The sequence below is a fragment of the Antennarius striatus genome, chromosome 23 (assembly GCF_040054535.1).
Source record: "Antennarius striatus isolate MH-2024 chromosome 23, ASM4005453v1, whole genome shotgun sequence".
Lineage (NCBI taxonomy): Eukaryota > Metazoa > Chordata > Actinopteri > Lophiiformes > Antennariidae > Antennarius > Antennarius striatus.
In genome coordinates this window covers 10,402,501-10,519,955 of record NC_090798.1, presented here as the reverse complement: position 1 = coordinate 10,519,955, position 117,455 = coordinate 10,402,501, and the positions used below count along the sequence as shown (strand labels likewise).

General features: G+C 47.3%; 4 protein-coding genes, 1 long non-coding RNA gene and 2 other non-coding genes across 10 annotated transcripts in view; 6 read left to right on the top strand and 1 right to left on the bottom strand.

Moving 5' to 3' along the window:
* Nucleotides 1-39,237: 39,237 nt before the first annotated feature.
* Nucleotides 39,238-40,614, bottom strand: LOC137590926 (uncharacterized). The gene is made up of 3 exons (XR_011034554.1): nucleotides 40,474-40,614; nucleotides 40,199-40,330; nucleotides 39,238-39,666 (listed from the first exon to the last, which is right to left on the bottom strand). It is a non-coding gene; the product is annotated as an uncharacterized lncRNA (long non-coding RNA).
* On the top strand, nucleotides 40,337-81,314 carry LOC137590924 (protein phosphatase 3 catalytic subunit alpha). Of its 2 annotated transcripts, XM_068308786.1 has the most exons (14): nucleotides 40,337-40,601; nucleotides 58,565-58,765; nucleotides 65,113-65,237; nucleotides 65,707-65,818; nucleotides 66,139-66,284; nucleotides 66,801-66,940; nucleotides 69,495-69,572; nucleotides 70,223-70,317; nucleotides 73,983-74,108; nucleotides 74,205-74,276; nucleotides 74,963-74,989; nucleotides 75,352-75,436; nucleotides 75,525-75,622; nucleotides 79,712-81,314. In XM_068308786.1, the coding sequence occupies exons 1-14, from the start codon at nucleotides 40,541-40,543 to the stop codon at nucleotides 79,918-79,920; spliced, it is 1,575 nt and encodes a 524-aa protein (XP_068164887.1). In that variant the 5' UTR covers nucleotides 40,337-40,540; the 3' UTR covers nucleotides 79,921-81,314. The 2 variants fall into 2 exon arrangements, with proteins under 2 accessions (XP_068164887.1, XP_068164888.1); XM_068308787.1 differs by lacking the exon at nucleotides 74,963-74,989.
* A 665-nt stretch (nucleotides 81,315-81,979) lies between these two features.
* On the top strand, nucleotides 81,980-87,870 carry LOC137590925 (uncharacterized). Of its 2 annotated transcripts, none has more exons than XM_068308789.1 (9): nucleotides 81,980-82,228; nucleotides 83,982-84,017; nucleotides 84,692-85,144; nucleotides 85,218-85,301; nucleotides 85,513-85,539; nucleotides 86,074-86,172; nucleotides 86,259-86,283; nucleotides 86,371-86,453; nucleotides 87,326-87,870. In XM_068308789.1, exons 1-9 carry the CDS (start codon nucleotides 82,174-82,176, stop codon nucleotides 87,337-87,339), a joined length of 876 nt encoding a protein of 291 aa, XP_068164890.1. In that variant the 5' UTR covers nucleotides 81,980-82,173; the 3' UTR covers nucleotides 87,340-87,870. The 2 variants fall into 2 exon arrangements, with proteins under 2 accessions (XP_068164890.1, XP_068164889.1); XM_068308788.1 differs by having other exon boundaries at nucleotides 81,983-82,228; nucleotides 84,689-85,144.
* Nucleotides 87,871-88,995: 1,125 nt separating this feature from the next.
* LOC137590609 (DNA damage-inducible transcript 4-like protein) lies at nucleotides 88,996-92,107 on the top strand. Of its 2 annotated transcripts, XM_068308284.1 has the most exons (3): nucleotides 88,996-90,221; nucleotides 90,410-90,517; nucleotides 91,044-92,107. In XM_068308284.1, the coding sequence occupies exons 2-3, from the start codon at nucleotides 90,439-90,441 to the stop codon at nucleotides 91,532-91,534; spliced, it is 570 nt and encodes a 189-aa protein (XP_068164385.1). In that variant the 5' UTR covers nucleotides 88,996-90,221; nucleotides 90,410-90,438; the 3' UTR covers nucleotides 91,535-92,107. The 2 variants fall into 2 exon arrangements, with proteins under 2 accessions (XP_068164385.1, XP_068164386.1); XM_068308285.1 differs by lacking the exon at nucleotides 88,996-90,221 and having other exon boundaries at nucleotides 90,236-90,517.
* A 4,056-nt stretch (nucleotides 92,108-96,163) lies between these two features.
* On the top strand, nucleotides 96,164-96,234 carry trnag-gcc (transfer RNA glycine (anticodon GCC)). Its single transcript has one exon. It is a non-coding gene; the product is annotated as a tRNA-Gly (tRNA).
* An 8,544-nt stretch (nucleotides 96,235-104,778) lies between these two features.
* The window catches only part of spag17 (sperm associated antigen 17), a 15,331-nt gene continuing 2,654 nt past the window's right edge, over nucleotides 104,779-117,455 (top strand). Inside the window, 33 exon segments of the mRNA XM_068308846.1 lie at nucleotides 104,779-104,889; nucleotides 105,317-105,457; nucleotides 105,547-105,606; nucleotides 105,687-105,842; nucleotides 105,906-106,029; nucleotides 106,122-106,310; nucleotides 106,397-106,563; nucleotides 106,641-106,787; nucleotides 107,016-107,040; nucleotides 107,114-107,229; nucleotides 107,303-107,509; nucleotides 109,256-109,349; nucleotides 109,408-109,569; nucleotides 109,649-109,852; nucleotides 109,922-109,959; nucleotides 110,043-110,132; nucleotides 110,316-110,470; nucleotides 110,541-110,793; nucleotides 110,902-111,138; nucleotides 111,225-111,339; nucleotides 114,352-114,480; nucleotides 114,592-114,696; nucleotides 114,786-114,893; nucleotides 115,039-115,190; nucleotides 115,265-115,379; nucleotides 115,463-115,617; nucleotides 115,704-115,836; nucleotides 115,923-116,107; nucleotides 116,194-116,379; nucleotides 116,617-116,735; nucleotides 116,816-116,946; nucleotides 117,074-117,324; nucleotides 117,399-117,455. The exon segment at nucleotides 117,399-117,455 is cut by the window's right edge and continues 57 nt beyond it. Coding sequence (XP_068164947.1) covers nucleotides 104,779-104,889; nucleotides 105,317-105,457; nucleotides 105,547-105,606; nucleotides 105,687-105,842; nucleotides 105,906-106,029; nucleotides 106,122-106,310; nucleotides 106,397-106,563; nucleotides 106,641-106,787; nucleotides 107,016-107,040; nucleotides 107,114-107,229; nucleotides 107,303-107,509; nucleotides 109,256-109,349; nucleotides 109,408-109,569; nucleotides 109,649-109,852; nucleotides 109,922-109,959; nucleotides 110,043-110,132; nucleotides 110,316-110,470; nucleotides 110,541-110,793; nucleotides 110,902-111,138; nucleotides 111,225-111,339; nucleotides 114,352-114,480; nucleotides 114,592-114,696; nucleotides 114,786-114,893; nucleotides 115,039-115,190; nucleotides 115,265-115,379; nucleotides 115,463-115,617; nucleotides 115,704-115,836; nucleotides 115,923-116,107; nucleotides 116,194-116,379; nucleotides 116,617-116,735; nucleotides 116,816-116,946; nucleotides 117,074-117,324; nucleotides 117,399-117,455 — 4,617 coding nt within the window.
* Nucleotides 105,157-105,227, top strand: trnag-gcc (transfer RNA glycine (anticodon GCC)). Its single transcript has one exon. It is a non-coding gene; the product is annotated as a tRNA-Gly (tRNA).

The window sequence follows — 117,455 nt, the reverse complement described above, 5'->3', positions numbered from 1 at the left end:
TCTTGAAAAGGGGCGTTCCCACGACAACAGATTCACTGTGTGCACCATAAGAACAAAAAAAAAAAACAAAACCGTGTGAATTCAGAGTGTTTCTTCTTCCGTTTGATTTCAGTTTACTGTGATACGAAACGTTGTTGACTTTGCTTTTTCTTTTTTCCTGCGACTTAACTTCGAGTATTAACGCAAAGACGCTAAAACGGCGGGAGTTGAGAACTCTTGTTGCGTTCAAAAAAAATCAATAGATTACAAGTAAAAATGTCAGGATTGAGCTCAGACCCCTCGTTTCTAGGAATTGCGACTCCTTTGCAAAAGGATTAAAAATAAGACGGAGGATACGGAAAATTTCAAAAAGAGGCAAGTGCAATTGAATCTTTGAAGGGAAGCTATCAGTCTGTTAGCCCTCAGACTCTAAAGGAAGGGGGTAAATTTTAATGATTTATGGGTAAAATGTTTTTTAAATTTGATCGCAGACATACCCGTCTCCTCGCACGAAAAAAAAAAAAAATCAGGCAGTCGAAGTCGAGCGCTGAGCTTCCTCTGCAGCGCCGAGTAAAAACCAGCACTTCTTTTTTTTTTTTTTTTTTTTTTTTTTTTTTGAACCCTCCCCATAATGATGGGCGAGTTTTTTCCTTTTTAATTTTTATTTATTTTTTTGGGAGTTCAAAAAAAAAGAAAAAGAAAAACAACCCCCGAACATAAGCAGAGAAACGGAACGCACCGAGTGCGTCGGAATCCGTACTTTTTGTGCGAAATGTTCACGATAAGATCACGATAAGATCACGATAAGATCACGATAAGATCACGATAAGATCACGAACGTACGCATTCGTCGGCCGTCAGCTTGTAAAGCTTATGTTTACAAATGAAAACTAAAAAATAAATAAATAAAAAAAATTAGAATGCAAAAGTGTTAATTCATGCAAATGTACAGTAGGCGTAAATGTAAAGTTAGTGTGTGCAAGGTCGACTCTACGCTACGGGAGGCTGAAATTGAAATTATAAATTCGGGTGGTGGCAAATCCCTGAAATCTAGAATTGTGCACGGCTTGTAGGCCGCCATCGCCTCCGCAGCTCAGACGTATTTATACGAGAAAAATCTCTCCAGTACTCTTAATTTGCACGATGACATATAGTCCACATTACGTGCCTTGCCTTTTTGAATATAGAGACATCACTACACTTGTTTTTTGCTGCATTTATCATTATAGAAAAAAAATTTAACATTTTTATGATTATAATTGTTTTGTACTCTGAATGAAACTGTTGATTTTTAACTTCTTGTACTACTCTATCTCACAGTTACGTCGCATATCAAGGCTGTGTATAGTCGCCGTTTTAAAGTTTGTAATCAACCAGCGTTGTTTTATTTTTTTATTTTTTTTATTTTTTTCTGTCATCCTTGTTTTCTTTCCTTCTCATCGCTCATGTTGTTCATCTTCCAGTTACTATTGTGGAGGGTGGAATTCAGAATTATGAAAATTATGCAATACCAAGTTTTGCCTATGTAGGTAGTGCTTATAGATGCGTCAATTATTAGAGGCTAGTTTGGAGATAGACAATATTGTAATGCATTTATTTTGTTGATATCGTTGTTTGTTGTTGTTGTTGTTGTTGATGATGTTGTTGTTGTTGTTGTGGGTGTTTTCCTTTTTTTCTTGACCAAAGTGGGGACTGCTTTCTATGCAGTGTATGACAAGGTCTTTTTTTTTTTTTCTTTCATTAGCATATAGCCTATCGAGTGACGGCGAGACGCTCCAGTGTATTTTGAATTTGGGAATTTTTTCGCGGGAGGGGCGGTATTTTTCTAGAAGTACTTATATATATATATATATATCTACATATATATATATAAATAATGCACCCTTGGTCTTTTCACGGCTGCAAAGTCACTGATTAGTCTACTGTGACTCTTCCTTTCAACTTCCCACCTGGGGTGCTAGCATGTGACCTTGAAGGAGCTCATTTTTTCACCGGGGAGACGGCTTGACTTGAGCGCGACAATCATTTTTAACAAATCGTTTCCAATCCACATTCCGTCGACCCCAATAAAATCCGCGACCGTGGGCTATCGTCGGACGCTACCCTCGACGTCACGCGATGCAATTCCCCAAGGAGATGCCTTAAACGCGTCAGCGAAGTGGCCTGTGACCTGCGCAACAATCACATACCGACTAATGCTAGTGAGACCTGTCCAAATCAGAGGCTGGCGGGCTCGGGCAAGCCTTTACAAAGTGTTTTATAAGCAGTAGATTTGTATAAATGTATATACGATGTGCACATACTCCCAGCAGCGCCCCCTAGAGTAAATCCAGGTAAATATCAGACTGCAGAAGCGTGGCGGTTTTTAGCTTCCGCTAAATAGAAGCCACTAGAATAAAATTAGAGCACCTAAACAGCACATAGGCAATCGTCTCCCCCCTCCATGTGCAGTGAATCTACTCTTAAACTCTCAGGCGTATTACAGGGCATTATTTACATCAATCGTTCGCGTACCTTTTTTAATTTTTTTAACTTCTATGGCGTCCGCCGCCGCGACACCTTTTGCACTCTTTCCCCACAATCGCGAAAGAAATATTTCCCCCCTCTGAGGCGTCGAAGACGTTTTTTTGTGTTGTTGTTTTTTTGTAAACAATCCTCAAGTCAAGCTCCACCTCTCCGTCTTCACCCAGATTTCTTATGCAGAAAAAGAAGCCACCCCGTTCTATGTGCACTGTTCTGTCTTTAATTTTGTTTGTAGGTTTGTTTGTTTTTTCTTTTTAAAAGAGAAACTATTAAGTGCTTTGCAGCCTTTGGCCATTGGAGACCCCACTGAAAGTGCATTGTCCCCTTGTGTGTTCGTGCACGAGTGTGCGTTTGTGCGATGAAACGTGTCAGGGTCACTGTTGTTGTTGGTGTTTATTTGAAAAGGAGACTGTACATAAAGGTAAATATCCTGCGTTGATGTCGGGAGTCCGTGGGGTGGAACTCTGCTTTGGCAGCTTGTGTGTTTTGCGTGCACGAGCCCTTGTGTGTGTGTGTGTGTGTGTGTGTGTGTGTGTGTGTGTGTGTGTGTGGTTGCGTGACGGAGTGACACTACACAACGAATGACGATGAGGGTCTTTGTATTGATTTAAAAAAAAAAAAAGAAACCTGCCATGGGACAGGAGTTTGTACACTGTAAACTTTATTGAGAATTCTTCTCTTAAGCCCTTATTTGTAAATCTTCAATAATGGGGGGGGGGAATTAGTCAATTCCATTTTAGGAAAAAAATAATCAATTTTTGGGGTTTTTTTAGTTTGTTTTTGGAGGCTGGATTTGAGTTAGAACTCTCCAGGTTCTGACGTTAGTAGACGTGTTTTCATCGGTTGTTGTGTTCCCGTTTGTAAAGTTGAAAAATGAGGGGCGGGGGCGGGGATATTCTATACAGATCGTTAAATATAAGAACAACAACAATGAAGGCTTTTGTTCTGAATATTATTTCTAATCTTGGTTAGCGCTTAGAAACACTTCATGAGTATTTGAATTGTTGTTTCACTAGTTTGGCCATAGCGAGTGTGATGTGATTTATCTTTTTTTTTTTTTTTTTAAATGGTTGTGAATTCTTGTCCAACAAGATGGTGGTGTGAGTGTGTTCCTTGTAAGCAGCTGGGAGGTGACGTCACTTAAGCGGTATAGAATCGGCCCCCAGATTGCACCTGACCTTAAAAGCGAGAAGCAGGGTAAAAATCTTCAGTGACAAACGTCCTTGATGAATCTGTCTTTTCTTTTTGTTTCTTTATAAAAGGAAATGTCGCCAGACGGCTGGTGCTACATGTCGACGTAGTTCGAACTGGGCCGGCGTCGCGCCGGCCGCTCTCTTCGTATGCAGACGACACTAAACTATTTCTCTTGGAATCGGTCTAAAAGATCAGTAACAGCATCTGGGCATGACTCGTTTTGCACATTCCACATGCTGTCTATGCCTGATATGATGTCACACCTCGACAAAAAAAAAAAAAAATCCTAGCTCATAGCAGGTGCTTCAGAATTTGGTAACTTCGGTGCGAAAGTAGCGTGTCAGGTGACGTTTTATTCCCCCATCAGAGCCATATGAAGGCAGGTATTTACGGAGCGATGCTCTTTTTAGAAAGTATTACGACAACAAACGGGACAACTTTATGCAAGAAGGAGCCGTGGCTTCTGGGAAGATTCATGCTAACGTAAAGAGTTGCACACGAGCAATACGCGGCCCGCGCGACGGGCTAGCCGCTTAGCCGCTCGGCACCAGGTTGTCATTAAAACGTGAAAAACCAGCATTTTTACCGTATGTTAACATTCACCAAAAGAAAAAGAACGTTAGCAACGCAGTGCCTGTCCGAGCGTCCGTTTGTACATAACCCTAAAATGGGACTGACTTCCTGTTCGCATGTGACAGGAAGTACAAGACCCTCAGCAGGAAGTGGCGTCCGGAGTCACGCTTGTTGATGTTTTTTTCTGAGCTTTTTCGTGATTTCATTTGCAGTCATGTCATCGCACGACGCCAACCTCATCTTTTGCTCAAACTTTATTTTTTCCCTGGGGGGTAAGGGGTGGGGTCGACTCTGAACGCAGCGAAGGGATGAAATCTTTTCTTTTAAGGTTCGTTACCAGTTTTCTCTGCAGGGCTAATTTAGTTTTTTGGGTCTTGTGGCACTTTTACTTCCCTCTGCGCACATGAATCGTGATGGAAATTATATTATATGACAAACAACAACAACAACACCAACAAAAACAATATGTAAACAGTCTCCAGTAGTGATCGTAGTTACACTGCAAGTGAGTGCAAAAGGTCTATGTATGTATCTGAATGTACGTTTTAGAACTTTTTTGGAAACCTTTTTTTTTGTTTTTTATCTTTTCAGTGACGGTTTAGGAGCCGCAGGTGTCCGTTGTTAGCTGTACAGCGAAGGCCTTGATATCCCTTCTTTAATCGATTTTAGAAACGCCGAGCGTTAGGCAATGCCTTCGAGCTGGTTACATTTGGTGCAGGGGTTAAAATTGCCACAAGATTAAAAATCAGTGTAAATAAAGGCTCAACTTTTTGTGATTGTTACTGTTATATCCAGCCGATACTGCTAGCAGCTGTTTTTACTGCAGTCAATTACTGGAAGTGGATATATTTCCTATGCAAAACTGTTTAAACAATAAAATGAGCTATGCTACAAAAACGAATTTTTTTGCGCCTCTTCTTGGGTTTATTTGATTTAAATCTAATTTTAAATGAGTGAAATTTGAGATTTTTGTTTGTCATCTGTCAAGAAGGAAATGACGATGGAGTGGGACGTATGTCGTCTGCCCGAGAACGACTTCCAAACTCGTCACAGAATAATTCCCGTCATGTGATAACTTTTTTTGCAAATAAAATAAAAAGTCAGCTTCATCACAAAGTTGTCTTTGTTTATGATTTCGTTACCAACGGGCACTTTGAGAACTGTACGTAATGTAATTGATTTGAGCGCATCAGGCTATAGCATCATCTGATCCCGTTTAGACTTATATAAAGTAGGACGCGGGCTTCATCGGAAGCGGCCTGCCTTCGTTTCGCTCCGTCGACAACAGGTCGACGGAGCGAAACGAGGTTAGCCGGGGCGGAGTTCAACGAGGATGCCGTCGGATTGGAGCAAAGATGTTCTCTTTGACGCTAAGTATTCCGCTAATTGGATTTGATTAACTCTCGAGTGCTCCTGTGGCAGCGCTCCCTGAGAGCAAACGTCAGTTTTCATGTCCCGGGACGATCCCGTGACCCCGGCATACCCATGCTTGTGGTATTACCCCTGCTAATCTACTGTAATACTCCAATCCCCTGAGTACGAGTGGGCGGGGTGTTCCAGTGTTTGGCCCTGGAGGGGGAATAAGTCCGTCGGGCCCTCAGAAGGGGTCAGGCGAGGTAACGTCCACCTGGGTCAACGTTTCAAGTTGGCGAAGCTCTGATCTGGAGCCTTTCTAATGGGATTTGGGGGGGTGGGGGTCAAAGGTCAGGTTAAAACGCCAATTAAGTCTCATTATGGGCTTGTGTGATGGGCTCAGGGCTCAGCTGGACACTCGATCACAACAACAGGGGCCGTCAGGGCCGCACGCAGGATCGGGAGCAGCAGGGGGGGGCGCCCTCATGGTGGCCAGTGGAGGTACTGCATGACTCCAGAACACCCCCCCCCCTCTCCCACCTGGCCTTGAGCTTATTTGGCTATCATTACGGAGGACCAACGGCGTCGCAACGCTGGTGCAAAATTACCCGATCTATAATGGTAGCGCCATTTATCAAAATTGGCCAGTGGAGGCAACATCTGGCTTCCATGGGGGGCTGGAAAGGGGGGGGGGGGTCCGGCCGATGAGGGTCTTGGACGTGTTTGCTAGCCTACATATTTTCCACTCTCTTTTATCAAGGCCTGCTGTCAGTGATTTGACGAAGCTAAATAGACGATGATTTGGTCCTATTAAGTTTCTCAGGGCTCAAGCAAAAGGGATTTGTTGATTGCCTTTGTGTGTCCCCCCCCCACCCGTATGAATCCAAGAGAGGTAACGACGCCTCGTGGTTCCCCCAGCATGCATCTGACTACCAGAGAGCGAGGGAAGGGAGGCGAGGGGCGGGGGGAGTACAGCGAGTTCTCTCACAAGCCTGCGAGCGCATAGGCCGGCCCGTTTGGACGGCGGCCAATGGCAGCACAAAGAACTCTGTCACATCCACCAGTTTTATTAGAGGAATATAATATTCATCCAGCGTGTTGTTGGAGTCAGGTAATGGTTTAATCTGATCCCTCCAGCAGTTTGAATCAAAGCAGGGCTGGGATGAGCCCGCGAGAAGGAAGTCGTTAAAGGAGCAGGCCACCAAAAAACACCAGAAACTTTCCACGGCTTGGGGGGAGGGGTTTGGACGCCGTAAAGGAGGGGTTTATAGCGTTAGCGGTTGGTGCAGCACTCATGATTTCAACCCATAAATGCATTTAATGCTTTTCTTGTTGGGCAAAACCAGGTCCAACATAGGAGCAGCTGCCAACGGGTAGCTTAGACAGGGGGTGGTTAGGCACCAGTCTGCCCTTAAAGGGCAACACCAGGGTTCCATTAGGATGGAAGACCAAATATGGTCGTCAGGAAACAGCCTGACCTTTAAAGCAGTGGTCCCCAACCCCCGGGCTGCGGACCGGTACCGGTCCGTGGGTCATTTGGTACCGAGCCGCACAGAAAGAAACAATAATTTACATTATATCCGTTTTATTTATTTCGGAGTCTGAAAGATGTTTTATTTTGACAAAAAGGACGCACAGACGAATGCGTGCGTCTGTCCCGCTTTGCAGGTCTCGGTCACGTGACAGGTTACCAGCCGTTACCCCAAAATTAAGCGCCCACAACCGCGCCAATGTTCTGGATTAAAGTCAAGGCAGATTATTCTGAGATCGCTCAAAAAGATTCCTGTCCTTGTGAAGTGGGATTTTCTGCAGGGACCGTAAAGAAAACCAAACTGCGGAGTAGACCAGACATATGGTACACACTTCAGATGTCAATGTCTCTCATTACCCCTAGATCAGCGGTCCCCACTAATTCTCATTATTGTAATTATTGTTATTTGATTGATTTGTTCACTCTTTTATTGGAAATGATCAGTATTTCTCCTACGTTGAATGCACTTGATTGTCAGTCGCTATATTCCAAAATAAACCTCAGTAGTGCAGTCACTTGAATACAATTATTTCGTTTACAGAGGTTTTGGTTATCAATTTATGAAAAAAAGGTTTATTGTCTGATGATGTCTACATTTTACATAAAACCACTGCAGATGATTTATTATTAGGCTACAGCTGTCCTGGCGTCATTAACGATTATCGAGCAAATGAAGGACGGTCCGTGAAAATATTGTCTTAGATGAAACCGGTCCGTGGCGCAAAAAATGTTGGGGACCGCTGCTTTAGAGATCATACTTCCTTCTCTTGAACAATGTAGGTTGACATCAGCAATGAGAAGGCTAGCTAACACTGGCTAAGGTATATCCGACACACACGGCTAGCTGACTTAGCTATCACTTTTTTGTTTTTGATTTTAAATCCACCCCCGAAGCTAATTTAAATGTTTTGCTTCACGTATGATATTTAAAGAAAGAAGAATACAAAAGTACAACGTGTGCCAACGTAAAAATGCCCCGAACAAAAACCGCCTGCGTGACAGTTAATATTTAAAATTCTGTGCAAACTCAAAACCAAACTTTGGATCAACTTCAGTCGTCGGAAAGTCGGGAAAACAAACTGTTGCGACAGTTTTATGGTTAGATATGAGGCGGAACTGTTTACGGAGCGCTCTGACCGGAGGGCAAGAATCCCTTCGATCCGTGTGAACTGTCGCTGGATCCATTTCGTCGTTGGAGGAACCCGGACCTCAGACGGGATCGGGTCGTTGGCGCCCTCGTCACCTCACGTAGCGCTCCGGGAATCAAACTGTGTGAACATCTTAAAGAGTTGCGAGTATTCCCACACAAATTTGCATACATTTCATAGTCTGCACGGCGGCCTGTGGCTGGAGCGTGTTATTAGCGGCGTCTTAAGGTGGCGGACCGGGGCCGACACACTGGGGGCGTTGTTATCCGCTCTAAGCACCCCCGGTTTGACGGCGGCGGGTCTTAAGATCGTGGGATTTGTTCACTTATTAAAGCTCGTCTGTATGGATGCGTCGCAAACAAACAGGTGTTCTGTGTGTGTGTGTGTGTGTGTGTGTGTGTGTGTGTGTGTGTGTGTGTGTGTGTGTGTGTGTGTGTGTGTGTGTGTGTGAAACGGGATGAGATGGGATGGGAACGCTGCTCATGAGTGTATTTGTTTGTGTATGACTTGGCTTGGGGGGGGGGTTGCTTCTTCTCTGTTCAACATGCTGGATTAGCATTAGCATTTTCCCATGGAGCCCCCCCCCCCCAGTCCAGGATGCCCCTCCCCTTCCCCCGGGTCATTTGCATAAGGCGTACACAGGCAGAGATGTGACAAACAAACCTTGAACTCCCCCCCACCCACCCCCAGTGTCCCGCCACGACCGCCAAAACGCACGCCCGGCCCGCCGTCGTCATGGTGGCGTTCGAGGCTCGCGTTCCCGCCGTATTTTACAGCGTCGGATGCCAGAAGAGTCAATCATCATTGCACACTTCATCCGCTGTTGCGGTTAGCGGGGAGCTGGAGCCTATTCCAGCCGACAGGGGGCGTGAGGCAGGGGACACTCTGGGCACGACGCCAGGGCACAATCACACCTACAGGCGATTTGAAGCCAGCCAATTCGCCTGAGGTGCACGTTCTTTGGAGGCGAGAGGAAGCCGGGGGGGGCATGAAAACTCCACACGGAGCGGGACTCGAACCGGCAACCCACTGCGCCGCCATCCCGCCCGCCAAAAGAGTCCTCATCGTCATTCCAACAGGACTGAATCAAAGGATCCGCCCCCTCTCGTTTTTCCTCCCCCTCCTCCTAAATGGTAATGTTCACCTTAAAGCATCTTCGCCGCAGCTCAGCCTCTGCGCCGCTGTCTGGCCGCCAAGTTCCCATCATGCCTCTGATTTATGGCGCTTGATGCATTCCTCGGCCCCGGCAGAGGAGGCAGCTCGCCTGAAATACGAGACGCGATGCAGGGGGAGCGACGGCGGAGCACAAACGTTCTGTCCGTGCAGAACCTGGGATATCTTCAGATTGTGAAATATTTCAGAAATGTGGCGTGGTCTATAAACCCCACCCACCCCCCACCCCCCACCCTGTGGAACGCCACCGGCGTCAGTCCTCCTCACTTCCTGTCCGTTTCCTAAGAAAATTGCATGCAGGTGAATCAAAGAGACGAATCTACACCCGTGTTTTCCTTTAAATCGCTGATAACCTCAACCCGTTTCCAGGGAGGAGGGTCAGCTCCGCACGCCGGCGTCGTTCTCCCGCTCCCGGGCGTACGGCGGCGTGATTACACGCTTTATTAAGTGCTGAAGTGCTCTTCCTGAGTAAAAGCAGATGTCACCACAAGGGCTGTCACTGAGTCTGGATCAGGAGGGCCTGTGGTCAGCGCCCCGGCCCGCCTGCAGCTTCCTGCGGTTTCCCGTCGACTCGGCTCGCCAAATCATCGGCGAGCCGAGCCGACGGCGTCGCTTTTTTATTCGCTGTGTGTTTCTATTAGAGCGAACATATACAACATCAGAACAGCGCATGCAGGAAATTAACAGGCAGATGTGCGCTGTAACCACTTGCAGGACCCGTCGGATCCGGTCCAGAGAGGTCAAAGGTCACGTCTTACCTTAATGTTCAATTATTGATCTGAGTCACAACAAAAAAAAGTCTTCTAACGGGATTTGTTTGGACTGTTTTTAGCATTGAGAACACAATTCAAATATTTTTAAAAAGCACAAAAATAGATTTTTAAAGCCCCTCCCCTTTGACTCCTCCCACCTGTGTTTGTCACCGGGAGGGAGCGGCGGGTGAGACGTTCCTACCCATCATATTAATTAATCATCGCACATCTGTAGATGTGTTTGCCCATTTTGGTTTCTGTTTTGTTGACTCGCACGTGTGTGTGTGCGCGCGTGTGTGTGTGTGTGTGTGTGTGTGTGTGTGTGTGTGTGTGTGTGTGTGTGTGTAGCACCTGCGCTGCATTATAAACCTTAAAGGCTCGGATAATCAGCTGCAGGTGCACTGATGGCAAACAGAGAGGGGATGCAGGGGGTGGCAGTGTGTGTGTGTGTGTGTGTGTGTGTGTGTGTGTGTGTGTGTGTGTGTGTGTGTGTGTGTGTGTGTGTGTGTGTGTGTGTGTGTGTGTGTGTGTGTGTGTGTGTGTGTGTGTGTGTGTGTGTGTGTGTGTGTGTGTGTGTGTGTGCGTTGGGGGTCACCTGCTGGTGCCGGTTGGCGCTTTGCATTAGCGTTGCGATGACATCACGTTCCATTTGAACGCAACTTTTCAAAAAGCGGAAGCCACGCCCATTCCAGGAAACCGTCTCCACGGCGATCATTGCCCGCCCCCATCCCCCGGTCCGAAGCGCTGTCAATAATTATTGACGCTAATTACCGGGATGATTAGGGTAATTTTTTTTCGAGCTGACTTGGCGCCTATGCGAAGCGAAGCCGGGCGGATGGAGCGGACCACAGAAGGGGCCGTCTTCGTCGGCGGCGTGGAGTTGAAGTGACAGCCAATCAGGGCCAATCTACTTCATGGAAATGTAATTACGTGATGAATGGGCCGATGTATGGACTCTGGCACAATTATATTGCATTCCCAGCAGTGAAACTACTAGAAGGGTAATTATTTACTTTGGGCGGAGGCCGGGCGACTTTATTTATTTGATGCAGACGCGCTAAAAGGTTCGCGTTTGTCCTGCAGGGATCGGAAGATGGCGAACGAAAAAACAAACGGCGGAGATTCGAGACCGCGGAAGATTGATGAGTAAATTTCACACCATTCCAGCCTTCAAATCCGTCACCTGCTTAACATTTGCTGTACTTTCTGCCGAAGCTGCACTTTCCTCCCCGCTAATGGCTTCCAGACTCCACCGTCGACGTGACCTAGCGAGGATTCCGCGGTGAAGCCAGAAAACCATCATTTCGGTGTTTTCCGAACGCCACGTTTGAGATAAAGGCAACATCTCCTCTCCGTATCGCAAAAGTAGATCGGCTTTAGTTTGCCGCTTGACGCTTACAGACTGTTAGTCCGCCTGAATCGCGCCGTCGAGATGTGAAGCCAATGAAAAACGACGAAAATCCTCGGTTTAGAAGCGAAAGCGACGGCGCAGGATGCGACATATGGCGCCGCGTGTTCAAACCTGGCAACAAGAAACGGATTAACAATGAAGATGTCTTTTAAACGAAACAGAACCCTTTCAAATAGAGACGCGGCGCATTGAAAGGCCTACAAGTGTAACCTTCACTTTCATGTGCCCCTGGGAGTCGGCGTGACAAAGGGGGGGGAGACTTTTTGATTCTTCCAGCCTCGTTTGGCTTGAGACCGAACGTGAACCGAGATCTGGGATCGTCTCATCCACGCTTTCCCCATATGGCGAGCGGATCTGGGTGAAGATGGAAGGATGAGACATTAAAAAAAAAAAAAAAAAGGGGAATAAAAGGAGTCCCATATGTGTGTCTGTTTCTCGTCATTAGCTCCCGGCTAAACAGAAGTCGCTCCTCAGCAGCTCCTCTGAAATTAACGCTTTTTAAAATCGGATGCGGCTCGTTGGCGGCCGTTCTCCTTTGACGTCGCCTCCCAGCGGCTCCTACTTCAGGATCTACTCATATCTGAGTTTAAAGACTCAAGGAGACGCGGCTGTCAAGGAGGAATGAGGGCGTGTCCGACCGGTCAAACAACGTGGCTTCCAGTAACGCTGGAGGCGAACGACGTAAAGATTGAACCCAATTTAACCTGGAAGATAATGTCAGATGTTTTCTAAAAGATCCATCTTATTTTATCAAACTACAAGCAAACCTTGGATTTTGAATGCTTTACACATCGAACAAATCGGAATTCCACCAAATAAAATTCGGAATTTTTTTGTCTTAGAAGCCAGACAAAATTTGGAAGTCGAAAGCGAAACAAACGAGAGCCGCCAAGTGCGAGAAAAGTTGAGAGAAGACGTTATTGTTCTTATGCTTTACCTGTAATGTGCTTTTCATTTTAGTTTACTGTATTCAATCATTTTTCACTTCATTTGCGTTCCATTGCCTCTGGTACGAGTTACGGTACCGTAAACTTCTGTCCAAAAGACGACGGAAACTCGTACCTTTAGGCTAACCTGATTACGTTGATGTTTTTTTCTTTCTTTCTTTCTCGTGTTTACTTCTTTCTTTTACATTTCTTTGATATGTTTCATTACTATACAATTTGATATATAAATGACATCATGGAATGACATATTATGTTGAAAAAAGGTAGTTTTCTAACGTCTTGGAACGGATTAAGACCATTTACATTATTTGTAATGGGAAAAATGTATTTGGAATTCGAACAAATCGCTATTCGAACAGCCTTCAGGAACGAATTGTGGTCGGAAACCGAAGTTTGCCTGTACATGAACTCTTTAACCACTAGGGGGCAGAATCTTGACGTGGCTAACCGAAGCATTATTAGCCTCCTGTCTTACCGCTATACCCCTGATGCTAACTTTATTCCTTGTTCTGTTTTGGTCGCATTTCTTTGCCGGCAGGTTGAAATTATTCTCCGACCGTGGCAGGACGCGTTTCCCGGAGTGTTCGTTGGGGTTAATTAACGGAAGCGGCTTCCTGCTGGGGGTGGAAACGGTTCAAAAACGGTTAAATCCAATCCATTAATGCTGCAGCTCCATTCCCACCGCCGCCGGTCCCCCCCCACCCCACCCCCCTCCCCCCGACGGCGACCGAATCCGAACAAAGTGCTCTTTGTGGCGCTGCCCTCATTCTTCCTACAGCCTTTAAAGAATTTCCTTACGCCCACCCTCGTGAACCTGAGCCTAAACTTGGTCGTGGATCCACTTTTAATCTGAGGATCTATTTTTTTCTTTTGATTGATGACACCTACAGACGAGCCAGAACTCCACTTACCTCCGTCGTAAACTTGGGGCTGACCTCATTACCGGATTGGACACCCAAGATTTACCTGCAGCGTTAATAGACTGAGCCTTCAAATCAATTCATCCGGTCCTGCGGAGGCTGGACCCAAGACTAATCCAGGACCCCCCAGGAACTCCTAGCATGCTAAACCCATTCCATTTCCATGCAAAATATCTTATTGGCTAGCATGAATTTGCACGCGGCCTCCCTTTGGTGGGGGGGGGGGGTACCCTGCAGCCTCTGGTGGACTCTTACCTGGTGGCCCCAAAGCGGGATCTTAGTTCTTAGCATGGCTCCCTTTACATGCTTTCTGCAAACACATATTTGCAGGGGGGGGGTAGGATGGTGGGGGTAGGGGGTGCTCTGCAGGTCTTCGACTCCACCTCGGGCAATGAATGCACGTCTGTAACCCGGGTCGGGCCTGACAATAGGATGAGTTCTAACTGATCCGATGTCAGATAGTCTCAGGAAACCGGTGGTTGCCAGCAGGTTAAGGAGTATTCTGGTGCTGGATCTGCGCTGGGGGGCATCTTGTAGCTCGAAGGAGGTGGATCCAGCAGAAGGGGGCGAGTGTACCTCCCTGTTACCCCCTAGCCACCCTCCTCCAACTGCCATCTGATGTGAGGTAACATGTGAGGGCGAGCTTCCATCTGTCCGCGGTAGATGCTAGCAGAAGGTGCAGCTAATGAGGCTTGATTTGCTGCTGCACCTGCCTCCAATCTGGGGGGGGGGGGTGATGGTTGCGATGGTGGTGGTTGTGCGCGTTGGTGTGTGTGTGTGTGTGTGTGTGTGTGCACTGGGGATGCTCCATCTCGCCAGCCTTCTCCCGCTCCTCCTCCACACGCCCCCACTTCCCCCTTAAGGTGTAATCATTGGTTAGCTTGTATGGGAGCGCCTGCAGGTTGGTGGACCCTGGGAATTCATTAGGAAGTAGGTGAGGACTGGGGTTGAAAGGGCCTTTTGACCCGCCTCCAAACGCCCAACGTTACAAAGCAGAGGACGATTCAAAGGAGAAGCGATGTTCGTCCACCGCTAGCGCGTTAGCTCCTGCTCCTTTTTTTTTTTTTTTTCTTTTGCGAGAATAATCATTTGCGACCATTTGTTGCAACCGTTCCAAGTTTTACGAAACGCAAACCAAAGAGGATGTCTTCAACGGGTGGCGATGGAGGTTCTCCTTCCAGATGGTGCTGGGGGGTGGGAGGCGTGATGTCCACATGTTAGATGTGGCGTGTTTATCCCGCTTCTCTGTTCCCTGTCACAGATACCGTTTGACACAAGAGCTCTTCAGGGGCCGCTTATTCCAGGCCATTGAATCCAGATTAAAACCAGCCCCCTACGTTTTTTTTTAGCGACTCAGTTCCGTCCCTGCAGCCGAGAGAGGCGCGAAACCACCCCCCACCCCCCCGACCTGCAAATATGACCCCCGCTAAAAAAAAATAAAAAATTTAGGCCAATCGCGAATTTGATTTTGTGCCTCGGAGCGCGACGTTCACCAGGAACGACGACGCGGCTGCTGGTGAACTCTCCGTGAATAATCCGCCGGGTGATGTCATCGCCGACAAAAGCTTCGTGCCACCTTGGATTATTTTCAAATTACTTACTCCATTCAGGAAAGACTTTTATGGACGTTCTAAACGGCACAAACTAATCCCGCTTTAGTTCAGGGTTCTGTTCCGGTTAGGAAGACAACTTTCCGGACCTCGCATCGGCGTCCTGCAGAGACAGAGGCATGCTGGGTGTCCTTCATCCGCATTTTTTGGGGGGGAACCTGGTCCTGGTTTCCTCGAGAACCTGGAAGGTGAAATAATTCCAAAAACAATATTTCTAGTCATCGCTTCCTCATCATCATCATCATCATCATCATCATAATCCAGATTCCAGGGATCAGAAGTCATACATATCTTATTTTAATCCCGATCTTCCCGATGGGATTATTTGTTGACTTTCAAATTCCCTCTTTTGTGCTGTTTGGAAGTGAAGCAATGTTTGTGTTTTGGGGGGGGGGGGGTTAACGGGGGTTCCTGGTGACGTGATTAAAGGGACACTGCCCTCTTGTGGTGGAAACAGTCACATAGCTGGTGTCGACACCAGTGGAGGATTTTAGTGGGGTTCTTTTAGGATTTCTCTGCAGGAATAGGTGGGTCTGTTAACCAGTTAACTAGTCAGTCAGTTAACCAGGCGGCTATAAGCAGGTGATCTGTTAATGAGCCTTCATCAGGGGCCTTCATCAGCCCCGTAGGCCTCCTCTTCCTCCCTCTTGTCTGTGATGGTGCTCCATCCTCACCGTGACGTGGGTCACATCTCCAGGCAGGTGGCGGGGAAGCGGCGGCAGATGGGCCGCGTACCAATCTGTGAAGTTCTCTCTTCAGTTTCAAGCCGCACCGATGGGCCCTTGAATTATTACCGGGGCCCCTTTTCATAATTAGCCCGGGTCTGGTGGGGACCAAAGCCCCGCTAATGACGCCTTTGTTGCGGCGCCGCGCATTCGACAAGAGGCCCCGCGTGACCGGGAGCGCGGTGACGCGCCTCTAGGGTAGGTGTGTGTGTGTGTGTGTGTGTGTGTGTGTGTGTGTTTCTTTTTTTGTTGGTTTTTAAAAATGTCTCCTAATAAATATCAGTTTTCACCGTGACGTCAGGTTTGATCAGATTTTCGGTTCTTTTTATATTTTAATTTGACTTTTCCTGGAAACTTTCCAAAAGAAATATTTATTTTATTTCGAGTTTAAAACGTTGGGCATTTAAATTATTTAATATTTTGGTTTTTATGTTTTTCATATTGCAGACAAGCATCAACTTTTTATCAGATTATACTAAAATTAATTTGATCATACTTCTGCACACGAGGTGAATTTATTCTGATAATAATAAAAATAACTATAAATAAATCAAGTTCGCTCTGACCTACGTACATCTGGGCCCCTAAGGGTTAGCATTAGCTCTGATTAGCATGGACGAGGATGTCTCCTTGTGTCTATGGCAACAGGAAGTTGTGTATTTCCAAATGATTTCATAAAAACACAAACAGGATCACTCCTCCTCCAGAGAACTGAGAGCTTCTTCCTCCCACCACGACTCCTCATCCTCACCTCGCTGAAGAAAAGCAGAGGAGGAAGTGAATCACGTGTGGGAGCTTTTTTTAAACGTGACGGATCTGAGCGTTTCACGCCTGTATTTTAAACGTGCGAGGTCGTCGCCTCTTCCTTTGGAGGATGCTCCTGAAAGTCGCTCCTTCCTCCTGAAGGAGACTCACCTTTTCGGCGGCTCCTCTGAACGTCAGGAGTTCTGGAACCTGATGGCGCCGGCATCTGGCTCCGGATCCGGGTCCGGAGGAGGGACCTTCAGGGGTCACCTTAAAACGCGCCGGTCAAACGTTCATCTTCTGGCTCCGGATGAAGGAGCTGCAGATTCCCGTTGCTATAGTTGGTTGCCAAGGGTTAGCTTAGCCTAGCGTAGAGACTGTAACCTTCACCATCAAGGAGTGTTTTTCAGATTCTGGTCCGGATGTGAGGAGGAGGATTTACTTAAAGACTGGATTTAAAATCCTTTAACTTTCCTGGAAGCGCTTCAGGAAGTGCTCGACGACACCGGGAGCGTTTCCAGATTTAAAAAAAAAAAAAAAAAAGTGCGATGCCAATCCGCTCCCGTCCCCCCGGCGGATCGGCCATCCCCACGCTCCTTCCTGTCTCATTCCATCCAGGTGCATACTGGGAACACTGCCATGTGTATCCCTCGGTGCACAACAGTACAGCGCAGCTGTGGAAGCCACCTAAATTTGATTCCTCTCGTCGTAACCTAGCAACGGCGGGTATTAGCGCACGCAAGCTGGATGGGTGCAGTTTTGGTGCCAGAGGCAGGATGGGCGTCTGGTTGCAGCTCATTGGCAGATGACATTGAGTGGAAGCTGGCATTTTGAGATTAGAGGATCAGATGCTCGCGCCGCTCCGCGCAGGAAGCGGGAGGAAATACGAAAATCGACGCCAGGAGGGCCGGACAGGTTCCACGCGCCGATGTACGCGCCGCTAATAAACCCGCATCGGATCAAATGTGATCTGGTTTGTGGCATCAAATGTTTGCTGGTGTAAAACAGGAGATTTAAATAAATAAATAAATAAATAAAAATCTCGTATCAGATCTTGGCACCGGATCCAGATCAGAAATCCGGTCCAGGAAGGGAGCAGATGCGCTGGCGTCTTTCCAAGAAGCACAAATTCCGAATGTCACCTTTTTGCTATTGGTTTACTTTGAATCAATAAGCTACTGTTTGGACTCGTTGCGTTCTGAACCGAGCGCCGGGGTGACGTCCTGGCAGCGTAAAAATGTGTGCCGTGTAAACAGGAGGTCCTGGATCCGATCCAACGTCGGGATCTCGATCCCCTACCTGGAATACATCCTGGAGGGGAGACGCGTTCAGAGCCGGTTCCAACCTCCAGCCGCTGGCGTTCCTGTTAGCTTACCTCCCCCCAAAAACCGCTGCTAGCTCCTGTCGGCTAGCGCGCCAGATGCTCCGACCGCTTTGATGTCATCTCCGTGCCGTTGTGGATCCGATCTGCCCCCCCACCCCCCCACCCCCAACCCCTCTCCAAGTTTGACGCAACCTGCCTGGTAACTTTCATCTCCGTCGGGCCGAACCGGGTCGGGTCTGTCTGGTCTGGAGACGTCACCCGGTGACACGCCGGGTCCATCTGGTGCACGCCGTCCCGGGGCCAGGATGAATGAACGACCCCCCCCCCCCCCTCCCAACTTCGCTGCCCCCTTTATGGCTCCCAGCGGTGGAGCTGTCCAACTTTGATTCCCCAGTTATTAGAGAATCACGTCCCCCACTGAGGCGACGCCCGGAGGACAGGAAGAGAAAGAGACGCTCAGAAAGAGTGTGAAATCCGTGGCGGTGTTACAGAACACACTGTGTCGCCCACGTCTACCCCCCCCCCCTGTTTTTGTGAGTCGCTGTCGGGTTCTAAAACTGGGAGGTCAGTGATTTGTAGAAGAAACTAGAAAAATCCTAATCTCTGGAAGTCTTTTTTTGGTGAGATTAAGTGGAATTTTTAGGCTTTTTCTAGAAAAAACCAAACTATGATGAACCCAGCGCTATTGGATGGAAAGAAACTTCACCGAGGGAGGGGGGAGGAGACACCCTCTGGGGGTTTTCCTTCATCTTAAAAACTATAGACCGTTTCCCTGTGGATTTAAAGGGGGCTGCCACTGGATCCAATCACAAGAGGGATTAAAATCGGAAAAGGTCAACCGGGAGAGCCGACCCCGCCACCTTCCACTTGAGCCAACACTCAAGCCGGGATGAAGTGGAAGTGGAAGTGGAGGGGGGGGGGAGACAGGGAGGTGGCATAGTTTGGATTCCCAATATGTGTCCGGGGAATCCGAGGTGAGGCCAGATGGCGGGGGCCCGCCGGTCTTTGGGAATCCCGGCATACGGCGGCAGAAGGTTGAGGGAAGCAGCGGCGGGTCAGCTCTTGATGTCGGACGCTCCCCGGAGCGAAGCCTTCCATCGCTTTGAACAAGAGAGCGCCTCGGCGCAAACTGTGCCGCTTCCCTGCTTAACGCGGCCGTCGACTTCAAACGCTACCATCAAACCCCGCCCCCCCACCACCACCACCACCACATAGCCTCCTGAGTTCTAAACATATGTTATCAGGCCTGATGGAAACGCCGTGCCAATAACACGCCACTGAGCGCCACATATGTGTTCTCCTTTTTTTTTTCTTTTTTTTTCGGCGGGGAATTCCGTTTCGCTCAAAAATTTGTGACAAAAATTTTGCGACGTCGTTTTTTGTTTTTTTTTCCGGAACGACAGCAGCTCGATTATATCACATCCGGATCCTTTCCGGGACAGATGTCCGGTAGAATCACGTTCTTACAGCAGGAGTGATTATTCTCCTCCACACGCGTGTTGACAGGTGTTACCGCGGACACGTCTTCCATCCACACACACACACACACACACACACACACACACACCTCTGAAGAAGGAGGACGCTATTCCCGTCCTGGCGACAGCCTTTTGGAAGCCAAAGCGTGTGTGGGGTTGCGCTTGTTGTCGTATCTCCGGTTCCGTGTATAGACTAAGATCCCCTCGTTATTCTCATTAATGATCCATCTGTCACGTTGGCAGGAGCACGCCGGTCGCCATAGAGACGGCTACGATGAACGTTTAATCTATATGATTCCTGTGTGAAGGCGGCGGCTCGTGACTGATCCGGTTTTAATCTGAAGAAGGTTTTATTCTCATTCTTGATCTTATTGTTATGTCGCTACTCGTGTTCTTAAAGTATATATTATATTATATATTGGTTCTAAAGAGGAAGAATGGGAACCAATACGTGCAGGTACACTAATCCCTTGTTACTCGCAGTTATTGCGTTCCTGGACCACCCGCGAAAAATGAAATTTCACGATATAGCGACAAACTATTTACAGTGGTACCTCTACTTACGAAATTAACTGGTTCTGGAAGAAATTTCCCTAAGTACTGCGGAAAATTACGTAAGTAGAGACGCGATTTCCATGCAGATGCCCTAATCTGTTCCAAGCCCCCAAAAATTCAGACATAAATTTTTTATGAAGCATAAAAATCAAAACATGTAACAAATACATGTTAGGATTAGATTATTGAGATATTATTGATATAAATGAGAGTTGTGCATAATTTAAAAAACAAAGAATAGAGTAAAGAATAAAAATGATGGTCATTTACCTTTTAACTGCTGCCCTCATTGTTTTTTACCCTCTTTGGTTCATGCCCTCTTGCCCCACCATGAACAACAGTGAATTCCAGTCCTCCTTCTGAACTTCTCCAACCACCCACACGATGCCTTAAACTCCTTAAACTTCCTTTTGTTTTAATAACCTGGTGATTGTAGATGCATTACGGCCATATTCTTTGGTGAGATCAACCAAACGCATCCCTTTTTCATGCTTTTCTATCATCTCTTACTTTGTTTGTACGGACAAAAAAACTCTTTTCTTCGTCTTTTCTTTTCCTCTTTTCTCCGTCACTTTCTTGGGGTCCATAGTGAATACTCTAAAAGTTAATATATTTACGTAAAACTATCAGAACACCTCACGGGTCGAGGGCCGAATGACAAGGGGTGCTGCATAGACACCTATGCAGCGTCCTTAGCCAATAAGGGACCTCCTCATTGGTTAAGAGGAGGTCCCTCTAAGCCAATGGAATGCCAGGATGCTAGGTAGTAGCCAATAGCAGAGCAGCTATAAGAATGTTGCGTTCAGGAACCTGTGGGAGCTGCGAGTATCAGCCCATACTGTATTTTCACCTTTCGTAACTCGAAATTTCTTTCGTAACTAGAGGCAATATCTTCCTGTTGAGGCGTTTCATAAGTAGAACATTTCATATATAGAGACATTCGTAAGTAGAGGCACCACTGTACTTTATTATTTACGGTAATTTAAATGTTTATGAACCCTCCTCTTACTGATATTAAACCACTTTATATCTGTAGTATCTTTCCCCACACTCTTACAAATTGTTTAAAGCAATTTTAAGTGTTTCTCCAATACACAGAAGTGCGCTGCGTTCCTTGAGTCTCGGAACGCAGCGCACTTCTGGATGCTGTCAGCCAATAGAATGCGCATAATGGTATCACATGACGACCTATTAAAAATCCGTGATGTAGTGAAGCCGGGCAATACGCAAAGGATTACTTGTACAGGCAAACCTCGGTTTCCGACCACAATTCATTCTGGAAGGCTGTTCGAATACCGATTTGTTCGAATGCCAAATACATTTTTCCCCATTACAAATAATGTAAATGGTCTTAATCCGTTCCAAGACGATAGAAAACTACCTTTTTTTCAACATAGTATGTTATTTCATAATGTCATTTATATATCAAATTGTATAGTAATGAAACATAACAAAGAAATGTAAAAGAAAAGCAAACACGAGAAAGAAGGAAAGACAGAAAGAAAGATTTTTTTTTATTTTTGCAAAAACACTTTAATCACATTCAAACTTTTTGCAATTTTACATTAGATGAAAGCACTAAAGTGCTTCAGAAGAAGATTTTTTGCAAAAAAAAACCTTTCAGAACATTTTACAATTTTTCATTCGATGAAACTTCAAAAACACTAAACACCAATAAACAAAAGGAAATACATTATAAATATTAGTGAATTATATCAGGAAGTTTGCAAAAGTGAGTTGATCATCAACCAAAGTTCATAGGACATTTTTGTAACACCAGATGTTCCTAAAGTTATTCAGGTCTTTTGTCAATTTATAGAAACCAAATTCTAGTTTTAAGCGACATCTGATGTTACAGCAAAAAACAGTAGCTGCTTCTTGAGCGGTATTGTTTTCAATTCTCCTCTTCCTGGTCACATAAATTGCAAGTTTTGCCTCCCCAGAGATAAAATTTAAAAGCTGCCACTTTCTCTGATTCGATTTCTTGTACCCAGCACCGTAGATGAATTTCCTGATACTAAAATTTTCCCTGAACAGATTAAAAACATTCGTTAGAAGAGTGAAGAGCACTACAAGTCTCCCACACTCACTGAAAGTATGAAAGACTGTTTCACGAAGGGGACAGAAGGGACACTGGCTGGACACCGCAGGGGCAAAAACAGAGATAAAGCATTGGAACCGATGGCACCATGTAAAATCCTCCACTGGGGGTCGGCCATTTTTTTCTTGAGGGGGGGTTTGTACAGAAGTCTCCACTGCGGGTCAGGTCCATTTCCTGTCATCCTGTTGGCCCAGGTAGTGGGGGCTCTGCCACATAGGTTTCTCTTGTTGATCACTTTTACACATTGTCTGTACAGTATTTTTTTGTTGGCCGTGTGCAGGCTGATCTGTCGTTCATCTCCGAGGAGAGGACCCTCCAGGGACAGGATCTTTGCTGTCCGGTACAGTCCCTGTACTATAGTCCAGGAGGAGGCTTCTCTCCTTCCCGGAGAGTCTTTGCCTCCACAGGTGGACTGGATGTTCAGCAGGGAGCTCACAGCCTGGGCACCGCCAACGCTGGCCCAGCGTTGTCCACCAGCTGCTGGAGGGTCATGGTCCTGGTTCTGCAAAGCGCTGCAGACAGACCAGGTGTGGCTCCACTGGAGCTTCTTCATGGCCGCCGCGATTTTCTTAAAGGCTTCGATCTTCTTGGCTATGTCGGAAACGTCATAAGTCTGCGCCACGTAGATCCAGAGAGTAAAACCAGCCAGGAATTGTATCATTGTGTAACAGGGAAGAAATTTACAACAGCAGATTAATGTACTGACATGAAATCGTAAAGTAAGTTAAAGCACCGCGGGTCTGAGAGGAATGGAAAGAAAGAAAAACCTCGACGTAATCAGGTTAGCCTAAAGGTACGAGTTACCGTCGTCTTTTGGACAGAAGTTTACGGTACCGTAACTCGTACCATAGGCAATGGAACGCAAATTAAGTCAAAAATTATTGAATGCAGTAAACTAAAATGAAAAGCACATTACCGTCACGTTTTCTCTCGACTTTTCTTGCCTTTTCTCACGCTTGGCGGCGAGAAAAAGGCATTTGTTTCGCGTTCAACTTCCAAATTTTGTTCGACTTCTAAGACAAAAAAATTCCGAATATTTGGTCGAATTCTGATTTGTTCAATGTCTAAAGCGTTTGAAAACCAAGGTTTGCTTGTGTATCATCTGTTTGTCCTGTTGCATGCTGGGAAGTATCCCTTCACGTATGCTTCCGCGATTCTCCTTCTAACGGGTTAAATTTACACGTTTAGAGACAAACGTGACATAAAAGTCAAATAGAATAAAAGTAGAACACGGAACGGGAGCGGATTCCTTCAGGAGGGTCAAACCTGTGCGTGACCTCCACCCCGGACTCAAAGGAGCGTTTGTTTCGCCGAAGCCGAGGATAAACGCCTCCTCTGGCGCTGCAGATGCCTCCGCCGGCGTTCCGGTCGTCTCACGTGGATCTGGAAGCTTCCATCGGCTCGGAGACATCTGCCACGCATGGAAGCGTGAATGGAGCTGTTGGCGGAGGTTCAAGCCATCTAGAGCGTCTTTTGTGAGCGGAGGGCCCTTTGTGGACGGATAGGAGCCCCCCCCACCCCAAAGGAGGATAATGAGATACAGTCGTTATCGCTGACAGGCGAGGCCGCGAGGAGCCGCATCGGCCTGGAGGTGACACGCCGCTAAGTAGAACCCCGAGACCGGTTAACGGCGCGGAACCGACGCGAATCAGAGCGGCAGAAGGTTTGTTTAAGAAAAAATACACCAAACAAATCAAAACGGCGTCTGAAAATATTGTTTTCATTCAAATAATGTTAGAAATGTTAAATATATATTTGATTTAATTTGATTTATGAGACATATTTTCTAGATTTTTTTCATTATATCATTAATTGTTTTAGTTGATTTATTTTTATTTACTTACAAATCTTTTTTTTTTTTATAAATATGTCATTTATTTCTTTAAAAAAATTTTAGGTTCACTTGTTACAAATATTTTATTTATTTTTAACAATCATTTTATTTAAATTGTATTCAAGCTGTTTATAAACTCTTACATTTGTCATCAATAATAAACATCCTTGCTTTCTTCTAGCGGCTGAAAAGGCTAGCGGCTAACTGCGATGACCTTTGACCTTCTGCTCTTGTTTTCCCTGTAAAATTGTTGTTGGATCAGTTTCTCTTTTCTCCTGACCTTCGACCTTTCCTCCAAACTCCGACGTCTTCCGCTCTTATCTCGAACGTCAGCCCGAACATAAAAGCGCCCCCCCCCCTCCCTCCCGTCCTCGCGTTAACGCCGGATGTGGCGCAACATCTGAATCGATTTGTTCCGAAACGGCACAAATCTGCGCCGTGCGTCCTCAGATAAACGCCGGCGCCGCTTTGAGGCCGATCCAGCCATTATGCTCGCCGTTCGCCAACGGCCGCCATTGTCGGGAAGACTCCGGGGTCGTCGCCGTGGCCCCGGCGGATGATTTATGTATTCAGCTGGGATGGATTGGAGGTGGTGGTGGTGGGGGTGGATGAAACGGGGGCATTTCAGAACGCCGCAGCCCAGCAGGCTTAAACCCCCGGTAGGACGGGTGCCAGGTCCGCGCCTCGGCCATTGTGCTTTAATTAACCTACGCAGACGCCGAGCGCCTGAATGTGCGCTGATAGATAAGACCCCTCCATGATTGATTTATTTACTGCACATGCTCCTGATTTCCATAACATTACCGGCCCCCCAATTACGGCGCCGCAAGAAGCGCCAAGTTGTCAACGCATAGGAAGTGACGAAGGTTGGGGGAATCTCCGGCCGCTCCAGGTGAGGCGAGGACGACCGACCGAACGGGAGACGGACGACTTTGTTTCGCGTCTGGCAACGGGCCCGGCGGCGTGGCGAGCAGAACGTCTCCATCAGAGAGCGCTGGAAGGTAACGGCGGGATTAAGAACGGGCGCCGCTTCTGGCAAACGCAGGCGTGCGCGCCTTCGCTTCTTCTCCTTCCTGCTAGGGCCGTTGTTCCATATGTGCTCCACCTGCGCCTCTCGGAGCCGCGCGCCAAACGCGCGGCCCCCGCCAAGCTCCCAGGCATCCTCCGGCTGATTGGGAGTTGCCATGGCGACGCGCTGCAAAAAAATCTCAATGTGGTATTTTTTTAATTTAGGAAATTGGCAGAGGAAGTGTAGTAAATGAATCGTCGTTAATAATAATTCACATATGGGACAAAACACAATTAGGCTACAGGCAAAAGAACGGGCAGCCCCTCCCAGCCCCCTCAAAATAATCTCATCTCATCAAAGACCCTTCGACCCCCCCCCCCCCCCAGAGGACGCCTCACTCCACTAATGATGTTTGTGCGACGCCGTCACCGACGATGGAGACGTCGATCGCGTAACGATCACCAGGAATTGATTCCTTATCAGCTGGCGGCGCAGGCTAACTCGGAGCACCGGTTTATTAAATAACTAACTTTTTTTTTTTTTTTCTCCTTCGGGAATCTCGTCGCGGGCTTCCTGTCGCTGTTTTTGTTTCGTAAATTATTTTGGGATAAAGAGTCGGGAGCGGCGAGCAGCAAAGCTTAGCTGAAGATTTTAATAACACGATGGCCACCATCCAGCTCCAGACGAGCGCCGGGATTGGCTGATCCCTTCACACCCTGGCACCTGGAGCAGCAGGAGCGTGTGTGTGTGTGTGTGTGTGTGTGTGTGTGTGTGTGTGTGTGTGTGTGTGTGTGTGTGTGTGTGTGTGAGGCTGTTATTGGCGGCGTTGGAGGTGTGACACGACGTGAATCAAAGGCCCTCACCTGCAACCGAGTGAAGAGAAAAATCATTAAAATGGTTTCAGGCCAAAAACTTTTGCATAAAAAATAAATAAATAAAGTTTTGACGGGAAAAAAAAAACTTTCTTTTTTTTTTTTTGTTGGAAAATTATTTTTTTTTCTTCCTTTCGTCGTTTGTTGTAAAGTTCAGAATCCATCCAAGTAGCAGCCGGTGAGGAAACGTGTCGTCGTGGCGATCCGTGTATTTGCCCATGATTACGCCCCCCCCCAGACCCCCACAAACCCCCCCAACTGAAAACGGCTGTTCAAATATGATACGTACATCCACTTGTTTGTTGTCATTCATTTGACCATTAATCCGTAATCCAAACTGGAGAGCTGGTAAACAGCGTCGTGTTTGATTGTTCAGCTGTGGCTGCAGAATGGTGGGGGCGGGGCAGGGTGGGGGCGGGGCAGTGTGGGTGCAGGAGGCTAATGTGTGCATGAAGGAGCTCTATAGGTTGAGGTCGCCGACTCAGGAAAACCCTACAGATTCTGTCACTTCCTGTCCACAAAACAGTTTGAAGCTGGCTTTGTTACCTGCTGTCGCTCGCCCGGTTCCCACCTGGTTCCCACCCGTTTCTCACTTGGTTCCCAAGAGGTACCCACCCGTTTCTCACTTGGTTCCCAAGAGGTACCCACCCGTTTCTCACTTGGTTCCCAAAAGGTTCCCACCCGTTTCTCACTTGGTTTCCAACCGGTTCTCACTTGGTGCCCACCCAGTTCCCACCCGTTTCTCACTTGGTGCCCACCTGGTTCCCACCCGTTTCTCACTTGGTTCCCAACCGGTTCCCACCCAATTCTCACCTGGTTTCCCACCCGGTTCCCACTTGATTCCCACCCGGTTCCCACCCGTCTCTCACTTGGTTCACAACCGTTTCTCACTTGGTTCCCAAGAGGTACCCACCCGTTTCTCACTTGGTTCCCAAGAGGTACCCACCCGTTTCTCACTTGGTTCCCAAAAGGTTCCCACCCGTTTCTCACTTGGTTTCCAACCGGTTCTCACTTGGTGCCCACCCAGTTCCCACCCGTTTCTCACTTGGTGCCCACCTGGTTCCCACCCGTTTCTCACTTGGTTCCCAACCGGTTCCCACCCAATTCTCACCTGGTTTCCCACCCGGTTCCCACTTGATTCCCACCCGGTTCCCACCCGTTTCTCACTTGGTTCCCAACCGGTTCCCACCCAGTTCTCACCTGGTTCCCACCCAAATCTCAACTGGTTTCCCACCCGGTTCCCACGTGATTCCCACCCGGTTCCCGCCCGATTTTCACCTGGTTTCCCACCCAGTTCCCAACCGATTCTCATTTGGTTCCAACCCGGTTCCCACCCATTTCTCACTTGGTTCCCACCAGGTTCCCCCCCAGTTGTCATCTGGTTCTCATCCAGTTCTCATCCGCTTCCCACCCAACTCTGATCCCGGCTCTCGCCCGGCTCACCCGGTGCAGCTGTGACCTCTGTGCGTCCTTCAGCAGGCGGGCGGCTCCGGACCCGCTGACCTCCTCTTCACTACCCCCAACCCGACAGCTTGAACACGCCTGGGCGCCGCCTCAAGCAGGCGGAGCCGCAGAGGAGGCCTATTAATCTTCCCAAAGCCTCCGGCGGAGGGCCGGCGTGGGCCCCCGAGTCCGTAGCCTGGGGCCCTCAGATAGGGGTTACCGGCTGGCTCCACGGGGTCACTCTTGGCCCCTGATCAAATGGGCGAGGGCGGGACAAGGGCGCAGGACGGCATACCTGTGCCCTTTAGCAGATGCCAGGCGGAGCTGAGCTCTGGGGGGGGGGGCAGGGGGTGAGGGGGCGGAGCCGACATCAATCAGGCGCCGCTGCTCCTGCATCATTAACGAGATGAGATTGATGGAGGACGAACAGGAAGCGAAGACGGATCAACACCTGTGGCATCGCCACAAACAACAACACAAGCCGACGCCCCCTCCTCCCTGCCCTGCTGACGTCATCATCACCGTGGGGTTCGATCCAAGCCCCTCCCACTAACTTGATCCGAACTTTTTTTTTTTTTTTTCCACGTCTCTGCGATAAATGATACTGTCAGCTTCCAGCGTAGACGCACGATGTCATCGCTCACCGCGTCCGATCTCTGGCGGCGAAACGTTTTCGTCCTCCTGGAGAAGACGGAGCGACGCCATCTGGTCCGATTCAGTCCGGAGGAGCGGAAAACCCGGACCCAGGAGCAGGGAAGCGGAATAACGGCGCAGCAATCAGATTATCCTGATGACAGCTTTTCAAAATGACCTTTGACCCCTGCGGAGACCCCGCCTCTTCCACCCCAGGAACTGGAGCTGGAAGTTTCCCATAGCGCCGAGCGTGGCGGCCGTCCTATTGGCTCTTAAGCAAACAGACTCGCTCCGGCCTTTCAGCGGCTTGACGACTCGTCAGAATAGACCCGCCCCCTCCCACCGCCACCGCTGCTCTTTTTACCCCCCCCCCACACCAGACAGAGCTCCACTGTTGCCTCGGCGGACATTGAAATTCCCCCGACGTTTGTACAGTGAATTCCATTTCCTCGGCTTTTGATTCATGCCCACCCCCCCCCCACTACTCAACCACCCCCCCACCCTCGTTGCCCCCACACCCTTTTTTCTTGTCTTCTTTTTTCTCACTCTGAAGTACCTTTTTGTCCCCTGTTTGAACTTTTGGTGAAGAATTGCTCTACAAATGGAAGCTGGGGTCAGACGGGTGGAGGAGGGCGGGGGGGACATATGGTGGGGGGGCCACGATGAAGGAAGAGCATTTAAAACAAGGAGGCTTTAGAAACGACGGCTACTCCCAGCGGGCTGTTTATAGAAGCGCAGGCTGAACTCCTTCCAGTGGTCCACGACGACCCCAATCCGGGCCCCGCCCATCGGTCCACACGCCGTCCTCTGATTGGCTGCTGAAGAGGAAGCAGAGGATCGATATCTAGCATCGAACCGGGGCTTCCTTTATTGGGCCCTTGCAGCAACCTGGGGGTGTCCCGGTCGCCGGCGGGGGGTCGGGTCGGAACAGCCTGTTCTGGGGGAGGGAGTGGGTTCCCTGTTCTGGGGTGGGGGGGGGGGTGGTTCCCGCTGCTGTGGGCCGGCTGTGGATTAGGGATGAAAGAATGCCACTGACTGTGAAATTGCCTGATTTTTATCGGGGATGTTGGGGAGCAGCTGTGCACAATCCTCCGCCCTAATCCTGAGGCCGGAGAGGCCGGAGCGAGGAAGGGAGGTGTCCCCCCCCCCGTCCCCCCTCACTGCATGCCAAGGTGCATAATGCACAAGCTGTCCCTGATTGGTTATCCCCGCGTTCCGTGTTGCAACTGACTGGATCATCCCGACTCTCCGGAGGAACAAGGAATTCCATTTTTAGCAAAATTTTTTCGAAGCTGACGATTTAGCGTCTTTGAGCCAGTTGTTTTGTTTTGGCTGAAACAAATTGGACGTTTTTTTGTTTGTTTTTTCCCAGGTCAAAGAACAAATAAAAACGATAATAATTCTTTTAAAAGTAGTGTCCTTGCTTTAATTTGTTGTAATGACATCATACTCTGACACGATGACATCATCTGCGCATAAATGCAGCCCCTGTTCTTTTCTTTCCCCTCCCGAACGCGGATCAAGGGGGTGTAGAAGTGTCGCCATGGTGCAACTCGGTCTCATTTGCACATCATAAACGTCGCGGCACGTTTGATCTGGCGTTTCCCCGATGCGTTTCGCCCAGACGGGTTTTGACGTGGGCGACACGTGGATGAAGTTTCCAGGGGAAGCGCTCCTCTTTGGCATTTGCATACCCGTTGGATCTGGGCCTGTCCTCGGACCGAGATGCTCGCGGCAGGTGACGGGCGAACATATGCCTGGAATGCCATGGGGTCCCGAATCCGGATCATCTCCAAAGGCTAACTGGCAGGTCTAAGCAGGAACGGCATTAATACATATTATTCACAAAGAGCATGATTGAAGAGGGAGATGTGCCCGGCGTGTCCCCAGCTGCTTCCCTGGCACACGCCTCGGCCTCCGCCCGGAGCCGGGGCGCCGAATTCCCCATGTGGGTCTCATTCATTCATTCAGGCCTGAACCAACAAACCTGCGTCAGGAGGGGTGGGGTGGGGGGTGGGGGGGTTTAGGGTGTGCCAACTCCCAAATACTTTAGTGAATCACAGGCATGTTGGTGACGGACGCCAGCAGACAGGAAGCGTTTCCCACGAGGATGAGGTTTGACCTTTCCTTCTATTCCACGCTGATGTTCCTCTAATGGTTTTAGCATTTTTTAAAATTTTATTCCAGCTGTTCCAGATTCGTTCTGACACCCAACATACACATGCATACACACACACACACACCCGGCTGATGCAACCGAGAGGAAACAAGTTTCCTGTTTGTTTTCCAAGCTTCGATGATGTTTGACTGTTTTTATTTAAATTCATAAACATGTATGGATCTGTGTTTTCTCTATAACCCGTCTCCCCCACTCCCCCCCCCCCCACCCCCAAGACCTCAGGGGTCAGCAGGTGCCTCTGGCCCCCTCCCCAGATGTCTCTGTTTTGCATCCAACAACCGGTTACCTAGAAGTGCGGCGCCCTCTAGAGGACGAAACGTGAAGCGTTTTCAGGAAAGCATTTCAGATGATGTTTGAGGTTTGAACTGATTTAGGATTGATTTCATGACAACAAACGCAGGTTTTATTTCTTTAATCAGGTGTTCTCTGACCTAGAGATATTTTAATGATAATAAAAATAATATAAAATCTTATAGACACACTTCTAGTCGCTCATGATGGGAGGATTTCTGCTTGTTTTTCTCTTTTCATGACATTCCTGCTGATTTTACCTGGAAATTGAAAAAAAAACTGGCTTCATGTTATTAGTTTTTTGCTTTTTTTAAATTTTATTTTTTTACTGTTTATCAATGTAAACACATTCATCACTTTGCAAGGACGTCCCTAACTTTTCTCTCCGTTCTCTGGAAATCAAAATAAACTTTTATTCCTGCAACGCCTGGAGGAACCTCAGCCGAACAGAGGAGCGTTGACTGGACCCAAAGGTGATGCTGGGATTTGATTTAATAGCCCTTCCCTGGGGGATTACCCCACCCCCACCCCCACACACACACACCCACACACACGCACACACACACACACATACCTCTGGGACAGATCCTCTTGGCTCGGCGGTGATGAACGGTGTTGACTTTATCTGCGGGGTGTGTGTGTGTGTGTGGGGGGGGGGGTGAGTGGAGTCTCTGACATTTACAGTATACACTCTAATCCAGGTCTTTCTTAGGCTCCTCGCTCCTCGCTCCTCGGCTCCTGCCTTTGTGATGACAGCAAAGCTTCACCCACATCTCCAGGATGGAGCGTATTTACCATAGACAGAGTCATCAGCCTCTGTTGATGGTGCTTCTGAGGTGACGCCACTTCTTCTGCACTTTAATTATACACAGAAACATCATCTGGTTTATTTTATGCTCATTTAAATTCCTACTGGAGTGAAGATCTCTTCTTTATTTACTTAAACTTTCTCTAGTTGTTTCTGACCCCATTCTCCCTCAGGGATCCATAAAATCAAACCGATAATAATCTGATAACATAAAATATCATCCATGCAGGCTTCTGATGGCTTATCTTTAATAAATAGTGAGCCATAATAATGATTTAAATGCCCTTGTTGGAGAAATGACAACTACAACACTTTCATGAATTACTATTTTTGAAAGTTTAAAACTAAAGAACTAGAACCAAGGCAGTCAGAGACTGCAACATCCCGTGACACCCCTGAATTCAAAATTTTACCCTGACCTACTTGCATATGGTCTGGCGATCTCCCTCATCTTCCTATCTTATCCAGTTCCCAAGTGTACAAAAGTTGAAGTTTGACCTTGACCAAGTTTTCTCAATGTCAAGGTCATCATCTCATCTTTATCCCCTTTGCTGTCCGAGTAATGTGCTTTTTGTTTCATCTTTCTATCTGCAACGGTTGCGAAGATATTTGGCGGACTAACTTACGGACGGAGGAACCGATGAACGTACGAACACATGAACACTGACAATCACAATACATCACCGCTTTGAAGCGGGATGTCATAAAGAATTTCAGCAGCAGCAACTGTAACTGCGCTTATCGTTCCCCCTGCGGCCACCAGGGGGCCTCAGCTCCTCCGATCATCTGATTTCAGGTGTGAAAATTTTTTTTTTCCCTTTAACTCTTGCAGAAACCCAATCTTCCGTCACGTTTAAGCGTTTGACCGTCACAAAACCTGGTGAAACGCTCGAGCCGGAGTCTAGATTGGATTAAAAGCCTCTGTTCCGTCCTCTGGCTGCATCTGGTGGCGTTCATGAGGGATTTGAACCGTTAACGGTGCCTTCAGGGTCCTCTGCGGGAGATGATTCGTGATCATGATGACCATTCACCTCTTGACCCCTGAATCCGACCTCAACGGTAAGCCCTGTGATTTGTGGCACTATTACAGCTAATTGAGCAAAACACACGCTCTGAGGTCATCCGTGTTCACTGACATCACCCCCCCCCAGGTAACTTCAAGGGTAATCAAAACAACAAAGTCAGCAGACTTCATTGGCACGGTCCAAGTCTGGTTGTTTTGGCTAAAACACGATGTGCTATAGATCTAAAAGACTTTTACTAATTCCGCTCAGACGGCGAAATACAGGCGCATTTCTGAAGACGGTCCAGCAAAAACAAAAATCTGCTAATCGGTTGTTTTTGAAGCAGGTTCAGAATCCAGAAGGCCGGCTGGAAACCGTCTGATGGGGGAGGAGGAGGAGGAAAAGGAGGAGGAGGTGCATTCTGGTAGGATGAGGAAAAACATGTCTATACTGTAGGAAAATGTGACGTTTAAGGGTGGAGTTTTGAGACAACATGAAACGTAAGGTGTGAGGACGAGTTTCAGTGTTTTTGAACTTAACATTGAAGATTCGATGAAGATTCTTCTCCTATCTGACCTCAGAAACATCAATATATGTGAAACATTCATTTTTTTCAAGCAGTAAAACGTTTAAAATACAAACGTCTCCAGGAATCCGTCCTGCATTGCCTCCATCTGTCCACCAGAAGGCGCCAGAGGCTAAATTAACCGCGAGCACAGCGGCGCTGAAACCCTCCTGTTGTTGGAGACAAACTCATTCAATTAAGTGGTTTTCTCATTGATTAAATTCTTATTTTTTATTGTTACCCCACACAGATTGGGTTTCGGCCTCCAAAGAAATCCTGCCACGCCCTCACGCCTCCCTGCCCCACCCCGCTGACTCCACCCGTGGACGTCGCTCGTTGTGACTCCGCTCCACGGGGTTGGATTCCAATCACATTTCAGAGCTCCTCGCTCCCGCTGAGCTCACCATGAGGAGAAAACTCATCATTTCCATTTGCTCTCCAGTCTCCGACGGCCGGCTGGCTCCCCGCCCGGTTCCCCGCCCGAACCCTCCCACCCCCACCCCACGTCTTGACTGCGGCGGTGGGAGCAAAACGTGATCCTCGTGTGGTTGGAAGCTCCGCTGTATCAATAGATGGAAACCCCTGAATCCCTTCTCCCCGCTATCGTGAGCGCTGGAGACAAGGACGATGGAAAACACGTGTAATGACTGACTCTGGCCGACTTCTCCTCCGTCTGGCCAAGATTGGTTGCAGATGGCAACCCAGTAGTTCCCTTGCTGCTGCTCGGGGGACGCTTGGGATGCAGGGAGTCTGGCGATGCACTCCAGTTATTGTTTGCCTCACAAGTCCCGTTGGGGGGCAAGCAAACTGATTGGATATACTCCAGATCGATAACAGGCCATATTAGAAGGAGAAGGAGACTACTGGTACTCCTTTTAGCGAGTTTTAGCGGGTACTCCTAAAGACACCTTATTTGCATGAACTGTCCACGATGCTCGAGCCAGTTGGTTTGGGACACGCTAAGCTTTCGCTTTCAATTTCGCTTCCAATATCTATCTATCTATCCTTGCTTTTGTTAGCAGCACGGTTTGAGGGATTGAAACAAAATGCGTCACAAACGAAAGCCCTCTGTTGCACAGCGACGCCAGGAACACACCAGGAATACATCAGGAACACACCAGGAACACACCAGGAACACATCAGGAACACATCAGGAACCCACAAGTAACACACTCGTCTGTCGAAGATAGAAGATAGACGGGTGAAATATCCGTGTGGGGAACAATCCACGACTCCGTCAATATCCTCCTAACCGGAGTCGAGTTTATCCCGCAGGACCTGGGTGGTTTATCCGACGCCAAATCACCCAAAGTAGACTTTGGGTTGAAGGACAGAAACGTCTCGTCGACAAACTCCTGTATCGTCCTCCTAAGGCCCAATCATTTGTTCGTTCTCTTCCGCTTCTTTGTCCATCGATTGCCTGAAGCTCCTCGTCGCTTGTTCCTGCTCCAGCAGGAAGTAGTCAGCCTGTCGGCTAATAGCACGGCGGAGGAACGGCGGAGGGTACGATCAGGGTAATTATGAAATCAGACAGTCTTCCCCTTTCAGTCCAAACATATCATTTGGTGAGCAATCCAAATCCCTGCGGTTGGTATTCAGGCTGCCGTTAGAGCGAGACTCCAATGCAACGTCGATGGCGGGGTGAGGGAACGAGACGCATCGCCGGATTTCAAATACGGAGGCTTCTTGCAGAGAAAACAGGAAATAAAAAGCAGATTGCTTAAATGTGGTATGACACCATCATCAAAACAGGTGAGGCCTTCAAAGACTCAGGATTACATCCGTTTAAGAGCATTCCTCCAGATTCCAGTCTGAATTCCAGAAAAATTCAGTCCATCAAGCAAATTTTGACGGATTTCAGAAGATCCTCCTGATAACCTTCCAGTTTCCAGGCAACGCCACCACTCATGACCCAATCACAATATAGACGCTTCCTGGTACAGCAAATCACTTATTAGCTGCCGTAAAGGCATTATTTACCAGCGGAGGCCCAACAGGTAGCAAGGTCGGGTTTGTTGAAACCACAGCGCCGACGCTGCTTCCTAATAGTTGGAAGCTGCGCTTAAGCACAGTCAGCAGCGATTTGATGATGGGGAGGAGGGGTTTATTTACGAACCGCAAGCGTTAAATGATTCTACAGATGTCTGAAGCGCCGGCAGCTCCAGGCAGTCCAAAAAGATTCAGTTTGAGCAGCGCAACAGAGTCTGTTAGCATGATGCTAACGGTTGGTGGGCAAAATCACAGTGGAACAGCGCTAATGCTTCCGTTAAATGCCATTAGTTAATTTCATATGCTTGTATGCACACACAGCTCAATTCCCTGGTGGCGCTAGAGGGAGGAGCTAGCAAGTTCCACCATTTAGAGGTCCAGACGCAGCTTCTGGGGACCATGAATATGAACGTGTGATTCATGTTTTTTGCAGAAGGATGAACAAAAGCAGACCGTGCCATTCAAATGCTAAACAAACGTCTGCAGTCGGTGGCTAATGATGGCGCCGTTAGCGACTGAACAAACATGCAAAACAAAGCGAGCAAAGTCTACAAACCCCTGGAGTCAACTGTTACCTCATTTGGATGGGAGTGTCCTGCATGCTAACACGGCGCATAAATTGTCTTCTGGAGACCATCCGACGTCGGGCTAGAGTGAATTTATCCTGGTCGGAGCGCGGCGTCCATGAAAATGCCAAAGTTGAGACCAAGCACCTTAAAGAAGAGCGACGTTCGGAAGCGTTGGCGACCGCCGTGCGCAGGTGGGGTACGGCCGCCTGAGGACGTAAACAGTGTTGAGAAGTTTGGAGCGTTTTCCATATTTGTATTCTTGTTATGGCCGCCCTGAATAATTCATCCTCCCCCTCTGGAGCAGTTCACAGCTAATTAACAAAGAAGTGTGGCGCCGGGGCAGACGAGTGGATCTGACGCTAGGGCCGAACGGAGCAGGGGACCATCTATCAAGGCATTATTGACTGAGTGCTGCTACCCTGACGCCCAAATCACTGATGCATCATGGCTGATTAATTGGAAGTGGGGGGGCTGGTGGTGGTGTTGGCAGCGAGTGGGGTGGGGGGGTGCAAAGGAGTGAATGAAACTGCAAAAAGGACCAACACCACAATGCTAACGCGACTTTCCCTGTCGTATTTAGTCATTGAGAGAATTTTTAACTGTGGGGGGAAAAATATAAAGTTGTATATGCCACCCCCCCCTCCACCCAACCACCACCCCAAAAGGTTGGAATGTTGTTGAAAAACCTGGAATTCTACATGAATAAATGAGCTGCCATGAAATGATATAACGCACGAGGACATCCTGGTTTGGACCTATCCATCAGCCGCCACACCGATGCTATGGAGGTGGAGGGGCTTTCCTTTATATTCTAATTATAATATTTTCTTCGCATTGGATGAGAGGTTAGATAGGATACTGCTAATTCCAGCTGAAGCGGACACCTGTGACCCATTAGCTTAGCTTAGTTTAGTTGAAAACTTTGTGTGGCGCGTTTTGATTCTTTGAGTTGGAAAAAATAAAATAAATTTCCATGGAAACATTCAGATTTATGTGTCTCATCTCTGTCTGAATGAATATTCCAGTCGTGGATTGTGGACATCTGCCTGATTATTTTCCAACAGGTGTTTGCAGGACGCTCTGGATTAAACGCCGCTTCCCACTTCCCATCTCGGTTTGGCCACTAGCATAACGATAATGTCCCCACCGCCTAAAGACATCAGCATGGCAAAAGTACATTAGCACGCTAACATCCTACGGGTTCATCAAACAAAGGGATGTGCGTGCATGCAAGTCATCCATTAAATTTGGATGGCCCTGCCCTTGTCAAATGGGGGGGTGGGGAGGGTGAGCATTAAGAGGCTCATCATATTAGCATAGGAGAGCAGCGGCCGGCACGCAAGAGGATCTCAGCATTAGCGGCGGCGCTAATTGTGTGAATGTATGCAGACGACATGCAGCGTGAGCCGTTCTAGTGTCTGTGGGTGAACCCATTAGGAAGCTAGGGTTTTCAGGATGGGAGGGGGGGGTAAATCAATGACTAACCATAGCCTTGATGGGAAGACAGGTGAGGATGAGGAGGGAAGCTACACCGGCTCGCGTTGGTGTTGCAGCAAACTGGAAACCAGCGGAATCAATGCATCCGTTGACCGCCAGATGGACAGACGACGTCACTAGGGGGGTGTTTAATTAGTCCACAAATCACCGTGCTGCTGTCAAACATTGGCATTTAGAGAAATGTCTTCATTCCACAGAGTCAATAAAGCTCAAACAATATTTTCCAGGGAGGATTGATTCCAAATGGAGCGGCGTGGAGCTGATCAGCAACCAATAAACACGAAGACAGAAGACAAATGGATCGGGTGAGAGTGAAGGTAATTAAGAAGGAGCTAGCGGCGACGTTTCCTTCAATGAGGCCTGACCCTGTGGGGGTGGGGAGGGGGGAGGGGGCGGCGTTCCCAGTGATCGGTTGCGAGCATCGCTGGCTCAGCATCGTCGGATACTTGGAGGTGGGATCAGCTTGAAGTTTGAAAAGCGAAGTAAACCAAGAGTGCCGGGTGCACCTCCGACACCCCATGATCCAATGTCTCCCCCCGCCGAGGAGCCCGAAACCCAAAGAGACAGCCGACTCAAAGCCACAAAGCTTCTCAGAGGGGGGGTTGCAGAGAAAGAAACTGTCGACTCCAGCAAATGAACGACTGCGATTGGACGGCGCCGAAAGTAGCGCCGCAAAAACGGCGGGTCGGTACGTCGGGATCCAGTTTGGACAGTCCACACTTTTGAAAATGTCTTTTTTGGAGTCGCAGCAAAACAAATCAAATCAAATCAAAGTGTTCAGAGTGGGGGGGGGGGAGGAGGAGGAGGAAGTGGCCTTCTCTTATTTTCCAGCGGAGGCGGCGAACGCCGAGTCAGCAGATTCGATTTACCTCCAGGTTTTCAGTCTAATTGCTCAAAGTGGATCGATTGCAAGTGCTGATTTGGTGATTGACGAAGTTCTATAACTGAGTTATGTAACGATGAGTCACAAGACTCGGTCCTAATCAGGACTCAGTGAATTTACAGAAGCTTTGAGGATTAAAGTCGAAGGAAGGCCCACGACTTTGAAAACGAATTCACGTCTCTTCGCGATTGAATGGACGAAGACACGAAGAAGAGCCTCCAGCCAATCACGAGAGCAGATCCAAGCCTGAAGCATCAACGCAAAGTTGAACAAATGTCCTGACGTTGGTTATTTTTTTAACCACGTGGTGGTCAAATTTGAAAAAAATTAAGAAATAAAATAAGGATTGAATGTCAAACGATGCAATTCTCTGTTGGGTTTTAAAACCTGCAGGTTTCTGTTGTCACAATGGCTCGCTGCAAACGTCACAACCCCTAGCTTAGCAGGGTTAGCACTGTAAGCATGGGATGCTAACAATGCTTTGTCTTATTTCTTAGAACACATCACGCCGATATAAATACTCCTTTTCCCGACGGTTGGAGCAATTCGAACAGAAATCAGACGCATGAGAGGCCTTGTAATATTTATTCACGTGCTATTACCTCCTCCCCCAGCGTGCACTAAAACAAAAAACGCCGTCATCTTTTATGAATATGGTACTCGTGAGCGACAGGATTCTGCTCGCAGCCACATCATTGTATCAGTGCCATGAAGTGACGCAGAGTGCACTTGAATTTGCATGCTTCGTGATGAGTGGCTGTGGAGGAAAGACTGGCAATTTGCATCAGATCGTCCACCTGTTTCAATAGAATCCTCCTCCTCCTCCCTGCTGCTCTGTGATTTTACACAAATTGTGCAATTAGGAGAAGGGGAACGAGTTCCAGGGCGAAAAAGAGAAGCAGACCGCCGGCGATGACGTCTCTGCACCTGCTGCTAAAAAAAAATATTGGATGTCAATCTTTTGCGGCGCACAATTCTCTGGAAGAAAACGGGTAAACAGGTTTCCCCCGCTGCTTTGGCAATCTCACAAATAATGAGAATCATTTTCTCATGTGTTTACGGCGGGAGAATGGAATCCCAACTTTCTGTTCCTGGAGAGACAGATTGCATTCTGGGTTGATTAAACCAAAATGTCAAGTGTAGATTGGGATGTCGGTAGATGATCCGATTCTATTTATTGTAAATGTCCTGCACTAGTTTAGGATGAAGATAAAACATGTTTAGAGCTAAACAGACCTACATAAACTCAATGAAGCATTATAACCTTTTTTAAAAGGTTATAATGGTATAAAGGTATATAGGTTTTTTCTTCTTCTTAATTTTCCAAAATAATAAAGATAGATAATAAAATATATCTATCTGTCTAACCTGTGTACTGCGTGCCAATGACAGATGAATGTATCTCAGTGTGATGAATATATACAGTAATAGTCTGACGACACGCTGACGCAAAAAACAGATTCTGATCCACATCTAATTCTCAGACACGCGTGTTTTGATGTTAGTCGTACTTACTCCGTTCAACAACGGTATGTGAAAATGGTATTCAAATGGGTTGGTATTAATTCTCTGAAGCAGCACTGGGAGATTAAATGGGCTGCTGCGTTTAATTCATCGTGATTTCAGATTCTGCAAAATTTTTATTTCTTTATTTTGTCAAAAAATATAAACGTCGAGCGGACGACAGGTGATTAGCGTTCAGATCGGGGGCTTTGGGCGCCGGAGGCCGGTCAGAACTAATGATCCACAGCAGCTGAGTGTAGAACTGTGGGATGTTCTGACCGCTTCCTGTGAATTTCACTTCCTTTAACCGCCTCTACCTGCCGAACAACGGCGTCACTCCGCAGCGGCGCCTCATTAGCAGCACTCGTCCTCCGTTCTTCCTTCGCGGGTCCATGAAACCTTCGACGTTGCAGGCGGAGGTTCCTTCATGCGAATCGTCGCTACCTGGCGACTGGCTAATGGCGGGTCATTCTGCTCCCACGCACGCAGCTCTGCACACGAGTGCGATCTCGTCACAGAGACGTAGAGGTGAACTTCTTCATCGCCCTGTGACAAGGAGATAAATGAGCAGACAGGTGACCTTTGACCCCAGTGAGATGTAAATGATATCAGCAACGTAAATGGGTCGGAGCTGCTCCGCTGGTTCTGAGGGTGGTGCTGGAGGAATGTGCACGGAAGTCTGTCCGATTGGGAGGAATTGTGGGTAAATCCTGACACTTTAGTGAAGGATTGCCCGCAAAAGAATCAATGGGCCACAAAAAAGTTTTATCTTTCTTTCTTTCATTGTTGGAAGAAAATAAGGAAAATTCAAATGAATATTATCTGAAAACACGTAATCCATTTGAAGACAGCTCATCGGTTAATAACACCTCAACTAAGAGTTGTAGTTGAGTAATACCAGCTGGATAACACTGCAAATAAAGAGATGCTGCTTGAAAATAAAGTTACCATCAGCAGTTTTTTTTGTTTTATCTTCATTTACCATAGATTAAAAATGTTTTCTTATCATTTCCATCCTTTTATAACCATAATAATTATCCTAAAACATAAAATACTAAATTATTCCCAGCCGTGAAACCTCTGATTCCAGTGAATGCGCGATCCTGGCGGGTCTCTCCCGCTCTCCGCCAATGGGAAGCGTCGGCGGGTGGCAGAAGGGGGCGGTGCCTGCGGAGGCAGCAGGTTCGGCTGTCGCACTGCGCTCTGACAACTTGACAGAGAGTAACAGTAAATCAGACAGAGCAGAGCAGCTCCAGCGGCTCCAGCAGTGAAATTTTAACCCTGTTGGAGTATTTTTGGCCGCTGATAGGACCGAGTGAGATCACTGCGGTCTCTTTTCTCGGCTGGACTCACCAGGAGCGACGCGGGGACCGTTTTCAGCCTCATTTCTGCTCTATCTCAATATTAGACCACACTGGAAATGTCCGAAAACAAGCCGAATGATGAGCCGAAGTTACCCACGACGGACAGGGTGGTGAAAAGTAAGTGTAAAAAAATATATACCCCCCCCCCTTCTTCTTCATGCCACGGCTTCTTCCTCCCCACCGTGGGAGGAGGAGGATGGGGGGGGATAATTTGAATTAACGGTCGAGAATTGTTTGCTATGCGCGGAGGGAGAAGGGTGTTAGCCGAGCAGCTGGAACTAGGAAGTGAGGCTAACTCCACTTTTGTGCAGCCTAGCTAGCTCCCCCCCCCCTTTTTAAAAAAATTTTTTTTATTTATTTTTATAATTTAATCCTAATCTTGCTGGAATTGTGTCACAATCTGCGTGCGAGAGGCGTGAATCAGCCCACTGTTTGCGTTAGCAGGTCGTGTAGCCGAGCTTGCGTGACAGATGCGGGTCTGACATCCACGCACCGCGCAGCTCCTCTTGCACAATCATTTCTATTCAAGCCAGTAGCTGTTTTCCCTCATTCTGCACGCATCTCCCACCAAAAGCCTCCCTTTTCCACCATTGCATAACCCTACTGCTGTGTAGTCCTACATTTGGGGGGGGGGGGGGGGGGGGGGGCTCTTCCTACATTCTGTGTTTACAGGTCTGACATTCCACCTTTGCAGCCTACCGTGGGGATGCAATAAAGATCCCAACCCCGTGGAAGGCAGATGCAGGAGTTTCAATCCCATCTGAACCAGAGCTGCATCTTTCACACCTAATCCCGCGTCAGATTATGACCGTTTCATCTCATTCTGGCTCCTGGAAAGCCTTTCCTCGCGAGCTGGGATGACAGAATGTGTTTGTTCAGGTTTCTGGTCCAACGTTTTCCAGGCGTGTGCACGGCGGCGATCGCGCCGTGCACCAGCGCTGGAGAGGAATTGTTGAATGATTTTTCCCAGGGTTCAGATGTCGGGATTCAACCGTAAGCAGACGTGAAGGTTCTGCTCGGCGGCGGCGCCATCGGACCCAACCGAACCTGGAGTTGTCTTCCTCAGCTCTGACACCAATCTGACTCGGTTGCTTTTGCAGCTACGGTTCGTCGCATTTAATAATAAACAACCCATATCAGGCAGGAGGAACTACACGGCGCTCAGAGAGCAACACCATGTCGTGGATGCGTTTGTGATCAATATTTGAAGAGATCATCCCCCTCAGTCGCCACCAACTTGAAGAGTGATGAAAAATAGAAATGACAAGTTCAGTTTTTCCAGAGAATCAGCTGGACCTCCGGGGACGTTTGCTGGATCTGAAGCTACTTTTTCCTCCGTCGCCTCAAGTAGATTCCTTCATATCGCAGTTTTACCTCCCTCCTCCGCTCTATGTTGGACCGCTGTGGTCTTAATCCGATTAAATTGTATTGATTAGCAATTGGAGAGGCTTTCAGGAAACGCGAGATGCCTTGGATTCCACTCTCAAACCCGAACTTGAGATCAACAAAGCCATTTAACTTCTTCATCACGGCTTAAAGAAGGCTGTGTTTTGGTGATGCGTCAGTATTTTGACAACAGACGCCGCCCGTGTGCAAAGCAGCCTCCAAAATAACTGCAGGCGATCGGTGTGAAGTAATTTGTTTCCAGTCCGACGTGGCGTAAACTCGTCCACCTGTTCCCAAAATGCTTTATCCCTATTCCACCGTGTCGCAGTAAGAGTTTAATCGGCCGAGGAAGAGAAGTTGTCATCGTGTCTTTATCCCCCTTGGGGAAATAAACCCAAATGTGTGATTTATAAACCGGGATTAAGTTGTGTCTGAAATGGTAATCCTGCTGTTTTTGTTGTTTTTTGGTTGTTAATTGTGGCGATCTGTCGTTTCATTTTTGATCTTAAAAAAAAAAGGAAAAAAAGAAAGCATTTTCCAAAAACGTGTTCTGAATTTTCCACAGCCCGAGCTCACCTTCCCATCCTCCTCCTCCTCACTGCTTCTTCTTTTTTTTTTTTCAACAGTTAGAAACTATATTTATTCAGTAATAAAGTGATGTTAATCCATGTTAATTCGTCCTTCTGGTTTGTCTGCTCTGGACTGCCGTAGAAACACAATTCTTCTCCCATTCTGAAAAGAGCTTCCCCTGAATTCGTCACACCAGACTTTTATACCGACGTGTGGAACCTCAAACCAGTCAAAGTTTGACTTCTTTGCAGAGGAAATTTAATTTTATCTGCACAGAATTCTAATTATTTTCCTTTTCAGTCTATTAAAAATCATTTTCTAAACCGCGTCTCCACGACTGTGCTTCGCTGATGAACTAACGTATTAAATCTGTGCAGCACTGGGGGGTGAGGTGAGGGGGGTATATATTTATTACCCTGCCTCGCTCTCCATCAGCTTGCTGAATAACTGCCCCGGTAATGGAGTCTTTTCCATCTCCGGTGAGGGAGCGGGGCCTCCCGAGCCCCCCAGTGTCGCGCTGGGTCCTTCTCTATAAGTGGGGACAGATGACATCTGACATTTGACTTTTGAGGAGGGGCCCCCCTCAGACAGGCGTGGGTCGGGGGAGATGGCGGTGGTGACAGCGGAGCAATGCCTGACACTGATCCCCGCTGGACGGCCACGCCATTTATAGAACAGAACATTAAGTAATGCCACAGACTCGATCCTCGCCTTGCATGAGGTCACCTACATGTAGGCCGGCTCTTCTGTTGGTCATCTGGCCCCTGGGCCACCGTAGGGTTAACGCGGAGCGGCACAATCCTCACCGCCACGCGGAAACTCTTTGATTGGCTGGATTAACGATGATGACCCTGAGAAACTTGAGTGACTTTCATGAACTTCTCCACCTGCTTGGTTTTTATTCTACCATGTAGATTTACACCCTGCAGGCACGCTCGGGGTGAAAGTGTGAACAGACGTCTATCGGCGGCCGTGATTGGTCGACGGTCGACCTGTGAACAAGGAGTGCTCGATCCGCCGCACTTGAGTGAGCGCTAAAATGTCAGCCTGTCAATATCAAACGCAATCCGGTTGAGTTATTGGCGGTGGGGTGAGATCCTGATCGCTTTTATGACCGGTGCGTCATAAAGCACTCCCATTGGTCGGCTCGCTTTCATATCGATGCAGGAAGACTCTGAATTTATGATAACAGATCTCCAATCTGTTCTGCGCCCCGAAGCTGCACAGATATTGATACGAAGGTGTTGGAACGCGTCCCGTTTGTGCAGGGATTACGCCTGTTTTGTGTTTTTCCTGGCGCTGGCGGTGTGTCTATCCCAGTTTTACGACGCATTGCATCATGTTGGAGATGCGAGGAGCTGAACCACCTGTGTGGCGAAGCACCGCTGAATCCTGAACCTGAGCGAGTGCACCTTCACCGCTCATTAGATTAAAGAGGAATTAGGCTCCGTTGTGGATTTAGGGCATGGAAGAGCAGCGGATTTGCGCAGATTAAGCTCCATATAGGGGGATAAAGGCGGCTCTTCTCAGAGTTGTAATCTGACTCCATGCATTAGCCGCCGCTGTTGCTAATTCGTGTGAACAAATGGATGTCAGGTCTTAATAAAGCAAAGGAAGCAGGAAAACTGTTTACCTACCTTGGGATCTTTAGCAGGTTGCTAAAAGCCTGTGAGTCCAGTTTGGGGGATTTGCAAACCCTTGAACTCAAGCTGTTCTTATGCGCTAGCTGCTGAAACGTAGTGGGCAACTGCGTTTAGATTATATGTCGATGGATGGAGTTTGATTGTGGATTTGTACTCTCCATCAGCCGCCTCACATGTGCCCTGCAAAAGCGAGGCCAAACTAAAAACACCTGATTCGCTCGTCGGTGACAGCGGCGACTAAGGTCTTCTGGGTCCAGGCGTCATCGGATGCCTCGCTGTTGCTCTCACAGATCAATCAATACAGTGTCTACAACACATTTAACTGCATATTGGGCAGCCGATGGAGGAGGGGGGAGGGTGGGGGTAGGGCAGGACAGCCCAGTGAACTGGGTTATTAAAGCGGTCAGTGGAGTAGAGGAGTCACTTCCTCATTTCAAGTCCGTATTTATGACCGTGACGCGTTTGAGGCCCGTTAAAAAGAGTGTTTCTTATTCAGACGGTGGATTTGTCTCCCGTGGAGTCATCCCCGATGGGATTGTCGCCAAAACGCCGCTTCACAAAAAATGGAGAGCAAACGCTTTGGCGAGAGGTGTGAATCTCGATTTAACAGAGGTTGAAAACAATTAGCCTCTCCGCAGATGATGAGTCCATTCGTGTGTGTGTGTGTGTGTGTGTGTGTGTGTGTGTGTGTGCGAGAAATATTGGAGTGTGTTTGGTGTCGGTTCTCTTCAGTGGACAGGAGAGTGCAGGAACGTATATCACACACTTCATGTGTGTGTTCAGAGCTATAATAACAGGACTGTTAATTTTATCGTCTTGGCGACGCCCAGGAAGTCCCGCCCCCTCATCCCCCCCAAGAACAAACCAAATGAATCATTGATGGACCTGATAATACATGATTAATATTTATTGCGTCTTTACATCACACCCTTGGCTTTATCATCGGCAGGAGAATAGTGGTGTGTTTACATTTATTAAAGTCCACACACTGGTGCGCACACACACACACACACACACACACACGCACACCTTGTGCTAAAGGAGAAGCCGTTTCGTCCACAATGATTATTTTTGGCCTCTTTCAGCCACACTCGCATTGTGCTAACACGCTAAGCTAAGACGAACCGTTAGCATGACGGGAACCAGGTGACACACGGCTGTTTTTATTGAAGTACGGTGAAATCGATCCAGCCATCTGTGGAGGGATGGATGCTGTAACTCTTTTCGATTGGGGAAACGCCGTGTGTGTGTGTGCGGGGGGGGGGGATTTCACGCTGTCTGGTTTAGATTGGTTCTCCTCTGCTCTGCTATCATGGTGACATTGTTTCCTGTCGACGCCCACACGCTGACTGAAGCTGCAGCACACGCGAAACGTGTCGTCGTGTCGACCAGCGATGGCCACACATCTATGTCCAAAACCATCGCCGACATGGGAGCCAATCCTGCGAGGCTGACTTCTTCATCCAATTGTTTCTGTAGGATTCTTCCCTTTCCTAGGGAGCTTTTGACGAAGCGTGACGCCTGTCGGCGGAACAGGAAGTTCTGACATGCCTCCAGAGATCCGGCTGGTCGATGGCGGCGAGCGGCCGGCATGGAGTCCTCCGGCGGTTTGAGGTCAGAGGTGACCTCGGGGCCTTTAAATAAAAATGTCAGAGCGTTTGCAGCTCTGGTGACTGATCTGAACGACAAGGAGTCAGGAGTTAGCATTAGCATAGAAGGTAATGCTAACTCCTGCAGTAAACGAATAAACTCGTTTTCTCCGTCCTGTTTACAGCGTGAGAAATGAATCTGCTGCTGAGTGGTTTTTATTAGACAAGTTGAGAGATCATGCTGCGTTCGCTGTTCCTTTTAATTACCGGGCCAATCCATACTTTTAATCAAGTGGTATCAAGTGTTATGGATGTCCTTTATAAAGCCTGATGGAAAACTGCAAACGAGCCGCCGCATTCGCTGTTGGCTCTTCTGGCTCGGCTGAAGCTTAGTGATTCAGTGTTCGGAGGATGTTCAGAAAATATTTCGCCTTTTATTCAAAAGTCCTTTTTTTAAAAAAAGAAAATCGAAGTAAAGGGACAGTTGAACTAATCGCCTGCGATATGAACACTCTGCTCTTTATTACAGGTGTGGCGAACTAGCTAGCTTTCGACTCGAGCTCAACAAATACAGCTGGAGGTGCGTCCGGGCGTCCCCGTGGTTTATTTACACCAGTTAATTATAGATCACCTGGCCGAAAATAAACCAGCTTGCGTCGTGTTCTGTCTCAGACGCGCATCGGCGTCACCATCCAATCGCATTTTTCACGTTATTCTGCTTTTATCCTGCTGCCGTAGAATTTATGGTCCATTCATGTCGGTTCAGATTGAATATTTCCATTTACAGGCCAGTCGGTATCCTCGGAAACTTCGATACTCCTTTCAGACTTTTCGAAACGAGGTATTTATTTAAACGTCACTTTGCACCTGCAAATGTTTTTCAAGGTTAAAGCCTACTGATGTGCCTCTAAAAATCAAAGAGACTTTTTCTTTTTCACCCGCTGAACCCTTTTTCTGTGTCTGTCATGTCATGTTTCCCAGCCCGTTTCTAACTGCATCTCCTTCCTGTCTGGTTCAAGTCGTGTTCCTGCCATTCCGACTTTAAAAGCCTGAGTCCCCCCCCCCCCGCCCTCTCCCCAATCATTTGCTGTTCGGTATTCCCGTTTATTCCCGTTTGAACATTTGCTTGCTCACACGGCTGCTTAACTGTGTCAAGACCAAAACACCCATGATGCTTCAGGCCCGTCTCCCTGTTTAGAAGGTAACCCGATCCCCCTGGAGGAATGCGGCGAGCCTTTGGGGTGGTCGAACCGACGGATAAATCAGCGGCACGGCCAACGGCTCCCAGACAGCACTTAAAGGAGCAACTAGAGATTGAAGTCAATTTAGCATTCCACCTCCACTGTCTAAATTCATGTTTTATTTTCAATCTCGAAAGTTTTCTGACGCGCCATCGGCAGACAGCGGTTGTGAGCTGTGTGAAACATTAGTTCAGGACTGTCTGTTGTGTAGCCAGAAGCCGAGAGGGCAGCGATGGAGCAGCTCCACGCAGTAATAAAGTAGTACCTCCACATATGAGTTATTTGAGATACGAGTCATGTTTCAGGACACCACCGCTAGCTGACGAATGGATACAACATCAGTGAGACCGGATCTCGTTCTTTACCATGTGTTGGCGGATGGATACAACATTGGTGAGATCGGATCTCATTCTTTACCACGTGTTGGTGGATGGATACAGCATCATTGAGACTGGATCTCGTTCTTTACCATGTATTGTTGGATGGATATATCAGTAAGACCGAATCTTGTTCTTGTTGGTGGAGTGAAGCCGTAGCTCTTGTGTTCTCTTGACTTTTGCATTTCTTTTCATTCTTAATCATTGTTTACTTAATTATACGTAATTAATTATACACAGGTAAAGTCTGCATGTCTATTGGTTCTAAAAATATTGGCTTTGTTACAAGGCTGGAATTGGTTAAAATGATTTTCCTTATCTTAAATGGGGAAATGTCACGGATTGGATTCAACTACAGTGGTACCTCTACTTACGAAATTAATTGGTTCCGGAAGAAATTACGTAAGAAAATTTCGTAAGTAGAGACGCGTAGCAAATGCCCTAATCTGTTCCAAGCCCCCCAAAATTCCGACATACATTTTTATGCTTTATAAAACATTTATCAAAACATGTAACAAATACATGTTACGATTAGATTATTACATAATAGATGAGAGTTGAGCATAACGTAAAAAACAAAGAATAAAGAATAAAAATGATGGTCATCTACCTTTTAACAGCTGTCCTCATTGTTTTTTGCCCTCTTTGGTTCATGCGCTCCTATCTCACGATGCCGAACAACAGAGTGAATTCCAGTCCTCCTTCTGAACTTCTCCAACCACCCACGCAATGCCTTAAACTCCTTAAACTTACTTTTGTTTTAATAACGTGGCGATTGTAGATGCATTACAGCCATATTCTTTGGCTAGAACAACCAAACAAATCCCTTTTTTCACGCTTTTCTATTATCTCTTGCATTGTTTGTATGGACAAAAAAACTCTTTTCTTCATCTTTTCTTTTCAACTTTTCTCCGTCACTTTCTTGGGGTTCATAGCGAATACTCAAACAGTTAATATATTTGCGCAAACTATCAGAACACCTCACGGTTTCGAGAGCCGACTGATGAGGACCCTGCGTAAACACCGATCTAGCTCCACACAGAGGTCCCTCTTAGCCAATGGGATGCCAGGAAGATACTAGGTAATGGCCAGTGGTAGAGCAGCTATGAGAATGTTGCGTTCAGAAACCTTTGGGAGCTGTGAGTATCAGCCCATACTGTATTTTTAACTTGCAATAGTCGAAATTTCTTTCGTAACTAGAGGCAATATTTTCCTGCTGAGAAATTTCGTAAGTAGAAAATTTCGTAAGAGACATTCGTAAGTAGAGGTACCACCGTATATTTGAAATAATATTACATCCACTTGTATTTACTCATCCTTTAATGTCAAGTCTAAGAATAAGCACCCTTTTTTCTACCTACGTTTTGATGCCAAGCTCTCAGAATTCGGTGGTTATTGGTTTAGTACTTAACAATAAAGCTAAAAACACGTTCGTTGTCTTTCAGGTTTCTAGAAATATCGTCAGACATGTAAGTATTGCTTGACAAACTTCAGGGATCAAAAAGACGATGCTTCGCCGTAACAAACGACAAACTGTAGGGTTTAGTGGTAGCTCTGCAGGAAAATATCCCTCTGGAGCATCCTGGAAAGTTTCCACGGATCAGGAATTTCAAAACGCTGTCCTACAAGATGTGGAGATGTGTCGGTGCAGCGACGGCAACCTAAGAGGCCTTTGACTGCAGTCGGAGCGTCTGGGATCAGAGACTCCCTTCAGGCAGTCAAGCTGTCGAACGTCCTGTTTTGAGTCTCAAACATATTCACTGACCTGATACCGGAGTAAACGTGACCTTTAACGCGGACGTGTTTAGCCCGGAGGGGTCAGGGACGCCAACCGGGCAGCCTTCTCCTGCTTGACCCACACTACCCAGCAGCACCTAGTGCTTTACGGGCCCTTGCCCTTTCTGACGCTTCTCATCTGTGATTGGACGGCATTGACTGCACACATGGCTCGCAAATGCGATGCTTTAACCGCCCGTAATCTCACGGCTGCTAGGAAAGCCTGCACAGATGGCGCCTTCGGCATAATAATCTCAACGTGAACATTCAAAAGTGCTCTCTCTGCAATATGGAGGTCAGACCGACGGGTGTAAAGGGATGATTTAGAAGGGTTACATAACGACCCCTACGAGGGGTTCCATCACCGCCCCTCCAGATATATAGGGGGGGGCATTTAATGACGAGACAAAGAGTGAGTAGGTGTGTGTGTGGTCGGTGAGGTGCTGACTCAGCATTGGCCTTTAGAGAAGCAGCTCCTTTGTTTCCCTCCCTGCTATCTCAGCCCTGCAGCATTCGTAGAAGCCGCTTTTTCTTGGCAGTCAGGTACCCCTGCTGGCAGGAGGACCCGCCACGCCCACACAGCCACAGCTCAGATGCAGCGATGGGTTTGCGAGGCGGGCGTGGGCAGAGGAAGGGGTACTTGATGGAACCTGGTGGTGTTGGCGAGGGGAAAGAGGAGGTGGCCGGCTGTGCCGTCCCATCGTTCTGCCACCTGTCCTGAGAAGCAACAACCAGCGAACCAGAAATTAAAAATCAACCATGGATCTCTTGGGCGGAAGCCAGAAAGATGCTCTAGTTATTTTTTCATTTATTTAACGTCGTTTTGTCCCGTTGGCAGAGTCTGGAGAAATGCCATTTCACTGATGTGATGGGATTGTTCTTGAATGTTCGTGACCATCAGGGGGGTTTGGTCAATGTTTTTATTGCAATCGGTCACAAGTCTTCACTGCTCCGTTCACCAAATGTGCGTGAAATATCCCGACTGCATCCCTGCTGTATGTGTCTGGTAATTACATGCTAGAAATGCCAGCATCCCGGCTGCCAAAGAGCCCTCCTTGGGAGGTGCGATCACGCCTGTTGAGGCATATTATCTCAAAGGAAAGCTGTGAACGAGTGCAGAAAACACTGAAGTCACTCCGACTTTCTGCATTGTGTTACTATTTTGCACGGCGTCGCGTCGGATCGCATCAAGCACCTGACGTTTTCCCGGAAGTCTAGATTTCTAATTTGTTACTTGGGGTCAAGGTTTGACCTCTGGGGTATGTAGAGCAGAGAGGGGAGATGGCGCAATTAAAATTCAGTTCGGTTATTGCTTCACGAAAGAGATGCAACATTGTTAGTGGTGTGAGTGTTTTCCCCCTAGATTGTGCGCATATTGGAATTTAAATATTTAGTAGAGGGAAAAAATCATTCAGAAGAACACTAAAAAACAAAATGCAGAATTTACTTACAGAGGATTTCATGAACTGATATTTCCAAAGTGCTCCTTGGAAAGTTGTTGAACCTGTTGGGTTTAATTGCAGCACGGGACCGTATTTTAAGTTATGTTTAATGCAGTCATTATCCTTTTGAGTTTGTCACGTTTAACTCTGCAACGACAGTTTTCTTGTCAAACTAGTGCCTCGATCTCTATCGTGTCCTGTTTGCGTGTCGCTGCACACTAGCACACCAAACCGCCAGGGCGAACGCTTACACCATACACCAGCGGTGTTCTCAAGGGTTAGCGTAGGACATGTGTTCTCAGCAGACCCGTGTCGTCAGGCCTTCCCAACCCGAGCGCCGACTGACAGCATGATTGAGAGTGCTGGGCGACTCGCACAAAGGTGGTTCTGTCCACGTGAAGGTTTGTGTTTTCACCCCAACTGGAGTCCAAACACTCCCAGCGATCCCTCCCATTCTGCTCCACCTGTTCTGTTTGCAGTCTGGAGAAAATGTCGGAATTCTAGCCTTGAAGACGCTGTTGTTACATCCAAAACCAGTCACTCGCTAGCCAGGCTTTACTCGCTTTTGATTTGTTATTATTTTTGCTTTTCAGGATGACGAGATTGTGCCCTCTGCTGTTGAAAAAGGGAATTATGATTAATTTTTAACTTAAAAGGTTACACGATTTTTTAACTCTCGCCTTGCACCACGGGCGCTAGTAGTCCCTTAACGTTACATTATAAGTTAGTCTGGTTGTTTATTATGGCCCAAGCAGCAGGGATCGTTCACTCATGCAGAGTTGGTTGCGATAGCGATCTTTTGACATCGAACTCGACACGGGGGAGCGACGTGTCGAGATATCATCCGACATGTCGGTTCAGTTTGTGGAAACACCGCAGCTTGCCAGAGCACCTCGTCTTCCAGATCCTTTCAATCTCCTCTATTGTTCTGTCTGCTATGCTCCAAAGCTGATTACAGCGCCTTCTCTAATGAAAGCTAATCCTGTGTCACGGGCATTGTGGGTGTTGGGGGGGCAAGGGGGGCTGAGCACAGCAAAGCTAGCAGGGAATGTCTTCTTCAGGGCCTGTTAAGAGTTGATTCAGAGGAAATGCCAGGAATTGTGAACGTCTCTACCAACCTTGAGATCTTTTACGTTTAGCTCTTCAGGTGTCGGTCAATCAGCTGTTAGCGTCTTCAAGCTAACTCTGATAAAGTACTGCCTGGAGATATGATCTTAATTCGTTCTGTGACTGATCTTGTTACTCAAACATTTCCCCATTGAAAATAACCAAAATCTTTTTAATCTGTTCCACCCTTGTAAAAAATCCCCGGTCTCAGCTGATGTTGTATCCATCCATCAACACGTAAAGAACGAGATCCGGTCTCAGCTGATGTTGTATACATCCGCCAACATGTGGTAAAGAACGACATCTGGTCTTAGCTAATGTTTTATCCATCCACTACTAGCGGTGATGTCGAGAAGCGAGACCCGTGTCTCAGATTTGCGCTTGTATCTCAAACAACTCGCATGTCCAGCAGCTTGTATTCGGGTACTACTGTACTTTCACTGAGTTGAGCCAGTCCTAGTAACTTCTTTATACTTCTAGCCATCGATTGCCTGAGTGTTCCAACAAATAACAAAATGACAATACCAACAAAAAGCAATGCAGACAGAAAAGCAATCCCTAAGAAACACGTCCCCCGGCCCCATGACATCCCGCGCCTACTCCCATCCATCCGTTCTCCACCTCCACCCCAGATCGACTTTAATGAATCAGGGCCTCGGTCAGGATGCTGTCCGAGCAGCATCTTCATCACCTGCTAACTCTTCCTGTCCGATATGTTGAGCCCACAACACGATTAATGTCTGCTTGTCGCTCACGCTTACCCCGCTGTCACCCGGGTCTCAAAAATACCGCCACGGGCGATTTCCTGTCAGCGCGTGATGGCCTGTGATAACCTTGACAGTTCTGGTTGTATTGCCGGCGTATTTACTGTAGAACCCGTCTATCTTAATAATGAGAACCCCACGATGTCTGTCATGGACGTGGTCCTCTGTTGGACGCCCCGTCACTCCCATCCGGACGGCGTCGGTCGCATGCCACTGATGGATTACTTGCGTGCGGCAGTGAAATGCAAGTTAAGGCTCCTCCTCTGATTCCCAGCCCGGGATCAATCCGGTGCAGAGCGTAACTCGCCGCCGGCGACACATTTTACAGCCCATATCTTGATGGATGAAGGATGCAGAGCTCTGTTTCTCTGGCAACCTCCCCTCCCCCCCTTTTTTCTATAACTTATCTGATATCTCTCATATTTATTGATGCTATGTTAAAGCACCAGGATGGGAGCATTTAATGAATGTCAGGGCCAATAGAATGTGGATGAGTTATGGCATCGACCTCAGGATGCTGCTGATAGCAGAGATAATGAGCTGTTAGAGACTATTTGTGCTTGTTGTTCATGCCATTACATTTTAAAGTAGCTGCCGTGTGTGTGTGTGTGGGGGTTTATCTGTTTGCTTTATTGATAATAAGTGCAGTTTGATCTTGGTAACGATGATCTTCAGTCCACGCCAGCACAATGTCCGTTTGAACCGAAATCCTTTTTCAGTCGGTTTTTTAGTTGGTGACATCAAAACTGATCTACGATGAGTCCACAGATGTTTCACGCACAACCGTAATCAAACAGCAGCTTCCTCTTATTTATCTGCCGACGTGTACAGTTTATTATCAAGCCTTTCCAAAGCAGCATTTTTGACCTGCTGACCCGAGATGAGCGTTAAGCAGCTCTAGCTTCGTCCCTCCCGACTGCTCTCACAATAAATCGAAGCGGCTCGCTGTTACTTCATGGGAATGAATCGAGTAATTGTAAGGCACAGTTTGTAATTTTAGCATATGAATTATTAAACGCGGGGAGCAAATCAAGTCGTCCAAGTTATCGAATGAGTGTGAATTATTCATTTAAAGGATTGGTATTGTGGTCACAGATGATGAAGCGTGTTCTCCGGCTCTCGTCGCGTCTCGCCAGTCGGCCCACCGGAGTCTCGGCTGACGCTTCTTCCTCGTCCCATCCTCATTTTGATGCAGCCGAGGCTCGTTCACACGGTTGATGTCTGTGTGACGGAGGGAACCGTTCCCGCCTCAGAAGCACTGAGCTTCAAAGCTAAGCTCTGCTAAGCGTCCCATTCAGGGCTTCTGTCGCCGCTAAAGAGCTTCACGCCAGTTTCATAGCGACCTTTCTGCTGAAGCCCGCTGGCATTTTAAGTCTCCATCTATTCTGGACAGATGGTAGGCCTATATGTCCTACGGATTAATGCATGTTCATATAACACATTGTTGGATAAATGGAGCACCCCCCACTCCCATCAGTACAGAAGAACCTTGAGAGTTGAATCCATTCGGTGTCTGAACTTGTAAGTCAAACAACATTTCCCCATTTAAAATAACTAAAATCATTTGAATCCATTCCAGCATCTTTAAAAAAGCCCCAAACCTAAATTATAAAAAACCCCAAACCCATTTATATCAGCCAATCAACATGCAGAGGTTACCGGTGTATAATTACTTATATATAGGTTATGTAAACAATGATAAAGAATGAAAAGAAACGCATAAGTCAGGAGCACACATGAGCTACGTCTTTACTCCACCAAAGAGAACGAGATCCGGTCTCACTGATGCTATATCCATCCGCCAACACGTGAGATGAAGAACGATATCTGGTCTCACTGATGTTGTATCCATCCGCCAACATGTGGTAAAGAACGAGATCCGGTCTCACTTATGTTGTATCCATCCGCCAACACGTGGTAAAGAACGAGATCTGGTCTCAGCTGATGTTGTATCCATCCGCCAACACGTGATAAAGAACGAGATCCGGTCTCAGGTGATGTTGTATCCATCCCCCATCGAGCGGTGGTGTCCTGAAAGCAGGACTCATATCTTGGATTTTGCTTGTATGTCAAACAAAAACATTGATAGAGCGACGTCTCGTATCTCGAAGTTCTACTGTACCAGATTTCCAGATATCCCACAAATCCTAGCAGACGGTGATTCTATTGATGAGCGCACACGCCATCGCTTTTGTGGAGAATGATGCAGAAAACGCTGACTCAAAACAATTTCATTCTCAGCCAGAAATCTCAAATATTTGTTTGTGAATACAGCATCTCTATTCTGGACTGTGGGTGTCGTTCCCCCAGCTGTTAATTACAGGCACAGAGCGCATTATTCCGAAGGCGGCGCCACCTTATGAATTATTGATTGAATGCGTTTAGAGGGTTTCTCGACGGTTCCGAGGAAGAGTTATAGAAATATACAGATGTAAACGCAGCCGGTGTGTGCGGTTGTGCTGCAGATAATTTATGACGTGGTTGATGTAATGTACGGCGGGCCGCTGCAGCTCTTTGTCGGCAGATCTCTGGATCTGTTGCATTATGCATGTCAGGTAATCAGCTGCAGAGTGGACCGTGTTGGAATAACCAACATTTGAAGCTGAGGAGCGCTCTGCAAACGAAATGCTGGTGCAGTCCGTCCCGGACTCCTGAACACTTCCTTTTCTAATTGATTGTCATTATGCAATTTAATTAACAGACACTGGCGTAGAGACTAACTTGTGCGCTCTCGCCACCACATTCAGCGCCTGGCGAACATCCCGTGTGCGCCGCCACACGCATTGAGCGCTCCGCCACTAAAAGGCTTCCAGCTCGGATGAAACTCCCAGTGATTTAATTTATTTTTCATTCCTGCACGGCCGCGATCGGATTAATCTCATGCATACGCTGCCGCTACGTTACGCCATGCCTCCCAAACACAATCACACATTTGCCAATGCACCAGACACTCTGTTTTTTCCTCTTCTTCGTCTTTACATCGTGAGCAAATGCCGCTGCTTCTCTTCCACTTTAGATTTGAATGGTTGGACTTGCTGAGATGGCTCTCCGGGCCCTGCAGACCCCCCGGGGGCCTGAAGGGAGCTGATGGAGCCGAGGTTTTAACCCAGAGACGGGGAATCTTCCATAGTGAGATGCAAACGTTGTGCGGTTTGTCGTGTTAGCTGGTGCATCGAGTGAACCATCGCTGTTGGGTCTTTGTTCCGCATCAGTGGCCCCTGGATCACGCAGGGTTCTCCACTGGTCCGGCTGAGGCCCGGGAGGGTATATTGGCTGGTTTTTGTGGAAGAAGTGGACAGCCCACTTCTTGCCGCCCCCCAGAAAAACATTGGAGGAACTGTAGACGTCTCAACTGTCAGATCAGACGAGGTACGCTCCACGTTCCCCTCTAAATGAAGCTTGGGGGGGCCTTGATGAGCTCAGCGAAAGTTTCTCTCACTTTGTCCAATTAAGCTGATCTGTCCAGGCTCATGACCCGCTTGTCTAGTTCCCGGGAGAGATCGCATTAATGTGGAACTACCCCAGTCTGTACGTTTGCCCACTGCTTTCCAATGGTTTCTGATGTTTTTCACCCCAGTGTTGCAAATTTCTGAAAAAAGCACCTGAATGTTCTGTACATCCTGGGTAATTATTCTGAAAGAGGCTGCTGGGGTGGACGGGCTGAGGGTTGGTTCGCTCAGTGCTAATCAAAGAAGAAAGACATCATTTAATTCTGTAAACTTTACTGACCGACTAAAGACGATGGAGCTTTATTACATAAACTTTAAAGTTTATTTAGCAGGCCCTGCAGACGTTTAGAGGTTTCGCGCTCTATTAGGCTTCAAGCCCAACGGCTGATGGATGGCTTTAATTTTGTATCTCAGAAACTGCAATGCTAATCGGAGACAAATTACCAGGGAAAGTTGAATCAGACTTTCTTTTCCTCTTTCATCACCTCTTAGCCTCTCTCTCTCTTTCATCATTCCATCTCAAGCTAGGTTTGAGGCAGCGGTGCAATTTCCCGCTTGCATAACAGCAGGGAATGGAGAAATTAATGACGGCTACAACAAGCGGCTAATGGAGACCATTTTTGAGTCATGCTTGGGTTTCAGGCGGATCGCCTGAAACGAGAATGGAAACACGGGGTCGTTCTCCACAACACGCCACGAGGCGGACGCAGCTCGCTGGTTAACAACCCGACATCATGACGAGTCGTTAATTTGCCTGAGAGGAGAAGGTAGCAGTCCGACATGCTGGTAGCTTAAATGTTGGAAAGACAGACGTTAGAAATTCCACAAGGGTGAGGCTCATTGTTAGCTTTGTCACGACCGCAGGAAATGGATGGACGAAGTGTTGAAGGGTCGCCGGCACGCCGACAACCACGGCTTTTCTGCCCATTATTACCACAGAAAAATAATGTTGTTCTTCTTGATTATCCCTCACCAGAGAAAGGGGTGATCCAGGAATGGGCGCTGGGCACACAAGGCATGCTTTTCTGAACTTTAAGCATTTGAAACTTTTCACTTCCATGGTTAAAAATCCATTTTAGGGTCATTCCGTGGCTGGGATGGGTCTCAGATGAGGGTTTCCTGATGGGTTAGGGCTCGTGTTCTTATCAGTCCTGAAGGTGTGCATCTCATAATCGGTTTCTCTTGACGGCGTTAGCTGATGAACGACGCTGTGATCGCTGCTCCCTGCCGCCTTATCTGACCATTACGCATGCGAACACATTAGTCATCCCATAAATATGTGTTACGTAATCACGTTGGGCATTCTTCACCCTTTGGTTGGAAATACACACAGGTTTGTGATAGCCAACGCCGCCACATGTCAATAACCTCAGCCTCAACCTGGGGTTGGGGTTGCAGAACAGGTGTTCATTAAACCTCAGATGGGGGTTTCTGAACGCCCCCGACACACCAATCGAGACGGACAATGTCTTAAGAGATTTCCTTTATGTGTTCTGAGTATTTTTAGGCAGATTTAGAACGGGAACGGGGGAAACGCCGCACCTTCGCCCACCTGTTGGAACCTTTAAGTAAGCAGTAGCCACCAGATATCGTCTGTCACCCTGCACAGCGTGACACGGATGGAGCGCAGGTCCCGTTACCGGTGATGTCACCGTCAGAGTGGATCTGAACGCACACGGTAACGCCGACTCAGCAGTATTTGCTCCCGGCTTAGTGGATTTGTTCCGCCCGTATGTTTTACAGTGGAGCGTGGCCAGAATGTAGCGCACCTGCCAGACGTGGATGGACGAGGTTGTTAGCCGTGTGTGGGGGTTTGTTTGTTTGCTTTTTTGTTGTTGTTGTTTTGTACCTTTCTATTTGGGCCACGCCCTTCAGCAAGATGAAAAACCTCTAATTGATTCAGCTGCTAAAACGGCAGCGACTCGGGGTCAGTTTGAAAAATGGCAACTTTGGGAGTTAGGGTTCAGTTTATTCTGCTATTGAAGTGAAGTCCTTTCAGAGTAAAATTCTATTTATACTGTTATCAAGGTTTATATATATATCAAGGTTTGCTGTTTATAATGTTATTAAGGTGGTCCTTTTCAGTGTAAATGTGTTTATACTGTTAAGGTGAAGCCCTTTCAGAGTAAAATGCTGTTCATGCTGTTATTAAGGCGAAGGCCTTTCAGAGTAAAATGCTGTTTATGCTGTTATTAAGGTGAAGCCCTTTCAACATAAAGTGCATGTACAGACGGAACCTTTTTGGGTACTGAGGAGCTGAATCAGACCGTCCCCAGTCAGTGTACCATAAAAACCATTCTAAACCCATAAAGATAAAATGGTGCACCATAATATTCTCCTCTGGCAGAAGCGGCGCTCGTATTGGAGGCTACAAACATTTTGATCTCAGCTCTGCGTTTCATTTTCAGATTGTGATCTCTTTTTTGCTCTGGATATTGCCAAGGAAACGAGAAAGTGTGTGGGTTTGTTATAAATATTGAAAACTGAGTCACTCACAGATCATAGCAGTAATCTGGTAAATTGTCTCAGAGGGTGGGCTGGAAGCATGGAGTGAATCCTAACTCTGTCTCCCTCCCCAGGAAGAGACGCTGTTCCTGTTAATCAAACAGCCTCCTAACGCGGAATTAACCGTGTGTCCTAATAACCCTTTTGGTAGCAACGGGAATATTAAATGCATGTGGGTGCACATCAGCTGTAATGACACCTTCTCTTCTTTCTTTTTTATCTCCCCCCCAGCTGTCCCGTTCCCCCCCAGTCACCGGCTGACTGCTAAAGAGGTGTTTGACAGCGAGGGGAAGCCCAAAGTGGACGTGCTGAAAGCTCACCTCACCAAGGAGGGCCGGGTGGAGGAGGCCGTCGCCCTGCGGCTCATCGGGGAGGGGGCCGCCATCCTGAGGTCGGAGAAGAACCTGCTGGACATCGAAGCCCCAGTGACAGGTCGGCGCTCGATCACTTGTGTGTCGACTGCTTTTGTTCCATTTTGGATTGTCCATTTGAAGAAACGACTTGTTTCCAAGACACCACAGAAGGAGAAATAACAGTCACACATTCCTGCCTCCTCTGTCACCACGGCGATTGTAGCCACGAGTCAGAATCGCATCAGAAAATCATTTGTGCATTGTCAGATTTGAAGCTCACGCGAAAACTTCTCAAGCGAATCGTCAAAAACGGAAAAAAGAAAAACAGTATCTTAATGTTGAAAGGTTAGGAGGCTAATTCCCTTCAGAGCTGCACAGCACGATGATAAAACCATAAAAGCATCTCTGTAGATTTAGTGGTTACGATTTTCCTTCATTATTTATTTCTAGCGTTGCTGAAGTTCACTCGCTGTGGACGAACACGCTGTCGTAGGTTCACTAATGCATATGCACGGAGCTCGTCTTTTGTCGTCTTTCTTCCTGGTCAAGTGCCCCCGATCCTCCATTAGACTTTCTGATGAGGCTTCTTTTGATGCTGTAATCAGGGGCAGGCCTCCGCGGAGGCTCTATGGCAACCCGTCGTTTCCTTGATCGCTCTCAGAATCCCGTCCAGAGAGGCCCTGCTTGTATTCGCTTAAATTCATGAATGCACGACTCGTTTTCAAGAAAAGTCTGCTTCTGGAACGTTTATGATTATTTTGTGTGGATGCAAACGACTATTACGCTACAATGAGTGCTGCAGCATGGGAGAAAACATTGTATTTAATGTCATACGATCACAGCCTTACTTGTCGCGTAAATATGCAGAGAATCAAAATTAGCTCTAAAATTTCATTATTTTTAAGTATTAAAACCATGTTTATTTCTATTTTTTCAAAGATGAAATTTTTCAGTCATGTTTTTACCCTTTTTTTTTGTTCAGTTTATCATTTATCGAATGCTGAAACATGAATTCTATTAGCAATAGCACCATCTTGATTTGTTTATCTGTGCTGGATCGTCGAGGCGGATTCCAGGCAGGGAGGCGTGGATCGCCCGCCTGCTGAGCGATATTGACTCATCGCACGAGATGGCGTCCCGCTACGCTGTCAATTCATCAGCTTGTCTCAACGGATACCGCCTATATGGTCTCAGGACAATAGAGGCAGTCGAGCGAGGCGGGAACGCTTCGGCTCCGCCAACGTTGTTTCTGGGGTTCGTTTCGCCTCGGTGGAAACATGTTTGTAACTCAGAATTTAACCGACTCCATCTTTGTTCTGAAAGCCGATGCATAAATCCGGTACAGCAGAAACATTTCCAGTCTTGAATGTATTTCTGTACCTGTACCTGTTGTGCTATAGCAATGCGTTAAATTAGCGGTAGCTTGTGGCGTCAGTCTTCTGTCAGCTGCTGAACAACCTCATAATGATGTATCATAATGTATCATGACGTATCATAATGTATCGTGATGTATCATGACATATCGTGACTGATCATGGCATATGTGACGCATCATAACATTGTGACGTATTGCGATGTATCATAACGTATCATGACGTATTGTGCGGTATCATAACGTATTTTGATGTATCATAACGCATCATGACGTATCATGATATATCATGACATATCATGACGTCATGACGTATGTGACGTATCATAACGTGACGTATCGTGACGTATCATCACTAAAATGAAACCAGCTGTTGTGATTGGACCAGAATTGGTCGGCGCCCAGTTACAGTTGTTCCTTTTTAGAGACGGGAAATTTGCTTTAAGAGCCATCTTTAATAATTAGTGATCCTTTTTGTGAATGGGTGGATCCAGGATTGTTAGCCCCACCCACAATGCCACGCCCAGGTTGTGGTTGGAATTTTAATTCCTAATAATGTCAAACTTGGGGGTTTATCAGATGTGTGAATATACTTCCTGCCTTAGCTTTTCTTCTTAGCTTGTGTGCTCTGATGCTAATCGCCCTGCGTCGTCAGATGCTAACGTTCTAGTTAGCCCTTTTCCTTGGTTACACTACGCAGAAACAGCTTTTACTTTATGCACAAGCATCCTGATGAGCCGTGTTTGTGCGTTTTTGCGCACCAGCGAGGCAATGAAGCACATCTTTCCCTCCCACTCGACACCCCTGTTTCACCCCCTCACCCACTCAGCGGTGCTCGTCAGCGAGGATTTCTCTGCTGGCGTGATCCTGCTGCGTTTCCCTCTCACACGTCCAAACCTCTCCGTTCTGCACCAGCACCTCTTTGCTTTATCCGTCTCTCTCACACCCCGTTTTCCTCTTCATCCCTCCTGTATCAGCTCGACACACGGCCAGAAAATTAGTCTGTAAATATTTAGCACAGATGTTAAGCCCAGCGACATGTCGGCTAGCTTGTTCTGTGCCTCAGATTCACAGAGTCACTTCGTGGTTGGGCCAGATGGCAGCTGGGTTTTTCATGGATAGAGGTGTGTGTGTGTGTGTGTGTGTGTGTGTGTGTGTGTGTGTGTGTGTGTGTGTGTGTGTGTGTGCGCGTGCGTGCGTGGCTCAGACCTCTGTGTACAACCTGCATAAAGCCTTCATACAAGTTGTCCATCAGCTGAGGTGGAACAGAGACATCACCAGGCAACAGGGAGCGGTGACACTGGTTATACATGTGTTAGCAGCACAGGAGCTCAGTAGCATGCTAGCATGCTAAAACACCCAGTGGAATGTTGCAGCTGAATGCCCTCCATCATATTTATTTTCTTTATACTGGTAAACCTCAACTTACGTTGTTATGAGCTAAGTCATTCTCGCCTACACATCGCTTTAAAAAAAAAATACACAGAAAAATAAAAATCAAGTTGACATAATTTTACTCCACTTTATGGAATCATAAAATCACCAGTGAACCCTTAAAAGCACATATCATGTTACTGTACAATAAATCAGAATAAATAAAACATATATTATTCGCCCGTAGCAACCCCCATGACCTACAATGAGGAAGAAGAGCCGAAGACGAGACGGAGACGTTTTTTCTGTACCAGATTAAAAAATAAAATTCAATTGTTTGTCAGCTTAAAATAGATTCATATTAACCAAATATTATTAAAATTCATTAATAGTGTTCAGTACAGAACTAGGAACGGTTATCTTCAGGTTAGCCTGGAGGCTAGCTAATTCAACTTAGATCACGTCTCCTGGACTAAACGTTATTGCTTCTGCTTAGTTATTAGCCCGCAGCTGAAGTGACATATATTAACTTACGTTAGCGTCCTTTCAGATGTAGCTTTTAATTACAGACACTAGCTCCGCCTCCACCGTGTGGTGAAACTCGGAGACGTGGTGATGGCGTCTCGATGGACGGCCGGTCTGGGATCTGCCCCGGGGTGGATCTCTCTCGCTCAGCAAGCCCAGCCTTCGGAGTGGCCTGTGTGGGATCTGAAGCCAGGTTGTGTAACGCCCGCCGCCCACGCCATCGCCGCCGCTGCCCGCCGCTATGCTGCTACTCTGGGAGATCTCTTTAGCGCACAAACAGGAGATGGCCAGAACAAATTATTCCTCACTCCAGATAATGCACTCCCACCTGCTCTTCTTCTGTGGGCTACGCTTCTCACCTCGTTTTTGTGTTTTATTATGAGAGCGATGGAGGAGAAATCGTGCCTGTAGGTGTGCTGGAGTGGAGAGACGGTCGGTTGTGTGTCGGTTGTGATGAAGAGGATTGTGGCGCCTCGTCTGTTCGCCAACAGCTGGTCCTTTTAGCCACGTGTGGCTTTGTCACGGCATAATAATTAATTTCCGTGTGAACGCCGAGTTGTTTTTGAAAATAGACACTACATCTGAGTGGCACATTTTTAAAAATAATCCCTCGTTTTAAGGGTATATCCTTCAGTTTAATCCGAATCTCCATTTCTAGAAGAGATGGAGTTTCAGCTGGAACTTGTTTTGCATTTGTTGCGTCCACAAAAACAGGATAGTACACAGTAAATATTTGCAAAGCATTACAATTAAAGGCTGGAGCAGCTTTTAATTTTCTTTATATAGTGTTAAACACACTTCTGGTTCACCACAATTATGACTCCAAGCAGTAAACGAGGTACTCAGTGTGACAGAAGTGTGTTAGCATGAATGAAGTGCAACACCTCGGTCCATCTCGGACCTCACAACCACCTCGACTCCTCGTTCAACTCTTCGTCGCAATCCCTCTCACTTCCTGTCACATGACCGTGCTGCCTGGATCGCTAAAGCACATCTTTAAGGGAGTAGCGAGGCTTCACGGCGGGTCCCCACCGTCTTCTCAGACGGTTCCAGCATGCTTTTAATGAAAGTGGAATGAAGTGAAGGTTTACGATACCGTCAAGGAGCGCCGCTTCTCACAACGGTCTCACGAGGCCCGTAACTCCAGATAATTGCTCTCCAGCGCTGTCCTCCAGCTCCCGCTAATTGGGTATCTCTCTGAGAGACTTGTTCACAGGCTCTTATTGAAATGCTTGCTGCTAGATACAGTTCATAAAACAACAAACAGCCTCGGTGAAGGAGATCTGGTTGTCTTCAGTCCGGTTTCCATCCATCCGCTCAGGTGTCTAAGACACGACTGGCAGGTTACTTAGAGTCTTGACGGATGGCTTTGACACGGTTGTGTTGATAAGGGGCTATTCTGTGGTAGTGTTCACATTTAAAAGAGTTTTTTGTAATGCAGCACGCGGTTAAATAAATAACCTCGTATGCATCCCAATGAGGCTTTGTCAACCCATCCAAACGAAATGTGTCGACCTCTGGACCGCTAAACGCTGAACTCTTCCGTGTTTCCTCAGCCGACTCTCATTAACAAGCTCTTTATTCTTTATTCCTCTTCCCGGCGGCTCCTTAGGGCTTCTTCTTAATCTCTGAATAGTTACTACTTTAGTAAAGAAGTCTGATTTCTGCACTGGTCACTGCACCAATCTAAACAGATGCAGTATCATTAACGACCATAGAATCTCCTGCAAACTGCAATCAATCAATTATCGTGTCAGGTTTTTACGAGGGGGCGCGAAGATGGCTTCAGATTGATATTGATTTATCGTCTGGATCTCCTCAACCTGGAGCAACGTTCAAGTGGCTCCAAGCCGGGTCCGTCTTTCAAGCTCTTACACGGACGACTCAGCAGGAAGTCTTGGTCCAAACTCAAACTCCTTTGTAGATGCTTAGACTCCATCCTGGACTGAGAAATCCACGAGTTTCACCTCCGAAACCTCCGTCACAACCCGAGCGTTACGCCAAACGTCTGCGGTCCTGACGCGGCAGCAACGGTTGGTGCCTCTCCAAAACGCGGATGTTGGCACGGCGATGGAATCCTCGTGAATCGAGCCTTTTTAAATCTCTCCACACTGTGACGGGATCAGTCACCCAGTAATGTTCAGTTATTTTCCAAGCAGCAGTCTGTTTCACTGTTACACAGAGAGGGAAATAATTTGTATCCTAGCAACTGTCCTCCTTTTTTTTTGGTTGTTGTTGTTATTGTTGGCGTGTTTCACATTAAATCTAATCGCCGCGCTGCTACTACAGCCTTTCATAAGAGATCCGGCCAACAGGAGGAAACAGACCAGCAGTTTGATCTCATCTAGAGTTCATATCAACCTGGAGATTCTATGAAGTCGATCAGAGGCTCGTCGATCGTCGATGACCTCAGGCACCCCCTGCCTTTCAGCGTCGCATCTCCTCTGGTCTTTGCGCTTGTCGACTGATGCAGCGGAGGACCGTGATGGCGATTGGAAACCAATCCAGGTTGAGTGACTTGAATGGAGTGCGATCCCCGGGCGCCGTTTAGCCGCCGCCTAAACACGATAGCGGAGATGGGGCGCGACATTTCAATCATTGGTTTGTAGCTGCTACAACTTCTAAGTGTTCCGACTTTAGCAATGTGTTTAGCTAAACACGCTAAACACATGTGTGATGTCATCACGACATGTAATTATTAAGTTCCAAGACGAAATGATCCGCTCTTACGATGCTTTTTGCTTTGAGAGGTTTCATCTTCGTCTTCACAGTTTAGGGAGAAAATAGCATTAGCATTGTTAGCCTTGGTTCATTTGTTGCTTCCGGTTGGATTCCACCAAAAAACAGATGTGCATTAAACCCTAGTTCCTCCTGGAGGTGGTCAGTTGGTCTGGGAGTTATTGTGTGCAGTTTCTTGAAACAAACGTGGGCGTTGGAGCCGAGCGCCAGAGGACGAGCGATTTATAGAAATACATTTAATATCACCAAGATAAACCAAGAGGATGTGGCCTCTGCGGTAATAAATACGAGTATTTATGGCATCTTCTGACTCCACGTCTGTTGGGATATCTCTGTCAGACCTCTGAAGGAAGCAGCGTTTTAGAGTTTTCAATCTGTTTTCAAAAACAAATATGCCCCCCCTCCTCCTCCTCCAGTGTGCGGCGACATCCACGGGCAGTTCTTCGACCTGATGAAGCTGTTTGAAGTGGGAGGCTCGCCAGCATCCACCCGCTACCTGTTCCTGGGGGACTACGTGGACAGAGGGTATTTCAGCATCGAAGTGAGTGTCGTGTATATTTAGCGCGTGCATCTTTTAATCAAGTGCGACGCATGTCAAGCCGCGTTTATTAATAGCTTCCTTTTGAGCGTGGATCAAGTCGCGCTGCTGCCGTTTTGGCGCCACCAAAGGCTTTTTTTTGTGAAACTTCAAACGTTGCCCGGATAGCGAACGCGGCGGCGGAGCTAAACTTGTGCGTTTCGAGCGGATCTCTGGTTGGAGTTCACTCAGATCTGCGTCTCCTAGCATCTCATCCCCTCAAACGTTAGACTGTCATCAATAAAACATGTTTTAATGGAGCGTGCCGTGTCTTCCCAGGGTTCGTCGTCTTGAAATGTGCCACGAAATGTACCGCATGAATATTTAATCCCGAGTATAATTCCTCTCTTTGAACGTGACAAAGTCTGACTTGATGTTTCCAGCGTGTCTCCACGACAACGAGCTAACACCTGTTTGTTCTTCTCTGTTGCAGTGTGTGCTCTACTTGTGGGCCTTAAAGATCCTTTACCCCAAAACACTGTTTTTGCTGCGTGGGAATCATGAATGTAGACATTTAACAGAGTATTTCACATTTAAGCAGGAATGTAAGTAAAGCTTGTACACTCCATCCACACTGACGACGCTTTCACTTGTTCTTCCTGGAAGCTGTTTATGTTCCATCCAGTTCAGACGCTGGCTTTAAACGGCCCCGTCCTGGGACATAGTTGTTGTTTTTTTGCCCTTCTTGGTATTTACACATGTCACAAGTATTTCTGTTAGAGCCGGGGCAGAAAACACTGTGAAATTGTGGCGCTTTTAAAATGTGTTCAGGACGTTTTTTGGCACTTTGGGCAGCTTTTCCGTCCCAGTTTTGTTTGATTTGGCGTGCTCTCCTCTCCCTGCCCTGTTTCTCCCCCCATGACAGGTAGAATTAAGTATTCAGAGCGGGTGTATGACGCATGTATGGACGCTTTCGACTGCCTTCCCCTGGCCGCCCTCATGAACCAGCAGTTCCTGTGTGTACACGGAGGCCTGTCTCCAGAAATCACGAATCTCGACGACATCAGGAAAGTATGTGTTCGATTCCGGCTCTTTTTTTTTTCTTCTTCTTATTAGTTTTTACCGGCAGGTGCAGCTCGGTCGCTGAAAGTCACGACTTCCCACGTATTTTCTGCTCATAGTTAAAGAAGTGTATTTAGTGTGAAGATACCACCTGAGCCGCGCCGATCCGCCTTAAATCCTTAGGAGAGCGGCGGAAGCAGCAGGTTGCAGCTCCTCGGCCTGATTAAAAAAAAACATTGAAGTGTGTAGGATCCAGCTTTCAAACTAATTCAATAATTCCAAATGGGTTTTGCGGGCTGCAATCAGAGGCCGTGCATAATAGAATTTGCTCTATTGAAGCGTCCATCACACAACCCAACTGGGAATCCGTCGGAGCCCTCCCCTGGTTGGAAGTCGTTTGTGTTCACTGCTGCACGAGAGCACGTTTTCTCATTCCGAACTTCCAGGAGCTTAAAGACGAGATTCTCGAATGTCTGAACGTCCGTTCTTAGCCGTGTTGAACTAGTCCTGCTTCCTCCTCCGCAGCTAGACAGATTCAAAGAGCCCCCGGCCTACGGGCCCATGTGCGACCTGCTGTGGTCCGACCCCTTGGAGGACTTCGGCAACGAGAGGAGTCAAGAGCATTTCACACACAACACAGTGCGAGGCTGCTCCTACTTCTACAGGTGAGTTTGAAGAGTGATGTGATGTTCTTAAATCATGAAGGAATCAGGAAACATCTGCAGGGATTCGAGCCAGACGATCAAATAAAAACGCTGATTTAAGAAGCCGTATTTCACAACGCTTGTAAACATCGAAAGAGTTCTAATTTACTGATCCGTTTTGGCCGTTCAGGCTTCATTTCTTGTTGCTTAAGTGATTTCATCCATTATGAACTTTTTCCAGGACAGAATATTAAATATAAAGACGGGTATGGAAGTCAGCAAAGCACTTTCAGCGATCATAAATGTTTTAAAACAAAAAAATGGAAAGGAAATAACCATCATCTTGCCAAAGACTTAATAAATCAAGAAGCGCTGCTGCCAAATTTCCATTTCTCATCCCTGCAGTTCCTCAACTGTGAGTAGGAGAGGAGAACATGGCGTGCGTTTCAAGTCTCCTCCTCAGACCGCTGCCAGTATTTACGTAACCCGCCTTACCGACAACGGAGCCGAGGAACCCGACAAACAAACGGAAACGCTTCGGAGCCGGCGGCTAGTCTCCAAGCATAATGTAGACGCTGCGGCCGGGAACGTCAGCAGCCTCCTCGTGTGCATTTTCACCTTTTATGTTCTTCATGTAATAAAAGGTGTTTCATAACCGCCGACTTAATCGCGTTTTAATGGCCGTGCTCACTGCTACCGCTCAGTTTATTTCTTTAAATATTTTGAGGAAATATGTTTGGAACGCGGCCTTTTTTACCTCATTCTTGTTGTACCAGCATCCCGGATCAACCATCGTTTGGTCAGAATTCTGGCGTTGTCCTGCGCTGTCCACCCAGGGAATCGCCACTAATTGGCGCCACGCCAGGATTTCTGAGACGCTTCAAACCAGACAGAGACCCCATCCTCCAAGCCCCTCCCCTATAAACATCAACGTCTTTGTTGCTCCCGTCTCGCGGCGACCAATAATTACCCCCCGAGTGCCGTCGGCGCCCTCGTATAACTTTTACAAACGCCATCCAGGCGTGAAATTGCACACGTTTGGAATGCAGTCGTTTTTATTTGAGCCCCATCCTCAAGTGACTCTATTTACATGCTTTTTCATTTGTCGTTGTTTGTTTTGCGCAACGCAGAGGCGCTAAAAGAGAAGCTAACCGTTTCACACGATGGAGCAATTTCGTGCACGACATCCTTGCGCTGTCCAAGCGGCGCGTCAACATCTGCGCCCCGTCGTCGGGCAGATGGGGGACGCTCCAGAACCAAATTGCAAAGTGCCAAAAAAAAAAAAAAAAAAAGAGGCCAAAATGTATCTCGCTTACCAGACGGGTCGGTATGGCGTCAGTCTGCATCTGCTGCTGGGAATGAAGTGAGAAATAAAACGCCGATTCCTGATTCCCCCCCCCCTTTTTTTTTTGAAGGAAAATGATTGTTTTTCATCCCCTGCCGGCAGATGTTTGCGTGTCGTGTTTTTAGGTTTGCAGTAAAACGACGTTGCGGACGAATCTTTCCTACCTCCGCGGTGAGTTTCCACGCACGCAAACAAGTTCCTTGTTGTTTTTACATCCTCGCCCTGAAGGACTTGACGTAAAGACGGGCAGGAGAGTCTGTCCTAACAGAGAAACTGGGATGTTTCTCTGTTTTCTTTGAGAAAAACAACAGGCACCAATGTGAGGTTTTTTGTTTTGTTTTTTACGTCTGGTTTGGTTTGACAAAAACGAGCTGGAATAACGGCAAAACTATAATCTCCAAACTTTTTCCTGTAAGGGCCACATAACTTTTTCTTTCTTTGATGGGGGAGAGGGGGTCAATTTGTAACAGAAAAACTGTAAAAAACATTTATCGTCTTCCAGAAAGTCACACATAACAAAATTAATAACCCGTTCTGGGATCTTAACAGATCTTGCCCCCCTGTTGTGGTATTGTTCAGGGGGCCGTGCTAAATGTGGAGGTGGGCCACATCCAGCCCGCGGGCCGTAGTTTGGGGACCACTGCTATAATCCGTGTTTTCATCGGCGCTGGAAGGTTTTAAAACAAAAATTTTGAAGCAATCGGGACGGAGCGAGTTCAGAAACGATTCCCTCTGATTGGAGCTGATCTTGATGACATCATCCGTCGCCATTTGACCTTTTGAGGTGTGAGAATCGCTGCCTGATTTCCTCCCTTTGTTTAAGTAGCTTCGGGGTTATTCAAAAGTTTTTCATGTGTCACGCATTCCGTTGGCCACGCCCTCTGCTAGCTCGTAGTCTCTCCGTAAACACCGGTGTGATGTTCGGCGGTGATGTTTTCGCTCTGTCTGCACACGGAATCGATCAGCGTGAATCTGCTACGAATCACCCGTCACGCCTCGAGGCTGACGCCAGAATAAATCCTCCGTTTTGGGAACGATCGGACGTTCCAGTCATCATTTTTATGCTAACATTTGGAATCAGCTGTAAAAAAAAGAGGATTTTCTCACTTTGCTAAATGCTAAGCGTGGCGTCGCCGGCGGGATCAATGCGACCTGTGACTCCTTCAGTTGTTCCTATTGATCGTTGTTCTTCATGTGACTGAACCTCTTGTCGGTGTCTTTGTTCCACAGCTACCCCGCCGTCTGTGACTTTCTACAACACAATAACTTATTATCCATCATCCGGGCCCACGAAGCGCAGGATGCTGGGTGAGTGTCGTGGCATTTTGGTCTTCTCCCAGCACACCGTCACACGGCGCAGCGCTCCAGCCCGGGGTATTAAAGAAGAAGGTTACCCCGGCGCTCTGGGGCTCCAGCTTAGAGCGGGGTGAACTTTTAGAGAGGCTCAGTTAATCCTCCCGATGAACACACGGCGCAACGTGAAGATTCGGATCAGGTGTTTCAAACTTCACCCACACACACATCGAGGTTACGACTCTCACGAAGGAGCCTGAACGCCTCATGGGGCGTTTACAGATGGGGACGGGGTAGGGTGGGTATACGCAGCACAGTTGTTTGCCACCGCGGTCACATGGGACGCCCCACCCGGTCTCAGGGTGCAGCCGCCGTCCCAAGACGGCGTTGACAAAACCCCACCCCTTTTCCAGGCGTCCAATCACAGCCCAGGTGATCAGAATGGTTTAGATGCTGATGTGGTCAGCGCGACGACGGTGAGCCTCCAGAGAGCGAATCCCTCCGCTGCGCCATCGGCGCGTCGCTAATGCATCAGCCAACACGAAAACAAGAGGCCTTCGCCGAACGCCGCCGCTAATCGCTTCCCGAGGGTCGAGCGTCTTTTGTTAGTCCTCCAACGCGTTTGATCGCCGTGTTGTGATGTAATCTCCTCAACGTTTCCACAGGTACCGCATGTACAGAAAGAGTCAGACCACCGGCTTCCCCTCCCTCATCACCATCTTCTCAGCGCCCAACTACCTAGACGTCTACAACAACAAAGGTAAGGGGGCGGGGCTCAGGTGCCAGGTGTGGTTGACAAATAGGTCCATATTGTCGTAAGTCATGTTTTTGTTGGATTAGCATCTGTTAGCGTCTTTAGCCGCATTGCTTCAGGCGTCGTCGGACTGTTTTGGGTGAATCTTTTATTTTGATAGTTTGGGGGGATTCGGGATTTGAACCCAGAAACAAATGGGCTGAACTCTTCAGGGTGTTGGTTCTGCGTTGGATCGGTTTCGACAAACGTTCCCATGTTTTGCTTCTCTACCGCCACACCTGAGCGTTTCCATCACAACGGAAACGACTTCCACCATCAAGGCGGTTCAGCCGCTGTGAATTCTTGTCGCGTCTGTTCGGGACGTGAGACGAAAAGGTGCAGCGAGGGTTTATTTGGCACGTAACGGCCCTCTGCGCGTTGGTTCGGTGCCCACGCAGTAATGTGGGCTCGCCTTTTGCGTGGTGAGTCAGCACTTTTGGCAGGATCTGCCCGGGCGGTGGAGGGCGAACCACAGGAAGAGGAAATGCAAACCAAACGCACTCTGCATTTCCCATCAGGATGAAATGTGGTCATGGAGTCGATGCTGCTGGTGTTTGGAAGGCGTCTCGGTTTTTTTTTCTCGGCCGGGTCTGTCGGGTCCGTCTACGATGAGGCTGCATTTTTTAAATGAGCTGCATCCGCGCCTCCAGAAACGAAATGGCACCTTGCCGGTCCGGTCGGCGGTTTATTATTAGGACCCCATTTGTTTCATGCCAACAAATCTTCCCGGGGCTCACAAACAAACAAACAGCACGGCGTGAGACGCCGGCGGTTCCCTCGCTCCGCTAACCCGTCGTCTGGCGAGTCGTTTCCGACGTCATCCGAAACGATTAACGGGTTCCGAAACGAGAGAGAGGTTTAGCGACGGCGCGGTGCCTTCAGGGTCGACCCATCGCTCACTGCCTGCTTAAAAATGAGACGCATTACTCTTTTGGGTGGAATCAATCACATGATTGATCTTTGGCGTTAAACAAATATAAAAAACGGAGAAACGAAACAAACATCCACCCGGCTAACGGCTAACAGTGTCGCTAGAGATTTAACGCTAACGCTCCTGGAACTTCTGTGATTACTGCCATCTAAACTTTATCACACACACACACACACACACACACACACACACACACACACACACACCCTATCAGTCCTGTTGATGCTCCTCTAATCAGTCATGTGGGTGGGTTCCCTGGTAGAACCTAAAGCCTCCGTAATGAATCGGCCCTCTGTTCGCTCCCTGCCGGGGCCCCGGCCCCCGCTGAGCACGTCTGTGATTGATTGCCAATCAAGTGGGCACATAAATCTTACAGGGGGGGTAAGGAGGCGGAGGGGGGGGCATCAGCAGGCCCCATCAATATAGTGCAGGGAGTTGGCCAGATTAACCGACGTGCCCTCCTGACTCGGGGGAGGTGTGTGTGTGTGGGGGGGGGGGGCGTAAATTAAACCGGGCGCTGACTCAGGATAATCAGGACGTGAATGATGTCCGGGATGCGATTCCCAAAAGTCCGGCCTCCAGGAGCCGCCCATCACTCCTCCTCCCTTCAAGGAAAACTGTCGACTCTACAGGAAGTTGTCAGGCGCTGACCGGCTGTCTGTCGCAGCGCCGACCCCTGACCCCCCCGGCCCCCTCCACTACCACCACCATCGCCCCTCAGAACTGTCAGGGGTGCCCTGTTAGATGAAAATACAACAGTGGTGATTTAGCAGTTTTCACTCGGAGCTTTCTCTGGAGAGAGGGCGGGGCAGGGGGCGGGGCCGTTGGCAGCCGGCTAGCGGTTTGCTATTAGCGGAAGATTTTCTGCTGCATCATTATTGACTCGTCCTAAAAGCCAACAAACGGATCCTAATGGGATGGAAGTGAAGCGACGCGGTTGTTGCTAATGCTGTTGACGCTAATCTTTTATTTTACCCTGGAGACGGTGGACGATGGATTGGCATAGACTTGTCTCACACCCGTTCAGCCTCAACCAATCGAAACGGATGTCTTGTTGTTCGATGAAGACGAGGAGGAAGCAGGAGTGGAACTTTAAGACAAACCAGGACTACTACCTGGTTTGGGTGCTCTAAGACAAATCCAGCGATGTGATTGGCTGCTGGGGGGCCATGACAAGAACCGATCCAGATTAGGATCTGTCCACCTGTCTGACAATGAGTTTAAAAAGTTTGTTTGCGATGTTTTACTTAAAAAACAAAAAACTGATTTAAAAACAGGAAGTGGGTTTTGAATCGAGGTTCTGCTGCACTAATGTGTGGAGAACGAGAACCGGTCCGGTTCATTTCAGACGGTCTCGTCTGAAGTCTCAAAGTCTCGGAATCTCCCCCCGATCTCCTCGTTACCGGGGAAACCAGAATAAGGCACTGCCTCGTGAATAATGACTGAGCGGGCGTCACCTTGCAGTATCTGTGTTACCGTGGCAGCAGGGATGGCCTCAGCTACACTGTTGGCCGACGCTGGCGGGGCAGAGACACCTAGAGGCCATCCTGGGTATTACATGCTGGAGGCAGGCAGGAGTCCAGGCCGGTCACCGTGTGGAACCGTGTCCACCTGCTGCGGCTAATAGCTTAGCATGTTAGCATCGGATTAGCGAGACGCCGTTTGATGGTATATGCTAATGGGAGGGGGGGGTGGGGGTGGAGTCTTTTACTTACAGGAAACTGATTTGAAGGAGCGACAGACCTTCACCAGTCTGTGGGGTTTCCTTTCTGGGCTTCCGTACACGAGTCAATCAAATCTCTTTTTGTTGTAGATGCTGTAAATATACACACACACACACACACACACACACACACACACGCCGAGGCAAACCCCGGCCCCCCTAAATGTCTTGTGACCCAGTCAGTGTCGCCACCAAGGTTAGAGCTGCCTGGGATGCCGGCTCGGATGACTTGCTATTCCCGACTCCATGGAGGCGGGGGCAGGAAAGTCCCCGGCGGTGTCCCGTTTCCTGTCATCTGGGCCCCCCCGAGCTGGTTCCAGTATGTGAAAGGGATCCGGGGCGCTATATCCAGCGCGGGGGGTATTTCTGCCTCGTGTTTTCCTCGTTGCCCACGTTCACACGATGCCTTCATCACGGGTGGGATCACACGGGACGCTGCTGCTCATGTTTGGGGGGGCGGTTTCTATGCTAGCAGTACACAGAGACGACGCAGAGAAGAGGTGTCGTTTGCGTAGCGTGATGCTACTTCTCCACCCTGTACTGTTAGCAAGCCAAGCCCACTGCGGCCCCCAGTTGGGGAGACCCAACAATTTAAAGGGCCAGACTTTAGGTTCCCTGGATGTGTAATCATTGGAGGACATCCATGCAACCAGGTTGCTAGCTTGATGCTAAGCTAGCAAGCTAACTGTATATTTAGCAAATAGCTTTGAGTGAGATATCAATCAACTCGTCTAATTGTGGGTGAAAAGAAAACGCTGGTTTGCGTTTCCTTTCATTACCTCGGCCATCTGAACCCCCCCCAAGAGAAATCGATATTCTGTTCAGTTAGAGTCCGACTTAAAGCATCCGACTGCTGAGGCGAGTGTTTCTGCGATCCGCCGCCGTTAGCGTCCGTCAATCGATACGCATCTCCGTTTGAGTTCCCTATGTGATTGTACGATCGACACCCACCCTTCCTTGTCTTCCCCCCCACCTCAGCTGCAGTTCTGAAGTACGAGAACAACGTCATGAACATCCGACAGTTTAACTGCTCGCCCCACCCCTACTGGCTGCCCAACTTCATGGACGTCTTCACCTGGTCGCTGCCCTTCGTCGGAGAGAAGGGTAAAGCTGTCAGAACCCCCCCAACCCAATACCCTCCCTCAGCGCTGCGGAACACATCTAATATCGCTCATGTGTCCCCCCCCACCCCACCCACAGTGACCGAGATGCTGGTGAACGTCCTGAGCATCTGCTCCAACGACGAGCTGACGACCGACGAGGAGCTGGACGGTAAGCCGGACCTGGGGGCGGGCGGGCAGGTGGGGGGCTCTGCTGCAGCTTCCTGCAGCGCCAGCAGGGGGAGCCCTCCGCCCTGCTGTCAGAACACACACATTCAGAGCAGAAACACACACACAAGCTCCTCCATCGCTTCAGTCGTCACTTATCCAGCTCCCATCTGCACAGGAAATGACCTCATCCGCCCTTCCTCCTCCTCCTCCTCCTCCAGCTAATGTAGACGTGAAGCGGTAGCTAGCTAGTCGATGGTTTTTAATAATCGATCCTCTCTCACCTCACCTCTTCACCAGCTCATCCATTCAGCGCTTCAGTCGCTTTATTTTAAATTTCCTTCTCTCCACTTTCACTGTTTTTGTTCTTTTTTGGCACATTTCTGTCGTCATTCTGTTTGAAATCTTCACTTTGTTTAACTTCAAGTTGTTCTTTTCTGTCTTCCATCACAAATCACTGTTGCCGTGGTAATCACTTTTGCATCTCTCTCTCTCTCGTGATGTTTTTCTTCATCTAATTTGTCTTCTCTGTTTTCCAGAGTTTTCTGTTCAAGGCAGCGCTTTCCTTTAAACGCATCGTTGCTTTCTGTCCTCCTCTCTCGCCGCCCGCCTCCTCTCTCATTCTCCAGCCATCCACTGATCACTCTGTCCTTTCTCTCTTCTTCTCTCCTGGGGGGGGTTCATGAGAAGGACAGCTAATATATCCCCCCAAAAAAGGTACAAACATGGAACCGCCGTGTGCACAGCTAGATGGGTGCTTGCTCTGACTAACTGTTTAAAGCCTGTTCTACTGACTGTCCATCAGATTGACACTCACACACACACACACACACACACACACACACAGAGTTATAAACCCGAACAGGAAGTGGAGGAACAAGGGCGGGCCGTCGGTTAGCGACGTCGCATGAAACGACGGTGCGTTCATGAAGCGCATGAACGCCCCCTACAGTCCGGTTGTGGTGTGGTTGGGTGGGAGCAGCGCCGTCCGACTGCGTTTTGTTTGCATCGTGTGAACAGAACACACACACACACACACACACACACACTTGACCCCGTCTGACCTCTGACCCCTCCAGGTGCCACGGCTTCGGCCCGCAAGGAGGTCATCCGCAACAAGATCCGCGCCATCGGGAAGATGGCCCGGGTGTTCTCCGTCCTCAGGTAGGCAGACGTGCAGAAACTCCCCCGGGGTCACGTGTTCGCTGTGGCGTGTTGTGACGGTAACTGGGCGTGTGTGATGACATCACAGGGAGGAGAGCGAGAGCGTGCTGACCCTGAAGGGGCTGACCCCCACGGGAATGCTGCCCAGCGGCGTTCTGTCCGGTGGCAAAGAGAAGCTGCAGAACGGTAAGACCGCCACCACACCCCCCCCGAGACCCCGAGCCCCCCACCCCACCCTACCCCCCTGTTTTCAGGCTCCGCCTCTTTTCTGTCCACCATTAGCATAGCACATTAATGTTTAGCAACATCCAGGAAGTCTGAATTTATTCTGGATGATAAAGTTGTATCCCCCTCAAGCTGCCACCCCCCCACCCAGATGTCTCATTGCCCCCCCCCCCCGTTTCTGTATTCAACTGGTTGATCTCATATCACCTGTATCTTTTTCTTTCTTCTTTCTCCCTAGAAACTGCAGGTAGAATCGGTTGTGCAAGTATTCTATTGTGTCGGGAGGGGTGGGGGGGTGTGGGGGGGCGAGGGGGGGGTGGGGGGTTCCTCACCTTTCCCTAGCGTTCAGTTCACCCTCTCATGTTGAATTCCAAACACTCCATTTGGCACGCTGCCGCGGCGACGGCTCTCTGGGAAGGCCGTGAAAAACGACCTCGACGGTGCGTTCGAGGCCGGTCGGGCATCTCGGCGCCGCTCCGTCAGGACAGAGATGGATCCCTCGGTTTTTTTCAAAGGATGAATTGGAATCGACAAATAAAGCAGAAATCCACAACGAACGTCCCTCTACTCTCAGGAGTTCTCTCAAAACGGATTCCTCATGATCGGGAATCCCGATTTGTGTCGTCGATTGATCCGATCTGGAGACTAAACAACCAGATTTCAACAAAAAGATTGGGATGAAATCAAAATCCGGGAACGGAGAATTCCGGAGATGACAGAGGGAGGTTCCAGGATTCCTGCTGCATCATTGGTCGCATCTGGTGTGCTTCTACTGTCATCTTAGCTCCGCCCACCACTAACAGTCTTCGTACCTCCATCCTCATGGCGGTGTAGCTACTGACCTGCCTCGCCGCTGGTTTTCTGTTCATTCCCATCCCAAACCCGAGTCGCCGTGAGCGATTCCAATCATGTCTCGCCTCGGAAGCGGGAGGCGGCGTTCCGGGTGTTCAGTACGGAACGCCGCCGAAGCGACGGCGGCGCTCCGACACGACGCCATGACACACGTGTCTGTCCCTGTTTCCCATGAATCCACGAGCGGATCCGCTCCCACTGTCCTGTGTTGTCGCTGTTCTGCCATACGTGTCGTCCGACCCCCTCCCTCTGCTAACATCCGTGTGTCTTGTCATGTGATGTGTGTGTGTGTGTGTGTGTGTGTGTGGTGGGGGGGGGTCCAGCTCTGTCTCTGCTCTGATTTGTTGGGGATCAAATGAACTCCTCTGCTCACTTCTCTCATTCGTTTTGCAACCCTCCTCTTCTTCTCTTCAGCTACTATTGAAGCTATTGAGGCCGACGAAGGTAAATGGGTCTGGCTGAACCTCTTCTGATGCTTTTCATGGCAGTAGACTTGGGGGAGGGAGGGAAGTGGGGGGGGGGGGCACCCCGTTGGGGTTTTCATCCATCTCGCTGGTGCTTGAGTAGCGTGTGTTGGGTGTTTGGGCTAACAAACTGTGGCACATTATTAACGGACACGTCAGAGTAAGTGGTCGGGAAACCCCGTGGTCACGACTTTCAAAGGGAACCACTCTCATAGCACAGATTTCCAGATCGCAGATGTCGCGCTACGATCAGGACGGAGCGCAAAGCCGACCGACTAACCTCCTCCTTAACAGGAATCATTCACGTTTGGGCGTCTTTCGCCGCGGCGTGCGCGTTGGGAGACGTTAATAATCGAGGTCACATCGCTGAAAATGGCGGCTGAAACAGCTGAACGCGTCTTGAACTGGCCTTGCCCAGAAACGGCTGATCTCATGTCAGATTCCTCGTGTTTACCTGTTTGTGTGTCGGATAATTTAAAGATGTACCACAAATATGTAAAGTTTTGAATATTATCACAGCATAAAATATTCTCGTTACACGGCGGTTAAAAGTGTTAGTAAATACCAGTGTGTATTTTTATTAATTATGCTGATTCCGGGGTTCCGAGCTTTTTGCCCCGGAACATGTATTTTTTGTTTGCTTACGAGTTTCACAGCCCCATAAAAGTTCCCTTAAAATGTTAAATAAAATTCTTTTTTCGCATTCAAAATCTTTGTACGTGCGCAACTCAAGCGACGTATTCTGAAACGCTTTTATTTTGAAAACTAAATGAGGTCGCTCATCTTTTTTAATTCAAACTAGCGTGACGTCAAACACGCGGCTACTTTGCGTGAATCATTAAAAATAAATAAATCCACGTGTGACGTCGGGGCGCTAGCGATCCCGCCGCTCTGCCCTCTCCGTCCAGGAAATCTTGCTATGAACGCTCACGTCGGCGTCTTCCCTTTGAAACCACAGGAGCAGTTGTTCGTTGTTGTTGCTTTAATAGAACCGAACCGGTTTCCCTTCTGAACCCAATCTGAACGCCAATCTGGATCTAACCCCAAAAAAACACAAAACAAAAAAACCAACACTTTTTTCTTGACACCGCCTTTGGCGCAAGAACAACCTCAACTGCGAGCTAAATAGCGGCGTGCCAGCTGCTATTTACGGTGGAATTGTCCAGTACTTCCTGTGTCGCCCCGTGGAGGACCGCCCACCGTGGAGGACCGCCCACCGTGGCGTGGGACTGCTTCTGTCCACTGTGGCCCTGCTGTGTCGTGTTCTATCCTGTGAGCTGCTAATAACCTGTGTCTGACCTGTGCTATGCAGCAACACCCCCCCCCCCCAAAATAAAGAAACCCCGCCCTCCATTGAAATCAGATCAGCCAGGTTAAAACGTGGTCCTGGACCTGTGGCGTCGTCATGGATACGCCAGCGTCCACCTGGTTCCATCTGGTTCCAGTAGTCAGTCTAATCTGAACACCCGCTCCCTGTAGCTCCGCCCCCTCCTGCCCTCCGGTTGCTGCATGCTCCGAGTGGTTAGCACCGGTTAGCATCTGTCGTGTCTCGACGTGGTTCTCCTGTGGACGTGAACGTCTGTCGGCTACACGCCAGTCTTGTTTCCACCCCCCCCCACACCCACACCCCCTCCCCTCTATGTCACCCTGACCATTCCCCCTTCCTCCCTTTGTCGTTTTTTACTTTGTGGCGTGACGCCGATCTGGTCCGGGGGGGTCCTCGGGTCTTCCAGAGCGTTCCTGAGTCATAAATTAGAGTTCAAATGAAACCACAAATGGATGGCGCCATGGAAACCCGTTGACCCCCCTAGGCTGGGATAGACCCCCCCACCCCAGTAGGTTTAGAAGGATTATTACACCCTTTTGTCTGTGCATTCACATGAAAACTGTAATAAATGCTATGAATGTTTTTTAAGTTATTCGTTTGGTAAAAGGAGCTAAAAACTGAAACCCGTCAGATTAGCTTTTAAATAAAGTTGGAGTCTCGTGTTTGAAGTTTGATGTTAAAGGAACAGGGCGGAGTTTTAGTTTTATTATTTCCATAGAATTGGATGAGAAGGTCACCTTCACGCTAACGACATGCTAACGTCATGCTAACATCTGCGCATTTTACAGTTAGCAGGATTGATAGCGCCATCTTCAAGCCAGATTAGATGTGACAGTTTACCCATAATACCACCTGCACCTGAACGCGCCATACCCAGGAGGGTTTGACCCTCATGTGATCGCTGACACCCCCCCCCACATTATTATTTACGTTAAACTTTAGACACTGTAAAAAACATTCATCGTAAAAGAGACAAAAAAACGAGGCTTTGCACAAAATGAAATTATTTCTTCGCCGACACATGCCCCGCCCACTTTCATGCTAATCAGCTGAGTATTTTACGTGAAATATATTTGTTTAAATACCCCAGATTACACATCATGCCCCGTGCCAATGAAGATGAGGTGTTTGTAGGCGGGTCGTTGTCTCCACAGGGTTCGGGTTTGTGCTAGCTCCTCCCCCTGCTTAGCTCCACCCTTTGCTAACGACCTTCTCATTGGACTCTATGTTATCCTGACGTTAGCATTCAGTTGCTAATCTGAGCTCCTCTACTGCTGAACTAGTCGACGTCTCCTTGGAGACTCCGTCGCTAAAGCTAAATTGCGACTTTAACCCCCGTCATCACTTCCTGTCTAACGTCCCTCCTTATTCCCGCCTTCCTTTTCATTTCTCTCGCATGTCAAACAGCCATCAAAGGCTTTTCGCCCCAGCACAAAATCACCAGCTTCGAGGAGGCAAAGGGTTTGGACCGTATAAACGAGCGGATGCCGCCGCGGCGGGACGCCCTGCCCTCCGACGCCAGTCTCAACTCGCTCAACAAGGCCCTGTCCTCGGAGACCAACGGCACCGACGCCAAGGGAAGCACCAGCAGCGGCGGCGGCGGCAACATCCAGTGAAGGGCGGGCTGCAGGCGGAGCCTCGTTCGAAGGACCTGCCCCAACCCCACCCACCACCGCAGAAAAAGGGGGTACAGGAGTGGAAAGGAGGGGGTGGGGTTGGGGACATCTCACTCGCTAGTCTTTGGATATGCCTTCAGAAAATTAGTTTTACATCGAATCTGCTTAAGTTATTGCCGTCACATTTCTGGACCGAGGTTCTAACGACCCGGTTCTCCATCCGAGAGAGAGAGAGACCTTAGAGGTGACTTCCTTTGTTTTCTCGAACGACCCTTGTTCATTTACACCAAAACAGAAACTTGTTTAACTTCTTACTAACTATTGTACGTTTACAAAATGACAGCACTAAAAAGGACGGAACATGAGATCATGTTTTTAACATATAAAGGGTGTACAAACTAAATAAGGACTATTTATTAATAACTTTTTTTTTTTTTTTGCTACTCTTTTAAAAATCGCTCTGAAATGAATTAGGCAGTCTTAAGAAGAATGTTGTTGAAATGCCAAATAATGGAACATTTTATGGTTTTGTACATATTCTGCTTACCTCAGGTTCTTTTGGTGTGTGCTTTGACCTGATTTTTCTGTATAATGGCTAAAAAAAAACTGGAATTTACATTTATCATTTGCAAATATGTTATATTTTTGTCTTTTATTTTGAAGGGGAGGGGTTAGCTTTATCGTGGCTTGCTGGAATTGAGTGTTAATTTTTTCCTCTTTTTAAGTATTGCGAACAAAGTTTTAAAAAGAAAAAAATAGAGAACTTATATTGTGTAAAAAAGAAAAAAAAAAGAAAATAATAGAATAAACTTAAAGTGTCTGCCTATGCATGTTTTATAAAAATCAAAGGAAATCTGAACCCGTTTTGAACTGTACTGCGCTTTAGTGAACATATACTGGATATACCTGCATACATTAACACCATGACGCTCTACGCCTTCGACTTCTTTTGTAACCCAAGCATTTAACGATCTACGACGGAAGAGGCGGTGCTTGTACGTTCACACCGTCCAATTAAGCATGTTTGACAATTGTCGTGAGGTGTGTGTGGTTACGCGTGTAACTCCAAAATGCATGTTTGTGTCATATACCGGGTCGATGGGTTCCGTTCTGTTCTGTAAATGTGCCACAGGAAGTGTCATTCGAATACTATTCCTTTTATTATTTGGAACTCTGCTTTGTATATCAGTTACAGGTTTGATACTGCTCGATACTTTAAAACAAGTACTTTGACCTTTTTTAAGAACTGCTTAAGTGCCCGAGTAATTCACTACACGACATGAAGCCTTGCTTTTTGTAATTTAAATTCAGAACTGTTGGCAGATGAGGCATGCACTTGCAACTATGAAAAGTATTTTATATAACTGTTCAATAAAAATGTGCATGAGTTTCAACTTGATATCCATGCTCTTCCCTTGTGTGTTGTTGTCATTGTTTCCTTGTTATGTACTGATTCCTTCAACTGGCCGCAATGGGAAATCGCTCCTTGGCAGTGGGGCAGCGAAAGGTGTTTCCTCATCGGCCTTCGTGAAGACTTTGACTAAACCGCACACATGCAGCCAAAACCGCAAAGACGTGGAAAAAAATTCATTCTGACGGTTTTAAGACGGTTTTGCTTCAACATATCTTTCATCAACGCAAGTAAAAGACTCCTCAAGTCGTCGGAGTCTTTGCTCTGTTGACCCTGATCCCTCCAGACGAAATTCAAACACAATGTTCAAACAAATGAAAGGAAGTAAATGCTGGCTTCCTGTTTTTTTGGGAGGGCCTAAACACAGGAGATGGATTTTGGAACTTGTCGAGTATCTAATAATTGGGACAGGTGGAGGTCGGAGATAAGGAAGAGTCTGACGTTGAAGGGAATGAAATGAGTGATCATTAACACCTTTAAAAAAAAGTTCAATCCACATGTACCTGTATATGTCCTTGGTGGTGTTTGCACTATGTGGTTCCCCTATTTTAATTGGACGTATAATTCCATAAAGGCAGGTTCGTAGGTGGGAGGTCCACTGGTGTCCGACCAGGAAAAAATAAGCGATGGGAGTCGTCAATGCATTGAAACTCCTGCTGAAAGCCTCACTAGGGTCTCCACAACCGCCGCGCTGCATCAGGAAGGGAAGCCAGTGTATTTCCTCCCCTTCTTTATCTAGAGGAAGTGCCAAAATAAGCAGCGCAGCGCCCCGAGCCCGGACACCTTTTCCACTGGTCGCTCAGTGTGAAGGAGTCAGAGGAGTTCACCTCCGCCGAGTCAACATGAAGACCGTCCTCGTCCTCTTTCTCGTGCTGCTGGCGTCTGTCTTCACACCAGGTGGGGGAAACCATTCCAACTTCTATTAACCCAAGGTGTTAGATATCCTGGACTCAGGTCCGCTACCCCAAAAAACCTGCTTACATCACCTCTGGGCAGTTCAGTTGAGTACTAATAACTCTTGGTGTCTGATACTCTTCTGTTTTAGCGTCTTTTAGATGTTTTTTTTTTTGTGTGACGACTGTTTTGATTGATCGTGTTTTATATAATTGTGTCATTTTGTTTGGGAATGTGCTGTTCAAAAGACACTGAAGTCACCTCAGGGACCGGAGAGCGCATTTCCGTTACTTTAAGCCGAGATAAGTTCTATGTGCGTAGCTGGGTAATGATTCAGTCAAAGAATGTCAAAGTTTATTTCTCATTCTAACTCAGTATCTCAGGACGCTAGAATCCCGGCTGCCAAAGTGACGGATTGGTGTCTCCAAAAAAGACGGTGGCTCTCGATTTGTTTTTTTTCCTTGTCCAGGGCCAAAAAAACTTTTAGGCGTTCTGCACTGGACAGATTAGCGATCTCACAGCAGATATCCAGTGAGAACCAAACTGTCCCCTCCCTCACAGACAACAGATCATTGTCCTGGGACCCAAATGTCCCGAGTGACACCAGAAAGACTCCCAGCGTTAACAGTAAACATCTGGAGGAAACACCTTCGTCCTGGAGCCTTTTTACTCGAGCGTATTTCCACAGCAACAAAAACAATGACTAAGTCAACAAGGGTGTTGGAAGCAACGGAACAGGTCCTGGACTCACATGGAACTGGGGGAAGCTTGAGTTTTAATGTTGATGGTAACGTGTCTCTACGTGACTGGAGGCTTCACTCAAAGAATCACAGTAGTTCAGTAAATCAACATTGGGGGAGGGTTAATCGAACCATTGCTGGGTAAATGGTCCCAAACTGGAACTCCGAAAGGACAGGACTCACGGTTCACAGGTAAACAATCCACGAATAGCGAGGCAGACCCCAAAAGTAAAAGTAAAAGATGGAACATATAACACATGTATCAGGGTGGGGCAGACAGTGAAAGGAAAACACACAAAGTAGCGAGTCCAAAAGGAGGAGAGAGGTGCGTGGTGGAGGACAGGTAGAAACCTAAAACGTGGAAAGACAAGGCCCAATCAGAGACAGGTGGGACTAACAGAGACCAAACAGACAGGAAGGGACAACAAAGACAGGAAATGTCAAGAGAACCACGATAGAACAGGAAATGACAAACTAACCCCCAAACCATGATGCAACACTTGGATTCTCTAGGATACCCGAGTCTTGTTTCTGACTTGTGTGGATGGATTTAAAGGAATGAATTTGTTGGAAAGACTCTGTACTTGTCTGACAATACTTAAAGGACTTCAGACTTCTGTCAGGAGTGCCGTTGATGAAACCTTTCAGCGATGAGATATGTTGAATCCACGCCGACAGGAAGCTCAGCCGGACAGGTCAGGGGACAACAATAGTTTGTCTGAGACAGGATGCAGCTTAACACGGCAGCGGCGCTCTGACCGGAGGATATTCAACACGCCACGACCTCCAGCGGTATCTTGACTCATCATACCCTGTCTGACACTCGGGGCAAGGTCGCCCATGTTCCTCAGACCCTGGTCTTTAAAGCGGTGCCAGACAGGAACGATCCAAACATGCAACCGTGACCTAAAATAGAGCGTCTAAGGAAATGTTTCACAAAGACTAACTGGTGCTTCTCAGTGTTTTTCCCTCACAACATCTTAAATCTGGCTGAAATGATTGTTTCTGTTTCACAGCTTTGTCAGAGGAAACAGCTAAATTGGATGAAACAGGTAAACAAACGCAACCACCAACAAACTCACCCTGAACAAAAAATCTGTCTTTGTATGTACCAACGTTAAGGCTAATTAGAATTTCAACACTTTCTTTGAGGTTAGATTACAAGATCGGTAATAGTCCACAGGCTGCGGTAAATAAGGAGAGAACCAGTCGTCAGTTAGCTTAGCTTTCAACAGTTAGCTTCTGATGGGGACTCCAGTTAGAGTGTAAACTGTTTCTTAAGAATGAGGCACCAAACTTTTTTGGTTTGGTGGTAAATTTCAAATTAAAATACAAGAACAGATTTTAAAATCACTAAATTTCACCCTTCAGTCTTTTGGAAGAAAACAAGAGCAACAATAAGTTCAATGGATGAAACCTACTTCCTGTACATACAGCCCACTTCCTGTGCTGTTAATGAGGGAAGTAATAAGCTTCATAGATAGAGTTTAGCTTCCATCAGAATTGTCTGTTCACCTTGCTGTTTGTCTCTGGCCTCAGTTAAGGTAAGCTTATTAGCTTTTATGTCTTAGCTTTGTAGTTAGCAGACAAATACTGCATGTTAGCGATATCTTCTCTTTTAGCTCTGTGCCAAAGAAGTGCATTTTCCAAGTAAGTCTTTTGACAAACTCGAGAAATTCATTTCATATTTTATCACTTAAATGTCTCCGCATTTTAAAACCAGCAGTACCAACACTAGCACCAACCACAGCACCAGAAGCAGACCCAACACCAGCACCAACTAAAGATCCAGCCCCAGGTCCAGCACCAGCAGACACTGCAACAACAGAACCAGACCCAGCACAAGTAGAAACTGTTGCACCAGAACCAGACCCAACACCAGCAGAAACTGCAGCACCAGCCATGGGACCAGCAGACACTACAGCACCAGCCCCGGACCCAGGACCAGCAGATACTACAGCACCAGCCCCGGACCCGGGACCAGCAGACACTACAGCAACAGCCTCGGACTCAAGCCCAATACAACCTGCAGTAAAAACTGCAGCACCATCAACGAACCCAACAGAAGCACCAGTGGTTGCAGCGACACAACTCCCAAATGTGCCCCCACCAGCTGCAACAACAACCACCAGAGCTCAAATCTCTCCCACCAAAGCCGTCACGAAAAGTCCCAAGGATGGTTAGCATGGTGAAGTTATCAATAGATACAAAGAGAGATAAAAACATTCTTTAATCTCATTTTATTTTACCAGGAAAAACCGAACATCCGCCCACAAAAATCGTGAAGACTGACCAGAAAGTTCAGACCACCAAACCTCCCCAGAAGGGCAACAAAAGTTAGTGGCAGTTTTCTCCATGTTTGCTGATGACTCACGTTTGTACATCTGAAAATGAATCGCGTTTAGAGACATTCTAAGGCTACTTTTGAGCGGTTAGTGATTAGTTAGCTATGACACCATATTAATTATACTAACTCATCAGTAAATCAGATATATTCATTTTAAAATGTTTAAATTTGTTTCATACTGACATTTATTCCAAAACCAGGTGAGGCGGAACACCTGAAGACTGCAGGTGAGTTCTACACAACTTCTGTTCCACATGAGTTTATCCTTTAAACTTTCATTTAATTAGGGTTAAATTCACCTTCCTACCTTGTTCACAGCCACACAATGTTTGCTAATGAGCTAGCTAGCTAGCACTGACAGTGGGTCTCCATAAATGCATATTGTTAGCATGCTAATAGCCTTGCCAAAATGATGCCGAGGTGCTAATTTTTTTTACCTACATCCATATATCCCACATGTTTACCGTTGCAGCTTTGCACGTTAGCATGAATTTTAATTTATTAACACAAGCCTTTGGGAGCTAGCGTTTTAGCAACATGGCCGTTTGTGCTAAAAGCTGTTAAGCATATAAATAAAATTATAATCTGACTAATCTATAAAAATGAGATATACTTCCGTCCTGTTAGCTATTATGAATTAGGCTAACACTGCTACTGCTGCTACTATTTGTATGTCACCCACCTGTGTTTTGTCACCCACCCATGTGACATCACACACACCTGGTGTGACGCCATACACCTTCCTCTGCTGTCCTGTTCAGACAAGAAGCTGTGGTGGATCGTGTTGCCCGTCCTGCTGGTCGGATTCGCCGCCGCCATCTTCTTCAGATTCAAGTGCAAGAAGATCCACGACCACACGGGTGCGTATGACGTCATCGGCGCGTCACATGACCTGGACGTCCTCATTGGTTTGTTAATCTCTCCTCTCTGGTCTCCTCCCATCCAGAAACCATCGACACCGGAACCGAGAAGTAGGTGTTCACTTGTTTATTTGTTTGTTTACTGTTGTTTTGAGTGTGGACACCTGATGCATTAACTCCGCCCACCCACCTTTGCAGCGCATCTTTCCAGAGCCGGCCTGAAAGCACCAAAGACGGCGTCATGCTCCTGGGGGTGAAGTCATCAGGCGGGGAGGAGAACGGTGAGCCGATATTCCCGGGAAGTTGCCGGCTTTTAATATCTCATTGTGCGGCGCGCGTGCACGTGAGGAAGGTGTTTCCTGTGATTCTGCACCCCCCACCCTGGAACAAGCAGCGGGACTCGACCGATGGCGACTTCCCAACATAAACAGATTATTTCGGACCTGAGCGATTGTGCGTTCAGTAAATGTCAGCGCGGGGGTGTGTGCGTGGGTGGTGGTGGGGGTGGATGCTTCTGCACGTCCGTAGGTTTGCGCATGTCGGCGGTGAGGTTTAGTGCGCATGCGTGGGTTGGAAGCTCCGGGGCCTCGAGGCGACACCTTCCTGAACACAATGAGGGCTGGATGGACGCGGGGCAGGAAGTGGAGTCATGCTCCAGGAATTCTGCTGACGAGGAAAGAGTTTCTGTTTCACACTTTTCTTTTTTTAATTCTTAAATGAGTTTAAAAGTTATTCCGACACGGATAAAACTAAAACTAAAACCGCTGGTACGCGTTTAATCACCGATTTAGAGGAGATGTTCACGGCCGCAGGCATCGAGATATAAAAGAAGCTCATCCAAAAGACGTATTTGATGACGTTTATGACGTTTATTCGCGGGTCGTCCTTTGGGAAAAAAAATTCTGTGTTCAGGTGACCCCTAGGATCAGAGTTCTCTAATGTCCGACACGTTTTAAACGCAGCACTGCCATCTAGCGCCGCTTTAGGGGAAAACACGAAATAAAGTTGAACGTTTGTTGTGACGTTTTTTGAGATGGGATGACATCATCATCGCTTTGTGTGTGTGTGTGTGTGTGTGTGTGTGTGTGTGTGTGTGTGTGTGTGTGTGTGTGTGTGTGTGTGTGTGTGTGCGTGTGTGTCTGTGATCTTTCAGCCGCCGCGAGATAAAACGGACGGGCGGGTGACGTCTGGATGACGTCATCAGACAAGTCTCGCCTGTGGCCGTGACGTGACGGTCTGGAGGATCCGTGGAGACGTTTAATTTTTATTTGAGGCGTTTTGAGAAGCAGAAAGTTGTGATTCTGATGCGTGTTTTTCCTTTTTAACGCGTGGATTGTGACTGATATGTTAAATCCACACCTGTGGATTCACACACACCTCAGAACCACCAGATATCTGACGTCATAAAACACACTTCTTATCATGTTTAATTCTACTTTGATTTAGAGCTCTTTTTTTTTTAGATTGTAAACTTTAATCCTACTTGTTTTTTGACAGAAATGTTTTTTTTAAGTCACAACCGGATAGAAGTTTCTCACTAAAGTAGGAATGAATGACGTTTGAGTTGCATGATGCTTTTTTTTTTTTTTAAATTCAGTAAATTTATACATTCAAACACGATGGAGGGTATTTAAATCACTGGAACTACTTTATGGCTGTTTTTCACCTTTTATTTTTCAATAAATCACAAGAAAAAGGTTTCGTTTCTTGCAGTTTTGTCTGGCTCGGTGCTGGAATCACTTTGTGTCGTCTAATAACACGATAAAAGTTTATTTCAGGTTTACAAAATCCCTTTTTTCTGATTGAAGCTCAATAAACGCCTCATTTTGTTTGCTGTACGTGCGGTAAGACAGTTCCCTACCTGACCACCAGAGGGCGCAGAGGGCCAGCACACCCGGGGTGAGCCACTGGTTGCCCCCCCCCCCTGGTCAAGAGCTGGTATTTATTACAGGGAGGTCACACGGGGTGATCGATTCCACGCTTGACCTACATTCTGAATCGATTCTCACCTGCTGCGGAAAAATCTGGCGCGTCCTCAGGGGGCGGAGTCCAGGTCACCATGGTTACTTCACCACATTGTTTACAGCCTGTTGTGTTTCACCTCCTGATGTAAACTCCATCAAGTCAGACGATCGATTATACGTCATATTATTTATATTATGTATTATATAGCACAAACTGCCTGAAGGCTTCCTGGAAGGCGGCTTTCTGATTGGCTAAAAACTTTTACAGGTAATTTCTGTATGAAATCTCTTATTTGACAGTTTCTAGTGTTTTTTTCTGGTCTTAAATCCACTAGAAATCCTTCCCTGTGGACTGAAGCTGACTTTTATTCATATTTTCTTTTCCATTTTTAACTGGTTTTCATTTCGACGCACCGTGAGGACAGACGAGGGTTCTAATCTGACGTTTATTAGGAACCAAACTCAAAACTTTGTTATCTCGTCTACAATCGAGTTCTGCTGGCGTGGAGGAGCTGTGAGGAGATGATTCCCTTAAATACAGCAGAGATCTGAATCATCTAACATGGATTTGAGGTTCCTTTCATCGCCTGGAGGCACGTTTCTTTGAGGCCATCCTGGATTTGACGGGGGATGACAGGAGGCTCATCTGAACCGCGATGGATTAGTAACCCGGCCCGCTGGTGGAACGTGGAGACGGCACGTGGAACGGATCCACCAGTGGGTTTTGGATTGAAGCAGACATCCTTCACACAACCAGCTTTGCTCTTTATCTTCTAATGTCGCTGCAAAAAAAAAAAAAAAATTCAGATTTTGTAAGTAAATGACATTTAGATCGTGCATGAATGCCATGCAGTCCTTTGCTGCTAACAGTTAGCCACAGGCGGCTAAAAGTTGATGCATCTGCAAGAAAATGTGCACAATGTGCACCACATGACTCTGATCCTGCATGGAGGAAAGCTGCAGCCTTATCTGCATGTCTTCACGGGAGAAAGTGATGACAGTAAGACGAGAGGAGGGTTCACAGTCCGGTATGGAATGCGGCCATGACCTGTATAGATGTTGTTTTACACTTAAAGGCCTCTTAAAGTTTTATGACACACAGAAAACCTGCTGGTTCTGCACTGACCCCGAACAGCCCCACATGCATTTAGGTCAAAACATGAAAACTGCTCACAATCAGCTGATGCTACAAACGCCCGCTTCAAACGGTTTCCATGTGCCTTTATTTTCTGCCCCTATCACAGTAAATATCTGCATCCACAAAGATGAAGTGGCTCCAGGAAGCATGCGAGGCTTCTAAGGCCGGATTCCATTACCCTGCAGCCGGCAGAGCCGCCGGGGGAAAGAGGGATCCGGTTACTGAGGGAGAGGAGGATGATGATGATGAGGGATAAACGGATAATTAGATGAACAACTGTGGTCACTATTCAGCTGCCAAATGGAACCCCATGCACAGAAAGTGGAGTAAAAAGAAGGGAACCTACTCCCTCCTGGTTTAAATGTGCTTAAACTGCAAAAGTTAATATAAAGGTTAGAAGTCAAACTGATTTTTCTCGCTTTAAAAGACATTAAAAAGCCTCTGTGGCTGAGATTAATTGTGCAAAACAATGTGATGCTTTTCATTTTACAATTATATTCAGAGAAGTTTGTTTTACTCTTAACAGCTTTTGTTTGTTTAGTTTGTTTATGAAACTACAAATTTATGGTTTTTATGGGTTACATTCTGCAGATAAACTGATTTCACTCGTAAAAATAAAGAAAACTTCCCTTCAAGTCAAGGGGAATCTTCTTTTCCAAACACGTAGCAACAAGAACATCCTCCTCCCCCATTGGCCAGTTATTTCATTCGGGATGCTATTTCTCAGCCAATCAGGACTCACCTCCAGAGACCTCTTCTGATTGGTCAAACCTTCGAATCAGCTGATGAGAAGAAATGGATAAATATTGCCCATAACTTTGGGCAGCTTCAGTGAGTGTGTGTGTGTGTGTGTGTGTCGGTCGGTGTGGGCAAAGAGGTGCGCGTGTGTGACGTCATTGATGACAAATCACTCAAACGGAAGTATTTTGCACTAAATAATATTTAAGGTGGGTGTTTTAATTTAAAAAAAAAAAAAAATCAGCTGCTAGCTAGAAGTTAGTTGAAGCGGTGACGTCACAGCCGGCTGTGTCGCTACCGGCTAGCTTCAGCATAGCCACCTGTCCAGCACTGAGCTAACGGCTAAGCTGCTCCTCTGACGTCTCTGTCTTTGCTTGTGACGTCGTTTTCCGAACAGGTTCACGGGAGAGAACACTTTCTGTCAGCATGGTGGCCACAAGTACTCTAAAAACCAAGAACAGTGAATGCATCACGGAGCTGCCCGGCCAGACTCGCTTTGGGAAAGGTGCGTTCAGGGTCCTCGGCTTGTGTCGGGAGATTTTGCATTTCTTCCTGTGCTTGTTTTCCTTGTGGTGGGGTGGCACGGCTTCTACAGGGAGTTGGGAGGGGGTGGTGACGTCATCACGCAGCTACCAGAATATCATCTGAATCTGACTCTAAAAGGAGAGAAACCCGATCGCAATAGTTGGTGATGTGAACATGAAACGGGTTGTTTTGTTGGGTCAGTTGTTGTTTTCCGTGACATTCCACCGCTGCACAAACCAGAAGTTCTGCAAAACAAACAAACAAACAAACAAACAAACAAACAGACGTGGTTTGACGTGGCCTTCACTGACTCCTGTTGGCTGGGGAAATCTGACACCAACAGGATTTAAATGTATGAACCAATGCAAGTAAAAACAACAGATTAAAAACTAATAAGATTAGTAAAATGAAATACTATTAATGAGATTCTTTATTGATGAAGCACTGCTTTTGATGCTGTTTATTGAACCGCGGCCACGCCCTAAATGTTGACCCTTTTTTCCCAGACTCGGACTTCTGGGATGCCTGTCTGGCCGAGCCTCAGCGGAGCGCCGACCTCTGTGAGGAGCGGACGTGTCGACAGCTGGCCCAGATGTTCGAGGGCGTCCTGTCCCGGGCCAAGAGGCCCACGCTACACTGCTCCTCGGTGCTGGTGCCAGAGCGGCTCACGCGGCGCATCGCCCGCCAGGTGCTGCGGCTGGCGTCCGGCGAGCCCTGCGGCCTCCGCGGCTGCGTCTTCTACATCCACCTGGAGCTGGACGAGGGCGTGAAGCGGCTGGAGCGCGTGACGTACGACGCCGCCGTGGTGCCCACCTTCGAGCTGACGCTGGTGTTCAAGCAGGACGGCGCCGCCTGGCCCAGCTTACGCGACTTCCTGTTCTTGGGGTCCTGCTTCGCGCCCAAGTCCAGACGCGTTCTCCGGCTCAGCCCGGGGTTCCGGCTCATCAAGAAAAAACTTTACTCTTCCTCGGCTGGAACCGAGGTAGAGGAGTGCTGAACCATGTGGGAGGGGTCAGAGGTGAAGCGGGACGAGGACGATGCCTTCACTGGGACGCGTTTTCTACGGTGTTTTTGTACAGGTGTTTGTTTGGTTTTGTAACAGGATGAAAAGTGAGAAAGATTTGAAAATGTTCTATTTTTTACGGTAAACTGTGACGTTCTGGGGTTTTGTTTTTTTTTCCGTTTTAAATTGTTGCTGAATGTAAACGTTTGGGAGGGACGGGGCGTGGGGGACACACGATGGAGACACTCGCCACTTTGTTGATGCGTCCGCACAATTCCTGACACGATGAAGGTGTTACCCCCACACCACCACCACCACCACCACCAGGGGGCGGGATGCTGGTCCCCTGAGGGCCACATGTTGCTGACGTGACGCTGCTTTCAGGACTGTGGGTGTTCTTGAAACTGGACGCCGCTCTTGATGAAATGCATATTTTCCACTTGATTAGAATTGTGTGTGTTTGGTGTAAATGTTTTATTGAATTCTTATTTTTATACACCCCCACCCCCCCTCACAGCTGTTCAATGCAGAGCCTTTAAATATGATTAAAGGATTATTTCACCCGAATGCTTCGTCCCATTTGTCCTTTTTATTATTTCCTATTCGACGCCGGGGCAAAACCTGACACAACAGTTGTTCCTTACCGTCTCAGTGACTGCTTGCTCAGCAGTTTTTGAGCGTTACTCAGCATATTCTACAGACAGCAGAGGACAGTCCAGGCTTTCCAACATGCATGTGCATCTAGATTGTGGTACACAACATTTCTGGCTTCCCCAGACGTGGCGTTTATGACCTGATCCATTTCGACCCCGGATCCAGATTCTGGTTGGACGCGAGTCGTTGTGAATTTGCAGAGTCGTATGAAACTTAATGGGGGGTGTCATCACCGTGGTTTCAAAGGCCTGTTAGTGAAGCAAGCAGCCCGGGGCTCATATGAACGACGGTGGTGACACCAGGGTGGGACATTCAGGTTCGGGTCGCCGAGCTGCAGCTGCTGGTAATTCAGACTCAAACGTTCCTGGTTTGAGTCGTTTTATGGAAGAAGGAGAACAAACATGATCTTTGTTCAGTCCGACACGTCTGAGGCCTGTACCATAAAGCTGGATTACGGCTTAGCGAGATAACTTCAGGCTTAACCCTGGCTTTTCAGTACCATAAAGGTGGCTGACTTTCTATCGGGCTACGTTGTCGCTGTAACCTATGCTGAAGACTTAACCTGCTCTGGAGCAGGATAAGTTCAGGATAAGAGCTCAGCAGGTATATCAGCCCCACCTACTGACCAATCAGTTCTCTCGGAAAATGGGCTGTCCGTTTTATGAGAACCCGTGGATCTTGGTGCACAGCTTGTGCGAAGAGCGCTCAGGCGCGAGAGAATATTTAGAGATCGCTGTAATCCGTTGGAATTGCCTGAACAATCCCTGTACGAAAGGTAGAGGTTTTGGGGAGAGGGGTTACATTACATCTGTCAGCTGCTGGAGCCTTACATCAGTAATGTAACGCACCACAACCACGCGCTGACAGTCCCACAGACAGTGTGCATTGCACTGAGGTTCTTTGCCACAGTTAATATATTTTTTAGTGATGTTCGTAATTATTATGATGTCCTTAAATCCCTCGTTGGATGGGTTACAAGCAAGCCACAGATAAAATGCCATTAATCAATTGTTTAAGTAAATCATGGATTAATTCATTCATTCATAGATACTCTTATGTATTCTGTTGGCGATGCCGAGAACCTCTGGAAGAACACAGTATGTAGAGCTATTCATAAAGTCGCGGGGGCTACAATCACATGCCATAACGAAAAATGTGGTACACACATACATTTATAGAACACACAAATGTTACTGTAGTCAGATATACAAGTGCAGTCGTAGTGGGGTAGTAATATTATAATGGCACTAACTTCCGCATTGACACAGTCGGCGATTTTGTGCCAGCGATCCTTGCGCTATTTGGCAGCTGCAACTGTGTTGCTTTTTGCCTGGATTATTGATTTGTATTGCTCGTATTTATTAATTATTATTGTTTGCTCCTCCGTTGTGAAATGTGCAGCTTGGGCCGATTTGTTGCATGTTTGTGATTGGTCGCATGCTGCAACCTCCGCCCTTTTTATGTGAGCGCGCACAGATCTAGAGTGGACAAGTCTGGATTGAATTAATGAGTTGATAGCCGGCTTTATGGTACCGAAAATCCAGAGGGCGGATGTCTCGGTAAGTGAAGCCAGATAATTAAGAGGAAGCCCAGCTAGGTTCATCAAGCTTTATGGTACAGGCCTCTGGAGGAGTTCTTTGATTTCTGTCTGGTGATTCTGCTGCAGTACGGCGTCACGGCCACCAGGGGGCGCATTGGATCTCACGCACGAAAACATCGCTCGTCACGTAGGTCAGAAATCACAGCGCAGATGGTCGACTGGACCCTCCTCTGAAGCGTCCGGACACCTGATAGGCTGGTTTACTCCCGACTCGGACGGACTCCAGGTTCCTCTTTCTCAGAAGACGGAAACTTGATCCGAGAGTTCATGTTTGTTTGTCTCCTGTTTATGAACGTAAACAACTTGTTTTTGTTTGGCTTTATCTCCTTCCTGTTTTCATAAACTTCTACCTGATCATGTTTAATCGAATAGAATTTGATTTATAGTCACCTCTCTGCCATCCCATAATGCTCTGAACGGAGCTAGACCCAAGAAAGGACGAGGTTGGTTCTGTTGGTGCTTTACTGAGATTATTTCTGGGTACTGAACCATAAATCTTTCACCCGCCTCTCGCTGAATCTCTATCGATGCGTCGACGAGCGGAATTTAAAATCTGCTCTGCTTTGCCAAGACGGCCGGCGGCGGCGGCCAGGAGCGGATTGTACAACAAGTCACAGAGATGTTGTTTTTCAAATCTTTATGCTTCTATCCCTTGTTTTTGCATTGCTAATGTTAGCACAAGACTCTCCCAAACAGCGGTTTTCGAGCCTGACGCTATAGCCGAGAGGCAGGGTGTACCCTGGATGGGACGCCAGTTTATCGGCTTGGCGTTAGAATGAAAAGATTAAAAAAAATAAAAAAAATACATCTGGTGTCAAATTCAAGATATTGTTGCTAAAGAAAGAATCTTAGACCAAATAGATTCGTCTATTTTCTTTAAGCAGGGTTCCAAACCGATCACACAGCTGGAGATCTTGGCGCCGTACTTTCCGGTGTTTTCATGGCTCCAGGATGTCCTGACATGATGGACGCCGCCCAGTGAAATTAAAATCGCCCCTCCAGGCGCGTGATGCTGACACTTGACTGCAGCGTGCTACTAAAGAAACTGGGATATTTTGAGGTGTTGCTATGCTATTTACAGCAGAGGACCGAGGGTTATTTAGGTGTCACTACGGTGTTTGTCTGGCCGGGGCGTGACCTCGCCAAGACACCTTGGAGGTCATGACCCGCCGCCAACCAACACACCACTGGATCCACACACATTTATTTCTCTGGCAATTTTCATGTGGAAACTGAGTGATTGTTAACAGAACTTGTGTGTTTTTAAATCTCACGTGTATTTCGGTTCAAAGTGACCACATCGAGGCCGACGACTCCTCCAGGAAAACAAGCTGACAGCTTCTCTCTCTTGGCAAAGCTCAGACAGATTTGACATTTAATGACAAGTTGGACGCCAACAGGACATAAACAACACCAACACCTTCCGTTTGCTTTCGTAATTTACAAAGCTTTTCCCACAGCTGGTAACAGCCACAAGAGTTCCGTTTCCTCTTCAGATCTGAATTGTAATGAACAAATTAATGAGAAGAAAGCTTCACATTATGAGGAAAAAACATCTCAGCTAATTTAATTATTGTCTGAGAGCTTGGAGGAGTGTTGGAGTGGCTGCAAGGCTTTCACAGCCCGCTCTTCATTATCATTGGTTTTATTCTTTATCCGTGTTAACATTCAGTTCATCAACATCAAGGCTGTCAGAGACTTTCTGTGACTTACAGCTTACATCAGTTATGGTTCAGAATGAATTTATGTTCTATTTAAGAAGTGATGAGAACAATCTGTGCATCCTCAGGTTATTAAAATGATGGATAAGAATCACAGGTTGTTAGGAAAACTGAAATATCATTGTTGTTCCAGTCATCTGGAGGTCAATGGAGAGATTCCATCACCATCTAGTGGAGAAATGGAAAGACTACAACTTTATCGTCATAAATTACTATATTTTCACACCCACATCTTAAATGGTTTCTATATATATTCCTACATACATAAATAAATATATTTACACATGTACATCTATGACATATGAAGCATCTTCAGTTCAGATCATTTTTGAGTTTTATTTTTTGTTTTCCGTCCCGTGCTTTTGTTTTGTAGGTACACAGGAAGTGATGTCACATGGAAAGCGGAAGTCCTCAGCGTGTGCTTTCTGCTAGCAACAAGATGCAATTAATGAGATAGATAGAGATTGAAGTTTTAATAAAAATTTTGTCTTATAGCTTCAACAAATCAAAACTATTTAAAGGCTTTTCTAATTCTGACGCAGACAGACGTCACTGACCGGAAGTCCGCTAGAAAGAGTTGAACCTTTATGTTGAAGGGTGAGTCTGTGGCAGGAAGTTATATTGATTTGAACCACTCATCTGTACATCGCATTGGTGGTTCAGTGGTAGAATTCTCGCCTGCCACGCGGGAGGCCCGGGTTCGATTCCCGGCCAATGCAACTGACTATTTTTTTTACGTATTGAAATACGTGACGTCACATCGGCACCACGTGTGACTAAGATGTTGCGTGTTTTCCAGAGTTTTGAACCGATTCATGAAACGACAATGAAAACAAGAAACTTTTGCTATATTGCCAGGAACAAAAACGAAACCAAAAATTTCATATTTTTTAATGTTCCGGAACAGAATCGGTTATTCAAAATAATAGTACCGGATTTTTTTTTTTTTTTTGTTGAATAAAATATCTGACCTCATGTTTCCATACTTGTTATAACTCAATGCGTGATGAGAGCAGTCAAGGAAAAGGCAGTCTACCAACATTGATTATATTCATAACAAGTAAACACTGCAGTCTGTCAATCTGAAAAAATGTTTGGTTCAGACATAAACCCATTGGCTGCAGCCATTTTCAGAGAAGAGTTCCCCGCTTTGTAGCAATTAATCTCCGTCAGTGGACTTCCTCCGATACTCCGGACATTTATCGGGGTTTTCTTTCTGTTCTTGACTGATGTTGCAGAGCTTCATCTGTTTGCACCCAGGTGAACTCTGACAAACACAAACCTTTTTGCATCATAGGCTGCCGCAGCTTCTCCATCATCCTCTGATTCTCCATCCTCAGTTCCGTAACTGGATCTGCTGTTTTTCTGTTTACTGTAGGGACAGATCTACAGTATGTAAACTAATTGCTTTAATTGCCAATTTAAAAGTCCCAAAGCTAACTACCTATTTATATTTACAAGGAACGTTATTAATTACTTCGGGAACTATATTTTTTTGTTCTAACCGGTTCAGGAACGTCAGTTTTTGGGTGGAACGTAAAACTGTAAATGTTATAATGCTCTTTCTGTTCAGAACGAACCGATTGGCAAAAATTCTGGTCCAAAACCCTGGAGTTATCCTTTTACAGGAGTCATGGCAGACCTGTGTGTCTTTAGTGGCGGAGGGGGGCTGGAGGATGAGGAAGTCACTCAGGTTTTTGTGTCTGGCAGTGAAGAAACTGGTGCGAAGGCTCTTCAGCCTGCTTACGGGACAACGTCCTCACAAAGGTTGTCTGCTATAGAGGAGGCCAAACCAGCAGAGAAGAAAAGCAAAAATCTCCCAGCCGCAAGAAAAGCAGCAAGGAGATGTTGAGCAAATCCGCCGTTGCTCCCACAGCACCTCACCATGGAAAGAAGACTGAACTGCAACCGATGGAAAAACACAAAGTACTCCAAACATAACCAGAAGAACATGGACAAGATGATTAAGGGTGTGTCCTGAGAGCTAACGCGTGGCTGTGTGTGACATTCAGTGTTTCACAGGCCACAGCACAGACGGACGGCTGATCCACGCCTCTGGTCACCTGCAGCATCTCTTCCTCGCTGACGGAGGCCATAAGATACACCTTGGGTCGTTACGTCCAGATGCTCTTTAAACCTATTAGCGTTAGATCATACAGAAGATGGCGGCAGCGGCGGTGGGTGGTTTGGCAGGCTCCACTCATCTGCAAACACTTTTTGACAAGACTGCCCTTAATCCTATCTGCCATCTTTTTGTGTCATTACTAGGGCTCTTTAGCAAGCCACCGCACAACTCTAATTTGAAACGGTGCGGTAAAAGCAAACGAAAATGTCTATTCTGGTGTCTATTCTAACCACCTGTAACATTCCTGGGACTGTGACTAAAGAGAAACACTGTTTGGAGCACCCCTTGGCTCCGCTCTCTGGCATTCCACCAGTAACAAAATCAAAGTGACATTTTTTGGATGCAGCTATGCTGTTGCCTTTGCACGGACTCTCAAGGACAGCTGTGCTGAGATCGTCGAGCCAACACGCACACCTGCAACCAGAAGAACGAGCAGCAGCCGGCACACAGCCAAAATATTTGTCCTACTGCTGCTATTAGCAGGGGACGTTCACCTAAACTCTGGGCCCTCCTCGCAACAGGGCAGCTATGCAACAAACATCATCTGGTCGGCGCAATTAACAACATATCCAGCGACCGAAACCCTCCACCAGACTGCAACACCATCATTAACAACCCCGCACGTCACCGGAGAGACTGTTGCCCCCGTGGGTGGCGTTTGTCCATCCACAGCCGTGATAGACGGGGGTCGACTGGCCACAGAGAAGGGCTGTTTGGTAGGAGCATGGACGGGTGATCAAACCATCTCTGGCCTGTTGGTGAAACTCTTATAGACCTGATTTTCACCAACAGGCCAGAGAGAATAATAAAAAATTATAATCTTATCATCGGGCTTTCAGATCGTAACATGACTTTGATAGTAAAAAAAACTAACTGTTAAATGTCTGATCCACCACTGTAAAACGGAAAGTCGAACCTTAATATCAGGAATCCCTAGGGCAAACTTTGAACAGGATTTTAATGGAAATAAACTGGGATAGGGTGACTAGAGAGCAGGATCTAAATAACAGTGTGAATAATTTCACCTCAATCCTGGGCAACCTAATAAAGAAATACACCAAGACATGGAAAAGCAGGGCAAAGAAATATTCTCTCCCTTGGTTTAATCATGATATCCTCCAGCTCGCAAAAAAGCCCTTAAAAAGTCCCTAAAAACAAAAAACAGCACTGATCACCTTCTCTTCACAGGCTTGAGGAACAAAGTGCTGTCTGAGCTACGCAAGGCCACGGGTAACTACTTCCACAAGCTTATTGAAGATGCTAATGGCAACAGCTCTAAGCTCTGGCAGCATATCAACCGTGTAGCCGACTCAAATAAGCATCATCATCATCATCATTTTCATATTACCACCACTACATCCGCCACAGCGGGTCACAGGGAGCTGGAGCCTATCCCAGCATAAACACGTTAAAATAAAAGGTCTGAAAGTACACCATAGCCATGTTGATAATAATATAGCTATGGCTGATGCTTTCAACAATTTCTTTACTAATTCAGTAGAGGAACTGTCCACTGACTTTAGAACCATTGAGTCACCATGTGAGGAGAAAAACAATGCCTATCCAGATGATTTTCAAATCAGAGGGGTATCCAGTGATGCAGTTAAAAAAATGCATTGTAAATATGAGTAGCTCAATGTCAAAGGACATCCATAGTTATATGCTGAACTAATAAAAAAAATCAGACCTGCTTACTAGAGCCCATCACTTACTTAGTTAATTTATCTATAAAAACAAATAGATTCCCAGAGAGCTGGAAAACGGCAATAACTGCCCCGATCCACAAATCAGGGGACAAGGACTTAGCTAGTAATTACAGACCTGTTGCCATTCTTCCTTCTTCTTTTCCTTTCGGCTTTTCACTTCAGGGGTCTCCACAGCGAATCAGTTGCCTCCATCTAACCCTGTCTTCTGCATCCTCTTCTCTCACACCAGCTACCTTCATGTCCTCTTTCACTACATCCATAAACCTCCTCTTTGGTCGTCCTCTAGGCCTCCTGCCTGGGATGCTGCCATTCTTCCTGTTGTTTCTAAAATATTAGAAAAGATTGTTGCAACACAACTCACTGAACATCTTGAGTCTAGACAACTACTGCACCCACAGCAGTTTGGATTCATACCTAAGCACTCTACAGAAACAGCTAACTGCTACTTACTTGACAGGTTCAAAGGACTACTGGTGAGGGGACATGTTGTGGGGACAGTGTTGTTGGACCTCAAAAAGGCCTTTGACACTGTCCATCATGGAGTCTTATTGTCTAAGTTGAAACACTTTAAAATGTCAGCAGAAGCTCTACAGTGGTTTAAAATCATATCTGGGAGGGAGACAGCAGTGTGTCAGGGTCAGTGGGGAGAAATCAACGCTGCTCCCTAACAACATGGGAGAGCCCCAAGGGTTGGTACTTGGACCGCTGCTGTTTACTGTGTACATAAACGATCTTCCGAATACCTGTCCAGGCGTTAGCTGCCAGATGTATGCTGATGGCACTGTCATCAATGCACCTACTAAAACAGGAATTATAGAACATCTCAAACTGGCTAGAGTCGTCACATCTAACTTTAATTGTACAAAAAACAGTTTCAGTGTGCATCTCCATCCGCAGAAGGCCTGCTGCTGATACCTTTGAGGTTCGTATCAAAAATGAAACTCTTGCTGAAAAGAGTAAAGTAAAATATTTAGGTATAATCTTGGATAAAAACCTAAATTTGAAAAACAGGTAAAGCAAATATGCAAGAAGGTTAAAACCAAATCTAAATTGTTTCTGTCATATTAGAAGGGACCTATCAGCCAAAACTGCACTACTGTACATGCATGCCATGATTTTCTCACACCTATCATACAGTATTACAACATGGTCACAATCCTCTCAAACTGTCTTAAACCAATGACATCATTATACAAACAGGCTGAAAAAAATCATGGATCATAACCGATGAGATGGCACCTTTGTGGTATCCTAAAAAAACACAACTTTCTTATGTTTGAAAATTTTGTATTCTTTTCTACTATCAAATTTGTTTTTAAGTGTTTGCATGGTCATGTTTCACCTCTGTTCTCTGGACTGATTCATAGACTCCCGAGCTCTGGTAGAGCAACCACACGAGCCTCAGCAAGTGGCAACTGTATTGTTCCCAGATGTAACAACTCATTCGGACAGTCTGCCTTCTCAGTAAAGGGAGCAAACCTATGGAACTCTTTGCCCACAGTTCTTAAACTAGAGACAGATGGTAATGTGTTCTACAGAGGGCTCAAACTATGGTCAAAATCAAATCAACTGTGCTCACATGTATAGCCTCTGACTGGTTACTAAATTATGTTTACTTTTGTACTGAAGGTTTTGTAATGTACTGAAACGCTGCGCTAAATATTAACAGAATGTATTTTATCTTTTGTCTTTGATTGGGTGTTTATTTTTAACTATAGTGATACTGTTTTTCTATTTGTATTCTCTTTTTTTTAGAAAAGTCTCCAATGGACAAGTGGTGAAAATTAGCACTCGTGCTAACACACTGTAAACTGAAGCATCTACAAGTTGTGCAACTGTGCAATGAGCAATATGTTTGTTATGTCCATGTCAAATAAATAAACATAAACATAAACATCCACCCTAATCCCCAACTCTAATACCTAACCCTGTCCCTAAATCTAACACTAACTCTAGACTTAATCCAGGCCCCACCCCAAGTCCCAAACCGCACCCTAAATCTAGACTGATCCTTACTCCAACCCTAGCCCTAGTCATAGTATGAAATCCAACCCTAATCCTACCCTGAACCCTAGCCTAACCCTCACACTTATCCTAACACTAACCGTATCCTAACCCTAGCATAAACCTCAAACTTATCCTAACACTAACCTTACCCTAGCCTAATCCCGAACCCAACTCTCACTGACTCTCACTGACTCTCACTGACTCTCTGCAATATTAAAATGATGAGCGGAAAAGGAAAAGCAGAGGGGTATGAAAGCGAAAATATGAAGTATAATCTAGACCGGATATTCTCTTCTATGGAAAAGTTAAGGAGTGACCTCACAGGAGACTTTGAAGAAAAGTTGGAAGAAAAGTTGGAAGAAAAGTTAAAACTGGTGCTAGATGCCATGGAAGAAATGAGGAACGAAATGAAGACAATGCACCTGAGAAAACCTGTGACGACATAGTTCTCTGACCTCTCTCTCCTAGTCATTGGAGACTAGGAGAGAGAGGTCGGAGAGGAGGAGGCGTAACAGAGATGGTCAGAGAGAAGAAGGAGAGAGGAGCTCAGTGAGTCTGGATGTTGAGTCTCCAGCAGAGTAGGACTATGAGAAAAAAAACTTAGCAGCCTAAGCTGCGTTAATTGTAAAGTTTTTGAAAAATAAATTTTTTTTAAAATCTAGTCTTAAATAATGAGAGGGTGTCTGCCTCCCAAAACTCCCAAAATGGTTAGAAGGTTGTTGCTAACATTGACAAGTGCCGTTTCCGTACTATGATTTTCCCTAAAACCTGATTGGTAATTCTCAAATAAACTTCTGGATTTAAGGATGTCACATAACTGATTATCGACTATTTTCTGCAAGATCTTAGATAAAAATGGGAGATTTGATAAGGATCGATAATTATTTAGAACAGTAGGGTCCAGGTTAAGTTTTTTGAGAAGTGGCTTGATTACAGCTACTTTAAAGGACCGTGGCACATATCTAGTTGATAATGACAGGTTAATTATATTAAGGAAGTGGTTTCTAAGAAAAAGTAGGGCTTCTTTGATGAGTTTTGTTGGAATTGGATCTAACAGAAAGAAGGATATCCCAAATTAAACACGGATTCAACTATAAAAAAAACACTTATTTACTCCTTTACATATGTATAATTAAAATTTATATCCTTTTAAAGGTCGCATATTTTGTTATGTTTTCCGCTTTCACGGGTTTCGCTTGGAGCCAATCCCAGCCGACTTCCGCGTCATGCTCCTGAGACGTTGCCATGGCGTCGCGCACACACACACACACACACACGCACACACACACACACACACACGCACACACACACACACACACACACACACACACACACACACACACACACACACACACACACACACACACATACGGGAGAGTTGTAACCGAGTGCATGTTTTTGAAGGTGTGAGGACACCGGAGACACCGGAGAAAACCCACGCAGACACGGTAAGAACAGAAACTTCACACTGAAAGGAGGTTCTGTACGAACCACCAGAACGTTCTTGCTGTGAGGCGGCAGCTGTAGCCAGTACGCCACCCTGTCGCCGTTTGTATGTAATTTTTACTATAAAACATTTATATCTGTATATCTGAAGATCTGATGCATTGAAAGTTAAAAAAGTACTTTACATTTTATAGCCCTTATATGAGATGGACCATTTGTATAATAATAATAATAATAATATTAATAATAATAATAATGATAATACATTCTAAAATTCTCCTCGTACCAAAAACTAATAATGCATTAAAGTTAATATTGTGATCCATTTTTGGAATGGTCGAGAAGTAAAGATAGGCGTAGGGCGATCATTTTTGGAAATTTTGCATTCTGTATTTTGTGTTTTTCCCGTTGGAAAAAATCAGGGTTCTAATGACGAAGTCTATATAAACATAAAAAAAAATATATAACACACTTTATATCTGTGAATTGGTCAGAAGTAGTTAGTTCGAAAGATCTGATGCATTGAACGAAAAAAATATTTCTGTAATTTTTTTTTCTGTATTACATTTTTATTACATTTTTATGAGACGTCACGTTTGTGACATGAGGAAAAATTGCGTTTAAGGAGTTCCCAAGGGTTTAAAATGTAAAGAGTTCCCTTTGCATTGCCTTACAGGCAGTTGAAGCACAGAAGAGATTCACTGTTTGCCTTTTTTTATAAAACAGGAAATAAAACACTTTCCACGCTACACCAGCCTGTTTACGTTGCCGTACACCCTGAACCTTCCTCTCCTCTACGAAGCTAGAAAAGCCTGGTTCTACTGGGGTTAAAGAGTGAGACTGGTCCAGCAGGTGGACAATGTGACGTAGCAGCCTCCTCAGTCTGTTGGAGATAAACTCATGACTTTACATGTTTTACCATCTGTTCCATAAAATGTGTAGCGTTTACAGCTAAAGAAAAAGAAGAACATGACGCGACCCAAAGACCAAATGTCAGCAACTTCAGACGATGGCAGCCCTGACGATATTTCTGGAGACAAACATTTTAAAGATTAAATAGGTTATTCCACTGAATGCAAACCTCCGTCAAGACCACTTGGTTAGTTAGCGGCTAGGAACACATGAAAACATCAAAGCCACCTCACCCCTTAATCCAGACCAGATAGTGTGAACTGGACCTCAAAGGTTCAGAGGAATATGTTCACCATACTCCTGTACAAGGCCATAATACTTGACAATAAGATCAGTGTGTCGGAACCTCAACTGCTAGGCAAACCCTGAGTTGTATATTTCAAACAAATGAGTGGGATTACTTTTTCTCAGGTTTGGCATTGACTCTTCAACGTGATCATCTGCTTAAATAATTGCCTCCGTCATTTTTTAAAATTAATCCAAAAGCATGTGCTTCAGGTTGATTGGCCGGTCCCAAATTGCCCGTAGAAGTGAGTGTGTGTGTGTGTGTGTGTGTGTGTAGTTATCTGTCTTTGTGTGTGGCTCTGTGGCGCACTGGCGAGCTGCCCAGAGTGTCCCCTGCCTCACGCCCTATGCCAGTTGGGATAGACTCCAGCTCCCTGTGACCTGCTGTGGTGGATAAAGTGGAAGAAAATGGATTGATGGATTTTTCTTGCCTAAATAATCGACAAATGGTTCAGTTATTTGTGTTTCCTGAAAAATCAGAAAAATTATTTGGTGATTATTTTGAGAAGGTGTTGATATGCAGCAGCCAAGACATCAAAGCCAAAGACCTACATGCCACAAGACATTGGTGTGTGTGTGTGTGTGTGTGTGTGTGTGTGTGTGTGTGTGTGTGTTTGTCCAATAGGAAGGAACACCGTTGACTAATTCTGAACAAGTTGGCCTTTACAAAAGTGTTGATTGGTCTTTGATACTTTGATGTCATTTTGACTTAATTGCTTTAGCAAATCAAAATTACTTAAAACTGTTTCTATTCTGACACAGACAGACATCACTGAGCCGAAATGCCGCCAAAGTCTGCTAAAAAGAACTCTGCCAAAAAACCAGCGGCGACCGGAGCCGCGGTCGTCAACAAGAAGTGGGAGCCAGAACTGATCGCAGCCGCATTCCAGGAGGTCTGTTCAAACACTTCATCTGGTTTAAGTTGTGTTCTAAACTATTATTTCATCCACAGGAAGTAAAGAGTGTAACAGCGGAAGTAACAGAACGGTAACTGTTGACAATCTTAAGTTACGTTTACAGATGGAAGTAGGTCAGATTGATGACAGAATTACTGAATGACAATTTTTGCGACTTTTCTGGATAATTCAACGGAAAAATTAAACGTTATTTTGAAAGATGAGCAGGAACTGATGTTTATTTGACTGGCTTCTGGTCGTGTCGCATTGGTGGTTCAGTGGTAGAATTCTCGCCTGCCACGCGGGAGGCCTGGGTTCGATTCCCGGCCAATGCAAAAATATCTTTTTTTTTTTACGCTTTAAAATATGTGACATCATATCAGCACCACATGTGAAGTAGATGTTGTGTGTTCTCCTTTTACAGAAGTCATGGCAGCCCTTTGTGTCTTTAGTGGTGGAGGGAGGGCCGGAGGATGAGGAGGCCACCCGGGTTATGTATCTGGCTGCGAAGAAACCGATGCGGAAGCTCTTCAGCATGCTGACCCGGGACGACGTCCTCGCAAAGGTCGGCTGTGTTCAAAAACGGTGCTGGTGTATTCTTATTAGCCCGAGTCAAATGATCCTACGCTCACTTCCTGTCCGTCTTCCTCTCAGGTCCACGAGCTGGGGAACCCGAAAGCCAAACTAGGTGACGACACCCCCGTCTTCTATGAGGTTGGTTTCCGTTCTCTTCTGGTTTGTGTGTTTGTGCGTCTTTGCGTCGGGTTTGCCATGTGTGATTGTGCGTCTCGCAGGTGAACGAACCCGCCAAGGCGCGGCTGGACGCGGGGCAAGAGATTCCCTGTGACCTGATGGCGAAGGTCCTGAAGTTCCACCTGCTGCAGATCAAAGCCGACGACCAGCAGAGGAGGGAAGCTGAGCAGGTGATCCCTCGGGGGGTCGTCCTGATAGTCCACCAATCAGGACGACTGTTGTGCTGATGTCACCAAATCTGTTTTGTGTTCAAGGCGGAGAAGGCGGGTCCAGCTCCTGCCCCAAGCAAGGAGAAAGGAGGCCCCAAAAAGAAGAATTCGCCCCCTCCCTCCAAGAAGACCGAGCTGAAACGCAGGGGGGATGTCGAGCCACCGACGTACGTGGGTAAGAACCAGACACCTGTTGACTTTCAGGCAGACACAAAGGTCGACGCCCCCAGCGGTTCTGTGACGTGTTAAATATTTGCCCTGGGGTAGATGATGAACCGGAGGCGGGGCCTCAACACTACATCCTGCTGCAGGGCTTCTACCAGCCTCTCCTGATCGCCGCCCTGGAGGCTGTAGGCGTGCACGTCAACAGCGTCATCAAACTGCGTTTGCAGTTCGAACGCACACCTGATGAACAGCAGGAACCCTGTCCGGGGGCCTCTCCGGATCCAGATGCAGGTGGGGGTCGTCCGGGTCACAGGTTGCTTACATATTTTGTTGTTATTGACATGATGTCATCATTTCCTGTGTGTGTACCGAAGCAGAGGATCCAAGCGGCGCCAGGCAGGCGGCTTTGGATCTATTCTGGGCGGGTCTGAGACCAGTTCTGGACAGCGTAACACCAGAGTCCAAGCTCCACGATTTGGTGCTGCTCAGCTACCTCGCCCCGGAGCCGTCGTCCCCCATCCACACCCAGGACCCGGAAACTCAGGTGAGACGGACGCATCCGACGGATACGTCCCATCCCACCGCATGGCCTTGACTGTCAATCCTGATCTGTGAGTCCAGCTGGACACAGGGTCGCGGATCTTTGAGGGGGTGGCCCACCTCATCTACAACTGTCTGGACCGGAGACGACAGCATCAGCGCTACCTCGACCACATGGAGCTCATCAGCGTCCCCACGATGTCCCGGTCCAGCCCGCAGAAGGGACAGGTACGGAACACACTGGTCAAAGGTATTCTTGACATAAATCAATAAAACATCGTTCGGTTGTAATTGTGTTGCAAAAAATATTCAAACCCACAACGGATTCATTTAAAAAAAGAAGTCCAAACTAGCAGACGTGGGTTTCGAGCCATAGAGCTACGTGGGTCCTGACTGTTAGCGTCAGTTTATGTCAGCTAACTGGTTTAACGGTGACGTTCTGTGTTTCCATGGCAGGTGGGGTCAACTCCACCCACTGCAGGTAAGAACTTCCTCTCAGGCGTTAGCATGTAACACCAAGATGCCGTCTGACCTCCCTCCTCCTCCGTGGCCAGAGGCCAAGGCCCCTCCCTCCCTGGATGTGGACCTGCGTCACTACACCGCCCTCCTGGACCGGGTCCCCCCAGAAGCCTGCTCGGTGCCCCTCATCCTGCACTGCATGCTGGAGCAGGTGTGATCTATGTCGTGTAGTTCGCTGACCACGACAACTCCCGCGTCACGTGTCCATTTTTCCCCATGTACAGGTGGTGCTTTCGACGACGCAGGATCTGCCCTCACCGTCCTGCGTGGGTGAAGGGGAGGAGCTTGGAGACTACGGTGGTCTGAGGTTGGACCCTGAGCTGACCGGCATCATGCTGCAGATATTCTTGCCTATGGCGCGGAGCGAGGAGGAGAAGAAGCTCATGGTCCACAGCACGACCCGGACAGCACAGACTGAGAAGGAGACAAAGGTACGGAGGGCCGTGAAGGCAGCACGCAGCATTGATGGTTCAGTTGAGGCCTGGATTCGATTCCCGGCCAATGCATTAAAGTTGGGGTAAATCTTTTTCTGCAGTTTCACAGATTTTATTTAGCGCAATTTTGCATGCTTCTTTTGTTACAGAGCGGATTGTGTTCTGCATCCTGATTGGATGCAGAACAGAATGTAGACCATTGTCATTCACCTCTTCTGGAGGTGATTGAATGACAATGGTCTACATTCTGTACTGTCCCCTGTTCAGGGCACAATGTGTTCAGCTTGAAAGATTTACATAATCGATCGCTAGCAGTTTGACTCTGAAGTGCTTTATTCTATAATACAGGATTTATTTTTCTACTAAGGTTTGAACTTTGAGAGTATCTTCTTCTTTTCCTTTCGGCTTTTCCCTTCAGGGGTCGCCACAGCGAATCAATCGCCTCCATCTAACCCTGTCTTCTGCATCCTCTTCTCTCACACCAACTACCTTCATGTCCTCTTTCACTACATCCATAAACCTCCTCTTTGGTCTTCCTCTAGGCCTCCTGCCTGGCAGTTCAGAACTCAGCATCCTTCTACCAATATATTCACTATCTCTCCTCTGGACATGTCCGAACCATCTCAGTCTGGCCTCTCTGACTTTATCTCCAGAACCTCTAACATGTGCTGTCCCTCTGATGTCTCTCTCTTCGTGCGAACACATTTCCTCCTCTCCTTTTTCGACCAACAGTAGCCCAATTTCCACCGGCGTCCTGTAGGTCAACAGCGCCGATGGCGGTCGTTGTTAACCCGGGCCTCGACCAATCCGGTATGGAACTCATAGGTTTGATTCGCATCTTTGATTTGGCAAAAGTTTTACGCTGGATGCCCTTCCTGACGCAACCCTCTGTATTTATCTGGGCTTGGGACCGGCACAATAAGACACTGGCTTGTGTCCTCTTGTGGCTACATTGAACTTTGAGAGTATAATTTTTTTTTAAATGTATATACTGGTCTGATCACCGAAGGGAAATTAAGAGCACACTCGAGTTAGTAAATACTGTAAACACATGCATACATGTTAGTTTGTACAAGGGGGCAGTGCTCTGGCAGTGCTCTGGAGGTGAGCTGACACCTCCCACTGTCAGCTCACACTCCGGGTGCTTTGTTGGGCAGGAGCGAGAATCAAATCGCCGATCTTAGGAACATTGGACGACCCGCTCTACCGCCCGCTCTACCACTGAGCCACTGCCGCCCCAAGAGAGAAAAGTTTCCTTTTAGAACGTAACTTCCTCGATTAACGAGAGATCACCCAACCGGTCAAGGCGGATGACTGCCCTCCAGAGTCTGGGTCCTGCCCGGAATTTCTTCCTCAATTGAGGGAGTTTTTCCCCGCCACTGTCGCTTAAGCTTGCTCTGGAGGGTTCTGTTAGGTTTCTCTGTCTGTCAAAGTGCTTCGAAATATCTGATGATGTAATTAAGCGCTGTATATATAAAGGATGATTGATTGATTAACTGTATTTTAATAAATTGATTAGATATCGATTAGTAATTAAATAGATGCACCCATTAAAGTATTTGTGTTACTTTTGTATGCAGACGACTCATGACATGCTTGAAGTATTTAACGAGACAAAACTAATTTGGTCTCCGTCCAGCAGGTGGTGCTGTAGTCTTTTCACAGGTTTATTACCTGACATGGAAACATTCCTGTGTTCCTGCACACACAGACAACATGTTTACATTTGTTCTGTTCTGCCAGCGCATCCTGGAGGAGTTTGGACCTAAGAAGTCGAAGCCGCTGGTGATCCGACACCACAACGAGAGGGCACTGCGTTTCAGAGATGTCACTGCAAGTCGACTTTTTTAGCTTCTGGTTCTGCCTCTATTCTGGGCTCCGCTGAACCTTTGCGTGTCCCTTGCAGACAGTTCAGGGCTTTGATCCAGTGAAGGCAGAGTCGGCCATGATGAAGCTGTCTTCTGTGCACCGGCTGATCGACTCTGGAGACCGGCTGACGGGCAGCGCCTCCAGGTGGAAGGCGACCAGACAACAGCTGCAGCACTTCTATTCCAACGGTCTGACTTCACTCGTCCATCCATCCTGGTGTTTCCAATCAACATTTCTTCAACTTGTCGCGTGTTTCATGTCATGCAGGTGTCGTCATGTGGATGGAGGTGGAGCGTTTGTTTCATCAGAGTGTGTTTGAGAGTATGCCGCTGACCCGGACAGACCGGGAGGGAATACTACCAAGTGGTCTCGGTCCACTGGGACCGGCACAGCTACGGGAACCGCCAGCGATCCCCTGGGATGACCCGCTAGCCTTTGCTAAACGGCAGCTGAATAACCTGCGGGAGGAAGGTTTGTTAATTCTGCAACGAAGGGACAGAAGTTGTTTGCATTTCCACACCTGATCATATATTTCCACAGGTCGGACATGTCACACTGAAGGCCCTGGAAACACTGGGGTATGGTTCCTGTGCTCTGATCGTCGTACTTACTCTGAAGAAAGACAGAGATGACTAGCGATGGTGCCTGTTTTCTCCAGCAGATGGCGCTATCTGACATCCAGAGGTGTAGGATCAGATCTCTGTTTGACTGGCACCACACAGAACACCATGATGCCTCCATCCTCCCCCAGGTGACCCACCTTACCCAACAGGCATATGAGCTAACTTAGGTTCAATCTAAAAATGATCTAAGATCCACTCCACAACCGTCAGAGTGGACACACTGCTCTGCACTGCTGTTTGTCTGGAGGCTTTTATTTTGAATTGCAGCGGGGTAGGGCTCGAGTCATTTCCATGATCATCCTCACATCCAGGTGCTCCAGGCGGCCTCAGAGGTATACAGCTGCTTGGATACGTTCAGAGGAAGTTCTGACAACATCCTGTACATCTTCTGTCACAACCCCATGGGCCCCCATCGACGCAGCGAGGAGTCCTGGGACGTGGCCCTCCACACAGATGTCAAATTCCGGTCAGAGCTGGAGCTGATTGTGTCTGTTTATTCAAACATGAATAGTTTAAATTCATCTTTTTTTTGACAGGAAGTACCTGGAACACGTGGAAGATTCCATTTCAGATTGGATTAAAGAGGAAGAGTCAAAGAGGGAGGCGATGCAAACAACGTCTCTAGAAGGTGCTGCAACTTCTCAAAGACCCGTTCAGATGAGACGATGGTGTATCATCCATTAAAACATTTGCTTTGTTGATGCTTTAGATTCTGCAGAGGAAGAGGTGGAAGAGAGCAAGGAGGAAGAGGAGGCCTTCGAGCCAGTCATCAGGAAAGACTCGCTCAAAGTAAGGACATCAGCATGTATTATAAATGTCCAATCATAGGTCCTCACTTCTTTATTTTAAGCCTGGAGTGATGACTGAGGTTCTTCTTCATGCATGGTGATGCAACAGGCCTGGAAGTTGGAGCAGGAGCGTCTGCAGGAGGAGGCGCTGGCAAAGGCCTCCAAGAAGGAGAAGCCAGCCAAAGGCCAGAAGCAGAAGGAGGAGGCAAAACCAGCAGAGAAGAAAAGGAAAAGTCCCCCCGGCCGCAAGAAGAACAGCCAGGAGGCGTCAAGCATCTCAGCTGTTGCTCCCAAAGCCCCTCCCAATGGAGAGAAGACTGAACTGCAACCAACGGAAAAACACAAAGTATGCCAAACACAACCAGAACAACGTGGACAAGATGATTAAGTGTGTGTCCTGAGAGCTAATGCGTGGCTGTGTGTGACGTTCAGTGTTTCACAGGCTACAGCACAGACGGACGGCTGATCCACGCCTCTGGTCGCCTGCAGCAGCTCTTCCTCGCCGACGGAGGACAGGTCGCCGTGGAGACCATAAGATACACCGAAGGTCGTTATGTCCAGATGCTCTATAAACCTATTAGCTTCCACCCTGGTGGATCACCCTAACCCCTAAAATGAACCTTAACCCTCATACCTAACCCTATCCCTAAATCTAACACTAACTCTAAATCTAATCCTGGCCCCAGCCCAAGTCCCAAACATCACCCGAAACCTAGACCGATCCTTACTCTAACCCTTGACCTAGCCATAGCATGAAATCCAACCCTAACCCTAGCCCGAACTCTAGCCTACCCCGAACCCTAGCATAACTCTAATATAGCATAACCCTAATCCCAACACCTGACCTTAACCATAACTCAACCCCAACCGTAGCATAACCTTAACACTTACCCTAACTGTAGCCTAACTCTCCCCTAACCCTAATACTACCATAGCCAAACTCTAACCCTAATCCTAATGCTAGCCTAAACCTAACCCTAGCTCCCGTGTGATCCTAAACCTAGCCCTTAGTCAGTAGGGCTCTTGCGATGGGGGGGGGGTTGTCCCATCCCTGTGCGTTGAGCCAACTAGATGAGTCACTTTTTTCCAACGCTGGTGGTCTTGTGCCAGCTCCTCCACAGCGACTCCCTGTTGTCGGAGGTCGCCAGCAATGATGTCCTAGCCCTAGCCTTTGCCTAGCCTTAGCATAACCCAAAACCTCAACCTAACCCCGTATAACCCTAATCTTCAATCCAACCCTAGAAAAGCCAGAGCCTAACCCTAACATTCAAACCGTCTCTAGAAAAGCCCTTTAACCGTAGCCATAACCATAGCCTCACCCTCGTGGAGTCCTAAACCTAGCCCCAGCCAAACCCTAACACTAACATGAACTCTAGCCTAACACTAGCTCTAGCCTAACCCTAGCTCTAGGCTAACCCTAACCCCAACCCTCAACCCAACCTGACCCTAACACCTAACCCAGGCCTAACTCTAGCCTAACCCTAACTATGATCCAAACCCAAAACCTAAGGCTAACCCTATCTCTAAGCTTATCGCTAAAAGTAATGTAACACCAGGCAAACCCTAACCATATTGTGCCTACGATGCCGGTCATGGGATTTTCAAACTTTTAGGGCCAGTATGCCGACGTGACCCAGGGCACCTCTGGAGCCTTTTAAAGTAACCTTTGCACTCAGACCCCACCTAATTCCTATTGTCGCTTTTTTCCTAGACCTTAAGACTTTAACCGTGTAGACGGGGATTTAAGTGCTGGAAACACAAATTTATACATAAATTTGGACTTTAAACCTTGACTTGGTGCTTTTAAGAAGAAGAAATGAACGTTATTGTCCCCATGGGGAAATTATCTTTACACTCATGCTATATTGTTAAACATGCATATATATATGTATATGTGCATGTATATATTTTAACATATGTGGCCTAAATTTATTGATTTGGAGCCTGTTTTTTTTTTAACCCTTGAGTCTTTTTAGACTCAGAATAATTCTCTGGTCAATTAAATCTATTATGTGAGAGGCCGAAACTTTGTCACAGCAGGATCACAAATCCCAATTGTTGAGCTATTAGTTGACGACAGTTCTATATTGTGTCACGTACAGGACTTCAAACACAAAATGCTGCTTTTGTACCAATGGTGGGATCACACTATTTTCCTTTCTACACTTTTATTTTACTCTTATTTCTGTAGTGCTTATTTCTCGCTTATCTTAGCTTATAGTGCTCCCAGATCTTTCAGGAATAAAATTCCTGAAGGATTGTGCCTACGACGCCGGTTCTTGGGATTTTCAACCTTTTAGAGCCAGTACGCCGACGTGACCCAGGTGGATTTAAGATTGGTCAGCCAATGCAAGCTAAGGAATCTAAACCTGTTTAGGTGGGATACACTGACCTTTAACCCGGGACTCGCCCAATTTCTCTTCCTGACCAACTTTTTCACAATATAAAATACAACTATATACAGTAATCCCTTGTTACTGGCGGTTAAAGGGTTCCTGAACCACCCACGAAAAACGAAATTCTGTGATATAGCAACAAACTTTTTATTCTATTATTTATAATAATAATAATAATAATAATAATAATAATAATAATAGTAATAATAATTTAAACGTTTATGAACCCTCCCCATAACTGATATTAAACCACCTTATATCTGGATTACCTTTTCCCACACTCTGAGAGACTGTTTGAAACGCTCTTATATTGAAAAAAAAAAAGAAGGGTTTCTTTAATACACAGAAGTGTGCTGCGTTCCAACACATGGATGCTATCAGCCAATAGCATGCGCATAACGATATCATGTGATGACCTACTAAAAATTTGCAATGTAGTACAGCCGTGCAACTTGAAGCACGAATAAGCGAGGGATTAATATGTATATATATATATATATATATATATATATATATATATATACATGTGAATGAATATATATATATATATATATATATATATATATATATATATATATATATATACATATATATATACAGTCCGACACCGCCTGGTTCTCACAGAAACTGCCACCTCTCTGGAGTCACAGGTCACTGCACCAGTTTGTTAGGGTTTTACTCTGACAAAAACCCTCTTTGGTTCTTTAAGCTCGGTTCAGAGGTGTATCTGCAATGATGAGAAAAGTTGTAGTCCGAACAAGGTTTACTGAAGAAGCTCAGCAGTTTATAAAGTTGGTGAGGATACAGCGCTGGGCTCTCCAGCAGATGCAGCAAAGAACTTCTGGAGAAGATCTCTGAATGTTCATTGACTGTGATCTTTATAGTGTTTGGTTTAGACTCTCCTTGAAGGATAAGCTCACCGTCAGAATGTTCATTGAGGGTGTCTGCGTTAGGTTCTCCTTGAGGGACGATCTCACTATCAGTGTGACTCAACCTCGCGTGTATCCGTTACCTATGTGTTGTGCACGTCCTGTACTGTTGTGTTCAGAAAATGATGTTATGTTTGCGTAAGCAGATGTGTTGTGTGGTTATTTCCATGGTTAAAAGGAAATTCCCAACACTTTTCAGCTACATTGCTGTTTTTACTTGTCATTTCCCCGCAGGCTCCAGCCTGTTCAAAGTGGTCGTCCAGAAAGACGGCCATCGTTTCTGCACACACATCAATGAGGTGCTTGTTGTTGGGAGTAAACCGGCCCCTCCCTCAGACCATGAGACGACACCATGTGTTCATGGTAAAGATGGAGGAACACAAATGTGTTTAATGTTAGAGTTCATCCTTATCCATCCTCTCAAAGTCCTCATAAGTTTCAGCTGGACATAGACCGGTGTGGGTTTGGTTTCAGAGCCGGTAGCGCCGACCCGAGTGAGGCAGGGCTCCTTCACAGCAGTGTTCCACAATGGAATCCACCTGTCGTACAGTTCCTACGGTCCCACAGGAGAGCATGCAGGTACCACCCCTGATCAGGGATGTCAGGCGTGAACAGAAACACGTAGGCGGACTGGTTCCAGCGGAGATAACTGTGTCCTGATGTTTTAGTGACCCCCGAGGACGGAGACGGCCCGGCCGCAAAGACCTCCGCCCCTGGGCTGAGTCTGTCGGTTCCTAACGGTCTCCTGTTGCAGTTCCTGAGAGGGACCACACGAGGTCAGTGAGGAACACACTCGATATGGTTTAACAGAATCATAACTAGTACCAGACTGTCTGGGTATGCGATCCAGACGTCCAAACCTCCTCCAAGCCCCCTATGATTCACTCCCCACCTCGTTGGTGTGTTTGTGTGTATTGCCAGAGGACCAAGGTGTATTGGTGAAGCAGAGCTTCCCACTTCGCGGTCGGGGGGTCAAAGGGCAGCTCCAGGACCCCGCCTTCTCCAAGGAGCTGGCCCGGATTGTCACCGGTCAGGGAGCCGTGATCCGGTACCTGGTAGATGGGTCAACAGAGGTATATATACACAAACACATTCGTGTGTGTGTTCACGAGACGGAGCCCGATTCAAGACCACGTGTGTGCTTCAGCTCCTGTTTCCAGATGGTTCCGTCAGTTCCAGTCCAGATTCTGGTCCGGTCTGGGTTCCTGATGCCGATGTCGGGGAGGTGGAAGCGTCTGAAGAACGGGACGAGGACGTGGAAGGTCTGAGTTCAACAGCACACGCGTGTTTTCCCCACCTTCCCTCGAATGTGATGGCAGTTGTGTGTCTGTTCGTATCAATAAAGATCCCGGATCCCGTCCGGCGTTTGGTGCCCAGCCGGGCCGCTGGTTGACCACCACTCCACTCGGAAAACGCATCCACACTGTCGGGACGACCCACGAACGCCTCGATGCCACGCCGCTCCTCTACTACACGGCCACGGACCCCGTCTCCCAGGAGGTGAGCGCCGTTTCCTCCACACTCAACACGCCTGTTAGCTTAGCTTAGCTTATCTTAGCTTATGTTATCATATGTTGTCGTGTCAGGTGATGCTGACTCGGGAGGACCTGGTGGTCTCCGTCCAGAACCCTGACGGATCCCTGCTTGTGGACCACGCAGATGGAACCAGGATCACCACCTTCTACCGGGACAGAACTCTAAACACACCTGTACACACAGGTAAACACACACACAAACACACACACACACGCATAGAGTTACAGCAATAGACACTCAAACTTGATTTAAATAACTCCTCCCTCTAGGGGAGTGGCGTGAGGATGAGGAGGAGGCCGGGGATGAAGAGGGGGGCGTGTCCGCCAGGGAACGGGTGGTTCTGGTGGAGAAGGAGGGCTGCGCCACCGTGGTGACGTATCCAGAACGCCGCTCGGCTCGCGTCTCTCTAGCCGACGGGACTGTCGTCACCGCCGACGACCAGGGAGCCTATCAGGTGAGACCACATGACCAGCAGGAGGCCCAAAATCAGCACCGCCCTCAAAGTCCCACACGAATGAACATTCGCTTTACGAATCCGAGGTGCTTCCATCCAATGTGGGGCTCCTGCGGATCCGGAGCGATGGGAGGAGTGTGTACTCCTCAGACCACCCGCTGACCCCCGGTCCAGAGGGAGGCGCCCTCCTAAACCAATCAGGAAGCTACACCATGAGTCACACGGATCAGCTGGCCTGTGATGTCACCGACATCGACGGGAAGCGATACGAGGTCAGTGTGGGGAGAAGAGGACACAAACACAACAAACACACACACGGCGACCGTTTGAGGTAGAATCCGAAGCTCCGCCCACTGCTCTTATAAACCCCCGAGCTGCTTTTAGGTTAATTAACGAAGATAAGTTTCTATTTTTAGAACTCAGGTTTGACGACGCAGCGATGTTTCAGCAGCCTCGGAGTCGAGTGTTAATGAGGTCACATGATCAGGGAGGAACGCGTGTGTTTCCAGGTGATGATGGACGGGCAGTTATCAGTGAAGAGGTTCAGCCCGGCGCCGAGCTCCAGTGAAGAGGAAGAGGAGGATGAAGAGGGACAGACGGACAGGATTCACCCGACACACCCTCCCAGGTGGGCCTGGGTTCATTCACACTTCACCATAGTGGGATCTTCTACTATAGCAGAGCTGGTTCTCCTCCCTCGTTTCGCAGGCTGTTTCTGGTCCACGAGGACGGTTCTGGTTCCGAACTCCTGCGCTCACAGACAGTGGATGATCTGCTCCGCCAGGCGACCTCTGACCCCAACGTCGTACTGCTGAAAGAACTTCTGCCGGGGACGCCAGGTGCGCCGGACGTACGGCGCCCGAGAAAACCCGTCATGGCGTTTGATTCTGGCGTCCGTGAGAACGTGAGATTAAGAACATTGTAGTCTAGAAACCGACGTGAGGTGTTCACTTGTGTCCGCCCCAGATGACTTTGGCGTCACCATCCTGAAGCCCGGCCATCGGACTGTGTGGTCCCAGTGGTTGCTACGGAAACAGAACCCTGACATCGTCCCTGCCAACCTCCGAAACCGCCCCTGGCATGTTTTCCCGGAAAAAGACGTGGGGGTGACACCTGCGACCGTGAAGAGCTGCCCCGAGGTCATCGAGATCAGGGAGCTGCGCCAACACCGGCCAATCACGACGCAGCTCAGAGACGATGTCGACACGCGGCTAAAGGTGAGGCTAAATGACCGAAGAACCGATCGGGGGCGGGGAATGATCTCCACGCTGAAACGTGTCTTTGGCTGCAGGACTTCATCCAGAGTCTGATGGCGAGGGAGCGGCGGTCCGACGAGAGGAAGGTCAAA

What these genes read in the sequence shown, in the direction of transcription:
- LOC137590924 (XM_068308786.1), top strand. Translation starts at nt 40,541, where the DNA reads ATGTCCGAAAACAAGCCGAATGATGAGCCGAAGTTACCCACGACGGAC. An exon ending in ATCTCGACGACATCAGGAAA is followed by an intron (nt 66,285 to 66,800) that starts GTATGTGTTCGA and finishes CCTCCTCCGCAG; the next exon opens with CTAGACAGATTCAAAGAGCC. An exon ending in GGCTGCTCCTACTTCTACAG is followed by an intron (nt 66,941 to 69,494) that starts GTGAGTTTGAAG and finishes TTTGTTCCACAG; the next exon opens with CTACCCCGCCGTCTGTGACT.
- LOC137590925 (XM_068308788.1), top strand. Translation starts at nt 82,174, where the DNA reads ATGAAGACCGTCCTCGTCCTCTTTCTCGTGCTGCTGGCGTCTGTCTTC. An exon ending in CACGAAAAGTCCCAAGGATG is followed by an intron (nt 85,145 to 85,217) that starts GTTAGCATGGTG and finishes TTATTTTACCAG; the next exon opens with GAAAAACCGAACATCCGCCC. An exon ending in GGAACACCTGAAGACTGCAG is followed by an intron (nt 85,540 to 86,073) that starts GTGAGTTCTACA and finishes TGTCCTGTTCAG; the next exon opens with ACAAGAAGCTGTGGTGGATC.
- LOC137590609 (XM_068308284.1), top strand. Translation starts at nt 90,439, where the DNA reads ATGGTGGCCACAAGTACTCTAAAAACCAAGAACAGTGAATGCATCACG. An exon ending in CCAGACTCGCTTTGGGAAAG is followed by an intron (nt 90,518 to 91,043) that starts GTGCGTTCAGGG and finishes CTTTTTTCCCAG; the next exon opens with ACTCGGACTTCTGGGATGCC.